Here is a 144,179-nt window from a genome sequence, read left to right as displayed (position 1 = left end):
CCTCAAATGCCAGGACACCAACTGGACACCCTAGGGGGGCACTGCAGTGGACTTCACAAATTGCTCCCAGGTGCATAGCTCCCTTACCTTGGGTGCTGAGCCCCCCCAAAGCCCCCCCAAAGCCCCCCCAAAACCCACTACCCACAACTCTACAACACTACCATAGCCCTTACTGGTGAAGGGGGCATCTACATATGGGTACAGTGGGTTTGTGGTGGGTTTTGAAGGGCTCACATTTTCCATCACAAGTGTAACAGGTAGGGGGGGATGGGCCTGGGTCCACCTGCTTGATGTGCACTGCACCCACTAAAACTGCTCCAAGGACCTACATACTGCTGTCAGGGAGCTGGCTATGACATTTGAGGCTGGCATAGAGGCTGGCAAATATATTTTTAAAGTTTTTTTGAGGCTGGGAGGGGGTTAGTGACCACTGGGGGAGGAAGGGGAGGTCATCCCCCATTCCCTCTAGTAGTCATCTGGTCAGTTTGGGCACCTTTTTGAGGCTTGGTCGCAAGAAAAAATGGACCAAGTAAAGTCGGCCAAGTGCTCGTCAGGGACGCACTTCTTTTTCCATTATCAGCTGAGGATGCCCATGTGTTAAGCAAGCCCCAGTCCTGCCTTCGCTATGCTTCGACACGCATCCGTGAACTTTGGTCATCCCCGCAATGGAAAGCAGTTAAGGAAACCCAAAATCAGCTTTCGATTATGCCGATTTGGGCGACCCTGAGAGAAGGACGCCCATCTCCTGATTTCTGTCGAAAGATGGGCGCCTTTCTCTTTCGAAAATAAGCCTGAAAGTGGCCATCCTATGTATAGAATTTAAGTGCAGCCATTTATGCCAACTAAAACCTGGTATAAATGCCCACATCTTATTTAGACACGGATCGAGCATATTCTGTAACAGTGTGAGTAAAATTTTCAGAATGCCTACGACCTGCCCATGCCCCTCCCATAGCCACACCCCCTTTTGTGATTCATACATTAGAATTTACATGTACCACTTTACAGAATACACTTAAAATTGTGCATGTAAATTCTAATTAGTGTCAATTAGTGCCAACAATTGCTTGTTAGCGACCAATCAGCGCTGATTAACTTGTTAAACAAGTAAGTTGTGCGAACAAATTACACGTGTACAGATTTGCACGCAAAACTTTAGTTGCCATTTATAGAATCTGGGGAATATTCCTAGAAAATTTATAAGCCCTTACTTGATTGCATAAACCATTATTCTACGTACTCAAGTCACTTATGAAATTACTATCAAAATGTCTAAATGGTGGCTTAAGTCACATCACAAGTAGCCAATCTATACAAAATAAATTATTAGATGTACCCCAGAAGTTCCACAGCATCATTAGACAACTTGAGTTGTAAATGTTTACAACTCTTTAGAATGCTAGAAAATCTCTAGATACAAGCCATGATTTAGCAGTGTACTTATGAATGTGGCCTGCTACTAACTCATCCCATTTTACATAAAGATATCTAGGTACTATCAACTGGGATTAACATTGAAATAACACATCTTAACGATAGCCCATGTTAATAACTTCCCCCCTTAGTTCCAAACAAGGTGGGACAAACATAGGGACTAATTTTACAAAATAGCTCCTATAGAAAATGTCCAAAGAGTTAATTATTTTTTAACCTATTTTATAAAGGTAGCATAATCGAACTGGGCGCCCATCTTTAAGGGCGCCCATCTCTAAGGATGTCCCGGCGAAGGGGCGGGGCATCCCGTATTATCGAAACAAGATGGGCGTCCATCTTTCATTTCGATAATACGGTCGTGGACGGCCAAATCTCAACATTTAGGTCGACCATCTTGACATTTAGGTCGGTCTTAGAGATGGGTGACCTCGGTTTTTGCCGATAATGGAAACCGAGGACGCCCATCTCAAAAACGACCAAATCCAAGCCATGGGTGGGGAAATGGGCATTTTGTGGATGTTCCCAAATTTATGAGCAGGGATTACGCCACATTTTCGTTGGTGTAAACGGAGGCGCGTAGTTTTAGACACTGGGATATCAACTAAGGGTATTTTATATACCATGCCTAAATTTTATAGAATATGCTTAGGCGGAATGTTTTCTGCGCAGATTTTTAAGCGCCATATATAGAATCTGGCCCAATATTTGTTGATATGAAATGATTTTCCTACAAGGTTGTTGAATGTACTTTGAGTTTGAAGTGATGTTGTATTTATAAAGCAGGCCTGTACAATTACATCCCCTTCTCCCCACAGTGAAACACAAATCATCTCATCAAAATTTATACCTGCTCGGGAGGGAATTCAATTAATGGTGCCAAAAAACTTGAGCAGTAAGTGCTATTCTATAAAAAGAGTGGACCCTTTATAGAATAATGTTCAGCGCAGCTCTGTCCCTAACTTATGGCCCCTGTACTTATGCCTGCAGCGCTAACAGGCGCACTTCGGAAGAATTCTCTAAATCCATGAGCAAATTTTTGGAATGCCTTTGACATATCCCTGGCCACGCCCCTTCTGCAGATACCCATGATCGAAGTTAGGTATTGTGCTTTATGGAATAGCATTCAGCAAGATGAGCGTGCAAATATTTGAGACTGCCAATTAACATCAATAATTATTGATGTTTCTGAGCTCATTAGCCAACTTATTTGCATGCACATCTCTTATGTGCACACAAAGTTAGGTGTGGAAATTTGGACATTATATATAGAATCCGTGGGTATGTGTCTCCATGTGTATTTCATAAAATATGCTTGTACGTTGCAGCTCCAGCCAAACTGCCTCCACAGATTGTGTACAAAGAGGTACAATTTGGAGGTATGAGTATTCTGCCAGATTCTATATAGTGAGCCTAGAGATCTGTGTGCAAATCCAGGCATATTCTATAACCATGCACGTAACTTAATTGGCTTAACAAGTGATTTTAACAGCACTTAACAAGCAATGATAAGCACTAATTGTCAGTAATTAGAATTTATGCACAGAATTCACTAAGAGTATTCTGTAACACAGTGTGTCTAACTTCTAACATGTACAGGCAAAAAGAGGTGTGGTTATGGGTGGGGAAATGGGCATTTTGTAGGTGTTCCAAAATTTACATGCACAGTTATAGAAAATGGCCCAGTGTAGATAAATCTATGCACAGGGATATACGCCACATTTTCATTGGTGTAAATGGACACGCGTAGTTTTAGGCACTGGGATATCAACTAAGCATATACTATACATTGTGCGTAAATCTAGGTGACCCTTATGGAATATGCTTATGCGGAAATATTTACTGAGTGGAGTTTTTAGGTGCAATATATAGAATCTGGTCCATTTTTTATTCATGTATATCCTTGCACAGTTTTATAACTCCTGACCCTTACATACATAAAATAATTTATGTACCATATATGCATATCTAAAATGTTTTCATAGTAACATAGTAAGTGACGGCAGATAAAGACCTGTATGGTCCATCCAGTCTGCCCAACAAGATAAACTCATTTTACATGATATGTGATACTTTATATGTTTACCCGAGTTTGATTTGTCCTTGCCATTTTCAGGGCACAGACCATAGAAGTCTGCCTAGCATGGGTTTTGCTTCCCAATTACCAGCGTTGCCACCCAATCTCTACTAAGATTCCGTGGATCAGTGATATATCCTATGTTTTAAGATGACTTTAGCATGTAGTAGAAGTTAATTTCCCAATGTTAAATGAAAGGTAAATAAGTCGTGTGTTAAAATATTGGGAACTTGGACAGAATACAGAAATGTAAAATCCAAGAAATGAAACCTGATCAATGATATTTTATGCCTGATTAATGCTGGTTTCAGTGGTAAACTGGAGCATAATTTGGACAGTTGAAAAAAGCTTCAGCACAGAAGAATGGAAAGACTGCCATCTTCTGGCAGAATAAAAATTTAAGGACAATCAAATTTAATGATTATTTAGAAACTATTCAGTCTCAGAAACATCACAGAAACAATTATTTGCATATATTTTGCCAAAGAGCATAAATACATTTTTACTTCTTGAGATTTACACAGCTAACAGCAAAGGTTTGCTAGCCCAGTACTCTTGAGTATTGTCCCCTTAATTAAATCTTTCGAATATATTGTTTGAAGAGAAAACTGTGTTTTAGTTTCTTCTTCAAACAATATGTTCTATAGATTTAATTAATGAGGACCAGTTTCAGGTTGTTGGGCCTGAAAACTTCTGGAATTAGTCATGCAAATCTCGAGATTTAAAGACATCTTTCTGCTCCTTGGCAAAATTTAGTCTGAGCAAATCAATTTTCAGAAAATTTAACCTCTGCCAAAGAGGTTGGAGGCATTCAGGCCAGAGGTCATGGTTATATTTTAACTGGACATTGCTAAACTTATCTGGATGTATTTAGTAGCATTTTTACCCAGATAAGTCTATCTGATTAACTGCCACTCAACCTCCATTTCAGCAACTACTACTACAAATCGTTTCTATAGCGCTACCAGTCGTACACAGTGCTTCACAATTTAACATGAAGAAAAGACAGTCCCTGCTCAAAAGATATACAATCTAAACTTGGCAAGGAGCACTTACCAATTACATTCCAATTACCCCTGGGTTATCGCCGCACTAGAAAAAAATAAAGAATTTCCGGAGCACCGGAAATAGTGTGTGCTTGACCTGGAACTACTGCCGGCAGCCATGTTGGGCAGGTGGTAGTTCAGATTTAGCCTGTGGTAAGCCCACGTTGGGCTTACTGCTACTTTGTAAAAGACCCCCTTAATGCACACTAATTCATTAACGCTTGCTAAATCCATTAGCACACCTTAGTAAAATGACTTCTAAAGGTGTAGTTAACTGTTCTTCATTACCTGCTTTGTTAGCAGTTAGGAGGAAATTTTATAAGTGCTCTAAGGGGTCCTTTTATTAAGTGTCGGTAAGCCCAATACGGTCTTACTGTGCACCAGTTTCAGTGGTGTGCTGGAGCCAGCTCGCACCGGCTCGTAAGAGCCGGTTGTTAAATTTTGCTCCGATTTGTGAGCTGGTTGTTGCTACGTGCGAGCCGGCTCTCCTCCCTCCTTCCCTCCGGATCTGGTCCCTCACCTTCGCCTTGTCCATCGAATTCTTCGGGGCAGGCAGTCTTGCCTGCCCGCTGCTGGCACTGATCCTCCTTCGCTGCCAGTTCGCTCTTTAAAAATGGCCGCCGAGACTTCCAGAGGCGGCCTCGAGAGACTTCTGCTGAAGTCTTGGAGGCCGCCCTTGTAAGTCTCGGCGGCCATTTTGAATAGCGATCCGGCAGCGGGGGAGAGTCAGCGCCGGCAATGGGCAGGCAAGACTGCCTGCCCCAAAGAATTCAATGAACAACTCAGGAGGGGGTGGCAGGGGAGAGAAGGGAGTCAGTCGCTGGACATGGGTGGCTGGAGGAGGAAGGAGGGCAGGGGAGAGAGGTCAATCACTGGAGGGGGGCAGGGGAGAGAAGGGAGTCACTGGACATGGGTGGCTGGGGGGCAGGGGAGAGAGGTCAATCGCTGGGTATGGGTGGCTAGAGGGGGGCAGGGGAGAGAAGGGAGTCACTGGACATGGGTGGCTGCAGGAGGAAGGGGGGCAGGGGAGAGAAGGGAGTCGCTGGACATGGGTGGCTGGAGGAAGAGGAGGGGGCAAGGGAGAGAAGGGAGTCGCTGGGCATGGGTGGCTGGAGGAAGAGGAGGGGGCACGGGAGAGAGGTCATTCACTGGGTATGGTTGGCTGGAGGGGGGCAGGGGAGAGAAGGTAGTCGCTGGACATGGGTTGATGGAGGGTAGGGGAGAGAAGGGCCGCTGGACATGGGTGGATGGAGGGTAGGGGAGAGGAGGGGAGAGAGAAGAAATGCTGGACATGGATGGAGGGGAGGGAACAATGAGGAAGGAGATGAGATGAGGGAAAAGGAAGAGAGGAGAAAAACTGTACATGGATGAAGAAAATAGGCAGAAGCTGGATCCACTGGACAGTCAAGTCTGCGGAGGACCAGAAATGAAGAAGAAAGGAGGAAAGGAAAGAAATAAATGGAAAGGAAGCCCTGGAAATGGAGTTAAGAGGATAGATAGCAGCAGAATCGGATACTGGGCCAGCATGATCAGAAAAACAGTCACCAGACAACAAAGGTAGAAAAAAATAATTTTATTTTCATTATAGTGTTTGGAATATGTTCACTTTGAGAATCAGGTGCTCAACATTAAAAGTTTATATTTATTTACTTATTTATGGCATTTTATTGCACATTAAACATGAATTGGATGGGAACCTGGGTTCATTTAATTTTTTTTCCTGGAGTAATGCATTGCCACCCCCCCCCCCCCAGGCTCTCTCCCCGGCTATAGCCAGCTCTGCAATTTGGGGGGGGGGGTGCAGAGGGGGACCGGGAAGAGAGTCTGTTGTTAAACATTTACCAGCACACCACTGGCCAGTTTGGAACTACTGCTGGCCCAACATGGGCACTGGTGGTAGTTCCAGCTCTTGCGCGTGCCATTTCCCATGCTACTGAAAATCAGCAATGATTTTCTAGCTTCACCTAGGTAAAAAAGTGGGTTAGAAAAGTTTTACATAAATAAAGATATCAAGGGGAAATGGGCAAAGCAGCAGGTCCACTGGTATTAACATTTCAAGGCACCAAAAGAGGAGCATATGGAACCAACAATAGTGGCTGGTCATATAAAGAAATTATTTCCCCAATGTACAATGGAGGTCCATAGTGATTCTAATTTGTAAATCAGTTCTTCCAAATTCTTCTGTGTGAAGCTGAGACTGTGAGTGGTGTTAAGCTACCAGGAGTGACCCATAGCATACCAGGGGTGGGTCTTCTCTATTACAGGTTGTGCTCAAAATGGATGTTAAAATCCATCAAATTCTAATCCTGGATTATCTCAATAGTCAGTAAGTACTGTAAGAGAATTTGGGGTCAAAGTACTGTAGTGGCACCAAGAAAAGCAGTACAGCAAAGCATCACATAAACAGCCCCAGACACCATAAAGAGGCAAAGAGGCACTGATAGTGGCATGAAAAGAGCAAGGCACTGGGACAGGGGCAAAGCAGTGCCAGCAGACACAAATAGTGCAAAGTACCAAATGAAGGACAAAGTAACACCATGAGAGGGGCAGGGGAAGAGAATTTTCATTATTTTTTGGGGGGGTGGGGGGGGGGGACATCCTAATGGAATCAAGGGATCAGATGGGCACAAGTTGCAAAGGCAGAAAGATACACATGAATATCCCAAGGCAACATAAAAGTGAGAGGAAAAGAGGGGTTTTTCTTTTTTGATTTAGGGGTCAAAACACCCGAGTGGAACCAAGAGAACAACAGGGCATCAGAAGCAAGTTGGGTAGCAGCAACAGCAGCAGCTTGAACAGATCAAGGTACCAGGAGACAGACAAAGCAACTCCAACAGAGGTGTAAATAGGTCAAGGAACCAAAAAAGGACAAAGCATGAACAGCCCCAGCTATATCTTTTTTACGTTTTCTTTGTTGCCAAAAGATACAATTGGAGCTATAAAGTGGCTTGGCAACAGCAGCAGTAGGAAAAAAAGTAGCATGAACAGCCCAAGGTACTATGAGAAGAGCAGAAAGGACATTGACTTAAGGATTTAGCGATCCCTTGACAAATTTAAGGCCAAATTAAAGACCCTCCTTTTCACTGATGCTTACTCTACCAATTAGGTTAACCTGGGGAAGACTTCGATGGTGCAACCATCGGTTTTAGAATGCTTTGAAGTGCTTTTATGTTTTGTTTTACTTTTAAACTTACTATTATACTTTTACTATCCCTTTCCTGTAATATGATGGAGTTCTTTCCTGTTTTGTGATTTTAATTATTGTAAACCACTTTGAATGTTTTCTTTCACTTATATGCTAATTTGAACTTGATTAAACATCAAGGGAAAGGGGAAAAGAGAGAGAAAGAGTGAAAGAGAGATTAAGAGAGAGAGGTTGCAATAGGTAGCGAAATAGTAGGACCAGCCCAAGCATCAGGCCAAGGCTTCCCAAGCCTGGACTGGGTCTCCATATCAGTCAGATTTATCATGCATATTTCTTGTGGATATCCTAAAAATCTGACTTCAGGTTTCAGAGGTCTTGCATTAGATGACCCCGGCAGCTGCCTAGAAATGTATGAGAGCTACATTGCAAAATAATTGGCAGCAATACACATCTCATGCTGTGATAGTCCTTTCATTCTCCAATGTTGTGCCAGAGTGCTCATCAATAAGCTTGTGTCAAGGAAGACGGGGGGGGGGGGGGGGGGGGGGGGGGGAGGGTGCAGAATATGGCGCCTGATGCCACTGTCACCTGGCTATCACACTGTGCCCTCCTGTCACCTCTATGATCTGATGGACCAGATGCTTTTGTCCCAACTGAGGGGAGGTCCTTGAAGCACAGATTTGCAGTTTCCTATAGGTGTGGCCAGAGAATATGACAGAAAAGTACGTAGCTGTGGTCATATGGGATTATAGGTGTCTCATGAGTGCCAGGTGCTACTGAGCCACTCAGCAGTATCAGATGACTCAGTCTGTGGCTCCCCAGCCAGACGAGAAGGAGGAGGAAGATGAAACAATTGACAATTGTGTAGATTGCTTACTGGAACTTGGCCCTGAAGCATAGTCTGTAGGAGATAGGGAGAGAGAAAGAGGAGATAAGTGGATTTGACTGCACATTGAGGGATGATGAAAGAAAAATTTACAAAAGTTAGTTTATGTGTTTAGAGTGTGTTGAGGGAACATGCCTGAAGGTTCATGTAGGATATCTAAAACTCATGCACCAGACATGTTAAACTGCAGAGGTGAGGGGGTGAGAACATGGACTGAGCGAGGAGAGAGAGGAGACAGCAGTGATGAGAGTGGTGTAAGCAAGGGAAGGGTGAGTAAAAAATCGTATCTTGTGCAAAAAGGAAGTATAGTACATTTTTTCACTACAACTGGTCCCAGTCCAGCTTGCTGCCATTGCTGTTCCATCTTATTCATTACCTACCTCCCATGGTAGCAGAACAGAGGAAGAAAAAAAGAGAAGCAGAGCAAAAAACAATAGAGATGCAAAAAAAATTAGAAACGTTTATTTTAGGAAAGGAAAAAAAGAACATATGACCATAAGAGAAGTCATACTAGGTCAGACCAAGGTCCATTGAGCACCCTGTCTAGAAAGTGGCCAGTCTGGGTCACAAGTACTCACAAACAGTAGGGTTACCCCTACAAGTACTCACAAACAGTAGATCTAGTTCTCATAGTTTGACTCATTTCTAAGGATGAGCAATGACTCTCCCAAGTCTACTTGGCTAATAATTTTTTATGGGTTTTTCCTCCAGGAACTTGTCCAAACCTCCTTTGAACTGTTGCCCTAGCCACATCTTCCAGCAACAGACATGATCCTCCCAAGATCCTTCTTTTGAGAATAAGTGCAAAAATTGCATTTAAATTTTTTTTATTTATATTGGGGCCAGGGAGGCAGTAGATTGATGATGTCCTTGCAGGTGCTATTGAGCTTAAACCAGGACCGGACCAAATCAAGATGAAACTCTTGGGATCCAGGGAGGAAAGCAGGACTGGTAAAGCCACAGCCCAACTGAAGGCGAGGACATGATGAAGACCATGCTTGAGGTAAATGTGGCCATGACAGTTAAAGCAGCAGTGAGGACCCATGATGAAGAGCAGTGCAACAGTGACACTATGATTGGGAACAGCAAGACTGCATAGGTAGACTGTGGCCTTGAAGGGAAGACCCTGTGATAGGTTGAAGAATGTGACATAGGGTGATATGACTGCTGCAATGCACAGCACAGAGAGAGAGAGAGAGAGAGAGAGAGAGAGAGAGAGAGAGAGAGAGAGAGAGAGAGAGAGAGTGTTAGAGAGCAAGAAAAGGGTCTGAGATAAGAGAAACTATGGTAAGGATGTGAAATTCCATTATAATAAAAAACAGCTTATGCACAGAATATGAACTTATTAATTAAGATATTGTAATCAGCAATCCACAACATGATTATTCAAATATTTATCAAATAAAAGGGTTTTCAATTGCCGCTGAAAGGACATATAAGATGATTACAGTCTGATAGAGGCTAGTAAATTATTCTAGATTTTAGATGCCTGGAATAAGAATGAGCTTTCTAAGGCCTGTTTATAATGAATATCCTTGACAGAAGGAAAACAAAGACAGCAAGTATCTTTAAAGCGAGAAGATCTTTTAGATTTAAAAACCTGGACCAATTAGGACAGACATTCTGGGGCAGAACCCTGCAATACCCTGTACAGTCTACAATATTTTAAAATGGCTGAAGCCTGAATCAGCAACCAGTGTCATGATTTAGTAGTCGGTGTGTTGTGGGACTACAGCAGTTAACAGTGATTGCAGCTGTGGTCCAGGGCAGTGAATACTGTAATGGCTCAGGATTGTATTGAACCACAGAGTTGCAGCAAGGTAGGAGTTGCGGCCATGATCCAATGCAGCAGAGGGCTACAGTGGGAGAGAGAATCCTGAGATCAAGCAGATGAGGCAAAGATGTAGCCAAGACAGCCCTGAGTGCCATAGGCATCAGGGGTGAAACTGTGAGCTGCAGGACTGGGGAAATTAGCATTGACTAGGTCCAGTGGAAACCCTGAGAAAAGGAGCATTGATGTACAGAGATGTTCCTGAGGGAGGTGGGCTTAGGCTTCTAGGGTCATTCAAGGAATTGAGGAACCTGAAAATGGAATTTTGGAGACGTGTAGGGTGAGGGCTAAGGATGGCTCCCTCTACTATACTGTGTGGTGTGGTAGGAGCAACTATAATGGAAGGGGTCAGCTAATTCAAATAAATCATAATTTTAATAGTATTAAAAAGCTCATTGGGAAGGAATAAACACTTAAAAGCAGGATACTGTAACTTTAAATTATTCTAGGAGGAAATCTACAAGGCTGATTTTGGACTGGAAAACAGACAGTGTCAGTGGAAGTACTTCATTGCCTAGTGACACTGAAGTTTGACTAGATTTGAGTGCATAATTTCAATTATTTCAAGCATAGTTTTGCATGGGGCCAGGTAAGAAGCACACACTGTGTGCATGAGTCTATTACAAGGTTAAAAAAGGGAAAGAAGCTGATGGTTTTCTGACTGAGAAAATACATTTTCCGTGTAAGATCCTTTTCTGAGTGGAATTGTCAGGACCCGAGGTGGAGAGACACACTGAAGTAAATTGAAGTAGTTCTGATAAAAAATATTTGCCCGTTGGCTGTGAGAACTTAATCAACTTTAGAAATATAAAGCCATTGCTGAGGTGAGGTGACTGCACACCTAAAAAGAACTCTGTGCTGTCAGAGAAAATAAAAACCCTCTTAAGAAGGGATTTATAAAAGGATTTGTTTATTTGTCAAACCAGCAGAAACATGAAGGCTGCTGTGACTTTATGTATTGAAGGAAGTGACAAGTGCACATGTGTACTGACTAGAAACTTATCTCTGTGAAGAGGTATTGTTGAAACAGAAGGAAAACATCTTTTCAGAAAATATCTCAACACCTGTAAGCTTTGAGTACCTCAGTGAAACAATACGTAGGGTTATGAGACCCCAATAATTGTGAAAATCGTCTGAGAATGAGAGGGAAAGAAGTACACTCTAATGGGGTCATTGAAGAAGCTTTTTTTCTCTATGCAACTTGTTTTATACATTGCAAAAGGGCTTTAATAAAGTTCCATATAAATATGCACCAAAAGGATGGCACATATTTCAATGTGCACCATGTACAGGGCTTCCTAGGGGTATAGTTTGAGCAGGTTTGGTGGAGTTGCCTTCCAATTTCCTCCTCCTTCTCTCCATCAGCAGATAAAGTCAATTTGATGCACTAGGAGAACAATTCTGTATTGGGTGCCAACATGTATATGCAGTGCTTTTTTTTGTAGGAAAAAAGGTACCGGTACTCATTATGGACGGGGCCACCACCTATGACCCCACCCTAACATAGCCACACCCATGTTAGCCACACCCCTCATACCAACCATGGCGCATATAAACAGGCATCATTGAAAATATTATACCAGTATAGGAGAAAAAAATAAATTGAATTTTTTCATTATAAATAATTTCTATAAGATGTTACAGCTCCAGTATACCCAGCACAAAATATGATAGCAGATGTAAATTCTCAAATTGGACATATTCCAAACACTAAAATGAAAATAAAATGATTTTTTTCTACCTTTGTAGTCTGGTGACTTTGTTTTTCTGATCATGTCGGTCCCAGTCTCTGATTCTGCTGCTCTCTATTTGTTCCCATAACTCCGTTTCTAGGGATTCCTTTCCATTTATTTCTTTACTTTCCTCCTTTCTTCTTCATTTCTTGCTCTACATCCATAGCTAAAAGCTGGGTCCTCCGCAGACTTGACTAGAGGAGGTATAGAGTGGATCCAGTTTTTGCCTATTTTCTCCATCCATGTGCAGTTTTTCTCCTTTTTTCCCTTTCTCTCATCTCCGTCAATATGCATCTCCTTCCTATTCTTCCCTCCCCTCCATCCATATGCATCTCCTGTCCTTCATCTTTCTTCCCTCTCATCCATCCATGTTCATCTCGCTTCCTCTCTCTTCCCTCCCCTCCATCCAAGTCCAGCATTTCAACTCTCTCCCCTCCATCCATGTCCAGAATTTCTCATCGCCCCTAAATCCACGTGCATCTCCTCCTCTGTCTTCCCTCCCCTCCATCCATGTACAGCATTTCTCCTCTTCCCCTCCCCTCCATCCATGTTCATCTCACTTCCTCTCTCTTTCCTCCTCTCCATCCATGTCCAGCATTTCAACTCTCTCCCCTCCCCTCCATTCATGTACATCTCCTTCCTCTGTCTTCCCTCTCCTCCATCCAAGTCCAGCATTTTTCCTCTCTCCCTTCCCCTCCATCCGTGTGTATCTCCTTCCTCTGTCTTTCCTTCCCTCCAATATTTCTCTTCCCTGCCCTCCACTCCACCCATGTCCAGCATTTCTCCTCTATCCCCTCCCCTCCATCCATGTGCATCTCCTTCCTGTCTTCCCTCTCCTCCATCCATGTCCAGCATTTCTCCTGCCCTCCCCTCCATCAATCCATGTCCAGCAACTCTCCTCTCTCCCCTGCCCTCCCCTCCCATCAATGTCCAGGGTAAACTTCTACAAAACAGATGAAGATGTGATTCCAATGAAAGGAGAGTTTAATTCTACTTCCATTTAATTTTAATATATTCCATCATCTTTATAAACACCAGGCTTTTTTTTGTTGTTACATTTGTACCCCACGCTTTCCCACTCATGGCAAGCTCTATGCAGCAGGCAATAGAGGGTTAAGTGACTTGCCCAGAGTCACAAGGAGCTGCCTGTGCCGGGAATCAAACTCAGTTCCTCAGTTCCCTAGGACCAAAGTCCACCACCCTAACCACTAGGCCACTCCTCCACACTCCTCCTCCTTCCCAAGGCAGATTACAACCAGTTAAGATGAACCCATCAGGAAACAGAATATTCTCACTGACATCTGGCCATCTGAATTGTATAGAAGCACAGTGAAGAAAAATTAGCACAAAGTACAGATATTTGCTGTTTCTACTAGCTACAATAATTTTTGAAGTTGTTTTAGTGATATTGAATTCTGTTTTTTCTCCTCCACCTTATAAGGCACTGCCTATCCAACAAAAACAATGTTAGACTTGTTAGTGATGGACTGACAATAAAGAACGACAACGTGGATGCAGCAGTTCACAGGTTTGCTTGCTGAGTTTTGAGTGAACAGCGACGGCTGCGCGGCGGAGTGGAAACAGAGATTAATTAAATGTCTTTCTTACTTACAGTGGACTAGATAGGCTCACTTCCACTCCACTCTATTTACCGAAGTTGCAGCAGCGAACCGGCGGGCGGCGGCAGTAAAGGCAGCAAGCAGCCAGGCTCCCCCTCCATCCTTCACTTCCCTGCCCTCTCAGCGTCCTGCCCTCGCAGAAAGGAAATGGCATCAGAGGAAGGCAGGACGCTGAGAGGGCAAGGAAGTGAAGGACGGAGGCAAGCCTGCCTGCTTGCTGCCTTTACTGCCGCCGGTTTGCCACTGTGACTTCGGTAAATAGAATATTTTGCAGGGGGCAGAACAGAATGTAGGGGAGCTGCCGGCCCTCAGAACAAAAGGTGCCGGTATGCTGTACCGGTGTGTACTGGCACAAAAAAAGCACTGTGTATATGACAGCATGCACAAGAAATGGTGGGTACCCAGATGCCATTATAGAATAGCATATAATTCAGCATTTATGTGCCAACATTTATGCATGAGCACTTATGCTACCTCTATGGCTGGTGTACATGTACATGTCTAAATTTAGCATTTTAGTGCATTAGTATTCTATAAACTGTCCCCCGGATTCTATATAGTATGCCTAGCATTCTGCACCAAAATCCAGGCGGATTCTATAACGGAATGCATTACTAATTGGTTTAACAAGCCAATGAGCACTGCTAACAGCACTTAACAAGCAGTAATGAGCACTAATTGACAATAATTAGAATTTACGCACACAAATCGCACAAAGAGCTCACTGGATCAGGACAAACTTGAAAACTACCAACCAGTCTCTAACATTCCTTTCATGGCAAAACTTATGGAATGGACAGTCTGCAGTCAACTCATTGATGGCTAATTGAAAGTAATTGGTTAGACCCATGTCAGTCTGGCTTCATACCTGGGTACGGAATAGAGACAGTTCTTGTATCCCTTCTTGATGATCAGCACAGAAACCGTGACAGGGGATCTGCCTCGATACTAGTGTTGCTTGATTTCTCGGCAGTCTTCGACATCGTGGATCATAATATAATGCTTACAAGACTGGCAGAAACAGGTATCAGTGGCACAGAATTTACTTGGTTCAAATCCTATCTGTCATATGGACAACAATCAGTTCTGTTCAGCAATAGCACATCAATACCTTGGGAACTGAACTGTGGTGTGCCACAGGTATCCATACTGTCTTCCATTTTATTTAATATCTAAGTACATAAGTACATAAGTACATAAGTAGTGCCATACTGGGAAAGACCAAAGGTCCATCTAGCCCAGCATCCTGTCACCGACAGTGGCCAATCCAGGTCAAGGGCACCTGGCACGCTCCCCAAACGTAAAAACATTCCAGACAAGTTGTACCTAAAAATGAGGAATTTTTCCAGTCCATTTAATAGCGGTCTATGGACTTGTCCTTTAGGAATCTATCTAACCCCTTTTTAAACTCCGTCAAGCTAACCGCCCGTACCACGTTCTCCGGCAATGAATTCCAGAGTCTAATTACACGTTGGGTGAAGAAAAATTTTCTCCGATTCGTTTTAAATTTACCACACTGTAGCTTCAACTCATGCCCTCTAGTCCTAGTATTTTGGATAGCGTGAACAGTCGCTTCACATCCACCCGATCCATTCCAATCATTATTTTATACACTTCTATCATATCTCCCCTCAGCCGTCTCTTCTCCAAGCTGAAAAGCCCTAGCCTTCTCAGCCTCTCTTCATAGGAAAGTCGTCCCATCCCCACTATCATTTTCGTCGCCCTTCGCTGTACCTTTTCCAATTCTACTATATCTTTTTTGAGATACGGAGACCAGTACTGAACACAATACTCCAGGTGCGGTCGCACCATGGAGCGATACAACGGCATTATAACATCCGCACACCTGGACTCCATACCCTTCTTAATAACACCCAACATTCTATTCGCTTTCCTAGCCGCAGCAGCACACTGAGCAGAAGGTTTCAGCGTATCATCGACGACGACACCCAGATCCCTTTCTTGATCCGTAACTCCTAACGCGGAACCTTGCAAGACGTAGCTATAATTCGGGTTCCTCTTACCCACATGCATCACTTTGCACTTGTCAACATTGAACTTCATCTGCCACTTGCACGCCCATTCTCCCAGTCTCGCAAGGTCCTCCTGTAATCGTTCACATTCCTCCTGCGACTTGACGACCCTGAATAATTTTGTGTCATCGGCGAATTTAATTACCTCACTAGTTATTCCCATCTCTAGGTCATTTATAAATACATTAAAAAGCAACGGACCCAGCACAGACCCCTGCGGGACCCCACTAACTACCCTCCTCCACTGAGAATACTGGCCACGCAATCCTACTCTCTGTTTCCTATCTTTCAACCAGTTCTTAATCCATAATAATACCCTACCTCCGATTCCATGACTCTGCAATTTCTTCAGGAGTCTTTCGTGCGGCACTTTGTCAAACGCCTTCTGAAAATCCAGATATACAATATCAACCGGCTCCCCATTGTCCACATGTTTGCTTACCCCCTCAAAAAAATGCATTAGATTGGTGAGGCAAGACTTCCCTTCACTAAATCCGTGCTGACTTTGTCTCATCAGTCCATGTTTTTGTATATGCTCTGCAATTTTATTCTTAATAATAGCCTCCACCATCTTGCCCGGCACCGACGTCAGACTCACCGGTCTATAATTTCCCGGATCTCCTCTGGAACCCTTCTTAAAAATCGGAGTAACATTGGCTACCCTCCAGTCTTCCGGTACTACACTCGATTTTAGGGACAGATTGCATATTTCTAACAGTAGCTCCGCAAGTTCATTTTTTAGTTCTATTAATACTCTGGGATGAATACCATCAGGTCCCGGTGATTTACTACTCTTCAGCTTGCTGAACTGACCCATTACATCCTCCAAGGTTACAGAGAATTTGTTTAGTTTCTCCGATTCCCCCGCTTCAAATATTCTTTCCGGCACCGGTGTCCCCCCCAAATCCTCCTCGGTGAAGACCGAAGCAAAGAATTCGTTTAATTTCTCCGCTACGGCTTTGTCCTCCTTGATCGCCCCTTTAACACCATTTTCGTCCAGCGGCCCAACCGACTCTTTGGCCGGTTTCCTGCTTTTAATGTATCTAAAAAAGTTTTTACTATGTATTTTGCTTCCAACGCTAATTTCTTCTCAAAGTCCTTTTTTGCCCTCCTTATCTCCGCTTTGCATTTGGCTTGGCATTCCTTATGATCTATCCTGTTACTTTCAGTTGGTTCTCTTCTCCACTTTCTGAAGGATTGTTTTTTGGCTCTAATGATTTCCTTTATCTTACTGTTTAGCCACGCCGGCTGACGTTTAGTCTTTTTTCCCTTTTTTCTAATACGTGGAATATATTTGTCCTGAACCTCCAGGATGGCGTTTTTAAACAGCATCCACGCCTGATGCAAGTTTTTTACTCTGCGAGCTGCTCCTTTCAGTCTTTTTTTCACCATTTTTCTCATTTTGTCGTAATCACCTTTTCTATAGTTAAACGCTAGCGTACTTGATTTCCTAGTTTCACTTCCTTCAATGCCAATATCAAAACCGATCATATTATGATCACTGTTATCAAGCGGCCCTCGTATCGTTACCCCCTGCACTAGATCATGAGCACCACTAAGGACTAAGTCTAGTATTTTTCCTTCTCTTGTCGGCTCCTGAACTAGCTGTTCCATGAAGCTGTCCTTGATTTCATCAAGAAATCTTATGTCCCTTGCGTGTACAGAGGCTACTTCAAGCCTCTGGCTGAGCTGCTTTTGTCAATGGACACAAAATTCTACATCTATGCTGATGATGTGCAACTACTCATACCCAATGAACCAGATCTACCCACAGCTCTGAGTAAACTGACTGCCTGCCTAACCGCAACTCTAAAATGGGCAAACAACAACAAACTTTGCCTGAACCGAAATAAAGCAAAGATTCTTTGGATTCCAAACACAGGTGGACAAATACCCAATTTCAAAATATCTTTTTGAAGTATGAACTCCCCCTAAAATCACAGGTCAGGAATCTTGGGATACTGCTAGCCTCATCTCTCACTCTGATCCCACAAAGTCAACCAACCTTCAAAAATTTCACCTACAGCAGCTACGAAATCTCTCTCCATATATTGAAAAGATGAGTCTGACCACACTGGTCCATGCCATGATTACATCATGACTAGACTACTGTAATGCCCTGTACACTGACCAAACCAAAAAGAGTTTGTATCAGCTCCAACTAATTCAGAATGCTGCACCATGACTGATAGAAGGCTGTAAGTGGTGTGACCACATTATACCCTTCCTGCAAAAGCTACACTGGCTACCAGTACCTTACAGGGCTAATTTTAAAACTCTATGTTTGATTTTCAATGTCCTCAGACAAAATGGGCCAGAATACTTAAAGAATAAGTTAGCCCTTTACACACCTTTAAGACCTCTGAGATCCTGTCAAGAATCATCACTATCTGTACCCTTAAAAGAAATTGTGTGATGTGATACCCGCCAGCAAGCCTTCTTAGGATAAACCCTCATGCTCTGGAATTTACTCCCAGAGGGGCTACGTATAACTCGAGACTTCAGGAAGCAGGTGAAAGCCTGGCTCTGCTCCCAAGCCGACATAGGGTGACTGACTATATACTCATTCTGCACCTGGACTAGCTTGTTACACACACTGTAACTTAGATCAGTTCCTTATCTCTTGCTTAACTATACAAAGAACGTGCATTGAGTTTAGCTAACCATCAAATGATCCCAACTGACTAAATACCATGCATCTTGTTCCCATCATATATCTGCTCTTGGTCCCTCAGCTATATGGTAAGCCATATTGTAGAAAATCTTTAGCATCATATCTATGTTAGTTGAATGTTCTAATGCATGCTTATTAGGTGTATCATTAGTATTATATTATATCTCTAGTATTTAAACTACAGTGCAATTAAATGTATATATTTTTGTTACTGCTTCACGGTAGTTCTATTATTAGGTTTCAATTTACTGTTTTCAAGTTTACCTCATTTATTGTATTAATGTTTATTCTTGGTTATTTTACTATTGTTATGCTGTTAATAAAATTGTAAGCTTTATGTTAAACTGTACCTGCTGTACACTGCCTTGGGTGAATCTCTTCATAAAGGCAGTTAATAAATCTCAATAAATAATCATATTCTGTAATGCTGAGTGCCTAATTTTTAATATGTACAGGCAAAAAGAGGTGTGGTTATGGGCAGGGAAATGGGTGTTTCGTGGACATTCCAAAATTTACACATATAGTTATAGATTATGGCTCAGTGTGCCTAAATTTACATGACGGGATTTATTCCATATTTTCATTGGTGTAATGGACGCATGTAGTTTTAGGCACTGGGATATCAACTAAGCATATTCTATATAATGCACCTAAATCTAGGTGCTGCTTATAGAATATGCTTAGGCGGAGTTGTTTTCTGTGCACATTTTTTAGGCGCCATATATAGAATCTCCCCTATGCATGTACATATGGGATTGGTCCATGCCCTAACCATGTTCCGTCCATGTATACACCCTCCTTGCAGTTATGTGCTATAGAATTTAGGCAGTAACATTGTAGAATAGTAACTTACCTCATTTATATGTGCTAAGTGCAAATTTAAGTCAATTAATGCCACAATGCCAATTATTACCCCTTCAAATTGCTTATAAAAGAGACATTTATCACAGTGGGGACAGAGAACCAAATAAATCTCAGTGCTTTAAACTGCACGTTGGAATTTTTACTTTTTAAATAACATTGGTTGATTCCTCAGTTGCAACTCATTTCACATGGGGTATAACCTCATGACTTGTCTGACCTCCTCATCGGAGCAGTTCACCAGTGATCAATGCTACTTGTTACAGACCTATTGCATTTATTCTTAAATAATCCTTTAAATTTTGAAATAAATGTGCTCTGCACTTATCTGATATTTGCAAACTGACCAACAAGGGCCATGTTTGTTACTGCATCAGGGGCAATCACCAATATATCTGCTCTTAATGATTAAGAGCAGATGTATTGTCTCTAATGAGGGACAGGGAAGGAAAAGATAAGAGGCAGCATAGCAATATGCCTGAAAGTAAGTATGATGTCTGCTTTGCTGACCTTTCAGTGTACTGCCACTATACCTCAAATTTTGATGTGCATGGTCCTCACTTAACGTTTTGCTGGGCTTACACTGCCTGATTAAACCCTACTGAGCTGGTCAGTTGCTGATAATCAGCAGCACTTAACTATTGTGTACTACTGAATATCTCCTTTAACCAGACATTCCCTAATTGGTTAGGGAGCCCTTTTACAAAGCGTTGGTAAGCCCAACATGGGTTGAACGTATGCTAAATCAGAACTACCGCCAGCCCAATACTCAGGAACTTTATTTTTTTGTGCTACACTGCACTAACCAGGTAGGGAAAACATTGTACTGTTCCTGCTGGTTTTATGTCAGGTCCCTGATGCAGCCCTTGAAAGGGCGAAACATGGCCATGTTGGGCAGTTAGAGGAAAGTTATATGCTGATTTTATGTATCTGTGTTGAATAAATTTTGTTTTATTTTATTTTACCACGTGGGTCTACTTTTCTTTTCTGCTATTTTGGATCTTGCAGACCACTTGCCTGTGTATTTTTTGGAACCATCTCCAATTCTAGGCAGGTAACAACAGCATGTACAAAATAATTAAAATAAAGTTAACAATGGCATACATTCTAAACCAACAAACAATCCAAATAAATATAAACATCATACAAAACTTTGCTACATCTGAGTAGGCTTTGAAAACTTTTCATCAAGGGAAGGCTTACAGAAAATAATGTGTTTTAAGCAGTTTCCTAAATGCAAGAAGGACTGATGCATTCCAAACTGTGTCTGGTAGAGAATTCCATAGGATTGGTCCAGAAACTCTAAAAAGAGATTTTGAAAAGATTTTTTTGCTTATTAGATGAGGGGTTTGGGGGCTATTACTAATTTATGCAGTTATCCTGCTATGCACCTCTGTATATACCTTGGATTTCAATAACTCTCCTCCAATGCTAGAGCATAATGTGAGAGGGTCTCAGAAGATGCACTGTCCATGCTGCAATAAGCTTCATCCCCACATATGACTTGCTTTGGGTTACAGTCCAGCAGCTTGTCGTGTCAACCAGTTCCTTTCATTGTTTCACTTCTCGTGAGAGTGGCTTGAATGCACAAACAAAAGTATGTCTGGTGTGTTTGTGTGGTATCAGTGGAGTTGCCAGGATAGGTAGCAGCAGACATGAAGAGATTGTCTCCTCATTTTCAGGCCATGACTGAATGTAAGATTTTGTCACTGAATGTTCATGGGCTGAATCACCGGACTAAAAGAAGAAAAGTCATTATTTGAAGAAAGAAAAGGGTGAATACTGATATCTCAAGAACTATGCATGGTCTATATGCACTGTTAGATTGCTTAGTTAGATAAGCATATCTTTATACCTGACATTAAAAAAATGTGTATCTCAATATTCTTAAATAAATCTCTGCAAATACAAATTCTAGCACAAGAATTGGATGCCTTAGGGCAGTGTTTTCCAACTTCTTCAATCCAAGTACCCCCGTAAGTTAACAAATTTCAACCAAATACCCCTGAGCTACGATCAGCAGAGAATTTGAATTTGACATTCCAAAAACAGGCATATTCTAATCAATAATTAGAAAATAAAATAACACCTTTGGCCATTTTATTTTTCTAATCATGCTGGTCCCAGTATCTGATTTCTGAATTCATCTGTCTTTTTAAATCGCTTGCCAGTGTCTCCTATCCATTTGACATTTCTTCCTTCATCATCATTCATCTCCCTTCTCTCCCCCCCAGCCATGCAGTTTCTTATCTCTGTATATGTCTTTCACTCACCCCCAACCTGGCAACATCTCCTCTCCTCCTCTGTGTGTGTGTCTCACCACCCCAAACCATGCAGCATCTCCCCTGCTTGTTTGTTTGTCTCTCTCTCACCTCTGAACCATACAGCATCTCCTCTGTGTGTGTGTGTGTGTGTCTAGATTATTTATTTATTTGGCTTTAGCTCACACCTTTTTCAGTATTAGCTCAAGGTGAGTTACATTCAGCTACACTGGGCATTTCCCTGTCCCTGGAGGGCTCACAATCTAAATTTGTACCTGAGGCAATAGAGGGTTAAGTGACTTGTCCAAGATCACAAGGAGCAGCAGTAGATATGCAGCATCTCCCCTTTCTGTGTGTGTGTCTCTCCCCTCCCAGCCATGCAGAATTTCCTTTCTTTATGTGTTTCTCCATCCAGTCATGTATCAGCTCTTCCCTGTGTGTCTCTCCCCTCCCCCAGTCATTCAGCATCTCCTTTCTGTGTGTGTTTCTCTTACCCCAGCCATGCAGCATCTTCTCTCAATGCGCCTCTCTCACTTCCCCAACCATGCAGCATCTCCTTTCTTTCCTGACATTCCCCACCACCTCATATCTATCTTTTCCTCTCACTCACCATGCACCCATCTCTCTCTTTCTCTCTCTTTGTTTCCTCCATTAATCACCACCATTGCCCATCTTTTTCTCACTCTTCCTCCACTTCCACCATCCATCATCACCACAATTCTCTTTTTTCCATCCCTCCCTCCCTCCTCTGCCCCCACTCATTTGCTCACCTGCTTGTCTGCTGCCTCCCCAATTCCATGGCTAGAAAAAAAACAGAAACCAGGCACAGGGCCATGGCCCTGTGCTTGCTGCTGGTGGTTTGTATCAGTCCTGCTCCTCTGAAATAGAAAGTTATGATATAACTTCCTGTTTTAGAGGGGTAGGACTGGTATGAGCTGAGAGTGGCACACACAAGACCAAGGCCCAATGCCTGGTTTCTGTGCATCCACAGAGTTAGAGAGGCAGTGGGCAAGCCAGTGGCGTAGCCAGACCTGACATTTTTGGTGGGCCCAGAGCTAATATGGGTGGGCACTATGTATGTATAGGTGTGAGTATTGTTTCTTGGGATACTCCTAAATAATGCCTTATAATGCACTTGATGATGGATTTTTAATATACAGTCTGGCCAACAGCTGTCCTACATCAACATAAACCTCATACATATTCAGAACCTATGTTGCAAATCTTAACACCACCAATTCTGAACACTCAAATACCAAAAACTGCACCTTTAAAAAGGAAACAGTGAATATATAAAATAGTAATACATGTCTCATTGAAAAGCCAGACAAGTCAGACTAATACAGATCCCCATGCACACCACATGCTTGCAGAATCTCAGTCACAGGCAGAACGCAGATCAATCATCATTAATTGTAGAATAAAGGACCAATAATTTGAAATTGTCCTGTAGCCCTGCATCAGCCCTTCCCTTCCCTTTCTATCTCCCCATTCAGGAATCTGCCCTACACTTCCCTACCCCCCACTCCTCCCAGTGGCCTAGCATCAGCCCTGCCCCCTACCCTGGCATCTGCATTAAATATAAACCCTTTTTATTTTATAAACACATCCGGTGTACTACAGAACCCATCCCCATCCAGAAACCCATTTATATTTAATGTTGGTGGATTTCTTGGTGGAGGTGAGCTCTGCACTGCCCAGGTAAAACAAAAAATGTTTTATATTTAATATTTTTTTAAACCTGGGTAGTGCAGAGCCCACCCCCACCCAGCAACCCAACAGCAATACAAATAGTAAAAAAAAATTTATGTTACCTGGTCTTGAGCTTCATATAGAAGTCTACTGCCCCAATGATTGTGCACGTGGGAGTCTGGGTTCTAGGAGCACACTCCTCCTCGGTGTGCTGTGTGTCTTGTCTGCCTGGTGTGGGGGAGACTCAAGTCGTGGCAGACCAGTGTGTATGGGCTGCGGGGGGGGGGGGCAGACAGTGTGCATGCGGACCGAGATAGGCAGTGTGTGTGGTTGGGCTGCGGGGACACACAGGCGCTGTGTGCATGGGCCTAGAGGACCAGGCGCTATGTGCGCAGGCTACAGAGGTGAGATCAGGCGCTGTGTGCACTGCCGGGGAGATCAGACGCTGTGTGGGCGGGCCGGGAAGATCAGGCGCTGTGTGCGCGGGCCGGGAAGATCAGGCGCTGTGTGCGCAGGCCGGAGGAGGGGGGCCATCGGGCCATGCGTTTTGTGCACAAGCCGCGGGTCTGGGAGCAGGCTCCAGCTAGCAGCATGCAGCAGCAGATACAGCTGCATACGAGCAGGTCCTGCTTAGGTTACCGATTTCCCTAACACTGCAGCAACAATATAAAAGGCAGGCAGGAAGGCTTCTCCTTGCTTCCTGTCACAGCGCTAGAGGCTTCCACGTGGCTGCATGCTGCAGCCTAACCGGTGCTTAAGAAGATAGGTACCGATTCGCGGATCAGAGAGACAGGTATCGATTGGTGAGTTAAAGAGACTGGGCGGGCCTGACCTGAGATTGGGTAGCTACGCCCCTGGGGCAAGCACGTGAGCAAATGGGTGGGCAGTAGGATGGGGAATGCAGCGGTTAGGAGTTAGATGCCATGTACTCCTTTCTAATGTCTCACTTACTCGTTAGGGTACACGTATGATGTGTTGGTAACCACTACCTTAGGGCACTGGTTTCTTCTGGTAGATTTGATTTATTGAAAAAATATTGTTTTCTGAAAAATTATGTCTCTAATATAGGTTTTCAGCAATTTCTTCAAACAATTATGGAGATACAGAATACTGTAAGTTACATACATCCCTGCTGCATTTAGGCACCTACACATGCCAGGTGGGGGCCTATGTGTTAGGTGCACTGATACTGAGATATGCTTATATTCTGTAATGGAACCTAGGCACCTACGTTATGCTATAGAATAGCTATTTATCACATGGCCTCAGTGCACCTAAATGGAGACTTCCAATTAAAGAATTGCCCTCATAGTGTTAATCTGGTAGTGAGCCCTTGAGCCCAGGCCAAAGCCTAGTATAGGGTTTTGGCCAAGGTCTAGGGTAGACCAAACAGGCACTACGCACTCCCCCAGCCACCAAGCCCCGCACACACACTAGCACCACCAGAAAATGGGAGATAGAGCATTCAGGCGGGCCTCACGGCCTATCGGGAACCCGCTCACTCAAAGTGCAAGCGTGTGGGTCTCACTGCCGAACAGGAACCGAGTCATACACTGGGACGCGAGAAAGAACAACGAGGGGTCCCCAAAGGGACAGGAGCACCAGCAACGCACAAAGCGCTAGCGAAGAACACAAGGGAAAAGGGACTGACAGACATTCCTATAGGAAACACAAGGCTGTGCCACAGGCAGTCAAGGATAAAGGAAGCCATACAAGGGGACACTTTAGGCTGTACCATACAGCACACAAGGAAAAGGTGAAGCCACCTAAGCAAACACAATGCTGACCTCACAACACACAGAAATAAAGGGAACTGCTATATAGGGATACACAAGGCTGTTCCACACAGCACTGAAAGGCAAAGGGAATCCACACACCAGAAATCACAAGGCTGGCCTCACAATATACAAGGGAAAAAGGGAAATGCTTATAGGGATACACAAGTCTGTGCCACACAGCACTCAAGGATAAGGGAAAGGTAAGCAAACAGAAGCCATTGCCTAAACACACACAAATCAGATAAGGAGCAGAGCTCACCAGAAACAGGAGACAGACTCAGCAAAGAAAGAATTAAAGCAGGCTAAAGGAAAAGACTGCTTTAAAATACTAACCTGCCAGAAGCAGGGCTTCACTGCAGACAAAGAGTAAGCAAACAAAAGAGAAAAACAACCCCCAGGATGATACAGAGGGAAGGGAAACTAAAACAGACAAACTGGAACAATATGGAGGGACAAACTTACCACAAAGCACAACACCAGCCAAGCAGAGAATAAATCCAGGTGCAGTGTAGTGAGGCAATCAAGCACATGCTGGGAACACCCAGCACTCACACAGAAACTACAAGCCAGGAGGAGAAAAAGCAAATCTCCAACGTAACACAGAGTGCACTAGCACAAACAAAGAGGAAAGCAGGCTTCAGCTGACAGCAATCACAGGCAATCAAACGCTAAAGCAAGAGTTGTAGGGAAAGGTAGGCTTAAGTAGATCAGGCTTCTGATGTCTGCTGCATCAAAAGTCAGCTCAGCCCCTGACAAGCCAATCAGGAGTGAGTCCCAAACATTCCCCTGCCTATCTAGCAGAATCATAACACATGGTGTCCAGAGCCTATAAGATACATAATTTATTTAAGTAGGGATAGGCATTCATTTGCAATATGAGAAATGTCAATGATATATCCCATGTCCTTGCATGTTGTTATCAAATGAAAATGAGCAGCATAAAAACATGAACGTTCATGTTTTATAAATTGCTGATAATAAGGTGCACTCTTTTGAGAGAATGCACACTATTTGCAATAACGTTGCCTAAGCTATCAGAGATTTTGGCCAGTTCAGAAATCTATATATCGGGGGGCAGTGGGTTTGTGTCCTTACCCTTCCATGCTGGCAGTACCTTTCTTATGCAGTAGACATCAGCACATAGCTTTTAAACATCTCTGCTTTGATGCAGATTAGCTTATAGTCTCTTAACTATACATTTTAATATATTGTGTGCTGATATCTACCATGCAAGTTAACTACAATGCTGAAACCCTTTCTGTATTGTACGGCCAGTTATCACAGCACAACAACAACAACAAAAAATTGTGTGCTACTGGGCAAAAAACATTTGTCCTATACTAAGTTCAGTGTGCATATTCCAAATCCGAAGTCAGAATTGTTGTAATACGTCAGGAAATTTTGTTATGCATAAGTTTGCCCAAATGAATTAAGCACTTGGAAACCATCGGCACTGCAAAAGCCATTCCTTTCCTTTTACCATTCAACCACTGCGTTAGCCCAGAGTAACACACAGTGCAACAAACATGAGGTGCCCAGCTTTTATCTTGATCTCAAATTTGACAAAGTAATACTTGTAAGCAATGTGCACTCGCTTTGTCAGATTCTTGCGCTGATCAGTGTATTTGCCACATATGTAGCAGAAATTGTCCGGATCGCTAACACATTTGCGTCTATCCATCTTGCTTTATATACTTACTGTTGACATCAGCCAATAGCAGTGGCGTAGCCAAGGGTGGGCCCGGGTGGGCCTAGGCCCACCCACTTTGGGCTTAGGCCCATCCAGTAGCAGCACACCTATGATGTGTGGCTGGCAGGGATCCCAAAGCCCCACTAGCCAAAAACTCCCAACAACTGTCCTTCCTTCATACCTTTTAAATAGCAGATCTTCACTTGCTGCGAGCAGCGACAGATAACATACTTCTCGCACTGACCCCACAGCCTTCCCTCTGATGTATTCCCACCTATGCGGAAACAGGAAGTTGCATCAGAGGGAGGGCTATGGGGCCAACATGAGCAGCGTGTATTAGTTGCTGCTCACTGCCAGTGAAAATCTGCTATTTAAAATGCATGCAGGGGAAGGGGATGTTTGAGAGATCATATGGCATGCAGGTGAGAGAGTGAAATACCAAATCACTTATGGGACAAGGCAAAGTTCTTCTGCCCACCCATCTTGGGCCCAGGCCCACCCAAAATTGGGTGTCTGGCTACGCCCCTGGCCAATCTTAACGCGTCCGTACAGGTCCGGGCATGTCCGTTGGAATATTTCCAATATATAATGCATTAATACTATAAGTGAATAGGTTTTGCATGTATAACTTAAAATCTAGATGTCTCAGGCAAATTTGGAGTTCATATTTGGAATCGGCAGGTTCAATTTAGTATAAATCACATGTTTTTCTCTCAGTAGCAAAATCATTGTTGCGTTGTGATTCCTAGTATCCTGTCAGGGCCGCAGAGAGGGGGGGGCAGGGGGGGACAAAATTCCCCGGGCCTCCAAGGGGGGCCCGGCGCCGCAGTCCCACCCACCCTCCGTCGTCAACCGTCTGCCACCGGGCTGGGCCCCCTGCATTGAAATCACAGTGCCTCTCACCTCCGTGTGAAAGCGCTGCAGGCAGCAGCAGATCGTCTTCCTTCGGGCCTCCTTCCCTCCCTGTGTCCTGCCCTCATCTGACATAACTTCCGCAAGGGCGGGACACAGGGAAGGAAGGAGGCCCGAAGGGAGGCGATCTGCTGCTGCCTGCAGCGCTTTCACTCGGAGGTGAGAGGCACTGTGATTTCAATGCAGGGGCAGACAGAGGGGGCAGGTAGAGGGGGGAGCAGCGACCTCGGGGGGTGGGGGGGGAGGGCGGCAGCGGGAGCGGGGACCCGGGGGCAGCCTTGCCCCAGGCCCGGCCCAGTCTCTCGGCGGCCCTGCATCCTGTTTGCTTTTTTGGCTGCTGCCACATACTGGTATATCTAAATCCTAGTTATGGTTTTCCATACACCATCCCTCTCATTCTATAACAGCTTGCCTTAATTTAAGCATTATTTGTGTGCTTAAATTTATAGAACATTACCATTTAGATGCATAAGTGCACATATGTGTCTAAGGGGTACGTTTACTAAACCTTAGGACATGCTAATAGACATTAGTGCACACTAAATACTGAGCACTTGGCATTTAGCATATGCTAATGTCCATTAGCACACGCTAAGCTTCAGTAAAAGGGCCTCTAAATGACAGGTGTGCACCTAACTGCTAGTTTGCAATTTATGTGTTAAATAGCTTATCATGTAATTGCAAAGAGGAATTCACAGAGGAAAGGCATGGGTGGCGCTTAGGCAGGGCCAACATTTATGCACTTAATTTACAGAGTATTGTAAATTATGCAAATAAATGTCACACTTAAGTACTAACATTTATGTCGGCCTTAGACCTATCATATATGTTAATGCCTAAATATAGGTGCTTTGATACAGACTTAAGTTAGTATTCTATAACAGCAGTTATGCACATACTTGCCATTATACTATAGGCACCTGTTTATTTTTGGTCTTTTCACTAAACCACGGTAAAACGTGACCTGCGGTAGTGCGAGCATGTCTTTTGGGTGTGCGCTGGGCTGGAAAATGGACATGTGCTAAAACTGAAACCAGTGTACGTCCATTTTTGGCCTGAGACCTTACTACCACACATTAACCTAGCAGTAAGGGCTTACACGCTATACACGCAGTGACCGGTCGGCTTGTGCCAACTGCTGATTAATGCTGGAAACGCCATGCTTGGTAGAAAATTAAAAATAATTTGTACCGGTGTTATGGGCACATACCAAATCCAAAATTACCATTAGAAAAAAAGGGGGAAACTAGTCAACAATATGGTGACTATACTGATGTTCCTCAATCAAACATCCAATATATTAAAGGGAACAAAAGATACTGTGATGTGAAAAATATATAGAAAAATGGACCAGCAGCATCAGATATAGAACAGTGGCCAGGCTATTAGGTCTCCTATAGCGCTCGGCTATTCTAGACCCTTGAGCCTACTGCATGATAGCAATAATTTGCCAAGCCGGACCCGAGGTCTTTTTAACAATTGTACTTTATTTAAATATCATATGTGACCGTGTGCTTCAAAATAAAAATGCAAAATCTCAACAAAATTTCAAATTGCAACAAAATGTAGAATTGAAATGCTACCAAAATCTTGGGCACCCCAATAAAAATATGAAAATAGCTACTACTTATCTGCATAAGCCGAGTCAGCACTGAAGAAGGAACTTTTTACTGCCCAACGCTGATACCCATGTCTCAAACAGCGTTTCAGTCCAAAGACCTGCTTCTGGGGACTGTAGAATGTTGTCACAAACTGTAACTGGAAAAGTGCATAATGAAACAAGATAGTTACACATCACTACAAAAAGAAACACAAAAGCTTCACTAAAAACTCTTTATATCGCTTATTTTCGCCCGGCACTCCGACTCACATACCAAAACATGGCTCAGGAGGGTGGGACTAACTGTCAAACCTTGTTTAAAAGGAATCTACGTACTACGTGGTGACATCAAACTTTTATTTGAATATCTATGAATATGTAAACATGAACGAGTATAAATATCCATTGTGAATCTATAGAAACTTACGAAACTATCCGAGTAAGTCTATTAAAGTAAAAGGTACTTATACATCTGTGGAACGATTTAATCTTTGTGGAGTGATAGTACTCAAAAAATGGATCCATGATCGTTCTCTCATACGCGGTTTAGCATTGATATCACCTCCGCAGGAACATTGATGTACGTGTTCCAGAGCTACAAAGTGTAAGTCCGTGGGGGGTGGGGGAGAAGTTTTCTCAACCAAAAGGTGGAGAAAAGAACAGTGTTTTTTTACCATCATGGCAGAAAAATGTCTAAGTTTTGGGAATGCATAAATCCCGCCCAGAATACACCCCCTTGTGATTTGGATGCAGTGCATAGAAATATGTCTTAAAAATGTGTTTCAAGAACATTCATTTGGACATTTTGGACAAAAAATGTCCATGTGCCACTTTTTGAATGTTATTCTGTTTCAAAAATTGGCCCCTATCCTGCTTATAATCGAATGAGAAAAACGCCCAAGTTCCGACCTAAATCGGGAGATGGACGTTTATCTCACAAAAACGAATAAAGCGGTATAATCGAAAGCCTATTTTTGGACGTTTTCAACTGCAATCCGTCGCGGATGCGGACAAAGTTGATGGGGGCGTGTCAGATGTGTGGCGAAGGCGGAACTGGGGCGTGGTTATCTGCCGAACAGAGATGGGCGCATTTCACCGATAATGGGAAAAAAGTATGCGTTTTTAGCTAGAATTTAGGACACTTTTCCTGGACCCTGTTTTTTCACGAATAAGGCCCCAAAAAGTGCCCTAAATGACCAGATGACCACTGGAGGGAATCGGGGATGACCTCCCCTGACTCCCCCAGTGGTCACTAACCCCCTCCCACCACAAAAAATGAAGTTTCTCAACTTTTTATTTTCACCCTCAAATGTCATACCCAGCTCCCTGACAGCAGTATGCAGGTCACTGGAGGAGTTGTTAGGGGGTGCAGTGGACTTCAGGCAGGTGGACCCAGGCCCATCCCCCCTACCTGTTACAATTGTGCTGCTTAATGCTTATTAGTCGTCCAACCCCCCCAAACCCACTGTACCCACATGTAGGTGCCCCCCTTCACCCCTTAGGGCTATAGTAATGGTGTAGACTTGTGGGCAGTGGGTTTTGAGGGGGATTTGGGGGGCTCAACACACAAGGGAAGGGTGCTATGCACCTGGGAGCTCTTTTACCTTTTTTTTTTGTTTTTGTAAAAGTGCCCCCTAGGGTGCCCGGTTGGTGTCCTGGCATGTGAGGGGGACCAGTGCACTACGAATCCTGGCCCCTCCCACGAACAAATGCCTTGGATTTATTCGTTTTTGAGCTGGGCGCTTTCATTTTCCATTATCGCTGAAAAACAAAAACGCCCAGCTCACACATTGTTGAATAAAACATGGGCGTCTATTTTTTCCCAAAATACGGTTCGGTCCGCCCCTTCACGGACCCGTTCTTGGAGATAAACGCCCATGGAGATAGGCGTTTTCGTTCAATTATGCCCCTCTATATATATTAAATTCTAGGCATTTTCTAAATTTTAAAATGCAAATCCAAATGTCTTTAAAGGACTTTTTTGTTCGCTTAGCATATACAAGAGGTAGTTTATTTTGGCTGGTTTAAAAGTGTAAATGAAAAAAAAGTTCAAACATCATACATCAAACAGTGCCAAATTAATGCCAACATTTTAAGGTCAACAAAGCTTTGCTATGCCGCAAAGATCTGAATACATATGTGAATTAGCGTTATTATAAGTTAGGTCAAGATAATGATCTTCAAATTACTTTAAATTGTTGCCTATAATTAGATTTCTTGAAGTAGTTTCTCATAGTAAAATGTGGATCTGTAAAAAATGCCAGCACCCAAATATATAGCACAAATTACTTTTATTTCTTTATAGAAATCACTCTAAAACAGGATGCCATTGACTAGAGTCAAAGTGAACAGTGCAAAGAAGCAATGACAAAGAAAATAGAAAGATGAAAAAGTTCACTGAAGGCTTTCATTATACATGTGAGTCTTAAAATAATAAGTGGGGGGAGGGGCATGGAGGAGGAAGGAGATTTTTCTTTCCCCATGCCTCTACAGTATATACTGCTAGTGCTTAAGTCTTTTCAATAATGCAGTGGTTCCCTATGCTTACAGAGATGCAAAATTATTAGACTAAACTGCAGAGAGTGTTAGTAAAACACTACTTGGTGCATGCTTTAATATTGACTTTACCAAATTTTGGGTGAACTCTTATTTCTCTTTTAAACACTGACCCCGGTTAAGAACTGGGCAACATTTGGGAAAGGAGGACCCATTGGATGCTAGAGTTAACCTGGAGAGAACATGTGGAGCTTGTGTGTGTGTGTGTGAAGAGAACATGTGGAGCGTTTGTGTGTGTGTATGTGTTTGTGTGTGTATGTAATTAACTTGGAGAGAACATGTGGCGCATGGGGGGGGGGGGGGGGGTGTAGTTAACCTGGATTGTGTGTTTGTGTAGTTAACCTAGAGAGAACATGTGGAGCACCAGTGTCTGTGTGTTTATGTGTGTATATGTGTGTGTGTGTGTGGGCAGCCAGAAAATGTTTGTTTCATGTCATTTCCCATGTGTTTTCTGTTTGTTTTATTTATTTTCATTGGCCATATTGTCATCACAGGAGCAACGTTATTTAAATACATGATTTTTTTCGAAAAGGTGTGCATTATTTGTAAAGAGTGTGCACTCTTTCCCTGATTGTGCATTCATGTAGGGTGGTTTGGGCATGTATATGAGCAATGGTTCAAATGGACTCATTATCGGGAAAAGAGTACACACTTTTGAAAGAGTGTGCCTCTTTGCACATAGTGTGCACTGTTTTGAAACAGTGTGCACTATTATTAGAAGCAAAAAAACCCCATAAAATGTGTTTTTTCTGCTCATTTTCATTTGTTAAGAACATGCAATGTCATAGGATATGTTGTTGATATTTCCCATGTTGTTGCAAATGACAGCTCATGCTGTGTGGGCACCTTATATGCATGTCTTTGCACCTGTATTACATCTATGAGTGTCTCTAACCTGAAGAGAAGAGAGGTTTGAATGATCTTATTTATGCATGTTAAGTTTACCAGCCCATTCAATGATGCAGTTGAGATCAACACAGTCAAACATTTAGATACATAGAGGGGCATAATCGAACGCGAACGCCTATCTCCATGGGCGTCTATGTCCGAAAACGGGTACGTGAAGAGGCGGGACAGACCGTATTTTCAAAAAAATGGACGTTTTTCAGCTGGGCGTTTGTTTTTTTTAGCGATAATGGAAACTAAAAACGCCCAGCTCAAAAACGTCCTAATCCGAGCCATTTGATCGTGGGAGGGGCCACGATTCGTAGTACACTCGGCCCCCTGACATGCCAGGACACCAACTGGGCACCCTAGAGGTCAGTGCGGTGGACTTCAGACAACGCTCCCACATGCATAGCTCCCTTACCACAGGTGCTGAGCACCCAACCCCCCTCCCCCCAAACCCACTACCCACAAATGTACAACACTACCATAGCTCTTAGGGGTGAAGGGGGCACCTACATGTGGGTACAGTGGGTTTTGCAGGCCTCCCATTTACCAGCACAAGTGTTGCAGGTAGGGGGGGATGGGCCTGGGTCCGCCTGGCTGAAGTGCACTGCGGTACCCACTAAAAGTGCTTCAGGGACCTGCATACACGCAGGCCTCTAGGACTGGTTGCTGCTATATAACATTGGCACAGCAGTTGACACCTGAAGACTAATCTCTCCGAAAACATCCTTTATTGGAATAAGCACGCTTACTCACAGTTAACTGCAGATCAGAGGTTTGCCCCACTGGCAACGAGTCTCGCTGGTACTGAGATGAGCAGTAGGTCAGAGCTGGCAGAATGCTGTACAATGCCCTCTTTCAGCCAAGTTCAAGGGAAGAACTAAGTTCTGTAACGTGGCTAACACGTGAAAGGGATCTAAAACTGGCTTACAAAAATGGCCACTACCTCATGGACTACCGGAAACAAAACAGGGCACACTCTGACCCAGTAAGCAGGGGGAAAAGCACCATGGGAGTAGAGCCTACCAACTACCATCATCATGAGCATTTGCCACAAGCTAGTGGAATCATGGAGACTAATACCCTACACCCACCACAATGCATTGCTGATGTGACTCTGCAGTGCGCATAACAGAAAAGGTGTCACACTCACCCGAGAGCCACATCAGAACCAGGGAAAGGCTGTCACAGGATAGAACACATTCTGCTGTCATGGAGGTGGGTACGGCATTTGAGGCTGGCATAGAGGCTGGAAAAAAAGTTTTTAAAGTGGGTTTTTTTTGGTGGGAGGGGGTTAGTGACCACTGGGGGAATCCAGGGAGGTCATCCCCGATTCCCTCCAGTGGTCATCTGGTCAGTTGGGGCACTTTTTTGGGACCTGTTCGTGAAAAAAAAGGGTCCAAAAAAAGTGACCCAAAATCGCGGTAAAAACGCCTTTTTTTTCGATTATCAGCTAAAGATGCCCATCTCTCCTTGGCCAATAACCACGCCCCAGTTCCGCCTTCACCACGCCTCCAACACGCCCCCATCAACTTTACCCGTTTCCGCGACGGATTGCAGTTGGAAACGCCCAAAATTGGCTTTCGATTATACCGATTTGGGCGCCCACGGGAGAAAGACGCCCATCTAACGATTTGGGTCGCAATATAGGCATTTTTCACTTTCGATTACAAGCTGGATAGTCCCTAGTTTATGGAACACTCTTCCTCAGACCTTGGGTAAGGAGATGGATTTTGTCAGGTTTTGGAAACAGTTAAAAGCTTTCTTTTTTTAAGCAGTATTATGGGAGAGTGAAAATGATTGGTGTGAACACTGTTTATATATTATTATTTACATTTTTATTTTATTTTATGATTTTAAATATTATTGTTATTGAATTTTATTGGTTGTGATGAAAATTGCTTAAATGTTTTTTTTGTTGATGAGTACTATATCAATTGACGAATAAAGTAGAGTAAAGTGGAGGGGCAGTTTGAATAGCATGATAGTAAAATATTCCATTGATTTGGAAAGAATAATAAAATGAAATCAAGGGTGGTAACATATCTAAATATTTGATGTCACTCTCAACAGATTTCAAAAGATGGACATTACAGTTTATCCACAAAGTGCCAGTCTCCCAAGGCAACAGGAATTGCCATGCATTTCTGTCACTTGATGTCAGTACATATAGCAACCATTAGCAAATTACACAGTCCACTCACTAGGTATCACTGTACTTTACAACCATTAACTACTATGGAGCCTTGATAGGAGAGGTGGTTTACAAATAAGTTAAATAAATAAAATTTATATGGTTTAGCCATTTGTTTTCACAGTTGACTTGATAATAAAGTGAAATATACATCAGAATCACTAAAAGCCAGCCAAGCAGGGTATGTGTAGGGCAGCAGGGAGTGGGATTGCACATTGGAGAAAGCATATAGAACATGCCTTATGAAATTACTTCCAACCCCTTTGCATGTGTGTGTGTCTGTATAGTAGTCTATAGATATATGTATATGTGAATACGTTTGTCAAGGGTATAAATAAATGTGGGGAGAGGGGGTGAGGGTGTGCACATATGTATCTTCATATGTATCTAGGTTGATTCTCTTCCTGAGACAGTAGAGGCTGGAAAGAGTCAATTTGAAAGGACCAGTTGTCTAAGAGCTATGTTTCAGTGTATCCATGTTTCTATACAGCAGGAGCTGGAACTGCTTCTCTTATAGAAGTGCACTGAGTCATTTTTTGGGCCGGAAGGTGGGACTTTATTTTATTGAACCCCCAGTGTGATCTGGTCCACTTTTGAACTGAATGTTCTTTTTCTCCATTTTTTATTCTCATACCAAATTACGTCCTGTTCAGTTAAATGTTTGGAGCGTTATTTCTCTTTTCTGCCGCCTTCAGCGAATTTCGGCCTCTTCCTCTGTCGCCACAGTCTACCCAAGCAGAAACAGGAGGTGGGGCGGACCGCAGCGGCAGAGGAAAAGGTAGCGTGTTTCAATTGCTTCTGCGCCAGAAACCCTCTGGCTAAAAAAAAAAAAACATTTTAAAGTTAGACTGGGAAGGTGAGGGAGACACCGGACCAAGATGGAGAGACGGGGAAGACATGCTGACCACTGGGGCCCCCTGGAGCACTGGGGCCTAGGGCAGCTCCCTGTTTGCCCCCTCCTCCCGCCGCTGCCCCTGTCAACCAGCACACTCAAAGTACAATATCCAGACTTAGATTAAATGGGCATGGTTCCTGGATTCCTAGTCCCTAGCCCTTTCCTTTCCAGTTCCTCTTAACAAACTAGGAACTGTGTGGCCTTTCCCCAATTAATCAGGCTTCTGACTCCTAGTAACAAATGTCTCTCCAATCCAGATAATTAGCTCCTCTCTCCTGAGAAGGGCTGACATTTTTCGAAGCCCTACTCCCATGACACAAATCATTCAGCTGCACAGCTCCCTCCCACCCCCACCCCCACCCCACCCCCACTGTCTTAACAGGCTCCTAGAGGAAGCTGTGGGTCCACACTCCGCAAGGTCAACTATCTCTTTTCACTATCACTAACAACTTTTCTGCCCCCTCCCTTCGGATCCACCTGCTGCAGGCCTCTCTGACTCTTACAGCTCCCTGTGGGAAATCCCTTTTCGTTCAGGCTGGTTCCCTCCCAGGGAAACCCCTTTCTTCCCTCTTGCCTCTGGAAAATGGCCCTGCCTTCAAATAGTCTTGTTCCTTCCCTATAGCCTCTAGGGAAACCAACCCTTCTTTTGCCATGGACCTCTATTGTCCACTAGACTGTTACTTTTAATGAGTGTGCTCGCCAACCACACACTCTCTCTATCTCTGGTTGCTGGTGAAACCAAGGAACACACACACAAACAAACACACACACACACAGGCTGCCTTGATTTGGAGACTGATGTACCCTGAGGAAATTCCCCTTCTCCTGCTCAGCTTGTGCCAAGGTTTCTCCTGCCTTATTCTTACAAAGTACTGGAGATTCTTTCCTTTCGTCCTATCCTGCAGCGTGTAGAAACCCTAACATAGTTTACTTTGCAGTGGGGAAGTGTATAAGGTTCCTACCTCCTGGTTTTCCCTTGTTTCCAGTCTTACTATCTCCTCTTACAACAGGTTTAAAATGGAACCTTTTGGCACTCTCTTACTTTTTCTCCCTGTCCAAAGGAGCTGACCACCCAAGCTGGTCACAGCATGTATACACCTAGGGATAGAGCATGGATGGAACATAGGCAGGGTTTCCGCTTACATTTGTAACTTACAGAAAACTGTAAATTATTTCGGTTGATGCTGCATTTAGGTGCTCATATTTATGCTAGTTGTATGACTGGAATAATTGAACCTGTATAAATGTTAGGCATGTTGATACCTGGTTACACTAGTCTCTCTATATAAAACGCACCTCCAACGTTCTGAAGCCTCCACAAGTCCCAACGTTCTAAATGCATGGTGGTGAAACCCGGAATTCGCCCATGAGTGCTGGCCCCGCCCCCCGGAGTCAAACGTCATGACGTCGAGGGCGGACCAATGACACTCAACCAATCGCATCGCGAACCCGTTACTAAGCGACGGAACGTGACATAAGACACATCGCTGAACAATGAAAACCAGCAGCACACAGTTGCTATGTGACGTCAACATCAACGCTAAAAGGACCATATAGATTTCTGCTCTCCACACAAACAACGGACATGGAGGGCATAGGAGGGAAGGAAAAAAACCAGCACATACACACACACTCTCACTCTTAACTGGCTATAATGAGCAACTGATCTGCCACTATCACAGGGACTGCTAACACCTCTCTCTCTCTCTCTCTCACACACACATACACACGGGACACAGAGGGGATGGAAGACAAGGAATGAATCGTTGGGTATGGAGGGGGCGGCAGGGGAGATAAGGCAAGAACTGCCTCAAATGTTTGTGCTGTGCTATGTACAATTATAATGCTGTCTCTTCATTTTGACCCTACCCTTTGACACTCTCTTTCACACAGATGCACACACACACACTCACACTTACACTGTCTCTATCTCACACACACACATGCACCCACACACATATGCACACTCTCTCACACAGACACACAAACACGCCTCAAATGGTTCAGCTGTCCTATGTAAAATTTCACTGCTGTCTCTTCATTTTCACTCTACCTGTGCACACTCTGTTTCACACAGAGACACACACACACACACTTTCTCTGTGTCACACACACACAGACACACATACATATACACACGCTCACTCTCTCTATAGCCTTGCTAGCACCCATTTCATTTCTTTACAAAACGGGCCTTTTTTTACTAGTATTCTATAAAGAAAGGTAGGCACCCTCGGTCCTGTTTAGAATTAGCTCCTAATGCATGTCTTCTAGATGCCTAAATCTAGTTGAGTTTCCAGCAGTCCCGCTTTGCCCCTGGATACCTAATAACCTGCCTATGCTTTTACAGTAGATCTTCCACAACCTGAAATATTCCTTGATGTTTAGGATTCTTTCATATTTATATCTGTAAGCTTTACTATTTAAACAAAATAAAAGATAAATAGGTTTCCCTAACCAAGGAGCCAATGCAGAAAGCTACCATGGGCAGAAGCACATGGTTAATGAGCAGTCTATGCATTTAAGAAGAATGTGTCCTCCTTCACATTGTGCACAGTCTTTAACAACACACAGTAATTAATAGAATTATTCATAACATTTGAAAAAATGCTTTAGAGTGTTTTAAAAATTATTTTACATTCTTTAATGATTTTTAATCTGAGGGGCATTTACAAGATAGTGCTTTCTGATGTATCAACATCAATATAACATCATTTAAGACTTGTAATAGACATGATGTAACTGGAAGTTTGGAACATAGTAGTCCTTTCACAAGGGTGCGGGAAAGAATGGCCTTAACTCGCTCTTCTCTCGTGTGCTAAGGCCTCTTTCTACAGCAGCACTAAAATGGCCAATTTCCCATTTGAAAAAAAGCCCTTTTAAACTGTGGTAAGTACACACTAGCGCTTACTGCAGCTTAGTAAAAGGACCACATAGGGCTGGATTCTATATATTTATTTATTTATTAGGATTTATTTATAAGGATTTATTTACCACCTTTTTGAAGGAATTCACTCAAGGTGTAGATCAAACATGAGCAATAGGCAATTACAGCAGTAAAAATATTCAAGTAACAATTCAAAATATGGCATGGTATACTATTTGCAATGACAACACAATCATGTACTAGAACATTATAATTGGTAGTGATGTGTAAGGCAAAGTTGTAACATATAGATGAGTAAGAAAGTAGGAAGAATTAGAAAGTAAGATGATTGATTTGAAGAAAGTTGCAGCTAGGGTAGGAGTGGATAAACATGTCTTGCTGCAGTATGTGCAGCCCGAGTCAATCCTTGTGTGTGTGAGTGAGACTAACAAGTTAGTTACTTCTTATATGGTTAGTTATATGGTGCCAAAAAAATTGGTACTGAAAAATGCACTAGAACTTATGCCTAGGAATCATGCCTAACTTTAGGCATGACTATTTGCACCAACTGAAATGTGCTGCAAATGTACACACCTAAATTAGGCATATAGTCCCTTATTCTATAAAATGCTAGGGACACCACTATTCCACCCACGACCCTCCTATTTCCACACCCCTTTTTTTACTCTCTCATAAAATTTAGCTACCGATCCTGCTCCTAAATTTACACATGTAAATTCTAATTAAATCTAATTAGTGCCAATAATTATTTGTTAAAAAGCCAGATATTGGCACTAATTAGTTCATTATTCAATTCAATTGCCCACGCAAATTGGGTGCCAGCCCAAATTTGTGCACGCAATTTTTGGTGACTTCTATAGAATTAGGGGGATAATGTACTATCCAGCTTATAATCGAAAGACAAAAATGCCTATATTGCGACCTAAATCGGGAGATAGGCGTTTATCTCCCAAAAACGAATAACGCGGTATAATCGAAAGCCGAACTTGGACGTTTTCAACTGCACTCCATCGTGGAAGCGTACAAAGTTAACGGGGGCGTGTCGGAGGCGTGGTGAAGGCGGGACTGGGGCGTGGTTATCACCCGAACAGAGATGGGCGCCTTTCGCCGATAATGGAAAAAAAGTATGCGTTTGTAGCTAGAATTTAGGGCACTTTTCCTGGACCCTGTTTTTTCACGAATAAGGCCCCAAAAAGTGCCCTAAATGACCAGATTACCACCAGAGGGAATCGGGGATGACCTCCCCTGACTCCCCCAGTGGTCACTAACCCCCTCCCACCACAAAAAATGATGTTTCACAACTTTTTATTTTCACCCTCAAATGTCATACCCACCTCCCTGGCAGCAGTATGCAGGTCCCTGGAGCAGTTGTTAGGGGGTGCACTGGACTTCAGGCAGGTGGACCCAGGCCCACCCCCCCTACCTGTTACAATTGTGCTGCTTAATGCTTAGTCGTCCAACCCCCCCAAACCCACTGTACCCACATGTAGGTGCCCCCCTTCACCCCTTAGGGCTATAGTAATGGTGTAGACTTGTGGGCAGTGGGTTTTGAGGGGGATTTGGGGGGCTCAACACACAAGGGAAGGGTGCTATGCAACTGGGAGCTCTTTTACCTTTTTTTTTGTTTTTGTAAAAGTGCCCCCTAGGGTGCCCGGTTGGTGTCCTGGCATGTGAGGGAGACCAGTGCACTATGACTCCTGGCCCCTCCCACGAACAAATGCCTTGGGTTTATTCGTTTTTGAGCTGGGCGCTTTCATTTTCCATTATCACTGAAAAACAAAAACGCCCAGCTCACAAATTGTCGAATAAAACATGGACGTCTATTTTTTTCGAAAATGCGGTTTGGTCCGCCCCTTCACAGACCTGTTCTCGGAGATAAACGCCCATGGAGATAGACGTTTTCGTTCAATTATGCTTCTCCATGTGTCCTCTCTCTTGGTAATGCTTTTTTAAAGTCAAGAAAGTTTGATTTTGGTCAAAATCCAACCACATGGAAAATCCATGGGAAAAAAGTAAAAAACCTGTATGCACACACAAATTATAAGGAGCCAGGTCCCAGTTCTTTTCATTTGTGCTTGATTTTCCTTGGTAACATATTGACCTCTGGAAGCTGCCTGTTGGTTTTTTTTTTTCTAAATAGAAGTTTTAATAAAGGAGACTTTCACAAAATCCTTGTCATAACCTGAAAAAGAAACATGTTTGAAATAAGGAAGAGTTGCAGCTCTCATAGATTTTCCAATAACACCCCCTACTCTTCAGACAGACCTGCTTATAAGTAGCTACTCAAACACATACATTCATTTTACTTACTCCTAACCCCACCAAGTGCTTCCAGAGATTCATACATACTTGCTCCTGCTCTATGATGGCATAAATCCAGGCCCAAATACTTCTTAAACCATACACCTTACATTAATTCCTAGAGGAACAATTTTGACACTTCTAAAACACTTTTATATTTAAGTATTTTCAGAAGACTCTCTGATTTCTAAGGGTACTCTTAAGAAAGAACAGGCTACATACTCCTCTTTCCTGTTGCACTCCCTCAAGACTCATATTGTTAGAACCCAACTGTTTTGACTGTAATCACAGAAAGGTGGTATATCAAATCCCATCCCCTATCCCTATCCCCTAGCTTAGATGTAGTAGGGCCCCAAAATGTTCCTCGATCTTCAGACCAAGGAAATGTCTGGAGTCCAGCTCCTAGTCTGTGCTTTGTAATAGTGATATCATGGAGAAAGGGCCAAATTGTCTGTCACTGCTACTATGAACTTTTAAAGGCCCTGTTAATCTGGACCTGGGTTTTCTTTTTTGGTGCCACTCAAGGCCAAGTGTGCTGTTAGAGCCTTTAGGAGTTTGTGGCTGCTGAGGAGCAGCAATAGACTGCTTCTCTTCATGTCCGACTAGGTTTTTAGAACAGTAAAGAGTTACCCAGATTGGCTAGGTCTGACCAGGAAAAGCAAAGTTTGGAAGGTTTGTAGACAAGAGAGTGTCCAGAGAATTTTGGATATCCAGCTGGTGGCATCAGGTTGTCATACCCCATGGAATGGATATTACTAGAGTGATAGATTTTTTCCAGAGTCCTTGGGAGAGGGATGTCCCTGCTAGAGTGCTGGAGTGGTAGGATGTCCCTGGGTGGGAGGAAGCCCAGCCCATGGGGAGTAGTTTTGAAATAAAATGCAGAGAAATAGTGCCCTGGCACTGAAGAGTGACAGGGGGAGGAGCTTAGAAGGAGATAAAGCTAAAGTCATGTCCTTTCAGGGGAGTCTTTTGGTTGCCTGCATGTCTTTGGAGAAAAGGAGAATCCTAAGTGAGGAGTGTGATCGCTGGTTGTAAAGGAGGTTTACGATTCCTGAAAGTGGCAACCGGTATACTGTGTGTGCTATGGGTGGGCAGAGGAGAGACCTAGTCTGGGAGCAGGAAATTGGAGCTAGGGACAGCTCAGTCCCAGGACCAGGAAAGAACCAGAGGGAGGTCATCACTGGATGAGGATAAGACCGCAGGAGGGTTTGAGCTCACAGAGATTAATTTTATGCTGAGAGCAGGGCTGCCGAGAGACTGGGCCGGTCCCGAGGCAAGGCCGCCCCTGGGGCCCCACCGCCACCCCCCCCCCCCACGAGGTCGTTGTCATCACTGCCCCACCTCCACCCACCACCTAGCCGGGCCCTCCTGAATTCAAATCATAGCTCCTCACCTCGACCTCTCTCTGTTTGAAAGAAGCGCAGCAGCGGCAGTCTGCAGATCGCCTCCCTTCCGACCTTCCCTCCCTGTGTCCCGCCCTTGCGCAAGTTACATCAGATGAGGGCGGGACACAGGGAGGGAAGGCTTGAAGGAAAGCGATCTGCAAACTGCCGCTGCTGCGCTTCCTTCACACGGAGTGAGGTCGAGGTGAGGCGCTATGATTTAAATTCAGGGGGGCCCAGCCTAGTGGTGGACAGAGGGGGGCGGGTGGAGGGGACTGCAGCGCCGGACCCCCCTTGAAGGCCTGGGCCTGGGGAATTTTGTCCCCCCCTGCCCCCCTCTCTCACTGGCCCTGGCTGAGAGGAGGAGAAAAAGCCACTGAAAATAGCACTGCTTTACAGGATAGGCATGGACAGGAGAAACTGTAGATATATGTAAATATAACATCAAGTATCCTGTAAATATAATTTAGGGAAGGAGTGGAAAAGAGAGATCCCTTCTGGAAATAGCAAATAATACTTTGGATTGGTAATTTGCCATTTGCCTGTTGCAAGAGTTCAAATAAAGACTTTGTATTTATTTGAGACTTTTTGAGTGCTGCCTGGTTTCTGGAAGAGAGAGAGAGTTGAAGGAATTGATCAGCTCTAGAGAATAAAGCGTAGCATCTCAAACCCCAGGATCTCTATTCTGGACCATAGACCCGCTCCCAAGCTCAATTGCAGGTGAACTGGAATGGATGGGTGAGGTGAGATTGGCCCTGAATTTGAAACTAAACTGAACTCTGTTTTGTGGCCTGGGACCAGAGCTAGCATACAGCTGAAACCCGGATTACCAAGTGTTTTGTAGCAAGTGGTCTGAGCAGATTCTGCTTGGGTTACCTAAAGATTCAGACTGATAGACAATATTCCCAGGGCCGTGCCTAGGGTCTCTGGCGCCTCCCTGCAGACTATCAGTTGGCACCCCCCCCCCCCTGTGAAAATGATCACGCCCCTCCCCCCCGGTGAAAATGATCACGCTACCCCCCCCCCCCCCCCGGTGAAAATGATCGCTCACCACTTGCTACACTGACAGGAATTGTCAGCAATATTCTTAGAAACAAATTGCTATACATTGCAAAATAAGATAGCAGATGTAAATTCTCAAAGTGGACATATTCCAAACGCTAAAATGAAAATAAAATGATTTTTTTTCTACCTTTGTTGTCTGGTGACTTTCTTTTTCCGATCATGCTGGCCCAGTATCTGAGTCTGCTGCTATCTGTCCTCTTAACTCCATTTCCAGGGCTTCTTTTCCATTTATTTCTTTACTTTCCTCCTTTCTTCTTCATTTCTTGCTCTATATCCATTTCCAGCAATTTCTTCTCTCTCCCTGGGTCCTGTCCTCCCATCCACGTCCATCCTTGTCCCTCTCTGCCCTTCCCTCCTCCATCCATAGCCAGCAATCCTCCTCTTTCCCCTCCCCTCCATTTCCAGCAAATTGTCCTCTCCCTGGGCCCCCATGTCCATCCTTGTCCCTCTCTGCCCTTCCCTCCTCCATCCATAGCCAGCAATCCTCCTCTCTCCCCTCCCCTCCATTTCCAGCAAATTGTCCTCTCCCTGGGCCCCCATGTCCATCCTTGTCCCTCTCTGCCCTTCCCTGCTGCATCCATAGCTAGCAATCTCCTCTCTCCCCTCCCCTTCCAGCAATTTGTCCTCTCCCTGGGCCCTGCTGCTGCCCTCCCATCCATGCCTCTCTGCCCTCCCATCCATGCCTCTCTGCTCTTTCCTCCGCGCCCTGGGGCCTTTAAATCTTTTACTTCCGGTCGCAGCAGCATCAGTGAAAGTGGAGCGCTGCTGACATCTCCCTTCCCTTCGCGCTCTTGGTTCCCTCAGTGTCCGCCTTCTTCTGACGTCAGAAGAAGCGGGACACTGAGGGAACCAATGAGTGCAAGGGAAGGGAGACGTCCGCAGCGCTTTCACTGACGCTGCTGTGACCAGGTAAAAGATTTAAAGGCCTCGGCGGCGCGGGGCGAGGGTAAGCACCGCGGCGGCGCCCTCCAGAGGTGGGCGCCCCCCTGCGGCTTACCGCATCGGCCCGGCCCTGAATATTCCTGAGTAATTTGGAGGACCTAGAGGGTGCATCCTTCTAAAATATTTTAGACATTCTAGCCTGATCTTTGAGGGACTAACCATGGTGCATTCCAGCAGATAAGAAGGAAGACTTGTGTAGAAAGCATACAGATTCTGCCTGTTAGAGCAGTTTGGCAGTGATCTCTTTTGTTTGTATTAGTATGAGGTGTGTGAACTTTAGATTTGTAAACCACCTGATTGGAAAGCTCCTGCAATTTGCAGAACCAGGGCTGACTCCCCTGCCTGAGTGACAGTGGTAGGAAGAGACACTCCTATGCAGGCTTTTTTTGAGGGGGTACTTGGGGGTACTGAGTACCGGCACCTTTTCCATTGTCTCCTAAAATTGACCCATGGAACCCAAATTTTAATGATAGAGCTCAGGCTCTACACACCAATTCTGCTTGTCATAGATTCTGTGACTGGTTGCAGGGGGCCTGACTATTATGGGGTGGGTCCCTCAGTGATCACCCCACTCCTGAAAGGTGGCCTAGCATTTGAGTACCGGCACCTTTTTTGCTAGAAAAAACACACTGCTCCTATGGATGGAAACTATTGGGTATATAAAATACTAAGCCCATGGGAGTTGTCTTGTCTTTGGCTCCTGCTCCCTGGACAGTGCACCACTAATGTAAGGGGAGCTTGTGACTGACTAACAGCTAGCAAACAGGGAGAGAGAAGGAGTGAGAGAAACAGTAATAGAAGAAACCTAGTTCCTGCACTGATTTCCAGGTGGGACCAGTCCATCACCCTGCCTTCAGAGAAGAAACAAGGAAAGGAGCAGTTGAGAACCATCTATCCAGGAGAAGCACCAGGGCAGAAAATCCGGAGTGTGTTCCCATTGGGGAAGGGTTCCTCTACCAGGACTGTATACTTGCAAGATCAAAGAGCTCAGCTTCCTGAGAAAGAAACAGAGAGATTAAATATCTGAAAAAGATTTAATATCAGGCTACTCTTCTCTGGAAATGGAGTCAAGCAGGAGAACAGCTGCAAAGGACTTCGTTGCTAAGAACCTCTACCAATAGTAGGATCTTACACAGAGCTTCTACTAAAGACTGTAAGGGGGGAATTCATCAAGCAGTGTTAGTGCCATTTGGCTCTTACCTGTCATGTTTCTATGTTTCTAATGCTGTAAATGATAGCCGGTATGGCTAAAAGGTGAGGTGAAGGAAGCTATTAGAGCTAAAAGAAAATCCTTCAGAAAATGGAAGAAGGATATGACTGAAATTAATAGGAAACAGCACAAGGAATTGCAAGTCAAATGCAAAGTGCTGATAAGGAAGGCAAAGACAGACTTTGAAAAGAAGATTGCACTGGAGGCAAAAACATAGAATAATAACTTTTTTTAGGTATATTAGAATCAAGAAGCCAGTAAAAAAATCAGTTAGATTGCTAGATGACTGAGGGATAAAAGGGGCAATCAGAGAAGACAAGGCCATAGTGGAGAGATTAAATGAATTCTTTGCTTCAGTCTTCACTGAGGAAAATGTGGGAGAGATACCAGTGCCAGAAATGGTATTCAGTGCTGAGCAGTCAGAGAAACTGAAACAAATTTCTGTAAACATGGAAGATATAATGACAAATTGACAAATTTGACAAATTGAAGAGTAGCAAATTGCCTGGACCAGATGGTATACATCTCAGAGTACTGATAAAAATGAAAAATGAACTTGCAGAGCTATTGTTAGTAATATATAATTTATCTTTAAAATCAAGCATGATACCGGAAGATTGTAGGGTGGCCAATGTAACGCCAATTTTTAAAAAGGGTTCCAGAGGTGATCTGGGAAATTATAGACCGGTGAGCCTTACATCAGTGCCGGTAAAATGGTAAAGACTATTATAAAGAACAAAATTACAGAGCATATACATACGCATGAATTAATGAGACAAAGCCAACATGGATTTAGTGAAGGGAAATCTTGCCTCACCAATCTACTACATTTCTTTGAAGGGGTAAATAAGCATGTAGATAAAGGTGAGTGGGTCGATATTGTGTATCTGGATTTTCAAAAGGCATTTGACAAAGTACCTCATGAAAGACTCCAGAGGAAATTGGAGAGTCATGGGATAGGAGGTAGTGTCCTGTTGTGGATTAAAAACTGGTTAAAAGAAAGAAAAAAGAGAAAGTAGGGTTAAATGGTCAGTATTCTCAATGGAGAAGGGTAGTTAGTGGGGTTCCCCAGGGGTCTGTGCTGGGACCTCTGTTTTTTAAACATATTTATAAATGATCTAGAGATGGGAGTAACTAGTGAGGTAATTACATTTGCTGACAACACAAAGTTATTCAAAGTTGTTAAACCACAGGAGGATTGTGAAAAATTACAAGAGGACCTTATTTATTAATTGTATTTATTTGCTGCATTTGTATCACACATTTTCCCACCTATTTGCAGGCTCAATGTGGCTTACATTATGCCACAATGGTGATCACCATTAACGGAATGTTAAGTACAAAGAGGTGTTACAATTAAGGTATATGAAAAAATCATGTAAATTAGATGAAAAATAGAATATCAAGTGGATTGGAAGTAAATAAATAATTAATTCTTAACAGGTATATATGAACAAGACTTGATAAAACAAGACAAGGTAAAACGTTCAATAATATTAATATGAATTAAAGTAACCAGGTTGAAGGAATCAATGTTGATTTGTTCTGATGCATGTTTTATGTCAAGTCTTTTATGAAGGATTCTTGCTATAAGTCTCTTTGAATAGTTTTGTCTTCAGTAGCTTCAGAAAAGTTGTCAGATCATGCATTATCTTTATGGCGTTCGGTAGTGCATTCCATAGTTGGGTACAGATGTAAGAAAAGCTAGACGCATATATTGATTTGTATTTAAGTCCTCTGCCATTAGGATAATGGAGATTTAAGAAAGTTCGTGATGAGCTTTTTGTATTTCTTGCTGGAAACTTGGAGACTAAATGGCAGATGACGTTTAATGTGAGCTAGTGCAAAATGCGTGTGGGAAAGAGGAACCTAAACCATAGTTATGTGATGCAAGGTTCCACATTAGGAGTCACTGCACAGGAAAAGTATCTAGGCATTGTCGTTGATGATATGTTGAAAGCCTAAAGAAAACTAATAGAATGTTAGGCATAATTAGGAAAGGAATGGAAAACAAAACTGAGAATATTATAATGCCTTTTGTATTGCTCCATGATGCGACTGCACCTTAAATACTGTGTGCAGTTCTAGTCACCGCATCTCAAAAAAGATATAGTGGAATTAGAAAAGGTAGAGAAGGTCAACGAAAATGATAAAGGGGATGGAACAACTTCTCTATGAGGAAAGACTAAAGCTGCTAAGGCTTTTCAGTTTGGAGAAGAAATGGCTGAGGGAAGATATGATAGAGGTATATAAAATACTGAGTGGAGTGGAACAGGTAGATGTGAATCACTTGTTTATACTCTTTACAAAAATACTAGGACTAGAGGGCATGCAAAGAAGCTACTAAGTAGTAAATTTAAAACAAATTAGAGAAAATATTTCTTCACTCAGTGTTAAACTCAGGAATTCATTGCCATAGAATGTGGTAAAAACAGTTAGCTTAGCAAGGTTTAAAAAAAGGTTTAAATAATTTCCTAAAAGAAAAGTCCATAAGCCATTATTAAGATGGACTTGGGACACTCCACTGCATATTCTAGGATAAGCAGCAAAAAATTTGTTTTACTGTTCTGGGATCTTGCCAGGTACTTGTGATCTGGATTGGCCACTGTTGGAAACAGGATACTGGGCTTGATGAACCTTTGGTCTGTCCAAGTATGGCAATGCTTATGTTATTATGTTCTTATGTTAGGCAGTAATGAGATGCAAAATATGCATATATGTGTTTTGCATCTCATTACTATGCAAATGCCATAACATAACTTGTGATGATACACTGCAAGTCGGGTTAAGGCTTCAGAACCATGGTAAAATAACCCTAGCTTTTAGTTGGGGTTATTTTATGTCCAGGAGCATCAGGCTGCAAAGACATAGTCTGATGCTCTCCACAGTCCTCCCTGCACCCCCTGACTTCAGCCTCCCTCACAAGGTCCTCCTACCCACCACCACAGGGGCTACCTTCACAAATCATTGGTGGTCCAGAGGGGGTCTGTAGGGGTCTTTGGGGTCCGGGGGGTGTCCTAGGGTCCAGGGAGGGTGTCATGGGGCTCCAGGGGTTCTTTGGCAGGAGCAATGCTTAGTTTCTCCTTCCTTGTGCTGTGCCACCTTCAAGATGGCACAACTATCGCTAGGGGTCATATTTCCATACTGCACACTGGAAGTTATGCGGGCCATGGCTGATATTCATTATGTGGTACCCACATAAGGGGAGTTTACATTATCCCCTCTCACGATGAAAAGCTCTAATCCCCCTTCCTGCTCCCCAACAAGCCCTGAGCCCTTCTCCTGTGTCACTCAATCTGTTCTGATCCCTCCTCCTGCCCACCCCCAATCGCAGCAAGCTCCCCTGGCCTACCTTAACTGGTCTGGTGGTCTAGTGGTCATTGGGGGAAGAAGCAAACCCCACTCAATCCTGTCATCATGGCTCTTGAGTGAAAATGGTTGCCATGATCTCAAGTGGTAGCCTTTCATTACTACAGCTAGGTCATGGTGGACATTTTCACTGCTTGGACTATTGATCTGTTGTGGTGTGCTGAGCTTTAGCCTCATTCTTCATTTTTGTTTTGAAGCTTGAGTGATACAGCTCTTTTCTTTAAACATGTTTCCTTGTAACATAGCTACTCCAGCCATATGTGCCTCCAATTCTGTGTGTTTTTCTACAAAAGATTTCACATTCAGCAAGCCAAAATTTGTGCTCCACGGTCAAATGAAAAATGAGCACAGATCACTGGGAAGACCAAAGTTCAAATCTGACACTCTCAAGCAAACTTTAAGATCTTCAAAGTATTTCTCAACAGTTGAGCAGACACAGCCTTGGACAGGGTCAGATGGAGGCAGTTTTGTCACTGGGCCACCTAAAACTTGGAAAGCAAACAAGCACAAAAAATGATGAATGAGAAAATAATGCCAACTCTGCAACTTCATCAGCTGCATTTCACTTGGATTACTTCTGGTCACACTTGTGGGTCAAAGTCTGGTTTTATATCACATTAACAGACTCATTAATAAACTTAGTTGATGAGCACTGCTGAAAACTCATACTTATGTCATCATGGATGGGAGACTCCATTGTAATCAGATGGGAGCTAGTTACACACATGTAAGGATTTTATTCTACCAGTTCCCATAGATGAACCTAGGCTAAAATGGTGGTAGATATCACTCATTGAGAATAATCTGGATTTTTCATGGTCTAATGGGTTGTCATATATACTTGTGTTTAATATTTGTAAGCCTAGTTGCATTGGAATACTTCAGCACTATTAAATTAAAGCAAGCTGCTAGCTTGTTAGTGACTATGTTCTGGAAAAGCATCAAATCAATTTTAAAAGAATTTCAGATGTCTAATTAATCCTATGCTTGTGTATTATGCTGCTACCCCATAGTTGTGGCGAAAAATTTAATATTTCTGCGGTGTGCCGTGTACTTGTGACCTGACTGCCACTGTTAGAAACAGGATGTCCAAGTGTAAGTGAGACCAAGGGATGTACTGTTGCATACAGAGCTACTTGGTGCACTCTTGGTAGGCTGCTGCTCTACTGAACTCCTGGCCTTTTGCTGACGGATCCCGCATGTATGTAAATTGAACAGGTATATCACTGATGCCCATGCCTCAGCTACTATATCAGCAGATGGAGAGGGGACCAGGCAGAAGAAAAGATACAAGGAGAGAGAGATGAGCTGCAACATGAAAAGACAGAAAGACCAGGTGGACACAAGGACATAGAGGCAAAGAAAATGCAGAAAGACAGAGAGAGAGAGAGAGAGGTGAAAAAAGCAGATTGGAGGTAAATAGAGATCAGTGAAGGTAAAGAAGGATGGGAGGATTGAAACACTGACTGATCAGTATTTTTCAAGTTAATCTCCAATACCACCCAATAACCTAGCACCAGGTCCCAAAAGACACGTTTTGAGGCTTCATTGTCATTGATAGCTGGTGTAATTGTGTGAAATAGGCACATTAGAAAAATATATGTAGTTTACACCAACTTCTCTATCCCACCCAGAACATGGCTATTATTAACTTAGAACATGCTCCTTTTGAAGGTGTGTATTTCTCCATGAGATAGCTCATTTATGCAAATATTATCCTATTTTATAAGACACCACCAAATGCACAATCTTCAGTATACACATTTATATGTCATTTTTATATGGATACAACACTTAAACTTTATATTTCTCACAGACTTTTGTTGAACCATCCAGTACTTGCAAGTGAGGAAATTCCACTAAAAAACATCTGTACATTTCCCAGGAATTAACCTGGACAATGAACTTCCTTTCACCCCCACATTTCTTCTGCAGTTAAAACTTCCTTTCTTGCATGCAGAATGATTAGATCTATTAGACCTCTGGATTTATTTATTTATTTTGTAGGATTTATTTACCGTCTTTTTAAAGGAATTCACTGAAGGTGGTGTACAGCAAAATTTATCCAGAATTGTCTAGGAAAACCCAAGAACGAAGGAAACAATTTCTTGCAAAGAAGCAGGAAATTTTTACTTCGTTTTCCTTGCAAGAGCATATGTCAGTTTAGAGAGGCCTCATATATTCTTTTTATGAAACTTCTCAATTACAAACATTTATTAGATCTAAGACAAGCAGCCTTGGTTCTGTCAATGTTGATTTTCTAGAAACATACCCTCCAATATTCAGTGCTATTTAACGAGCCAGGAATGGCTCCTGGCCGGTTAAATAGCACTTAACCAGCTATTCAGCTATTCAGCTATTCAGCGGGAGATAGCTGGTTATCTCCCACTGAATATTCCCAGTCATCTCCTGAAGCCGGTGAAATTGGTATAATCGAAAGCCGATTTTCGCCGGCTTCAACTGCTTTCCATCGCAAGGCCAGCCAAAGTTCAAGGGGGCTTGTTGGTGGCGTAGCGAATGCGGGACATGGGCGTGGCTACCAGATGGCCGGCTTTCACGGATAATGGAAAAAAAAGCGGCGTTAATCAGTATTTCGCCGGGTTTACTTGGTCCTTTTATTTTCACGACCAAGCCTCAAAAAGGTGCCCCAACACACCAGATGACCACCGGAGGGAATGGGGGATGACCTCCCCGTACTCCCTCAGTGGTCACCAAACCCCTCCCACACGAAAAAAATAAAAATAAAAACCTAACACATGGGTGTCATTGACCCATAATGGAAAGAAAAGGAAGTCCCTGATAAGTACTTGGGCGACTTTACCTGGTCCTGTTGTTATTACGACCAAGCCACAAAAAGGTGCCAGAACTGACCAAATAACCACTGGAGAGAATCAGGGATGACCTCCCCTTACTCCCCTAGTGGTCACTAACCCCCTCCCACCCTCAAAAAACATCTTTAAAAATCTTTTGTGCCAGCCTCTATGCCAGCCTCAAATGTCATACTCAGGTCCATCACAGCAGTATGCAGGTCCCTGGAGCAGTTTTAGTGGGTGCAGTGCACTTCAGGCAGGCAGACCCAGGCCCACCCCCCTCCTACCTGTTACACTTATGGTGGTAAATGTGAGCCCTCCAAAACCCACCACAAACCCACTGTACCCACATGTAGGTGCCCCCTTCACCCGTAAGGGCTGTGGTAGTGGTGTACAGTAGTGGGTAGTGGGTTTTAGGGGGGGGGGGTTGGGGGGCTCAGCACACAAAGTAAGGGAGCTATGTACCTGGGAGCAATTTATGACATCCAATGCAGTGCCCCCTAGGGTGCCCGGCTGGTGTCCTGGCATGCCAGGGGGACCAGTGCACTACGAATGCTGGCTCCTCCCATGACCAAAGGGCTTGCATTTGGTTGTTTCTGAGATAGGGATGTTTTGCGATGATGTCCTCAGCAAAACTTGGGCGTCCCTTTCGATTATGCCCCTCCACATCTTTTTTGAGATGCGGCGACCAGAATTGAACACAATATTCGAGGTGCGGTCACACCATGGAGTGATACTACTACTACTACTATTTAGCATTTCTATAGCGCTACAAGGCGTACGCAGCGCTGCACAAACATAGAAGAAAGACAGTCCCTGCTCAAAGAGCTTACAATCTAATAGACAAAAAATAAAGTAAGCAAATCAAATCAATTGATGTGTACAGGAAGGAGGAGAGGAGGATAGGTGGAGGCGAGTGGTTACAAGTGGTTATGAGTCAAAAGCAATGTTAAAGAGGTGGGCTTTCAGTCTAGATTTAAAGGTGAACAAGGATGGGGCAAGATGTAGGGGCTCAGGAAGTTTATTCCAGGCGTAGGGTGCAGCGAGACAGAAGGCGCGAAGTCTGGAGTTGGCAGTAGTGGAGAAGGGAACAGATAAGAAGGATTTATCCATGGAGCGGAGTGCACGGGAAGGGGTGTAGGGAAGGAGGAGTGTGGAGAGATACTGGGGAGCAGCAGAGTGAGTAAATTTATAGGTTAGTAGAAGAAGTTTGAACAGGATACGAAAACGGATAGGGAGCCAGTGAAGTGACTTGAGGAGAGGGGTAGTATGAGTAAAGCGACCCTGGCGGAAGACGAGACGGGCAGCAGAGTTTTGAACCGATTGGAGAGGGGAGAGGTGACTAAGTGGGAGGCCAGCAAGAAGCAGATTGCAGTAGTCTAAACGAGAGGTGACAAGGGTGTGGATGAGGGTTTTGGTAGAGTGCTCGGAAAGAAAGGGGCAGATTTTACGGATGTTGTAAAGAAAGAAACGACAGGGTCTTGGCGATCTGCTGGATATGATCAGAGAAGGAGAGAGAAGAGTCAAAGATGACCCCAAGGTTTCGAGCTGAGGAGACAGGGAGAATGAGAGAGCCATCAACAGAAATAGAAAACGGGGGGAGCAGGGAGGTGGGTTTGGGGGGAAAAATGAGAAGCTCGGTTTTGGTCGTGTTTAATTTCAGGTGGCGTTGAGACATCCAGACAGCAATGTCAGACAAGCACGCTGAAACTTTGGTTTGGATGCAAGGTGAGGTATCAGGGGTAGAAAGGTAGATTTGGGAGTCATCAGCATAGAGATGGTAGGAAAAGCCATGGGATGAGATTAATGAACCAAGGGAAGAAGTGTAGATAGAAAAGAGGAGGGGACCAAGAACAGAACCCTGAGGTACGCCGACAGGCAGAGGGATAGAAGTAGAAGAGGATCCACCAGAGTGAACACTGAAGGTGCGGAGGGAGAGGTAGGAAGAGAACCAGGAAAGGACAGAGCCCTGGAATCCAAGTGAGGACAGGGTATCGAGGAGTATGCTGTGATCGACAGTGTCAAAAGCAGCGGAAAGGCATTATAACGTCCTCACTTTTGTTTTCCATTCCTTTCCTAATAATTCCTAACATTCTATTTGCTTTCTTAGCACACTGAGCAGAGGGTTTCAACATATCATCAACAATGATTCCGAGATCCCTTTCTCGGTCGGTGACTCCAAACATGGAACCTTTCATTACGTAGCTATAGTTTGGGTTCCTCTTTCCCACATGCATCACCCTGCACTTGCTCACATTAAACGTCAATTGCCATTTAGATGCCCAGTCTCCCAGTCTTTGAAGGTCCTCTTGTAATTTTTCACAATCCTCTTGCAATTTAACAACCTTGAATAACTTTGTGTCATCAGCAAATTTAATTACCTCACTAGTTACTACCATCTCTAGATCATTTATAAATATGTTAAAAAGCAGCGGTCCCAGCATAGACCCCTGGGGAACCCCACTATCTACCATTCTCCATTGAGAATACTGACCATTTAACCCTACTCTCTGTTTTCTATTCTTTAACCAGTTTTTAATCCACAGTAAGACACTACCTCCTATCCCATGACTCTCTAGTTTCTTCTGGAGGTACTTTGTCAAAAGCCTTTTGAAATCCAGATACAGAATATCAACCGGCTCACCTTTATCCACATGGTTGTTCACCCCTTCAAAGAAATGTAATAATATGTTAAACAGTTAACACGTGAGTTAGCATATCATAACTGTTACTATTCTGACATAAAAGTGTACACTAATTTGTGTGTTAACTGGGTAAATTATGGGTGGTGAGTGGGCATAGACTGCACATTGCAGTTACTGCATAGTATTTACCGCTTCCGGTCACTTGTATAGTTAGTTCAGGTGCACTTACTAACTTCTGAAGATGAAGCAGTAAGTGCATCTTAAATTAATTGCAAATAATATTAATCCACAGTAAATAATTTCTCAGTGAAATCATTGCAGGAGACATGCTGAGCACACCCCAACAGTTAAGTGCACCGTTTAAGCTCGGAAGGTACAAATACTTACTGCATGATAGTAAAAGGGCCCTTAAATGTATGCAAAATATATTTAATGCATGATAACCTGAACATTAACTTGTTAAAAGTCAGTTTCTGTGTGAAAAAAAGTTTTAAAGTGTATTACAATAATTTTAATAAAAATGTAGAAACAACTTAAAAAAATATCTGAAAATTGGGAAGAAATCCGAAAATGACCCTTTTTTTTTGTCTACAAAATCCAAAGTGATGTAAAACGGGTAAAAGTGAATTGATTTTTCATTCTTTCAAAAAGTACAAAGACCAGGGAACACTCAATGAAATTACATGGGAATATTTTTCAAACAAATAGGAAATATCTTTTCACTTAAAGAATAGTTAAACTCCGGAACTCATTGCCAGAAGATTTGGTAACGGCGATTAGCGCATCTGGGTTTAAAAAAGGTTTGGATAAGTTCCTGGAGAAAAAGTCCATAGTCTGTTATAGAGATGGACATGGGGAAAGCTTCTGCTTGCCTTGGAATTGGTAGCATGGAATCTTGCTACTATTTGGGATTCTGCCAAGTACTTGTGGATTGGCCACTGTTGGAAGCCAGGGCCTCCGAGAGACTGCACCAGGCCCGGGGCAGGTCCGCCACTGCCGAGCCCCCTACAATTTTCATCACTGCCACCCCCCCCCCCCACAATCATTGTCCATTGCAGCCTCCTCACTACGATCGTCGCCACTGCTGCCCCCCCCCCCCCCGCCGGATCGCTGCTGGAACTGCAATTGAAATAACTTGGCTGGCGGGGATCCCGAAGCCCCGCCAGCAGAAGAGGCCTTCCTTCAGAACTGGTCTTCACTCTGCCAATTGCCTGCTCCTGCAGCTGCTTTTTCTCTCAGGGCATGTTCAGTTTCAAAACCAAGCATGCGTGCCTGAGAATAAAAGCAGCCACTTAGCAAGCAATGGCAGAGTAAAGAACAGCGCTTTAGGAAGATATGCAGTGTCTGCTCCTCCGGGTCCTCCCCAGCCGCCAAGGGGGGGCCTGGAGCAGGAGAGAGGGAGAGAAAGACCCCAGTGCCGGGCCCCACTTGGAGGCCTGGGCCCAGGGAATTTCCCCCCCGCCCCCCTCTTGGCGGCCTTGTTGCTATCTTTAGAATGGGCTACTTGGACCATTGATCTGACCCAATATGGCTATTCTTATGTTCTTATATCCTTAGAGGACACAATGATTTTTCCATGAGCAATAGGGTAATTAGAATGGTTGAGAATATTGCAAATTAGCTAGAGCATTTTTCTCCTGGTCACATAGGATTAGGGTGCGTGATGACTTTTCTGGCTGACTTGTTTTGTGAAGACTTGTTTTTGGGTTGAATCCATAAGTCATCTAACTGCCTAAGCAGTATTTTTGCATTGCCCATCCATCATTTTGCCATGCCACATTTTACTGTACACGATTATACAATAAAAGTCCCACTCCATTTCAAGCTAAAGATTTATTTGATATCCCATAGGCACAAGTCAGATATTAAGGAATAATTTATCAATCACTGGTCACCTGTGTTGACCCCAGGTAAAGAGAAATATAGCAAGTAATTCAAAGTTACTAGGGGGTTAAATAAATTGAATTAAGGTTAAACTCTCCGACATTTAGGAGCCAGAGTTATTGAAAACAAATGATGTTCCCATTTTTAAAATATATTTCTGATTCATGAAAATATATATTTTTTTCTTTTTTAAATCAAGCTAATGCTAGTCCACCTTTCTTTCTCAAGATGAGGGTTATTTTTTCCCCCTGCACAGTTTGCTCCATTCTTGCAGCTGTTTGCACTTAAGTCTTTGGCTATATGAATGAGGGTAGACAGACAAGTTTTTAACCATAGACACTAGAGGTTGGATATTTATTACAGAAAAAGACATTCTTCTTTCAATCACTTTTTAAAATCTGTTTTGTGAATAAAAACATATCAAACAAACATTGCTGGGAGACATTTTAATGCATGTCATTCTATGAACCTGGAGGTTTACAGAACAATGGCTACATGCACACCTATTGTTTAGTAGGGAGTAAGCTGATTGCTATCTTTAGAAGCTGTGTGTGAAAAGGACAATAGCACTTTAAAATTCCTGCAGTTCAGCAATGTTTTTAATAAAGAATCACAAGCCAGGGAGAAATCTGTCTTGTGTTTGGACTTGCTTCTAAGGCACAGTTATCCAGTCTGCATTTACTTGGTAAATCTTCTGAGAACCAGGCTTTTAATATTTATGTTCTCTGTAGGGAAGAGGGGCTAAGATTCACCTGTGAAGAATATCACTGATTCTGTGTGCTCAGACACAGGGTTGATTTGCAAGCAATCTGTTTTAGCCCTGCGGCACTGTTGTCTTTAAGTGTAGGCAATCTGAACCCAGTCTAATGTTTTCCATCCTAGACAATGAGATCACAGGCTCAGAAACACTAAATCAAAACTGTAAGCGCAACTGATCATCAATAAAATACCAGCAAGGCCCATACAGAACAATACTGGAAATTAAAACCATCAGAGAGAGAGAGAGAGAGAGAGAGAGAGAGAGAGAGAGGGAAATTGTGTGCATTTAGATGGTAAAAAGCTAATGAGTGTTTTATCATTCCTCGCCTCACAGCTAAACTTATTGTAGATAAATTTAGCAAAATAAGAGTGAGCTAACTACATGCCATGATTAGCATGATCATATTCATATCCAGGTACATCAAAAGCAGAAAGACTATGAGGGAATACGTGAGACCGTTAGATCATCAAGGAGCAAAACAGGCACACAGGGAGGGCAAGGCCATAGCTTGAAACTGAATGAATGTTTTGCTTCAGTTTTTACTGAAGATGATGCAAGAGATCCACTTGTACCAGAAATGAAAGAAATCTTGGTGAATCTGGAAGACATACTGAGCCAAATTGACAAATTAAAGAGTAGTAAATCACCTGGACTGGATGGTATGCACCTAAGGGTACTGACAGAGCTCAAACATGAAATTGCAGATCTGTTGTTAGTGATTTACAACCTGTCATTAAAATCGTTCATTGTACCTGAAGACTGGAGGGTGGCCAATGTAACACTGATTTAAAAAAAAAAAAAAAAAAAGGTTCCAGGGATGATCTGGTAGATTACAGACCAGTAAGCCTGACTTCAGTGCCAGGCAAACTATTTATAAAGAATAAAATAATTGAACACATAGACAAACATGATTTAATGCAGTGGTTCCCAAACATGGTCCTGGAGGCACTCCAGCCAGTCAGGTTTTCAGGATATCCACAATAAATATTTATGAGATAGATCTGTATGCAGTGGAGGCAGTACATGTAAACCTCTTTCATGAATATTTATTGTGGAAAACCTGACTGACTGGGGTGACTCCAGGACCAGGTATGGGAACCACTGATTTAATTGGACAGAGTCAGCATGGATTCAACCAAAGGAAGTCATGCCTCACCAATTTGCTTCATTTCTTTGAAGGTGTGAATAAACATGTGGATAAAGGTGATGTAGTATATCTAGATTTTCAGAAAGCTTTTGACAAAGTCCCTCATGAGAAAATTAAAAAGCAATGGGATAGGAGGCAATGTTCTATTGTGAATTAGGAACTGGTTAATGGATAGAAAATAGAGGGTAGGGTTAAATGGCCATTTTTCTCAGTGGAGGAGGATGGAGTGCTGCAGGGATCTGTACTGGGACCAGTGGTATTTAACATATTTATAAATGATCTGGAAATTGGAATGACAAGTGAGGTGATTACATTTGCAGATGACACAAACTATTCAAAGTTGTTAAAACACATGGGGGCTGTGAAAAATTGCAGGAAGACCTTAGGAAATTGGAAGACTGGGCATCCAAATGGCAGATGAAATGTAATGTGGACAAATGCAAAGTGATACACATTGGGAAGAATAATCCAAATCATAGTTACTTGATGCTAGGGTCCACCTTAGGAGTCAGTACTCAAGAAAAAGATCTAGGTGTCATTGTAGACCAGAAGTCAAGAAATCCAGGGTGCCAGGTCACCATCAGGCTTATTTTCGAAAGGGATCGCCGGCGATCTTCCGACACAAATCGGGAGGTTGCCGGCGATCTCTCAATCCCGGCCAAATCAGTATTATCAAAAGCCGATTTTGGCTGGCCCCAATTGCTTTTTCGTTGCGGCACCGGCAAACCTTCAAGGGGGTGTGTTGGTAGGGTAGCGAAGGCGGGAAGGGGGGCGGGGTTATGAGATGGCCAGCTTCACCTTGTTATGAAAAAAAAAACGCTGTCTCGAACAAGTATTTCGCCGGGCGGACTTGGTCCATGTATTTTTAGGACCAAGTCCCAAAAAAGAGCCCCAACTGACCAGATGACCACTGGAAGGAAGCGGGGATCACCTCCCCTTACTCCCCAAGTGGTCACCAACCCCCTCCCACACACACACAAAAAAATTAAAACTTTTTTTTCCAGCCTGTATGCCAGCCTCAAATGTCATCCCCAGCTCCCTGACAGCAGTATGCAGGTCCCTGGAGCAGTTAAAAGTGGGTGCACTGCACTTCAGGCAGGTGGACCCAGGTCCATTCCCCCCCCCCCCCCCCATCTGTTACACTTGTGGTGGTTAATGTTGAGCCCTCCAAAACCACCGAAAACCCACTGTACCCACATGTAGGTGCCCCCCTTCACCCATAAGGGCTATGGTAATGGTGTAGACTTGTGGGCAGTGGGCTTTGGGGGGCTCAGCACACAAGGGAAGGGTGCTGTGCACCTAGAAGCTAATTTTGTTTTGTTTTTTAAGATTTTTTAAGTGCCCCCTAGGGTGCCCAGTTGGTGCCCTAGCATGTCAGATACAGTGCAAAGCTGTCCAGGCAATTGAATGCATGTCAGTACTGGAAACAATTTGATTTTATGCACCATCATATTTCTTGAAGTTTAGATAGTTATCAAGAATTTACTAATTGGATATTAGATAAATAGAAAAAAAAAACCCAACCCTAAAGTAACTCCTTTACTTTCTTCCTCTCTCCAAATATGAACTTGGACCAGAAATGAGCATAAGGTTGTTTAAGCAAAACAAATAAAAAAAATTTAGGGGCCCTTTTACTAAGCTGTGGTAGGGCTACTATGGGCTTGGTGCACAGCGATTCGGCCCTACTGCTGGGCTACTGCGGGAGCCTGGTGGTAGGGCTGACTCCTACCACATGGCATTTCTGGTGCAAAAAAATTATTTTTTACATTTTTAGTGCCAAGGACTTACCCGGCGGTAATCGGGCAGTGCCACACACTGCCCAGTTACCGCCAGGCTAGTGCGAACACCTATGCCACCTCCTAAATAGGAAATTGCCATGCCACAAGCGTTACATATACTACACCTCCATTAACATAGGCAGGCAGGCAGCACACTACTCACTAGTGCCTAAGCATGGCAAGACTGTGACAATTCTAAAACAAACACTACCAATAGCCAGAGGTTTCAGTAAAATTGTGGGAAATTGGGCCACAGCTTTAATTTAGTACTTAAACAACATAAATTAGGAAGCATCCGAGCCCATGAAGCCCAAAATCCAATACTGATTCTCTCGCTGCCTTGCACCAGCTAGGGAGGTAAGCCATAGTTCTTGGCTCACCTTACGCTCTCTTCTCCTGCTAGGCCACATACTACTCCAGTCCGCTTCAGCCATATTCATTCACCCTTGCACGACCGCCATGGGTTATGCTTGGCCACAGGGCCACCGTCCAATGCATGCCTTGGCCTCAAATTCCGGTGGCCCACAAAGGTGTTGTCTGTCCTCTGTTCCCATATGCATGATTGTCTATGCTCAGGTGCCTCTGCCACACCCGGGGCAGCCAATCTGACCTGGGTCCCCCTCTTACATTCAACAATGCAAATTATAGACTAGAGTCATTCCTATTGCTTCGGTCAATCCGTATCAGGTCCATGCCCTCTGCATCAGTAAAAGTGCGCTTCCAGGGCTTCCTAGAAGTCATTGATCATAAGGTGTAGTGCTACATCTGACAGGTGCACCAAATCCAGCAAAAGTTCCCATGACTTGTTGGGCAGGCCCAGTTATGCCATATCTTTTCTTGTCTAAGGTCAATGATCCAATGTCCAATTTGGCAATGGCAGTTCACTTTCTTCAGACTCCTGGTCCACAGCCTGGACCCGTCCATCATATCCTCGGGATGATCTCTAGCCAGCAAAGCCATGTCCCACCCAGGGATACTGACAACTTGAAAAGATCTCTCCTAGCCGCCAAGATAAGGTCCTTGCATGACAGCTGTTCAATGTTGTTTTTTCCTAAGTAGATAACCAGTGTGTCCTGGGGGGTATCTCACGTGGTCCGATACGAAAGGCAAGAACTGCTGCCATCGCATGCAAGGGACTCCCAGCCATTTTACATTTAATGGTAAACCCAGTTGTATGTCCAGGAGTTAGGAATGCGTTCTCGGTTCCACTCTCTGAAAGTACGAGTGCCCCACAATCCATACAGTTCCATGGCCTTATTGTGGCACCTGCAAAAGAGCAAAAGTCAGCCCTTGTTACTGCTGGGGGGTGGGGGGTGGTGCTGAATATACTTTTTAAAAGCACTTGACTTCCAAGAGCAGGGCTGAGTGCTGGAGTGGGAGGTCGGCCGGGTCTATGTAGCATTACGGAGGTCTGCATTGCCTCTTGGACACACGCACTGGAGGTTTAAAGCTCCTTTGAGAAGTAACAGGCTCCAAAGGGGTAGCACTGCCATTAGCCTGTTTTTTTGTAAAGCATGGCATGGTTCCATAGTTGTCCACTCACTGGAAGGGTACTGATGGAATAGCGTTGGAACAGTGGTTTCACCCAGGCTACAGTGGACTTGCAGCCCGTAACTCCAGCTCTGGGTACTACACTGTCTCTTCAGCACACCTGGAAAACTTGGGCTAACTCAGTGAGGGAAGAACTCTATACCTACTGGAGTTAGCTCTGCCTGCACCATGCGGAAGGAGCAGGGACCCAAAAAAGAGGCTTCAAACATGGGCTGCAGCAGGCCAAGTGCAAGCATCTTGGTGTGCGAAGCTCTCCTCTCTTCCTGTTGAATGATTGGCTTTTTTTTCTTTTTGGTCCTGCCTAGAGCTTCCTCAAATCAGCTGGTGCCAAGGATCTTCCAGGGTGCAGAGGTTTTTGAGGACAGCATCCGCTGAGTCACTTTGTCTTTTCCAATGGTGTTCTAAGCTTTCTGGAGCTGAAGAGGCTTTCCACGCTGCAGCGTGTCAGCTTTAAACCCTGCTGTAGCTTTGAAACTCCTGCTCCGCACTTCAGCTGGCTGTTAGCCAATCAGCTGTCATAAACAAAGAGTGACATCAACAATGATGTCAGCCCAGGTCTGCTCACTTCCATCTAGGAGGATGGCAGAGCGCAGGCCCGCTCCCACATGTGGCTACCACCATGTTAAGTGCGGCCACGCTGGGAGTCCCCCCCCCTTTGGGCCTTATCTTCCATTTTTAAAAAAGTCCTTTTACTGGTGGCAGTAAAAAGAGGCCTCATTGTGCAGCAAGCTAGCACACCAGTGCCACTGTAGGGATCCTTTTACCGCTGCTTGGTAAAAGGACCCCTAAATAAATTTAAAAAGTGTCTGCATAATTGGATTTCTGTGTTAAATTTAACACACATAATTTTGATATCTGCACATTAAAAAGTTCCAATGTACATCAAAAACATTTTTATTAACCAAAACGTTTGAAACACTACTACTACTACTACTACTACTTAACATTTTTAGAGCGCTACTAGGGTTACGCAGCGCTGTACAGTTTAACAAGAAGGATAGTCCCTGCTCAAAGGAGCTTACAATCTAAAGGACGAAATGTCAAGTTGGGGCAGTCTAGATTTCCTGAATAAAGGTATGGAGGTTAGGTGTCGAAGGCGACATTGAAGAGGTGGGCTTTGAGCAAGGATTTGAAGATGGGCAGGGAGGAGGCCTGGCGAATGGGCTCAGGGAGTTTATTCCAAGCATGGGGTGAGGCGAGGCAGAAAGGGTTTTGTATATTTTATGCAGTTCTGTGCATACTGGTATGAGTGTGCAACCATCAAATGACTTCACTACGAATATTTAAATGAAGATTCAACAAAAGACTGTCACTATATCATTACTATAATATAGTGACTGTTTATGAGGGAATATTAATAGTAGTGATTATATTGCACTAAAATTTTACCCAGTGGAATAGTTATGCAAATTCTTTAGGGATATCTTCTGAACCAGACTGATTTGCAGCCCTGCAAGATTGCAGTTTGAGATCGTCATTGAAGATGCCTAAATTTAGGTGCTCTTAAACAAACCTGAAGGATGCCCACAAATCTGGAAAATAGTCAAAAAATGAACTGAAAATATATTCTGAGCACATTCCTAGTAGATATATTCATTGACATATTCCAGAATTGATCTTGCTTTTCTCCCAAGCATATTTTATAAGGCACAGGTTTTCAATCCAGTCCTCGGTTTTCAGGATATCCCCATTGAATTCTGAGGACTAGGTTGAAAGTCCCTGGGTATAAGACTGACTGTCTGACCTTGATGTAGTCTCTCTCTCTCTCTCTCTCTCTCTCTCTCTCGTTGCATCTTTAATTTTTCAGTGCTAAAAATCCTCATCTACAACCTGATTCAGGACACACCACTAATAAATAGACAAGTCCATTATTTATTAAAATGGGAATCATAGCCTGTATATCAATGCGCCATGGACTACTCCTTAGGTATATAATATTACCCATGCTTATGTTTACATATCCTGCTCTGAAAGGGATGCAGATCTATTTTTGCTAGGTAAATGTGAGGAAGCTTTCTTTACCACTTAAACCGACCAAGCAGAAAAAAGCAACGTACATATTACCAATAACATATAAGAAAAGGAAAAAGAAGAACTCCATTTGTTTGATAGGAAAGTGCATTCATTCACATTTAGAGAGACAAGGAAAAACAGATGAAGAAAGGGAACTGTTGGAGAGGAAATAAAAACATAGAAGGGGTAGAAACAAAAGTTTAAAAAAAGTTCTATGTTCTGGTACTCTGAAAGCCTGTATGAATAGCCACGTCTTGAGTTCGGATTTTAACTTTTTAAAAGAGATGTTGCTGTGGAGAGAAAGGGGAAGATTGTTCCATATGTGAGGTGAAAGAAAGAAAAAAGCACAATCTCTAGTTGATTTTAAATACACAAATTTGGGACTTGGGAGAATTAGACGATGATCATTAACAGGAGGTAGAACTCTTGTTGGAGAATAAGGAATTGTGAGAGAAGGAAGGTAATCAGGTGACCCACATGGAGACCTTTGAAAGTCAATGTAGCAACCTTGTAAATGATACCTTGACGGACCAGTAACCAATGATACTGCTTTAACAGAGGTGTAGTGTGGTCATAATGGTGAGTGCTACAAAGTAAACGAATGGCAGTGTTTTGAAGAATTTGTAACTTCTTTAATGACGACTGGGGTAAACCTGCATAAATGACATTACAGTAATCTAAGCGGGATGTGGAAAAGGATAGTACAAGTGCATGAAACCGTTTTGAGTTGGAAAAAGTGACGAATTGCCCATAATTTGTGAAAAATCAGAAAGTGTGAAAGTTGTTGCAAGAACGACAAGACAAGGATGAGTAAAGGATAACACCTGGGTAGTGAAAACTGGATACTGGGGTAATAGGAGTTTCAAACAGATGGATGGGAGAGGAAGTTGTTGTTCCCACTGTAGGCACAGGCAGCTCCTTGTGACTCTGGGCAAGTCACTTAACTCTCCATTGCCCCAGGTACAAATAAGTACCTGTATACAATATGTAAGCCGCATTGAGCCTGCCATGAGTGGGAAAGTGTGGGGTACAAATGTAAGAAAAAATAAAATAAATAAAATAAAGTAACTGAAAACCAACAGACATCAGCTTTATCTGTTTTGAGTACCAAAGAGTGTTCTTTTAACCACAGTGCAATTGAATCAAGACGGGATGGCAATGGTCCAAGGATAGGGATAGTGGGGAAGTAGGAAAAAGCAGAAAAATATCATCAGCATATATGTCATGAAAACATCATGTTAGACTAAGTAGCCTATTAAATATTTTAAATAATATGCTAAGAAACACTTTTTCCCCTAAAGATTTATTTCCCCCCTTTGATATATATAGAGAAAGAAAATCTCTGAGAGACGTATTTAGAACAGATTTGGTGCCCGGATGGGTGATAACACAAAAGTTAAATGGTATTTTAAAAACCCCACTAAACACTGTTAGCACGAGTTTAAAAGGCTATTTACACTTCATTGCAGTTTCAGACTAATGGCCAAGCTTTAATGTTGGGCGCATTGATTTTATTATTAAAATTAAGGTGAAATAATTAGGTTGCAGGATAACATTTCCAAAAATAAAGTTTGCCTTACTGAAAATCACGGACAAATTTGTCACAAAAGTATAACAAATTGTCTGAACTTTGAAAAAGGGCTTTCTTGAGCTTGAAATTTGTCCTACAAAACTGTCCCAATGTGAAATTTTGTAAGCTATCGATATTTTTCAGAAATCTGTGGGCAAAACATATATTTTTCACCGTTCTCTGGGTCTCAGATTGAGACCTGTGCTAGTAGGATTAGAGTTTGCTCCTCTAAACTAGGGCCACAGTAGGACTTTGTAAGCATTTCCTTCCTCCTGTCTGAATATGTCAGGCGCTAAATTTATCACCAAGTCACACATCAGCACACTTTCCTGTAAATTTGCAATGAATCCTTACATTTAGGAATCCACCTTCCACTTGTGAACCAGCTACACTGCACTTACTGTTTGGAGATATTTATTAAAGATTTGTACCCCTATTATTCTGATGCAAACTTTGTGAACTTATTTCCATTGGATAAATGCTAAGACAAACCTGGTGCAAACCTTTAATTTGAGTAAAATGTTCAGACGCGGTATAGTTTATGCCTTCAAACATCCTTCATATCACTATTATCATCTCCAAAAATAGCACAGGACGAAGTAATGCTCGGAGACTTTAGTGTCTTCTTTGGTCTTTAAGATATAAGAAAGAGGTACATGAAATAAGTAAAAAAAAAATCTGCATACTGAATATCTATTTATACTACAAATCATAATATAGGAATGTTTTAAAGAACATTTCTGAAAATTATTATTCATTATTTATTGCATTTTTATTCCGCCTACCTTCCTTGGGGGGTTACAAAGAATTCATTCATAATCCAATAAAACAAACAGAAACATGCTTCTCTTCCACATTTATCCGCTTAGAATCTGACGCTTGGCCAGACTGGTGCAGTTTCTCTTTAGCAGGTGCCCTTTTGAAGCACGGCCATTATAATTTTATTGGAGGAAAAGTCTGCAAAGCGCCATCGGAGTCCGGTCATACATTTTCTAAATCAAATCAGACGTCATATCATACCCGATCTACAAATAGTTTGGGGGATGGGCATGGGGACAGTAACCCCCCTCAAATGTTGTGACTGCTAATGCTGAATTGGTCCCCTCCTCCCACTGCTAGTATGACTTCCTTACGTTTTGTGCTTCCCCCCCCCCCCAATAAGTAGGCAAACAACATCGATACCCCACGAATATTCTTTATGCTGCTGAGCACACGTTTTATTGCATCTAAATAGCGCTCTTAGAATAGATGTACACTTGTACTTGATTTACATCCCTCTTTGTATGTCATGAAGGGATGATACCTCTATATTTTTAAATACAGAACACCCTCCATCAAAATGGCTAGCACCTTCTCCTTTCAGAGGGGGTTTTATGAAATTCACCCCACTCGGAACGTTTAAGAAGCTATTTTCACCAACAGTGATGAGGCATGTGTTAATTACTGCTCCTTTTTACCTAAAATATAATACATTATCTAGATTCAATTAAGGACCATTTCTGAAACATTTCTGCCCGGAAGTACAGAATGGGAATAAGTAAGGGTATCCATTTGCGCAGCGCCCAACAACAACTGACAAAAAGTAAAATCACCCAGGAGGATCATTTTTTGGTTTATATAAAACACATAAGTTCTATCCATTAGGAGTCTTATGACAATTTATAGGTTATTAAAAATTGTTTTCCCTCCCTTGCTTAACGGAACTAAATTATCCTAAATCTTTATATTTAGGGAAGTGAGAGAAAACGTAGAGAAAAGGAATTCTGTGTGCGCAAATGCCTGTTTTAAAAATTAGCCTGTAAGTAATGGGTAAAAAAACATGCATCTAGGTGAAGCATCGTGTAAAGTTTACATTTTGGATTTTTCGTTTCACACTCTTTATCATCTCCCTGTTTTGATGCTTTGATCAGTATCAGTTGAGCACAAGGTAAGCTCCTAGCGGACTCTGAGTTCTATTGGACGAGAAAAGGACCCAATTGTCTTTAGGAAAGCAGAAGGTAAACACTACTCCCATTTTCAAAGCAGAAGGTAAACACTGCTCCTATTTTTCACCACCTTGAGTTGTTTTAACTCTGCGAAAAGAAATCTGGTATCTCTGCTGGCCAGATGCATCAGTAATTGCGTTTCAGTGATGTTTTTTTGCCTTGAATCGGAGTTATTAGGAAGCACTAACTTGCCTTAGCTGATTTTTTTTTTGTTTTCATAGAAAATGTTTATTTGTCACAGCACGTGGAAACGAACACAGGAGCGAGAAAAATAGTGGCCTTACCTTTGCACGGAACTTATATACTTGTCTTGTTTTATTTTCTCGTTTTCAATAACACGGTTGAAAAAAAACCCCCAGAAAATTTCAGAGCAATGCTACTTCGTGTACTAATGAATACCTGCATTTGGCCGTGCTCTCTTTAGCTGCTGCTACTGAAAACCATTTTACTATAGGAAGGACATTAGAAAACAATAATAATATAGAAATAATCCTGAAGTGAGGCTTTCATGCGCAGGAAGCTTCTCAGCGTCAAAGTTATAAAAGCGGTTTAAAAAAACCAAATCCCTTCACCCTTCCCCTTAAAGGAACACCTTTGAGTTTTTAATGCAGTAAATGGAAGCTCATTTTCTCAAAATTCCGCATCAAATCACAGGAGCTTGATTCGAACTTTTAAAATTGCCTTGCTCCATGAATGTGAAATGATTGAACTGTAGATTTTGTGGGAACGAATCGATATTGTAAGGCGTATAGTCCAAATATCCATAAAACAAAAATAAAATGCATTTTCTAAGCATTCACCAACGCATCTCGTAGTCCAAGATCAAAATTACTATCAGGTAGATCTGTACATATTAAGAACAATATGGAGGTTACCTGGTGCATCTTCAATCTGCTTTTCCCACTAGAGCTTCTTCACCTTAGAAACATGTATTTAAATGCTAACTTCAGCTGTTTAGTTTTCTGGTTTACCTATATCTAGGTATTCTTAATACGCAATACAATGGGAACTGAAGCTAGAAAAGCCTGCAGTGAGCTGAGCTCTCGGATTTCCAACAGAGGGCGACAAACTGTTAACTTTCTTTCCCGTACTGCAAAAGAATCTGATTTTTTTTTTTTTTGCACTTATTACCCTGCAAACACAATTATTCTGCAAGCATAAGGAAAATAGTATAAACTTCTACAAAGCATAATTTCATTGCTAAAAATAATTTCCATGTTTCGATTTAATCCTATATAAAACATTTTGTTAGTGACATAAACTCGTGGATTTTTTCTCTTTTGATAAATAATTAGATCGCAACTGGCCGCAAAATATTTGTTTAATATACACTTTACATTTTCACTTAAAATATTTTAATACTGTTTTGCAGTTAATATTTGGTGAGAGATTTTAATCTGAAAATCTGTAGTATATTGGAAAGGACCGACCCAAAACAAAATTTTCCTTTTCCTTTTTTTTTTTTTTAAAGAGAGGAAGTTAAGCAAACTTCAGAAGAAACATTAAACACGAAGGTATCAGCGCTGGAACTAATTAGAAAATGAATAATTATTTTCATATACAAAGTCCAGTTTGCTATCAAATTTTTTCAAAATTATTAGTATTTTTTTCAACATGCATTTTTGTTTTCGATGCTCTGATTCGGAGCTGTCAGGTAATAGTAATGTGGATTTTAATTCGATGTTAGAATCTTCATAATACACAAAGTAAAATTTGGCTACATGTTTTTCTATGAAATCCTGTTTCTAGTGTATAACATTCTATTGGTTTATGTAACAAAGTTTTGTAAACAGTTGATTATTAATGTTTATTGTTGTAAAAAGATAATGGGATATCCTTGGGGATCTTTTTCTCAGTTAGTTTTCTTTCTTTCTTTCTTTCTTTCTTTCTTTTCTATATTAAGAGAAATGGTAAAGTGTTTGTATAGATTGCACATATCAATTCCAATGTCTAATATGAATTGCTGTAATTTATTACCCTGCTTGTTTTAATTGACATGCTATATACCGCATAGTAGCTAACGATTCTTTGGTCAACCAGTCAAGGTAAAAGGTCAGGCAAAAAGCTGTTATCTTGCCCAGTGTTGATCTTTTCCATCTGTGTGCCTTTGGAAGACGAGTAACTAAGACAGGATTGACATCCATTACCAGTAGATGACAAACTACACTTTCTTGTTATTGAAGGGCCTATATAAATATCGTTTTTAGGGAATTTGAAATGTAGGGGTGAGGGGAGTAGTTCTTGAAATATCTTTACTTTCAAAGGCTCGTCTTTAAAAAATATTTCAGTTTCCAATCATTTCAATATTTACACTGTTTCCATTGTCTATTTAATTTTAGCCGTCACTGTATAAAGCATTTTCTAATTTCCTGTTGTCTTTTACTTTGACTATTCAAAGCGGTAAAATAAACCCTTTGGTTTAATTTTTGGTTTCTGTTAAAAACTAACAGTTGGCATTGACAAAATATTTAACCTTCTTACCTTCTGTTTCCGAGACCGGAGGACAGAAATTTAAGGTCGTTCTAGTTTGACAGGGAGAATCCCTTTAGCTTCTCCCTTAGTATCCCATTCTTTGTGTTATAGTAGTGTCCTCGATCACTCCTGTAGTAAAGCTGTTTTTTCTGATACATCCAGATTTGGAGAATAGGCTAGCAAAGAAGCATAATAGAAAGCTTGTCCTGTGGTCTTCCCGGTGGGAAAGAGTCAGTATTTATAGACAGAAAATCTCGACGTGTTCTCCCTAGCCTGTGCTTTCAATTAGAGATCGTTTTCAAAATCTTAATTTTATAACGAGATATTAGTCTTGTTAACTGGATTTAGCTCAGGCATTTTCAGTTGTAGTTCAAGAAAAAATATATTACAGTCAGGTACAGCCCCAAGCGTTTACAATTTAATTTTGTAAAGTGATTTATCCAAGGTTACCTACTGCCCCATACAACTAAATTAATGATCTAATGAAAAAACTAAGAGGACTAGACTAGACGGACTTCTGAAGATAAAAAGAAGAGCATGTATTGCCAATCTGCATACCCTGGTCTAGGAGCCAGGTTCATAACTGTCATTTGGAGACATTACCCCTAAGAAACCCTAAATTATTGCTATATTTATCTGTATTGCCAAATAAAGATATATATATATATATATATATATATATATATATATATTTTTTTTTTTTTTTTTTAATATTGTTCAACGTAACATTACGAACTGTAGGTAAAACCTAAAAGCGTGTGTGGTTGTTAATATGTAAAAAGCAGCTTTGCAAAAGGCAGCACTAACTGTTGAATTTCCAAGGGTCATTTAGGATTTTCTTTCGTGTGGCACTAAAAGCGAGGCAAAGGGCCGTAATGATGCCATTCTTAACGTTGCTGGCTTGCTATAACTCTCCATCAAGTATGAATGCACATAGAGAAACCCGTGGTGAGGGATAGGAAAAGGAAGCTACAGAAAAGCAGGGAAGGACGCTTGCACACAAAGGATTTTGCATAATTTTATCCTAGGGTTTTTAGCAGTCATGAGCCTTTAGTTGCGTGGGCATACAGTTAATTTAGTGAATTTTATCATTTTTTGAAAGCAGGGGGGGGGGGGGGAGGGTACGATTTGGAAAGGAGAGGACTGCAGAAGCTGCGCTGAAGAAACAGCTGCTGACTTGGTCCAAGTGACGGGAACCAATGAGATGCCAACAAAGGTTTCTCCCGAGCAGCAAGATTGACGTGGGAGACACGTCAAAGCGATCTGAGCAAACTGCTCTCTCCTGCTTAGACTAATTTACTCTAATCGGATGAAGATCACCTTGGGCTTTTCTTGCCTTCATTCGAAATTGTTCTGCAAACACGGAGAGAATTGTGGAAAGGAAGTGAGGGTTTTTTTTTTTTTTTTAATGCCTTGGACTCTTCAGTTTCAGTTTACCCAAGTGGATTCGGCTATTCCTTTTTCTATGTATCTCTGGCGGTCTTGCAGAACTAGGGACTGCAACTGTTTGAAAAAGGCATCAAACGTCAGCGCAATTTCATAGGAAATGGGTAAGATCTCTGAATGTGTTTGTTTCACAGTTCCGTGGGAGACGGAACGGTGGTGATGGGGAACGTGCTTAAAGTTTTGGCTTCGGGTGTGGGGAGGTTCGGAGCCGGGAGCCGCTTCGGTTTTTGCTTGGAGAAGCAGAGCCACCGGAACTTGAAAAGTTAGGAAATGCATCACAAAAACATCCAAAGAAGGATGTGGAAAAGCTTTTTACAGTTCATTTTGATGCCAGTATCTTGTTCTTATCAACCCTACTTGTAGTCGGTTTATATCTTTTATTGCATGCTGTTTTCTGCCTTCCTCTTCATTATATAATCCATAATGTCCCACTGTTAAACTGCAGCAAATTCTGGAATTGTATTCCTTTTACAACTGTTTATTATTATTTTTAAAAGCCGTACAGCGTTTTTTTATGTTTCTTTGCTGTTTTGATGATTTTTTTTCCTGGTATAGATCAAGCCTACGGGGAAGTGAATCAGCTGGGGGGTGTTTTCGTCAATGGAAGACCCCTTCCCAATGCCATCAGACTGAGAATCGTAGAACTGGCCCAGCTCGGGATTAGACCGTGTGACATAAGCAGACAGCTGAGGGTGTCTCATGGCTGTGTGAGCAAAATCTTAGCGAGGTACAACGAGACAGGCTCCATCTTACCCGGGGCCATAGGAGGCAGCAAGCCCAGGGTTACAACTCCAAACGTGGTTAAGCACATCAGGGACTACAAGAACGGAGATCCGGGCATCTTCGCCTGGGAAATTCGAGACAGGCTGCTGACTGACTGCGTTTGTGATAAGTACAATGTACCCTCTGTAAGTTCAATTAGCAGGATCCTGCGGAATAAAATCGGTAACCTCTCTCAGCCTAGTCAATATGAAAGCAACAAACAGCCTCCTCCGCAGCCAGCGTTGCCCTACAATCACATTTATCAGTATCCTTATCCAAATCCAATGTCGCCTAGTGGGACCAAAATGAGTAGTCACCACCACCACCATCATCATCACACGGGAATGGCAGTCCCAGCAGGGCACGTCAGCATCTCCAGGTCCTGGCCGTCAGCTCATTCAGTCAGCAACATTTTGGGCATCCGCACTTTCATGGAGCAAACAGGTTAGTGAAGTGCAAGAACAGTCACAGGCCACGAGCCGTCCGTCATTGTGCCTGCAAAACAAAGCCTAAAATAAAAATTGCCACTTAAGCGCATGGGGATCTGCTTTTGGGGAATTTAACTTCTTGTTCACCTGCATGGAAATAAGCATAGGCACATTCTTCACCAGTTTTATTTTGTTTTATTTCTATTGTTCACCAGTCAGAAAACGACTGGAAATATTTCATATCGGTAAGAAACTCCGACCACAATCTCTCAGCCTCAGGAATTCTGAGTCTCTTTTAAATTCCCGATAAACGAATCTCTCTGCTTACTGGGGTTTATTTTTCACCCGATATAAAAATAAATCTATCTTCCTAAAAATATTAATATGGGATTCCTCCCACCATAAAAGATCGCATTTTTCCCCATTAAGGATATTATCCATTAGAGTTAAGAAAAGCATAAACCGTATTAAATGAAAAACTAGGGCTGTAAATTTAAAGTACCTACGTTTTCAGGATACTATTACAAATGTAGTAGTCCTTTGAAAATAATTATTGACCCCAAACTGTATTTTAGTTACTTTGTCAATACAGGGTTTTTTCGCTGCATATGTTTTATTTTCTCAATATAAGCACATAGGTAATAATCGAGTTAAAATGCAATTTTAAGGACAGTTATTTAGGGACACTTTTAACCGCCTCTCTGAAAAACAGAGCTCTGGTATCTTGTGAAAGAGTCCCATATTCTTCTGAAAAATCTATCGGAAGGAGGGCATAATTAAGCACATTTTCTTTTTTGTATTCTATTTATTAAACACCATTCAGAAAGGGGGGGGGGGTTGATCTTTAATTGCTTGTCAGATTTTAACAATGCCCTGATATCATGGCAACTTGTTTAAAATTGGGGCATGATTTGGGGGATTTTACTTTTTTCAAGAAAGGTTCGTTATATAGCTCAGTTCCTCCTAGATAGAATTAGGGTATATTCCAGTGAGTCAGTTATTAAAATGATGAAAATAAAGTTTATAAAAGTTGATACAACTAAACGTGATATTTTGGAATTGGAACAAATGTACTGTTGCCATTGAAGCATGCGAGCGGATTAGGGGACTTTGTTTTGTAGACATTGTGGTCATGAACAAAAAATGTCAGGGGAAAAGACCTTGGTATTCAAGCTTTTGAGAATGATGGGCAGATTTAGAACTGTCTCATTATAAAAGCATGCTTTCCTTTTTTGCTTTTTTTTATTTGCTTACTATTGTTTCTATTTACTACTTAAGAGTGCCTTATATTACATATTAAAAGATTATTAGTAATAAATACTGGATATGCCACTATGGATTAACCTGCTTTGACATTATAATACAAGTGTGACTAAATGGCTAGTTCGTTGTAAGGTATTTTATTGGCTTTATAGTCATCAGGACTACTTCTACCTGTGTTATTACCTGTGACAATCTACTTCAATGCAGGTGCCATAGCTGGAACCGACAGCTCTGCCTATGCACCCAAAATGGAAGATTGGACAAGTGTTAATAGACCTAGCTTCTCTGCATCACAGAACATTAATGGAATTGAAAAACCTGCCGTGGATGCCGACATTAAGTACTCGCAGGTAGGTACATTTTTTGGGCATTCAGTTCTATTTAAGACTGAATTTTATACAGAGCAGAGGAAAGACTAGAGGAGAAAGTACAGGTTAATAAGACTGGTATGAAGGGATAGGGCACATCTGATATCACAAATGCAGTATATAGGAATGAATAATGTCTCTGACTCAACATACAATCAATGACTAATTTGTTTATGACTAAGTGCAAAGAATTCTTCTCCACTTTGATATGAAAGAAAGCTTTGATAATTTCTCAGTTTTATTTTATTATATTTAATATGATTTTGTTTCAAGACACTTTGGAACAAATATCAAAACACCAATTACCCTAGACTCAAGGAAAATGAAGCTGTGAAGTTTTGTATAGTCTTCATAACTTTGCATATGGGTCAGGATTTATTTAGACAAGCAACTCTAAAACACATGCACAGGCATACATTTGGTTGTAGCCAAGAGTTCTTATCTGATTTGATTTTAAGCAAGTTCACCTGGGAGACAGGTGAGATATCTGATGAGTGATCCCGTGTTTTGAAATATCTCCCACATTTCTTGCAGCCTGCTTCCAGCCTGTCCTCAGTGAGCAGTTTTGTTCCAGCTTGCGCCTATCCCTCTTCCAACCAATATGGAGTTTATGGGGGTCCGGGAGGGGGGTATGTGACCCCAGCACATCACTGGCAGGCACAAGGCAGCCCCCTTGCTCATCATGGGCCAAGTGTGACGGTGCGTGGGGGGGACATAACTTCCCCCATGACATTCAAGCATCCAATCAGAGAAGGTATGAAAACAGATTGACAAAACATTCCAAGATTTGAGCTATAGAAACAGTGTTTTGGAGGTAGTTAAAGACCACTCTTTTTAATAGCATATAGAGATGAAGTTTTAGAGGCAACAGGTACAAAGAAAAAGAGTTGTGCTTCATACATGAAAGGCTTTGATTTGTAATGGTTTTATTTCCAGACACAATGGAGGTCTTTTACTAAAGTGCATTAATTTTTGCTGTGCCTTAACAGTAAAAAATTAAGGCATGGTACGTACAAAGGCTATGCACTAATTGAGAGTACTTAGCATGTCCTCTGTATTTATCTCACTGAAAACTACACTAGCATGTGTAAACCTAGTAGAACAAATGTACTATTGAGGAGCTAAGTGAACCCACACAAACTGCAAAGGTGATGGTTAATGTGTGGCCTATTTTCTTCCCATGACCTCCTAGCACTCGACCTCTAACCCAACTTGCAGTTAGGACTAGATTCTATATATGACACCTTAGAAATCAACTCTGAAAAAAATACGCCTAGGCCTGTTCTTTAAAGTACACCTAAATTTAGGCCTACTTTATAGAATGCATCTAAATTTCAGCACGGTTTATAGAATATGTCGTGCGCTCTCCATGTGACTAACTTTAGTCATGGGCAGTTACGCCAAGTAAAACTTGGTGTAAATGCTGATGCCTAAATAAGGCACAGACCAGGTGTAGTCTATAACAATGCGCATAGATTTTAGAAATACCCATGACTTGCCCATTCCACACCCGTGGCCGTGTCCCCTTTTCAACAATGTGACTTAGAATTTACATGCATCACAGTACAGAATACGTTTAGATAGTTGTGCCTATAAATTGTAATTAATGCCAATTAGTGTCAATAATGGCTTGTTAACTAATTATGTAGTGCTATATAGAATCTGGGGGTTAATGCATGAATTAGCGCACAGTCATGCCGTAACAGTTGGCATGCTTGTGCAGAGGCAGGTAACAGATGCTTATTTCCATGTTAACTGCTTAGTGCACTTTAGTAAAAGTGTCCCAATATTTATTTATTTATTTGTAGCATTTGTATCCCACATTTGCCCACCTATTTGCAGACGTATGAGACAAAGCCACCCCAAACTAGGGCCTGTATGAGACAGGATGCCTTTTGATGCTTAGCTTGCTTTAAGTACCCATCGATGTATACTTTGATAATGAAAGTGCAGATTTGGTTAGACTGCAAAGATATTTCAGAAGATTTGTCTTTATAAACTGTGCTCCCCCGTTTAAATTATAAGTAGAGTTGTTCTTTGTTTAGAATGTGCAGAGCCATCTTTTGCTAGCTGTTTTAGAATTTAAAGGTGCATCCACACAAATTAATTAGGTTTTTCTCTTTAAAGGTATCGATGAACAAGTGTACAAGTCATATAATTTAAACATGCATTAGTCCTGCAGCAGTCCATAATCTCTTTCACTATATTCTGAAATATTTTCTCCTTTGAACAAAAAAGTGCTTTCCTATCTGCCTATCAATCCCTATACACTTCTAATATACACACAGCAGTAACAATAATAATAATAATAATGTTTCTAGATGTTGAAATATGAGGTAATAGTAGAATTGATGAAAAACAGCTAGAAAAATAACAAAATTACATGATTTATAAATTGAGGTGGAAAGACTTTGGAGCAAAATATCTATTATAATATCAATTTTAATTGGAACAATAGCTAGAGGAAATTTAAACCTGGAAGACATAACCCCATCAATTTTGTAAAAAAACTACCTTACTTGAAATAGCATATATTTTTGCACTAGTATCTCTATGATTCTCTGGTCCTTAGATAGGACCCAAATTAAATGGCATTAAAACTAGTCAAAACTGACTGCATTGTGATGTGCAATACATCAGTACATAATAATAAAATTTAATAATAACAATTATAATCAACTACTGAAATTGTAAACAATCTCCCATAAGACTATTTGTCAGGATTACAGATTTAAGTACTGAAAACGTTTTGCAATTATGTTGTGCCAAGGTTACTTTGTCAAGATGTTACGGTCGTATGAACTATTTTATTTATTTAATTGCATTTGTATCCCACATTTTCCCACCTATTTGTGGGCTCAGTGTGGCTTACAATACTGAAATTGTGAGATCTGATGCACATTTTCTAAAGATTTTAGATTTTTGTTTGTAATATTCATCACAAAAGGGATTAAAACAGGATACTTCTGCTGGCTCAAAAGAAAATATCCTAAAAGTTTGCTAGTCAATTATGCAGAAATATCAAATCACACAACAAGGAATATGAGTACCATCGTTAATCTAGGCTTCAGTGCAGGCAATTTGGACTAGGTTCTATACTGAACCTCAATTTCCACACAGAAATCAAAGCGTATTCTATAAAGTACACTTTAATTTAGGCATATGTTATAGAATACAAATACATTGAGAACTTTTCCACGCAAATAAGTTTAGTCACGGTCAATTATGCCAACTAAAACCTGGTATAAATCCTGACGCCTAAATTAGGCACAGAGTGGGTGTATAACAATGTGCATAAATTTTAGAAATGCCCATAATCTGACCATTACACTCCCATAACCACACCTACTTTTCAACTGTGTGACTTAGAATTTACGCGCACTACGTTACAGAATATGCTTAACAAGTAGTGTGCATAAATTCAAACCAATGCCAATTAGTGCTGATAACGACCATCTACCATTCAGAAAAATGTTGAAGACCCATCTCTTCAAGAAAGCTTACCCTAATGACCCAACTTAACTTTTTAAGCCCAACCAATGATTCCTGCCCCGACGATTATTATACCTTTGACCATGTCTCACAATCTCCTTATGCTCATTCCTCAATCTCTTTCTCTCCATCCTTCCTACTCCTTACCCCTCCCAATCTCTTCTCCTTTTGCTCATCCTCTTTGTTTACCTCTCCATGCTCAATTTACATATCCTCAAAACCCCACTACTACTATGTTTACTACAACTTGTAACATTCTCCTTCAAGATTTTGTAATTCTATTTACTATGTAAGCCGCATTGAACATGCTATGTGTGGGAAAGTGCTGGGTACAAATGTAATTAATAATAATAATAATAATAATAATAATAATTGCTTGTTAACATCCAGGACTGATTAGCTTGTTAACTAATTAAGTTATGGAATAGGCTTTGATTTCCACACGGAAATCGAGGCATGATATATAGAATCCCAGGGTATATGACTACGATATGCTCCAAATATTATAGGGTTCTTATACAGAACTGCATTAACAGACTTAGCGCATGCAAATGATTAGCACGTGCCAAATGCTAAGAAGCCCATTTTATATATAAGGCCTTCTTAGCATTTAGCATATGCTAATCATTATTGCACGCTAAATCCATTAGCATATTTTTGTAAAAGGAACCTTCTATGTGTCAGCACAATGAGGCCCTTTTACCAAGCTGCAGTAAAAGGGACCCTGTGCTAGTGGCAGTGCATGTTTTTGCTATGCACCGATGCCCCTTTTACCGCAGAGGGTAAAAAAGGCCGAAAAAAAGAGGTGGTGGTAAGGGTTGCTGTGCTATCCTGGCAGTAAAAATGTGGAAATAAAATTTCCATAGCACCAGAAATGGCATGCACTGGGGGTGGAATTATCGCCAGGCTGCTACTTACCGCACTCCAACCCTTTAGTAAAAGCAGCTCAATATGAATAGTTAAGAACTATAATAATTACTTTCAACTAAAAATTTCCAACTATACTGTTTGGTTAACTGTGATTCAATCTTTCTAGAAACATCAAACCTACCAGCTGCCAATAGTAAAGCTAATAAAGGTAAATCGACTTAGTTTGGGGGGGGGGGGCTGCTTTGAATTTTTGTTTTTTCTTAGAAAAATCTCTCATTTAAGCAATCACTGATCTGTATAAATGATCATAAGCTGGTAGTTTCAGACTGGGCTAGACATGTTTTAAAAGCTGAGGACAGGGAACTAATAGGCCAGAGAACATGAAGGGAAAATCTGCTAACTCCATTACCACTAAATAGAACTGCTTGTTTTAAGCAAAATACTGGCAGAAAATCAAAATAAGCAAAGTAAGCTTAAGTGGCTTTTATTCCTGTTCTCTTTCAGAACTGGAGATTAGTTTTTAAATGTATTTAAGTTTATTTTAAGTTAAAAATGTTATATATTGTAAATGCGTCTCAATGCAATTGTGTACACTTTAGAGGTTCATATAATAGAAGTATAATAATAATATAAGATCACCAGCCTATTCAACCACAAGTAAAAGAATTACAATTTTTTAAAAACATTTTATTTATTTATTTATTTATTTGGTTCACTTATATCCCACATTTTCCCAGCTAGTGTGGGCTCAATGTGGCAAACAAAGTTAATACATCAAAACATAATAAGCAGGATATAATAATTATAGAAAATTAACAAATACAGTAACGAAAGCAGCTAAATAGGAGAATACGGATGGGAAAACAGGAACAACAAAAGGGAAGCAGACAGAAGGCAAAAAACAGGAAATCAGTCAAAACAGAAATAGGGGATTAAAAAGTAATGAGGTCTTTGGGATAAACTTTACTAAACAAATACGTCTTTAGTAATGTTTTAAATGTTGGGTGATCCGATGTCTCTTTACTTAATAGCCTTTACTTAGGGGTACTTTTTCTAAGGTGCACTAATGGATTTAGCATATGCTAATGATTAGTGCACGCTAAATATTAAGAAGCCCATAGGCATAAAATGGGTTACTTAGTATTTAACATGCATTAATCATTAGCACACACTAAACCCTGGATTCTATATAGTGCACCTAGAGATCTGCGTCAATTTAAGCGTGAATTCTATAACAATGAATGTAATGTAACAAGCTTACCAAGCTAATGAGCATTGATAACAGAATGTAACAAGCAATAATGAGTACTAATTGGTACTGATTAGAATTTAGGCTCACAATTCACTAAGGGCTCTGTTTACTAAGTCATATTATAGGTGTGTTAGTGTTTTTAATGTGCATTAACCATGTACACATGTTAACCGTGTATGCATCTACAATATCCCTATAGGCGCCTACATGTTTAGCATGCGCGCTAATTGTAGGCATGTTAAAAACACTAATGCGCCTTAGTAAACAGGGCCCTAAGTGTATTCTGTAATGATGTGCGCATACAAAAAGGGGCATGGTTATGGGCAGGGAAACGTGGGTGTTCCAAAATTTACACACCTAGTTGTTGAATATGGCCCAGTGCGCCTAAATGTACATGCTGGGATTTACACTACATTTTCATTGGTGTAAATGGATGCGCATAGATTTAGGCACTGAAATATCAACTAAATGTGTTCTATAATCAGCTCTAGTCGGCACTGATTTCAGCGCCAATGTTTTAGGTGCCATATACGGAATCTCCTCCTAAATCCATTAGCACATCTTAGTAAAAGGACCCTTTAAAGTTTGTGCAGGGCTTTGTTCAAGTCATAGTCAGGACACCTATTCAGTAATAAAGCAGTATTTCTTAATGGACTTTATTTATTATTATTATTATTATTATTATTAATGTATTGCCTGCTATATCTATTGATCATTCTGGATTATAAGATAACAATCACAATGCTAAATTTTACAATCAATATCATACATAATCTAAAATAAAGACATAAAACATACCCTAATAACATAAGGCAGTTTTGGGGCATACTTGTTAAATACTAACATCATAAATTTTTGTCATTGATAATTCACCTTCTTCCAGGTCATCCTTCTCTAGTAAAATAAAGTGATTGTTGGGTTAGTCTACTTCTATGCACAGGCATAAGGGCTAATGAACTCAGGGACCCTTTTACTAAGCTGCGGATAAAAGGCTATCTTTTTTAACGTGCGTTGAGGCCCCCTTTTACCACAGTGGGTAAAAGGCTGTCTTTTTTTCCTGAAAAGAAATAGTCATGCGGTAAGTGAGAACAGAATCAGGCTCTTCAAAAACAGACCAAAGACGCTCAACATAGATATTAAAATTTAATAAAGGATGACTCAGCACGGTACCTTTTCTTCAGGAGTCTTGGTAAACATGTCTAACAATCCTTATAGTAATGTCTTCAAAAATAAATCTTTAATAAGTAAAACATTGTGGTCTTTAAAAAGACCTTTGTTAGGTAGTGTAAGTGATGTCACTTCTAGGCACCACTGATGTGCTGGAATGAAGCACACTGTATTTTGAATGGATTAAAAGGACTTCAAAAAGGTGCCAAAACAAAAGTGAAGGGCAAACGCATGCGTAAAAGTAATCCATCAGTAAACGGCATGGAGGTGATGTATGTGGTGAATCGCACTAGAGGTGTATAGAAAAAAACCTTACCAGGTATATTATATATTGTCAAGACCAACAGAATGAACAAGTCTCGAATTACAGAACTCTGCAGCTGCATGAAACAAAATATTAAGAGTGCATCCATTGTGACTTAAAATCTTAACTTTTTGGTATATAAGATTTTCATGCCCAACAGTAGAAGAGGTACCATGTTTAGTCATCCTGTATTAAATTTTTCTATCTACGTGGAGCGTCTTTGCTCTGTTTTTGAAAAGCCTGATTCTGTTCCCACTCTTTTCCTTTTTCCTGGGACATTGTTGTTCTTTCCACTTCCATGGTGGTTTTTTTTGCCTGCGGTAAGTGAACCATTTACTGTGTGGCCATTTCTGAGGGGGAGCACTTACCATCACCCATTGAGGTGGTGGTAAGGCCTCCTGTGCTAACCCAGTGGCAACCGGGCAGCATGCTGTGCTGCCTGATTATCGCTGGATAAATACCAGCGCTACAAAAATTAGAAAATATTTTTGTAGTGCCAGAAATGGCGCACGCTGGGGATGGGAACTATCGTCAGGCTCCTGTGGTAGCCCAGCAGTAGTTCCTGATTGGCACATGATAAGCCCGCTGTGGGCTTACAGCCGCTTAGTAAAAGGACCTCAAAATAACTAGTGTTCTATTGTAACTTGTCAAGTTTCCATTCACTAGCCATTTCATTGCACCCTTTCATTTGATTAGAAAAATCAAACTGAAAGTGGTAATAGCATTACAAGGTATTTAGATACAACGTTGGATACATTTAAATGTAATATTAAGTTCTCACACTGTGGACTGACCAGAGGCATGTATATATTCAGGTGCCTGGTCAAAATAGCCCCGACATAAAAGCTCCAAACAAAAAAGCTCTTGACAGAATAGCCCCTGACATAACAGCCACTGCCCACAATAGAGTCCTTGACAAATTAGCTCCCTGACAAAAGGGCCTGATCAGGCTGCCCAGAATAATCTTACCTTGCCAAACAGGATAAGGTTGGTAAGACTATGAGAATGATGACAATATTGTGTTTTTTTAATTAGCATGTTGATGGAAGAACAGTTTCCTTAAATAGCAGAATAGGTCGTGAATACCAGTTCGTAGCTATAGAATTTTGTTTATTTAGGAGCCTTTCCTGCTTATAATTGAACGAGAAAAACACCCAAGTTCCGACCTAAATCGGGAGATAGACGTTTATCTCACAAAAACGAATAACGCGGTATAATCGAAAGCCGAACTTGGACATTTTCAACTGCACTCCATCACGGAAGCGTACAAAGTTGACGGGGGCGTGTCGGAGGCATGGTGAAGGCGGGACTGGGGCATGGTTATCACCCGAACAGAGATGGGCGCCTTTCGCCGATAATGGAAAAAAAGTATGCGTTTGTAGCTAGAATTTAGGGCACTTTTCCTGGACCCTGTTTTTTCACAAATAAGGCCCCAAAAAGTGCCCTAAATGACCAGATTACCACCAGAGGGAATTGGGGATGACCTCCCCTGACTCCCCCAGTGGTCACTAACCCCTTCCCACCACAAAAAATGATGTTTCACAACTTTTTATTTTCACCCTCAAATGTCATACCCACCTCCCTGGCAGCAGTATGCAGGTCCCTGGAGCAGTTGTTAGGGGGTGCAGTGGACTTCAGGCAGGTGGACCCAGGCCCATCCCCCCCTACCTGTTACAATTGTGCTGCTTAATGCTTAGTCATCCAACCCCCCCCAAACCCACTGTACCCACATGTAGGTGCCCCCCTTCACCCCTTAGGGCTATAGTAATGGTGTAGACTTGTGGGCAGTGGGTTTTGAGGGGGATTTGGGGGGCTCAACACACAAGGGAAGGGTGCTATGCACCTGGGAGCTCTTTTACCTTTTTTTTTGTTTTGTAAAAGTGCCCCCTAGGGTGCCCGGTTGGTGTCCTGGCATGTGAGGGGGACCAGTGCATTATGAATCCTGGCCCCTCCCACGAACAAATGCCTTGGATTTATTCGTTTTTGAGCCAGGCGCTTTCATTTTCCATTATCGCTGAAAAACAAAAACGCCCAGCTCACAAATTGTCGAATAAAACATGGACATCTATTTTTTTCGAAAATACGGTTCGGTCCACCCCTTCACGGACACATTCTCGGAGATAAACGCCCATGGAGATAGATGTTTTCGTTCGATTATGCCCCTCTTTATCAGTTAAGATTTCATTTGTAGTTTATCATCTTTTTTTGCGAGGTGCTATTTTTTTCTAGGGGCTATTTTATCAAGGGTTATTTTGTAGGTGGGACCATTTTGTCAATGGCTATTTTGTTAGGGGCTTTTTTGTCTTGGCTATTATGTCGGGGTATCATATATTCATACTGAAAACTGTAGATAAGGTAATGCTTTACATTGGCATAATTTGCATATTGCAAATAGGATTTATTTTTTATTGTGTTTGTATTGTAAAAACCTTAGCAACACCTGTTAGTAAAGGGCACCCAAGATTGTTACCTAATGCTTTGACTATTCACCACTGAAAACCTGGATATTGTACTGATGAGTATGTATGCCTCAAGACCACTTGCCCAAAGTTTTCAATGAGTTCCTTATTTCTTTGTCTTTATCTCCATTATCTGTCTTAAACACTTGGCAGATAAATTCACAAGGATGCTATGTACCACATTTTGATTCACAAATGTGTTACCTATTACAATGGAATTTGCTAGGTTACTGTTAGTCAAGCTGCAGAAACCAGATCTGTGCTGCCTTTTTGGGACACTTAAAGTGTAATTCTATAATGTAGGTGTTAACATATACATTCTAATTACATATGTAAATGTTTAGAATAAAGGTATTAACAGGGGATGTGATACACTTTCACCCTCCTCAGCATAAATAATTAACAGAGTTACAACTTCTTACTAACAAACATAATTTATATTGGTAATAACAAGGCCAGAGCTTCACTTTTGATGGTGATAATCAATGGGACCTGAGAAATAAACAAATCAAGAAATATACAAGCATTTATCTATATCCAGGAAGAAGCCCATAATAAACTTTAACCCAGTTAAGGAAAAAAACAAAACAAAACAAAAAAAACAACCATACCAGTCATACCAGCAAGGGCAAGGGTCAGGTCTAGACCTCTGGTGAGCATGAGCCTAACATTGACCACCCGGTGAATGTTAAGGCCCTACTCCAAAGGACCTCCTTTGAAGGTGCTCCTAGCTTGGGTACTCCCCCCTCCCCTCCAAACTGCAACATCGGGGCCAACCCAACAGCATGCCAGGGTGGGAGGAATGGAAAACAAACTGCCTCCGAGGAGCAGAAAGAATCCTATTCCCAGGAGGCTGCACCCCTCACATATCCCCCTCTCACTCCAATCCCAGCCACCCGCAGGAAGCCACCCGATTGGACAACTTCTACCACCAAGTGCATCTTTTAAGTTTAGCTCAATTGGAATGTGTAAGCCCAATGGACTTGATCCCTCCAATCTCTAATTCCTTTTCTCTGAGCCACTCCCCCACTCTGGCTTGGATGAGCAAAGCTTCACCTGAAGCCTGCCATGTTCGCCCAGGTCTGCATTGGGTGACGCTCACCCCCTGTTAAGGATGGACTCTGTACGAGCCATTTGCCCTCATAACTTACACATATTTGTGCATATACCTCATAAATGTCAAAATTCTGCCTAAGCTCTAATCTGTAAATTACTGCTGAACTTAGCACATATTTGCAAAGGGTGCCGTACATATGGGTGTACCTTGGGAGGAGCATGGACAGGGATCAAACTTACACACATAGTATAAAATACTACAACTTATGCATGCATTTCCAGCATTTAGGCACTACTACACCTGCTGCATGGCTGTATAACTGTTCATCCTAACTCTTAAGCATGTGGAAACCTGATTAGGTTAATATTCTGTGAAGGAAAAGTAGGAGCTTAATTATAAGTACCCTGTTATGGAATTGTTCTTCTCTTGTTTCACCAGGGTGCACTTTTACTATCCCACCAAAAACAGTGCCTTAAAACCTTAAGATAAAATAGAATACAAATGAAGTTCTCATTAGAAAACAAAGACAGCATTTGTTTGCCCTTTTATGTAGTTAAAAATTGTTTGGCAGGTCAATGCTCAAAACCTAACGCCGGTACTAGAGGCGATTAGTGCCAGGCTAGCACCGGCATTTGTGAGCATGGAATGCTCAGAGGGCTCTAATGTGGGAGACAGTTGCCAAGGGCTCCTTTTTGAAAGAGAAGGACGTCCATCTTTTGACATAAATCGGAAGATGGATGTCCTTCTCCCAGAGATGTCCAAATCGGTATAATGGAAACCTGATTTTGGACGTCTCCAACTGCAGCCCGTCGCAAGGAAGTCCAAAGTTCAAGGGGGTGTGTTGGAGGCGTAGTGAAGGCGGGACTTGGGTGTGCCTAACACTTGGACGTCTTTGACTCATAATTGAGAAAAACAAAGACATCCCTGAAGAACACTTGGTCGTTTTCACCCAGACCTGTTTTTTTAACGAATAAGGCACAAAAAGGTGCCAGAAATGACCAGATGACTACCGGAGAGAATTGGGGATGACCTCCTGTTACTCCGCCAGTGGTCACTAACCCCCTCCCACCCTCAAAAAACATGTTTAAAAATATATTGTGCCAGCCTCTATGCCAGCCTCAGATGTCATACTCAGGTCCATGACAGCACATGCAGGTCCCAGGAGAAGTGGTTACTGCAGTGCACTTCAGACAGGCGGACCCAGGCCCAAACCCCCCCTACATTTGTGGAGGAAACAGTGAGCTGTACAAAACCCACATCTAGGTGCCCCTCTTCATCCAAAGGGCTATGGTAGTGGTGTACAGTTGTGGCTAGTGGGTTTTGGGGGGGTTGGGGGGGGGGGCTCAGCACACAAGGTAAGGGAGCTATGTTCTTGGGTGCATTTTATGAAGTTCACTGCAGTGCCCCCTAGGGTGCCCGGTTGGTGTCCTGCCATGTCAGGGGGACCAGTGCACTACAAATGCTGGCTCCTCCCATGCCCAAATGGCTTGCATTTGGATGTTTTTGGCATGGACGTCTTTGGTTTCGAAAATCACCGAAAGTCAGAAACGTCCATGTCTAGGGACGTCCAAATCTAGGGACATCCAAATTTAAGGATTGGACATCTCTGACGGTATTTTCAAAATGAAAGATGGATGTCCATTTTGTTTCAAAAATACAGGTTTCCCCACCCCTGGATTTCACCGTTTTGCAAGGATGTCCAAATCGCAACTTGGACGTTTCTTTCGAAAATGCCCCTCAATGTGTGTGCCAAACATGGCCGCAAATAGCATGCAAGCGTAGTCAAATGGATGTTAATGAGGTCAATCCCTGTTCCTTCCCAAACATAGTAGATGATGGCAGACAAAGACCAGTATGGTCTATCCAGTCTGCTCAACAAGATAAACTTGTTACATGTGGTATGAAGTGATACATCATATGTATACCTGATCTTGATTTATCCTTGCCTTTTTTAGGGCACAGACCGTCGAAGTCTGCCCAGCACTATCTTCTAAAGTTTCTGAAGTTGTATATATATATATATATATATATATATATATATATTGTCATAGCCCCTGAAAAGCTCCACTCCAGCCCATTCAGTCTCGATCAGGACACAGATCATAGAAGTCTGCCCAACACCGGCTTCTATTCTCTAGTGTTGAAGATCATACATATCTTTCTATATTTAATTGTTGATTTATTATTTCACATTTTTGTGCCTGGTTTTGAAGACTTTCATTTTGTGTATTATATTTGTAGAACCGGACTGAATCTTTATCAAAGTTTATTGCCGTCGGCACAGATTGGGAAAAGGTCTCTGGAATATTGGGTCCTATTTATTTTTATACTGACAATTTAGCAAACTGAAACTGGTTTCCCGTGCTTCAGCTGAATTCTTGTTAAGCTGGAAAAAACCTCAGAATTTATAAATATTTCTCATAAGGATTTTTACTTTTTTTTTAAAAATAATCTTTTGAATTCTCTGATTTCATTCTCATATGCATCTGAATTCTAGCAAATCATATTGCTTCCCATAACCAAAACTACATATCCAAACCACTGGAGATACTTGTGTACCAAATTAAGATATATTTAATAAGACAATATTTAAAAAAATGGAAGATTTGCCCCTCTGTTTACAAAGCCACACAGCAATGCTGACACAGTCCCAATGCCGACACAACCCATTTAAAGCGAATGGACTGTGTCAGCATTACCGCACCGGCAGCCCCTAGTGTGGCTTTGTAAATAGTGGGGCTGGTTTTGATAAGGCAAAGTGTTCCTGGGGATTTACTACAATTTCCTTTTTTTTTTTTTAACCTGTGGTGAAAAATAAACTACCAAACTATCTGTTATTTTGTTGCAACGTACTTTTGAAAATAAAGTTTATGGTGAACTGGGCTTAGTACACCAACATATCAACCAAAGGGTAAAGGTAAGAAATCCCTCACATATAGTCCAGATACCAGTACAAGAAAGTAGGGATGGACCAGGAAATCTCATGAGCCACAGGTGTGTTGAAGCATATGACCCGACACGGGCAGACGGTTGTTCTGTTGAAAGGTGGCCCTGTGTCAGGTCATATACATATCCGGTGCTGAATAAAGTTGCTTCAATTCACCTTCAGCTGATGAGATTTCCTGGTCCACCCCCTCTTACCTGAACTGAGCTTAGTAGCAGCATTTGGGGATGAAGTAAGGGAAGCCAAGCTGTCACGCATGCATGACCCATTGCACTTGTGCACCCTGTCAGGAAAGAGTGCATACTTCTCCTGATTCCATAAAAGTTGCCAAAAATTGTGTGTGTGTGAATTTAGGCATGTTCCCAATTTGCTCGAGCTATTTAATTGAATAACAAGTCAATTAGTGCCAATAATTGGCTTTTTAACAAGCATTGATTGGCACTAATTAGATTTAATTGGGACTAATGTGCATAAAGTTAGGTGTGGGATCCTCACCTAAAATTTACATGTATTCCAAAAAAGGAGGCATGGAGGGTCATGGGCATTTTGGGGTGGAACAAGGACATGGCTTTGAGTTGTGTGTGTAATTACAGAATATTTGAAAGATATTAATCCACAAACAAACCTAGAGGACATGAATAGAGGTTGAAGGGGGGGGGGGGGGCAGACTCAGGAGTAATGTCAGGAAGTATTTTTTTCACAGAGAGGGTGGTGGATACGTGGAATGCCCTCCTGCGGGAGGTGGTGGAGATGAAACGGTAATGGAATTCAAACATACGTGGGATAAACACAAAGGAATCCTTTTTAAAAGGAATGGATCCAAGGAATCTTAGCGGAGATTGGGTGGTGACACCAGTAATTGGTCATCAAAACAGGTGCTGGGCAGACTTCTATGGTCTACGCCCTGATCGTGACTAAATTGATATAGATGGCCTTGAGTGTAAATTTTAAGGGGCTTTGACATAAGCTTCAGAACTTTTAGTACAAGAGTGCTGGGCAGACTTCTAAGGTCTGTGCCCTGAGAATGGCAAGGACAAATCAAACTCGGGTATACATATAAAGTATCACATACCATGTAAAATGAGTTTATCTTGTTGGGCAGATTTGATGGACCATACAGGTCTTTATCTGCCATCATTTACTATGTTGCTATGTAATAATGGTGCTCTGCACATAAATTTCGGTGCAGGCATTTGAACCCCATTTTTGTTGGTGTAGGTGCAGCTTATAAAATACTGCTTAAGCAGGGATTTTTTAGTGCTAATATTTTAGGTGCCATTTATAGAATTTACCCCACCATGTGCAAAAAGGGTACATTATCCCCCGACTTCTTTATATGGCACCTTAATTTCAATGCAGAAATCAAAGCGTATTCTATAACAATGCATGCAGCTTAATTGTTTAACTAGCTAATCAGAACTGTTAATTGGATGTAAAAATGCAATTGTCAGCACTAATTGGCATTAAGATTTGCATGCACAACTCACTAAAAGACCCTGTTTACAAAGGTGCGTTAACGTTTTTAGCATACAATATTCCTATGGGCACCTACACAGTTAGCATGCGCTAATTTTTAGTGCACACTAATGAACACTAGTGCGCTTTTGTAAACAGTATATTCTGTAACATGGTGCTTGTAAATTCTAAGGAGTATGTTTACTAAAGTGCGTTAGCATTTCTAACGTGCCTTTAAAGTTAAGGTGCATTAAATGCTAATGTGCCTGTACATTTCTATGGGTGCGTTAGTGTTTAACACGTGTAAACCATTTATGCATGTTAAAAATGCTAATGCGCCTATAGCGCACCTTAGTAAACACAGCCATAAGTCACATAGTTGAAAGGGGTGTGTGGCCATGGACAGAGTATGGGTATTTCAAAAATCTATGCACGTTGTTATAAAATACACCCACTCCGTGTCTGATTTAGGTGTCGGGATTTATGCCAAGTAAAACATGGCGTAAACGGCCACGACTAGATTTGGTCACACGAAGAGGTGCTTGGTGTAATTCTGTTTACTGTATGAAAATTTAATCCTATTTTATAAAATTTAGGTGAACTATAGAGAATATATACCTAGGAGTATTTTTTCCCTCCATATATAGAATCTATCTCACTTAGGGCCTCTTTTACAAAGCTTCACTACCGATTCTCAGTGCGGCAAATGAGAAGAAACCCATTCAAGTCCTGTGGACTTCCTCTCTTTTGCCACACAGGAATTGCTAGTGTGGCTTTGTAAACGAAACCATAAGTGCACCTAACGCACACTCTTTAAGAAGAGAGTGCACTATTAATGACATTAGCTGGATGTGAAAAATATTTCAAATGAAGACAACACAACAATTTTCTGGGTGCCCATACCTAACTCATATTCGGTTCCTGAGCCACACATCATAGAGAAATATATGCGCATAATATCTGTTAATATAACACAATAAGGGGCCTGGTTATTTATTTAATTTATTTAACACATTTATATCCCACATTATCCCACTTAGTTGCAGGCTCAATGTGGCTTACACAATACCGTACAGGTAGGCTCCGGTTCAATAATACAAATACATAGTACAGTAGTAAGCATGTAACAGACATCAGAATAAAGCAACAAAGAAATAAAGAGGGGGTGGTGATAGAAGTCTCTAGTACGGTCCATATTTTGCTGTGTCGCAGGAAGTAGGAAGTTAATTTAGGTCAGGAGGGCAGGCCTTCTTGAACAAGTTGGTTTTCAGTAGTTTCCTGAAGTTAAGATGGTTATGGATAGATCTCACGGTTTTAGGCGAAGTGTTCCACAGTTTACTAAGGTGCGCTGGAGTTTTTAGCGCATGCTAAAAATTAGCATGCACTAGCCGTGTAGATGCCCATAGAAATATCATGGACATCTACACGGCTAGTGTGCACTAATGCTTAGCACACGCTAAAAATGCAAATACGCGCCTAGTGCGGCTTAGTAAACAGGGTCCCGAAGTGCATATATTTTTGTCACCCTGTGTCCCTCTTCCGAGAAGGGGCAGAATATTTTCAGAATCTGCAATTTAGGTCTGACTGTAGCAAGAATAATAATCATAATCCTAAAAGTAATAACAGCAGGCACGATTTCTCTATGCATTTCCCCCTTTGTAGTTCGGTGCAATACATTTTTTAGTTTTATCAATGAAAAATGTTCCAGTGTATTGAATAGGACAAATGCAAGTTGGAAATTTGAAATCTGAAACGTTTTTTTGCCCTCAAGCAAAATGGTGCAGAGCTAGAAGATGGAGAACATTCTGAGGGGAAATATTTCTCAAAGTTCTGCACTGGTATTCTTTCTCCCCCCCCCCCCCCCCCCCCCCATTGAATATGTTGCCGTATTTTCATTGCTAACATGTGGAGCAAAATTTGCACTGGAGTAAAATTTTCATTACATCCATCTTCTATGCTTTAAGGGGATGGGGGGTGGGGAGAAGAGTAGATATATATCTGCAACGATTGATTCCAAGTTTTCAGCAAAACGGGTTGTGTTCACACAGGTGAGCATAATGCATTGAAAACCGGGAAAATTCCTTTTCAAGATAAACTATTTCCCATTTCTACAAAAGCAAGGCTGGAACAATTATACCCAGGAGACTCACAGCCAGGTGCTGTTCATGTTGAAAAACAAGGAAAGGCGCTTTTGTACTTGCAACACTGTCCATAGAGGAAGGTTAGAGAAGTAGACACAGGAAGATAAACATTTTAACCTACACAAAAGTAGCATACAATAGTCTTCGGGACCCCCCCTCCCCCTCCGCTTGAAAGTGACAGATAAGATTCAGTACTTTGTCAACAAGGGAGCCGCCCCGTTCTGTGCTTGTGACAAAGGTCTTTGGTAAATACTGCCATGGATCTAATAAAAAGAACGGGACCGCAGGCTCCCCTCTGGTTTACAGAAAAATCGCATCAGTCCGCTAGCGCATTCACCGAAGCACCTTTAAATTCTTACACTAATTTAGTAAACTCGCGCATATCTGTAGCAATAGAATTTACGACCAGAAAAAAACCCCCCTAAAAATCACCAGAATTAACTAACTGTAATTAAAGGACACGTACATTGACGTGCAAAGCACACACTGGGAAATAGCTGCAGTATTCTGCATAAAATCTATAGCCCCCTCGGAAAACAACCTGCACAGTTCTGCCCAATAGTTAATTCCATTTTGTTTTGGGACAAAGTGCTTTTAACGTTTGTTTCATAATTCCTTCCACGGAGATTCTGCTACTGCTGCTTTTAAAGACCTCTTATTGCTTAAGATCTCATCGTTTGACTCACAGTTTACCATGCTTTTCCTCTGTCGGCCAGTTTGATTTTCTGTGTAATGGACAGATGATAAATGCAGTCATTGAGCACTTCACGAAACTCAAGAACGAAATCTAACATCACTTTTATTACGGTTGTGGTTGAATCTCGTGCAAGTACCGGTCAATATATTTACACAAGGAAGTTTAGCATTTGTTCAAGTCCAAATGAAATATTTGGTTTTCCTTTGGCAGTAGACATTTGCAATCTTAAAATGTCATATTATGTCTGTTTAGAAAGTGAATATAGGCATAAATACCTTATTTCTTGCTGATAGAATAACATCTTTGCAGAGAGTTTTCCTGGTCCATTATCCAGGTCTAGAACTAACGTAGAGCACAATGAAGGATATTTATACCGTACAAGCTAATCCTTTCGTCTTTAAACAGCGTGTTAAAAGAAGAAAGGATTCTATCATACCATTATCCAGGTCCCCAAGAATAACACCAAAATTATCACTGTATCATCAGCCAGTGAATATTCTGCAGGTATAATAAAGGCAAGGGATTTATTCAGAAATGGTCCAGTTTCCCCAGAGACCTTATTTGAGGGGGGGGGGGGGGGAATCCTTTGCAAACACAAGCACTAATGCATAGCGTCGGAATGGGCGAAGACCTTCGGAAATAAGGCAGTAATGTGAAAAAGTTAAATTCCAGATTCATTTTTGATCTGTGCGAAATAGACAATTGAAACGTTTTCTTTTCTTTTTCCTAGTGTTGAGCAGAAAAGCTGCCAGTCCGGTTGACAAGTCCCAGGAAGCTCTCGACAATTTACACGGACTTTCAATTCCAGCTGCTTCGTCGTCCTAAGACTTCACAACTAGACCCGTCAAATATCGTTCAAAAAAAAAAAAACCCAGATGCTGGAAAAGCTGGTGCACTTGCTGTTTAGAAAATTAACAGTTCATTCAAGCACTATTAAAATTAAGGTGGATCTTCCTGGAAGAAAAAGGCTGCATTTGAAACAAGCCCGTGCAGTGGGAAACATTCTTTCACGGTAGATTAACTCAAAAGAGAGTAAGTGGAGAAACTCCCTAGGAATTTCCTTCTCACAGTTCCACGATTAGAGCACTCTGCGAGTTGTTTTGGAGGTGGTGACAATAATTCTTTCTTTATTCTGTCTTTTTCCTCCCTCTCCCTCTCTCTCTCTCTCTTTTCTTTTTAGAAACAAACTACCCGTTGAACAGGACTTGAGACATATAAGCAACGGGTTAATTTAGCTTATATTCTTCTATAGTAAAATACAGATTCTATTTTGTCACGGTGTACAGTTGCCGTTTAAGACTTTGTAGAAAATCCTTCAGTTTAGTTTTTAGCCAAGTCGTGTGACCTGCATTAAGGCACAGAAATCCGTGATGTGAAATAGTCTTCAAGAGTGTAAAATATCCGAGAGTGTAAATGTTCAAATAAGCATCATTTTACTTTATATTTTTATAATATCCTAAATAAAAAAAAAAGATACAAAGTCTAATAAAGGTTTTTATTTGTTATTTCTTTTCTGCAACTATATTTTCTATATTGTTGGGGGGGGGGCTTGATATAGTGCTCTGTAGTCACTTTTCAGTTAACTCTTAAATTGACTAAGATGTCACCCAACGCAGTATATTTCCGAAAGCTGCAGAAAGCATTAATCTGATAAGATATATTTCACAGTACATACAGTTTATTTTTTTAAAATATCGTTTCAGAAATTGAATTTCTAGCCTATACAATGGTGTACAGCGCTGCGTATGCCTTGTAGCGCTATAGAAATGAGAAGTAGTAGTAGTAGTAGTAGTAGTTTTCGTCAGTAAAGAGTTAACTCTGTATGGATCTTACGTTTAGACTAGTAAACTCTCAATCAGGTTTTAAATGCTTTTCGGCCACTGAAGTCCAGATGCTGTCAGAGTGGTTTGCAGCATAAAGATCTCCAAGATCCATTGTATTTTCTGTTGTTGGCTTTTACTGTTTTTCATATGTAGTATTTATGAAGTGCACTTCATGCCCTATGTTGCCATGTAAATACGTATGTTAAAATGTATAGTAAAGCAAAAATTCCAGGTTTCAATAGGAGAACAGCAAAGGTCATATGAGGCCGTATAAACCACCGCAATTAAAGTGACTAATCCGTTCAAGGTCAATTCAATTTTTCAGAATTGTTCCTAGAGAACTGGGAGGAAGAATTCTCCATGAGAATAAGGAATCGAATTCTTCCAAATTAGTACCTATTATGAATTTTTATTGTAAAAATGATTGAAAAATCAGAATTTTATTGTAAAAACAAAAACAACAAAAAGGCAAATTCAACATATCAAAACAGAATTTCTACAACTATGGAAATGAGTATGCTTTACTATAGAAACAAAAAAGAAAGGGACATTTTAAGGAATAGCAATTCAGTTTATGCTCTATGCGGCTGCTCTCGTCCTGAACAAGATATAATTATTCGCGGTGCTTTCCAAGATGTAGGGTTGTTTTTATTTTATTATACTTTTAAGCACACATAATTTCGTAACTGAAATGTATCATTTATTTATTAGGAAGCGAAGACAGGAGATACGTATTTTAGCCACGGGCTAGTTTGAAGTATAGTGGTTTCCACTAGCCTATAGGATTAATTTACAGCTTTGGGTGCAAGGATATCCAATGACAGCACAGTTGTGCACTGAGACCTGGACGTAGCATTGACCATGTTTAAAAAGAAATTTGATGCAGGCACTATTTCAAAACTGCAGGTTACCATGCCACAGATATACTGTCTCTGAGCAGCAGATTAGAAATCGGTGGGGAAAAGGCTAACAAGACAGAGAAAACACAACCAACCAACCAAACAAACCCTTCTTAAAAAACTCTGTCGATATGAGCAGTTTTTAAATGGCTGCTCTGAAAATGGAACCCTACTCCCACAGATAAGAATTTAAAAAATGATGACTAACAAAAACAAAAAAGTGCTGCTCATAGCTTGCTAGCTTATGGAACCTTGATTTTTAAAAAAAATTATTTATGTATTTACTTATTCATTGCTGTTTTAATAGAGGGAGGAGGGTATGTCAGTGTCAGTACAGTGAGACCCAATTTACAACTTGAGCTAATGCAGACAGCACTAAGAATTTGGAAGTTTGTAGCCTCCTTATTTGAAGCTGCTCCTGGGGACAGATGCTCAAAACTCCAGTACCAGAAAAATACTGCCAGATCAGTAGGCAGTAGGAACTCCCTACGCCTATGTTTACTAAGGTGCGCTGTGGGTGCGTTAGCATTTGTAATGTGCATAAATGGTTTACACGCATTAAACACTAACGTGCCCATAGAAATGTATAGGTGCATTAGCGTTTAGCACACCTTAAATTTAAGGGCATGTTAGAAACACCATTGGGCCTGCAAATAGGTGGAAAAATGTGGGGTACAAATGTAACAAATAATAAAAAAAAATAATACCCCCTAGTGCTCAACACTAATGAGATGCAAATTTATGTGCGCTCATAACAATGAGCATTAGGGAGTTCAGCAGAGCATAGTCTGGCCCATTCGCTCCAGAGTTGTGCATTAAGCACAGCCCTTAAGCACATGCCCAGAACACCAAGGGAGGAGGGAGGGAGGGAGGAAGAAGAGGCCTGGCACAAGAGAGAAGTATTTTAAAGGACACAAATGGAACTAAGATGAGCCAACCAGGCAGAGTAGAAGCCTAACTCAAGCTGAGAATGCATCAAACCAAAGCAAAACCAGATTTATCAACACCCAGGTCCAAAAGACAACACCGATCCCTCTGCTTTTTTTCACAATTTTAAATATTTACACTGACAAAGAACTCTATATTCTGCTTGTGCTGATGAGTATATTCCAACACCCTTATGCCAGCTCATGTGGTCCAAAGTGACAGCCAGGCTGCTTCCCAAACCCTTATGCCAGCTTCGAGCTGCATAGGGTTTGCAGCAGTAGGAGTGCCCTTGTTTGGTGCACTGACCATTGAGCAATGGGGAGGAATGGTGAATAAGCTCCTTAACATGCATTTGCACGTTCATTGCACTGTTTCTTTCCGCACTTGTTTGTTTCCATGCTCTGGGCCTCTGAATATTCTGCACAGGTAAACTCGGATGCTAGTCTGGCACTAATGATCTCTAGTGCTCATGTTTCCTTTTGAACATCAGGGCCCTTGAGATCTTAGGTAAGTCACTTAGGGGTTCTTTCACTAAGGTGTGCTGCGGTAGTGTAGATGCATGTTTTGTGCTTGTGCAGAATCATTTTTCAGCGCACCTGCAAAAATATGCCTTTAAAAATTTTTTTTGCTGAAAATGGACGTGTGGCAAAATAAAAAATTGTTGTGTGTCCATTTTGGGTCTGAGACCTTACCACCAGCCATTGACCTAGAATTAAAGTCTCACGTGGTAACTGGGCAGTAATGACCTATGCGTGTCAAATGCCACTTGGCGTGCGTCCAATGTGCATGTCTGAAAATAAATGTTCAGATGTGTGTATCGGACGCAAGCCAAAAATGTGGTAGCCAGGCAGTAACTCCATTTTGGCGTGTGTTGGGCGCACGTAGACGCTTACTTGGCTTAGTAAAAGGACCACTTAACCTTTCATTCCCTCAGGTACAATTGTGAGCCCCTCAGGAACAAAAATATAGTTACTGTACCTGAATGTACACGCTTCTATCTCTCTGGGGCTTGCAGGTGTAAACAAGAAAGTTAAAAAAAAATTTCTACACTCCAGTAAATCGCTCAGGGGCCCTTTTACTAAACTGCAGTAGATTATTGCCTAGATTATTGCAACCTGCTTCTCACCGGCCTCCCACTTAGCCATCTCTCTCCTCTTCAATCAGTCCAAAACTCTGCTGCACAACTCATTTTCTGCCAGAGTCGCTATGCTCACATTAGCCCTCTCCTCAAGTCACTTCACTGGCTCCCTATTCGTTTCTGCATTCAATTTAAACTTCTCTTACTGACCTATAAATGCATTCACTCTGCTGCTCCCCAGTACCTCTCCACTGTTGTCTCTCTCTACGCCCCCCCCTCGGGTACTCTGTTACATAGTAACATAGTAACATAGTAGATGACGCAGAAAAAGACCTGCATGGTCCATCCAGTTTGCCCAACAAGATAAACTCATATGTGCTACTTTTTGTGTATACCTTACCTTGATTTGTACCTGTCCTTTTCAGGGTACAGACCGTGTAAGTCTGCCCAGCACTATCCCCGCCTCCCAACCACCAGCCATGCCTTCCACCACCGGCTCTGGCACTGACCGTATAAGTCTGCCCAGCACTGTCCCCGCCTCCCGCCACCGGCTGTGCCACCTAATCTCGGCTAAGCTCCTTAGGATCTATTCCTTCTGTTCTGTGGATAAATCTCTCTTGTCTGTCCCCTTCTCCTCTACTGCTAATTCCAGACTCCGTTCCTTTTATCTCGCTGCACCTCACGCCTAGAATAGACTTCCCGAGCCTGTACGTCTAGCCCCGTCTTTGGCCGTTTTCAAATCCAGGCTAAAAGCCCACCTCTTTAACTCTGCTTTTGACTCCTAACTACTACTCACTTGCCCTGTACCCTTTTATCCCCACCTCTTTAATTGCCCTACCTACTATCTACTAGTTGTTCTGTTTGCCTGTCCTATTTAGATTGTGAGCTCTTTGAGCAGGGACTGTCTTTTTTGTGTATGGTGTACAGCGCTGCGTATGCCTTGTAGCGCTATAGAAGTGATTAGTAGTAGTAGTAGCAAAAGGGGCCTGCGCTAGCATCAGTGCTTGTTTTTGATGTGTACTTAGGCCCCCTTTTACCACAGTGGGTAAAAGTCTGACTTTTTTTTTTAAGAAATGGTCGTACGATAAGTGAACCACTTACAGCAAGGGGGGAGCACTTACCGCCACACATCGTGGTGGGGGTAAGGGCTTCTGCACTAGCCCGGTGGTAGATCCCACTCCAAGTGCATGCCATTTCTGGTGCTACAAAAATATTTACTATTTTTGTAGTGCCGGGCTGCTGCGGTAATTCCGGAATAGCAAGCGGTAAGCCCACGTTGATCTTACCGCCGCTTACTAAAAGGGCCCCTTATATGCCAAGGTTTAAGACCGCAGTGTATAAGCAGCTCGACCCTTAAGTACTTGAGTCAAACTTTGTATAGGAGCCCCCTGGGCATTTAAAAAGATTGTTGTTCTTATTGCATGGGTGTTTTATTTGTGATTATCAGATAATCTTGGAAAAAAAGAACACCGAATTTTAATGTTAACTTAAGGTGTACTAATAAGACGGGCAGGTTGTTGCTATTTGTAACCTGCTCTAAGCTAGCTCTTACTTAAAGTGGGGGTTTGCTATTTCAATGTCAGTTCTTTGCGTCCCACTATAGAGATGCCAAGTTATCCAGTTCCAGGCTGGAGATTTTTGGCCAGATTTAGATTTGAACTTACTTCCAGGGGTGTAGCCAGACCTCAACGGGAGGGGGGAGCCAGAGTCCAAGGTGGAGGGCACATTTTGGCCCACCTCCCCACCGCTGCCCTCCCACCGCCAATTCCACCCCCCCCCCCCCCCCGCAGCTGCCACCACCTCCCTACCACTGCCGTCCTGTCACCACTTCCACCCCCCCTGCCACTGTGAGGGTACCTTGGCTGGCCGGGGTCCTAAATCCCAGCCAGCTAAAGTGTTTGTCCCGTGGACTGGCACTCTGGATGGACCATGTAGGTCTTTTTCTGTTGTCATCTACTATGTTACTATGTTACTATGTTTTGTTTTCAGTCGCTGTGCATGCTTGTTTTAATGAAATTGAGCTGAGCATGCTCAGTTTCATTAAAACAAGCGTGCACAGTGACTGAAAACAGGACAGGGCGCCAGGCAAGGTGAGACCAGTGCGGGACAAGCGCTTTAACTGGCAGGGGTTGGGGACCTGCACCAGTCAAACCAGGGGACCCCAGAGCTAATTTGGGGGGGCCCATGCCCCCGTGCCCCCCCAGTATCTACACCACTGCTTACTTCTCAAAGCAATGTAGGATTTGTAGTGCCTGATCCTGCCCATTGAAATCAGTGCTGCAAATCCCGTAATGCACCATGATGGGGTGGTCAGAAATCCAGGACTATCCCCAAATCTCCAGCCTGAACTGGGCATCTCTACCACTATCATTTTAGTGCTAGGGCAAACGGACTGAGGGATCATGCCAGTACTAAAAATACCAGCATCAGGCAATCTAATCTAGCGCTGTATCTGCAGTAAGGGGTCATTTTATTAAGCAGTGGTAGGGCTAATGCGTGTGTAGCATGCACCAAATCGGCACTACCACAGGGGCAGCGCAGGCGCTCTGTGGTAGTTTCAAAGTTAGCTTGCGCTATTTCCTGTGGTAGAAAACAAAAATGAGGATGTTATAATGCCTTTGTATCGCTCCATGGTGCTGTTACAAGAGATGATTTATTTTGGGGAAAATAACTCTAGAGCAACTCGCCACTGTTTATAATTTAAGAGCAGGTGCTGTATTTATAAGTTTTAGGGTATTAATTTCTCCACCAATCACCAAAGGTGATAATTGCAATAAATTAAATAGATTAAGTATATATATACTCAGAACACAAAGAGACCATATTTTTAGCTTCAAAAAGATTGATTTAATATACAATTGCACACGAGAGGTAGGTTTTAAGAGATCTTTACAGGTAATCTGTGCATAAAATAGAACAAAGTAGCAGGTAGGTTAACTTACAAGTCCTTGTTACAAGCATGCTGTGGTCCAGCTGATTGATGAGCACATGTTGAGGAGCAAGGCATCAGCGGACCCCAAAGAGAGCAGCAGGTCCCAAGAGGAGGCAGGTCCCAAGAGGAGGGAGGTTTCAAGAGGAGGCAGGTTTCAAGAGAGAGCTGGGCTGTTTCCAGGCCTTTTATAATGTTAGCAGAGAAGCATGGTGTGTGCATGTCCTGGATATTTTGCAAGGCATTATGGTTAATGTAGTCTGTTCACATGACCACATTATAAGTCCTTCCTTTCTGCACATGTCTGAAAGCTGATGGGAGGGGCAGGTATACCTTTGACAAGCAAATGTCCTGTTTATGGTTTCCCCTCTGAAATCTTTGTCTTCAATGGGGTATTCCAGACTTTCGGTCTCTTGGGTCTTTGGTTTTCAGAGATGTCCTGATGAGCGTCCAGGTACCCACCTTAGTCATGCTTTTGTTCAGTTCTTTTAGGTGGGAGGGCAGAGAGAGTTATATATCTCTCTTTTGTCTTTGTTAAGTGTTTGTAATTAACTATCCTTGCTATCAGAAGCTCCCAGAAAAAGGGATGGGGGAGAAAGGGGCTTGAAATGAAACTATTCTCTCTGCTGCAGTGTAAAAGCTGCACAAATATATTGGTGTATATATAATCCAGCAAAATATAATAAACTGATACCATTACAGTGCCACCGCACTTCGAATATTGTGTTCAATTCTGGTCGCCGCGTCTCAAAAAAGATATAGTGGAATTAGAAAAGGTGCAGAGAAGAGCGACGAAAATTATAAAGGGGATGGGACGATTTCCCTATAAGGAAAGGCTAAAGCAGCTAGGGCTCTTCAGCTTGGAGAAAAGGTGGCTGATGGGAGATATAATAGAGGTCTATAAAATAATGAGTGGAGTTGAATGGGTAGATGTGAAGTTCCATAGGTTGTATCTGGGTGGAAAATCAGAAAGAATTGTTGGTTTTTTTTTTGTATGATTATCAACTTTTGAGTGTAATTTTATTACAAGTTGCCTATTTTATAAAGACAGATAAGCACATTTGTATCTTTATAAAATACCAGCACAGATCCTGCAGAAACTATGCTTAACAAGAAACAGCATACATGTTATGCCTGCTTAGAAGGGAAAGGGAATTGATATACCACCTCTCTGGTTTTTACAACTACATTCAAAGCAGTTTACATACAGATACTTATTTGTACCTGGGGCAATAGATGGCTAAGTGACTTGCCCAGAGTCATAAGGAGCTGCAGTGGGAATCGAACCTCATTCCCAAGGATCAAAGTCCACTGTACTAACCACTAGGCTACTCCTCCACAATGTACACAACTGCACCTGTTTCATAATATGCATGTATAAATTGTGTCTCTGCCCATGCTCTATCCATCCTCCACCCTAAAGAATATCTATACTAAAGCGACACATTTACAGAGTAGATCACCAAATAGATGACATAGAAGTAGTGGAGGTAAATTTCAAAACTGTATTGCACAACTGTAACCAGAGCGGCTGGCACGGCCACGTTTTGCCTATATGGCCGTGTCAGGAGCAGCTAGAGGGGAATCAAATCACACTTGCTTCCCTCTAGTAAAACAAACTGACAAATAGCCAGCAGGCTGTGGTTCTGGTTTCACCAAACAAACAAAGGGCCCTGTTAACTAAGGTGTGCTAGCATTTTTAGCACGTACTAAAAATTAGTGCTAACCGTAGAAATATTATTGGTATCTAAACAGCGCTTGCTAAAATTGCTAACCCTTCTCTAATGTGGCTTAGTAAACAGGGCTCTGTTTACAAAGATGTGCTAGCATTTTTAATGCAGCTAAAAATTAGCAAGCACTAACCATGTAGATGCCCATTGGAATATTATGGGCATGCTAAGTTTTAGTGCTTTCTAAAAACACTAGCACACCTTTGTAAACAGGGCCCTGGTTACATTTGTGCGTTAAAGCTTTGAAATTTACCTCCACTACGTCTAAGTCATCTATTTGACAATCTATTCTGTGCATGAGTTGCTCATAGCTGTGTAGAATACCTGCCTCCCTCTGTTCCCATATCTTGTTATTGTGCATACTTGTACATGCAGGGTAATTTTATCAGAAACATTTTATGTACATATGCTGGCATATGCTTGCAGAAGTGCTTTTATAAAATTACCCTTTTACTGATTATTTACTGCATAGTTTCAATTAAACCTCTGACCAGTAAAACCTCAAGCCATGTTGGTGGTAGGATTTTCAGCTGCTCTTATACAAAGAATAAGGTTCTGGATCAATGCAATGTAGGGTGGTACAGTTCAGGGAGAAGCATCGACAATGCATTCAGGGGTTCTTTACGTAGGGTTTTTAGCTCGTGGTAGAAATCAGCTGGTGGTAAATGCAGAGATGCCCATAGGAATATAATGGGCGTCTCGGCGCTTATTGCCAGCTGATTTCTACCACGTGCTAAAAATGCTATCGCAGCCTAGTAAAAGACCCCCTCAGTAGGCATTAGGTGTCAGCATGGGAAATGTTGACAACATATCCCACGTCATTGTATTTATTTATTTGATTTGTATATCATATTATCCCAATAGACCAGGATCGATGTAGCTAACAACTGTAATTAACAGTACAGAAAGAAATGCAGGATAGTGTACATTATGTAATAATATGTCATTAATAAAAGAAAGTGAGCAGAAAAAAACACATTTCATGTTTCTTTGCTGATAATATGAGCACTCTTTTAAAAGAGTGCACACTAGAGCCCTGATTCTGTAAAAGTTGCCAAAAATCGCACATTCAAATTTAGGCATGTTTCCGATTTGTGCATGCAATTTAATTGAATAACAAGCCAATTAGTGCCAATAATTGGCTTTTTAACAAGCAATAGACACTAATTAGATTTAATTGGGGCCAATGAACATAAAGTTAGGCGTGGGATCCATGCCTAAAATTTATACATGTATTCCAAAAAAGGGGAGGTTCATGGGCGTTTTGGGGCGGAAATGGGGCATGGCTTCGAGTTATGTGCATAATTACAGAATAATGTTGCTCTGTATATAAGTTTTGGTGTGGGTATTTGCACCACATTTTTCTTGGTGCAAATGGCCGTGCCTAAATTTACGTTTGACTCTCCACTTAAGTGTGTATTCTATAAACCGCACCAAACATTAGGCAAGGCTTATAAAATACCGCTTAAGCTTTTTATTTTGGTGCCAATTTTTTTAGGTGCCATTTACAGAATTTTCCCCTATATGTTTATATTTATTGAAAATTTGATATACCGCTTTATCTAAAAGAAGGCCAAAGCAATGAAAAATACAATACAAAATTAAACATTAAATTACTTAAAGGGAACTCCATTAAAACTAGGAAAGAGACAACCATACATGCTAAAATCATAGAAAAGGGGAAGAGAGGTAGTGAGATGGGGAAAATGTAGGATAGAGTGTCTCAGATCAAATTCACAGAGTCAGCACCTAACTAGAAATAGTTATGAAACCCTATTGGAAAAAAAGGACTTCAATTTTGCCTTAAATTTGGGTAAAGAGTATTCAGATCTAATGTTGGCAGGCAAGTTGTTCCAGAGGTTAGGGGCGAAAAGAACGAAGGCAGAATTCTGAGTAGACTCAATAGCGCACAAGAAATTACAGACAGCACAAAACACAGCCGCAAGATTCATTTATGGCTAAAATTGCTTTGTAAGCGCGAAACCACTGCTTCAAAAATTACAGTGGCTTCCCATCAAAGCATGAACATCCTTCAAGATTTGTACATTGACTTACAGAATAAAATTTGGCCTTTCAGCGGCATACATGACTGACCTAATAATCTACCACTGCGCAATGCTACCACTAATGTCAGGTCCTATCTCACCCTCCACTTCCCCAAATATCAAGGACTGAAATACAGAACCACATACACAACAGATTTCTCCTATTTCTGCACCAAAATTTAGAACACCCTACCTACAATCCATGAACAACTATCTACAATTCAGAAAACACCTGAAAGCCCACTTTTACAGATCATCCTTCCCCAACAAGCCCTCATAGCTCATCAACTATTCCAATAGCACTTTATAATTATGGGCTCCATCTAACCAAACAAGTCCCAGTGCAACACAATGATCCTACACCACTAAATATTCACAAAGCATGTGACAATACTCTGTCCTTTCAATCACGCAACATGATTTTCCTTAGGTAACCTACAATCCACTCCTGAACCTTACTATGTAGCCCAACTTACCTAAAAAACCTCTTACTCACTGGAACCTTACCAGGCAACCTGTTTTTCTTTAAATAACCTGTAACTCATTTTTGAATCCTACTATGTAACCCATTTTACTTAAACCAACCTGTAAGCCATATTGAATCTACCCAGATGGGAAAATTTCGGTTACAAATGCAATCAAAGAAATAAATAAAATAAAGACCCAGCCCAATATGGCTTACTGTTGCAGTACACCAACACCACCCTGGACACTTACCAGCACTGTGTTGACTTTTTTTGGAATAGAGATTGACACGGTCCTTATGGTGACTAAGGTACCGCAGGATAAGTTGTTGGTTCTCTTAGATTTGATATCGTGTGTCTGATCTACTAAAAAGGTGTTGTTATGTATAACAACAACAACAACAACAACAACAACAACAACAATAATAATAATCATAATCATAATCTAGTCACTGATAGGCAATCTAAAGTTTGTTTGTAGAGTTATTCCCATGGGTTCTGCTTTTATTTAGTGGCTGTTAGCGGCTACTGCAAATGTGTCCAGCCCTCATTATTTCATCTATTTGGCTGCGGGCATCCACAAGGACTTGGATATCTGGGTGCATTTTCTGTGCAATTTTAATGGCATTCAGCCTTTGCAGGATACTGAGATCTCCAACATGGACTTGGAATTATCTTCTGATGAAGTGGGAGGTGTTGGGTTTGGAGTTTTCTGCAGAGGCTTGTAATGTGTGTGCAAACACCACCCAAGTGGTCAGCTTCAGGGTTGACAAAGAATATCACTTTCCTTGAACTTTAGCTTTTTCCTATTCTAGAGGCCTGCGAGCTCTGGCCTGACAAATTGCATGATAAGCATGTCCTCTTCTGTTGCGACAGTGAGTGTTGAAAGTGGTTAATAGGCAGGTGGCCCACTATTTGAAGGTGAATTTCCTGAACAGAGAGTTTATACTTACATTTTTAACCTTGAACATCCCTTTTAGGGCTCATCATGTGCCAGGGGTTCGAATCCTGAGCGCTAACTCCTTATCTCGTTTACAGTTTCAACAGTTCTGGTCTTTATTTCCTGAGGGGTGGACTTGGAGGGGACCCCTATGTCTACTCGCTTATGGTGCTGTCTGGCAGATGCTGAAACACTCTGTCACATCTTCCACGTGGAAATCCTAAGTGTCTGAGTATTGCAACATCGCAGACTTCTTACAGGGCATTGGTATATCTGGAAACAAGACCTTGGATGCCCGATTGGCGTGATATGTTCTGTATGCCAAATCACAAGGTTTTTTGAAGGGAGCAGTGGTGCAGCATGTGGTGAGCTTGCATTTACCTTGTTTGCAAAAGCAGCGGGTGTGAGCCAGTGGTTTCCTAGTTCAGCATATGTTTAAAGGTTGGGACAGAACCAAGCCTTCTCTTCCAGACCCTCGCCTCCCTGTCACCCATGATGTCATTCTTTCCTTATGGTCAATGCTCCCATCTGTTGCTTTCTCTCCATTCAGTCCTGTATGTATAAGATTGTAGAGCTGCTCATTTGAGCAGACCCTACAGAGCTTACGAGTGGTGTTCTACTTGCGATTGGTTTCTGGCCTGCTTCACCTAATCACAGCTCTACGATCTTATACATACAGGACTGAATATCAGTTCTTTTGATCTGAGTTAGTAATTTGACTCCTGATGTAGGCATTCATATACACCGAAACACGGACCATGTCGGGTCCCTTCATATTTGCATCAATAAAGGATTGTAGGATAACATCTCCAGTGTTGGATTCATCTTTGTTCAGCCTCTACTTTTGTCTACAATCACTGGAAATGGCCTGGCATTGGATATCCGGTTTCAGCACTGACTGTGGCACTTGTGGGCTGCCTCCCACCAGCTGAGTATCAGCCCCCAACTGTCTAAAAGGCAAGTGGCCAACTAAGGTTTTGTTTAATTAAAACAACTTTATTGAGGATCCCCCCAAATGAGGGCCCTGATATTTAAAGCCAAGTATGTATATATCAGCAGCCACTATACAGATACTGGCACTGTCACATCCATGGATATACAGTGGCACTATATAGGTAGTGCCGCTGACTATATTTATGGACACCTTGGCACTAACCAAATAGTGGCAGAGTGGTGAGTGGTGGAAGGAAGGCAGAGCGGCAGCTTATTCAGATGGAAGTGCTATTCAGACCATTATCCAGATAAGTATCTGGATAAGATTAGGGCAGCAAATATTTTCTAGGGGTCCTTTTACTAAGGTGCACTGAAAAATGGCCTGTGGTAGTGTAGGCACCTGTTTTGGCTGTGGGCAGAATCATTTTTCAGTGCACCTATAAAGCATGCCTTTGGGGGGGGCAAAAATGGACCTGCAGCAAAATGAAAATCGGCGCGTTTCCATTTCGGGTCTGAGACCTTACCCTCAGCCATTGACATAGCAGTAAGGTCTCACATGTTAACCAGGTGGTAATAGTCAATGCACGTTCAAATGATGATTACTGCCCACATGCCACAAAATAAAAACATTTTCTGATGCGCGTAGGGGACGCGCGTCAAAAATGAAATTACTGCCCGGGCCACACAGTAGCCGGGCAGTAACTCAGAATTGACAGATGTTGGGCATGCATAGGCGTTTATGTAGCTTAGTAAAAGGGCCCTTAGTTAGTTATCTAGATACTGGTCTGAATATCACCATCATCTGAACTGTAGAGGCAGTCACTGCTCTTTCTGGATATTCAGCACCATTCATAATCTGGACAGCGGTGCTGAATATTGGGATTTTTTAAAAAAAAGGCTGGTGCCATTGTTTAAGTATTGATCTGGAGGTATTTACTGTTCATAGGGTGAAAAGCAAAAAGCACTATCAAAGACAAAAGTAGCTCAAAGGGTCAATATGTGGAGGGGCATTTTCAATATGATGTCTAAGTCCGAATTGATTCTCAAGAAAACACCTAGCTTGCAGTCACAATTGAACCAGAAAACTGTCTAAATTGCTAGTTTGATTGTGGCTTTCAGCTAGATGTTTTTATGTTAAAAACGTCCATCTATTAAATTACAATGCAGATTTTACCTAATAAAGGAGTCATACATTAATACCCTAGCTCCTAGAACCCGCAGTTCCATTCTGAATTGCTTGAGCCTAGACCCGGTAAAGCTAGCTAAGGGACTTGGTTATTGAAAGATGATTCCAATTTCACTACTGTAGAGCTGGGGGCTGCCTGGAATTTGGGGGTGGGTGGGGGGAAGGGGGTTTCCTAAAAAGGGGGGGGGAAGAAGAGTAGGGGGGTTGGGAGGGGAGAGATAGATAGGAGTAAGTAAAATGTGATGATTATTGTTCATGTAATCTTGCATGTTGTTCATTTAATGGTTGCATTATTGTTATGGCCTTGAGTGCTATTTATTGTATTGCTGTTGAGTCATCAATAAAAACGTTGAAACATAAAAACGTCCATCTATAAGTACCATTTTCGAAAAAATAAGTCCCAGGGATAAATATAGAAAAACAAGCCATAGGGACATCTGTCTGGCAACTTCCTAATAAATTGGCCACACAGACATCCCAGCAGTGCAGTCAGCCTAATAGTCAGTGCAGTGGGCTTTAAATAAAGGGACCCAGGTATAAATCCCACCTAAACCCCTTGTGAGCTCTCCAGGAACAGAGAAAACCTATTGTACCTAAAAGTCTAACACTACAATAGCCCTCAGGCTTGCAGATCACTTATATATATAGGTACAAGAGATATTTCTGTGTTCCAGAAGGGCTCACGCACTTGTACTGAAATTAAAAAGTTAAAGTGGGAATTGAATCTGTTTTTTACTGTCCAGTGCACTGACCACTAGGCTACTCCATCCACTTGCTTGCTGCTTTCTTAGGAATGGCCATAATATCTGGAGCTGTCATAGAGCCTGGCATCCACTGTCACTGTCACATCTTTGGAGGAGGTGTCAGTAACCATTGAGAGATTAAGGGGGATTCATGCCTTAATCCATCCAGTGGTCAGCTGGTCAGTTAGGGCAACTTTTTGTGACTTAGTTGTGACTGAAAGAGGTCTAGATAAACATGGACTTCTTTTTTGCCTTGGACATTTTTTTCCTGTTCAATTATTGTGGAAAAACATCCAGATTTTAAGCCCACCCAAGTTCAACCCAAAACATACCTCCAACATGCCCTCTTGTGATTTAGATGTAAAACATCCCAAATCTGAGTTTAAAAAATTGTAACTTGGACATTTTTGTGAGGCAAAACGTGGCCACATTGGGACATTTTACAGAGTGGTACAAATAAAGCCTTTTTATCATATTAGACATGTGTTCAGCTCTTCTTTGGACTGCTTTCTGCACTGCAGGACATTTTGTTTCTCTTCTGGTGTTTCCAACAATAAAATGAGAACAGAAAATATGTTAAAAAAAAAAAAAATATGAGCAGATGTGCCTGTCATGTAATTCAAAGCACCAAAGCTCCAGAATGTGAAGGGAACTCAAATACTACTGAATAAAGAAAAAATGAAAGAAGGGAAAAAAAAGTGAAAAGAAAAAACAAAAAAGGAAGATAAACCAGGGAAAAAGGAAGAAAAGAAGAAAAAAGAAGAGGAAAGAAAGAAAAAGAAGAAAAAAAGACAAGCAAGGGAGAGCAGAAAGGGGAGGGGGAGGAGAAGGGAAGGGGAAGAGGAAAGGAGGGGGAAGGGGAAGTATTATGCTACTATTGATTCATGGACAGATGTTCAAAAGCCCTGCGCTGTTCCAAACAGTGTTCTAAAATTAGCGCCGGAACAGCACTGGGTTTTAATGCCCCTATGATCAGAGATAATAGCATGCAAATTTAAGCATGCTATTATAGTAACATAGTATATGGTGGCAGATAAAGACCTGTACAGTCCATCCAGTCTGCCCAACAAGATAAACTCATTTTACATGGTATGTGATACTTTATATGTATACCTGAGTTTGATTTGTCCTTGCCTTTCTCAGGGCACAGACTGTAGAAGTCTGCCCAGTACTGTTCTTGTACTAAGTTCTGAAGCTAACATCGAAGCCCCTTAAAATTTACACTCAAGCCCATCCCTATCTATTCAGTCATGATCAGGGCATAGACCGTAGAAGTCTGCCCAGCTCCTGTTTTGTTTCCAATTACCGGCGTCGCCACCCAATCTCTGCTAATATTCCGTAGATCCATTCCTTCTAAACAAGATTCTTTTGTGTTTATACCATGCATGTTTGAATTCCATTACCGTTTTCATCTCCACCACCTCCCGCGGGAGGGCGCTCCACGTATTTCCCACACTTTCTGTGAAAAAATACTTTCTGACATTACTCCTGAATCTGCCCCCCTTCAACCTCAATTCATGTCCTCTAGTTCTACCACCTTCCTGTCTCCAGAAAAGTTTTGTTGGCGGATTAATACCTTTCAAATATTTGAACGTCGGTATCATGTCACCCCTGTTTTTCCTTTTCTCCAAGGTATACATGATCAGGTCGGCAAGTCTCTCATACAGTTTGCAACGCAAATCCCATACCATTTTTGTAGTTTTTCTTTGCACCACTTCCTGTCTTTTTACATCTTTTGCAAGATACGGCATCCAAAACTGAACACAATACTCCAAGTGGAGCCTCACCAATGACTTGTAGAGGGGCATCAACACCTCCTTATCTCTGATCATAGGGTAAAAGTGTGGGAGGATTCTCAGGCACAATCCTCGCACACTTGTTTGACAGGTCTGTGCTCTCAAAAGCTCAGACCTGTGAAACATATAGGCTGGAGGTCTGTGGGGTCCCCAGACTCCCCCTGCAATGCAAGGCCCTGGTGGCCTAGTGCCCCCTGAATCCCCACACCCCCACCCAAAGCCAGCAACACAGGGGCTGGAGGTCCAGTGGACTTCCAGTCTCCCCCCCCCCCCAAATAAGTTCACGGGGGTGGGGGTGGAGATCTGGTGGATCTCCAGCCCCTTAATCCCCCCTCACACCCCAATATAAAAGTCCTGGTGGTCCAGTGGGATGCAAACACAAGCTCCCTAGCCTGGTGGTCTAGCATCCCCTCCCCCCCATACCTGAGTGGTGGAGGAGGGAGTAGTATACTCCCTCTTCTTCCAGCGTCGCCTTGAAAATGGCAGCACCCAGCTGTGCCCAGAGCAACATTACCATATTAGGGAGGGTACAGGGGGCAGAGAAGGGGGGCCACTATACCACCAGGTTGGGGGGCTTGTGTTTGTGACCCACTGGGCCACCAGGGCTTTTATTTTAGGGTGTGAGGGGGGATACGGGGTTGGAGATCCACCGGATCTCGAGCACCCCATGAGCTTGTGTTGGGGGAGGGAGGTCGGGTAGACTGGAGGTCTACTGGACCTCCAGCACCTGTGCTGCTGGATTGAGGTGAGAGGTTGGGGTTTATGTGTGTGGGGGGTTCTATTGGTGGGAATGAGGGGTCTGTTAGCATAAAATGCATGTTGGGCAGGGCTCACCATTCCTCCTCAATGGTCTTCAAAACATAACGCTAGTTCCGAGCTGGTGTAGGGTTTGCTGTGGACAGAGTGCCAATGTTTGGTGCGCTGCTCACTGATCATTGGGGAAGAATAATAAAATACCTGTTTAGCATGCATTTGCATGCTACTTGCAGTCAGAGTCTGCGAGCATATTGTTTCATGCGCTCGGGAACTCTGATCATGGGGTGGTAGCAAATGTGGGCACTAGTATGGTGCTAATAGCCTCTAACACTGCATTTGCTTCTGATCATCTGACCATCAGTTAGCCATGTCCCAAGACTTATTTGTTTTTATTGATCTTGTGTTTACTGCCCTGAATTACAGATCCATTACCATTCATTATCAGTTTCTCACAATATCATAGTACTGAGCATTTTGCTATAATTTGTTGCTCTTTTATATCTATCTATCTATCTATCTATCTATCTATCTATCTATCTATCTATCTATCTATCTATCTATTTGCAACTCATGTTTAATCTGTTGCTATGGTGGATGATTTTAGTTTAGAAAACATTTTAAAACTACAGTTAAATATGACAATATTTTTCTGTTCTCTGTTCCATCTTTGTGTTATGTTGGCTGTATTGATCTTGTTTTACCTTTTTGATGTTTATTTTACATCAGTTGTTTACTACATTTTGGGGTTGGTTTACTAAAGCTTAGCTCCAGTTATCTGCAGCAGGGCCCATTTTATTCCTATGGGCCCTGCTTTAGCTCGAGCTAAGCTTTAATAAACAACCCCCTTTATATTTATTACATTTATAATTGTATTATATTTACATTTTTATATTCTAATTTATATTTATATCAGTATTGACATATTTTATATGTTCATATGGTCTATATTTAGTATTTATGATTTAATGATTGATATTTTTATATACTTTTTATGTATTGTGTGTTACTTCTGAGGCAGGCGGATTCACACACTGAAACATGGTCCTGTGTTGGGTCCTGTCTTTGTGCTTATTTAATAAAATTTGTGTTTTCATCTATGTAACCACTGGGAATCATTCTGTCATCCCCAACTTTCCTTTTGCATCTACACATGTAAAAACCATGGCCCCAACACACCCCTTTTATATGCACAAAAATATGAACATGGTTAGCATGTCGTCATGCAAATAGCTGTCTGTCTAAAATCATAATTTTCTGGATTGGCCACTGTTATAAACATTATACTGAGCTAGATGAACTTTAACAATATCTGATGTTGCTAATTAAAGAAATTGTATTGTCTTCCATGGATAGTTTATCCTTTATTTATTTATTTGTTACATTTGTATCCCACATTTCCCACCATTTTGCAGGCTCTAGTATGCTTACAATATTCATCCACCCCTGAGGCAGCCATTTGGTGAAACATGGCCATGTCGGGCGACCTTGTGTAGACCTGGGAGTCGAAAGTGGCAAATAAATACTGTGTTTTTCACATGATCTGCTCCTCTTTTGTACTTTAGATTAGAGAGGTGTGGTAGCCGTGTTAGTCCACTTTTAAAGGTAATCAATAGAAATAAAACAAAATAAAACATGGAAAAAAATAAGATGATACCTTTTGTATTGGACATAACTTAATACATTTCTTGATTAGCTTTTGAAGGTTGCCCTTCTTCGTCAGATCGGAAATAAGCAAATGTTGGTAGATGACAGTATATGTAAGTGAAACATCAAAGCATTTCAGTGACAGTCTAACAGGATGGGGGTGGATAGGTGAGAGACAGGAAGAGTTGGGTGGATGAGGAACAGGAAGATATGCATGGAGATAGGAGGGTGACAAACCAGTACAATTTTATGGTTTATAATGGGCTAGAAAACCCACATCTTTGTTAAGTCCTGTCTGGTGGGTGTCAAAATATTTAATCATTCTGACTTCAAAGGTCTTGCGTTCCTGTATTGTTTAAAAGTTCCCTTTCAGGATTCTTACCATGAAATCACTGGTACAGTGTTCTGGTTTTGTAAAGTGCTGCCCCACAGGGGTGACATCCTTATTGGTACTAGCATTTTTCATATGGTGTCTATGTAAATTAAATCTCTTCTTTAGCATCTGACTTGTTTTCTCTAATGTAGCAGCCTTCGTTACATTTTTTACGCTGAATGATATATACCACATTGGAAGATGAGCACGTGAAAGATTCCTTAATGTTGAATATTTTTCCTTTGTGAATGACCGTGGGGTTGGGGTCCTGTGAAATGTTTTGGCATAGTTTGCAGCTGGATATATTGCAAGGATGTGTGCCATTCTTTTCTTTTTGAGTCTGTGTTGGGAGCTTACTTCTAATTAGCGAGTGTTTTAAGATTGGTGGCTGTCGGAAGGCCAGCACTGGTGGGGATGGGAATATCTCTCTCAGTAATTCATCCTCCTGGAGTAGAGGCTGTAGATCTTTTATGATTTTTCTTAATTTTTCCAGCTCTGAGTTGTATGTCACTATAAGGGGGATTTTGTATGTGGCTTTTTTTTTCTTTGTACTGTAGCAGATTTTCCCTGGGTGTTTTGAGGGAGGAGGCAATATTCTTGGAGATTGTTTTGGGGCTGTAGCCTTTCTGTTCAAAGGATGCAGTGAGGATTCCAAGGTGTCTGTCTCTGTCCCCTGGGTCAGAGCAGATACGGTGGTATCTTGTGGCTTGGCTGTAAATAATGGATCTTTTTGTATGTGAAGGGCGGAAGCTGGAGTTGTGGAGGTAGCTGCATTTGTCTGTGGGTTTCTTGTATATGGATGTTTGTATATAGCCATCACTGACTGAGTCTGTGGTGTCCAAACAATTGACTTTTTCTGGGGAGTAGTCAATTTTGAATCTGATTGTAGGATGGTATGTATTGAAGGAATTGTAAAATTGTTTCAGAGTTTCTTCCCCCTCAGTCCAAATCATAAACATGTCATCGATGTACCGGTAGTATTTTAGGGGTTTGGTCTGGTATGTATTTGGAAATGTCTCTTCCAGCTGAGCCATAAAGAGGTTGGCATATTGGGGTGCTGTCCTGGTGCCCATCGCAGTGCCCATTATTTGTAGTAGATATCATTGTTAAAGCGGAAATAGTTGTGAGTTAAAATAAATTTGATTAATTTTGTAATGGTTTCTGGTGAGTATTGATGGTCCAGTGTGGATGTTTTTAGGAGTTTCTCACATGCAGCTATGCTATCCGCATGGGGAATGTTGCTGTATAGTGATCCTACATCCATCGTGACCAGAAGGGTACTTGGTGGTAATTGCTTGATATTTTTCAATTTATTCAGAAAATCTGTCTCTAGATTGTAATACAAATGTTTGTCAGGTACTTGAAATGCAGCTAAGAAATCAGAAACTGACCTGCTGTTTGTGAAGTATGTCAAATAGAACAAAGCGCTTGGATTGGAAGCATCAGATTACTAAACTAATGACCAGCTAAGAAGTAATTAAGAACAATTCCATTTTTCATATGCATGTCTCAGTGTATCAGTTACAAAAGAAACACATTGAATGTTCTGTCTTGTCACGTCTTGTCTCTGTCTGAGTACATAAAGATTCATTCCTGATTAATAAAGGAATACATTGTAAGAGCTTAAAAGAAGCATAAGTATTATTTGCAGCAGCTTTAAATATAGCGTTGTAATTCTACGCACACCAAAAACATGCGTCTACACTACCTCAGGCCATTTTTCAGCACACCTTAGTAAAAGGACCCCACAATCATTTCTAGCATTTGGAGATGGGCATAGTTTGGGGGAGTTGAGGGGGCATTGCTCCTCCAAACACTACAGAACAGAGAACCTTCCTCTCACTGCCCTTTTTCTCAGAGCCTTATTTCAGATTATTTAAAGTGATTGGTCTGGCTGCCAGTAGTATTCAAGGTGAAATTCAAGTTGTTAATGATGAGTTATCAAGTACCATACCATGATACTGCTGTATATTTGAGAAATGTTATTAAGTGCTATGTTCCATCGAGACAGTTGTGGTCTATGACTGCTGGAAATCTAATTGTTCCTGCTATGAATTCATTTTGCTTGGAGGTTACAAGGAGAGGATCTTTTTCATTGCTGGATCCTTTGAATGGAATTGTTTGCCAGGTGGACTGAAACATGAAAAACATTTGCTGACATTTAAGCACAAGTTAAAGTGTCATTTGATGTGTCTGGCTTTTTTTGCTCCAGTTGTGTAAATAGCTTGCTGATAATTTTGGACTTTTTTTGTTTACTTTCTGACTATGGAATTTTTTTGTTGTTAGTGGTTTATTATTATTTTTTCTTGTAGTTTTTTCTTTTATGTGGGTTTTATGAGTATATTCTGTACCTCACTCTGGATAAGGGCAGGTTATAAATAATAAAATCTAAAATCTACATGTCCCAGCATCTTCCCCTTTCTCTTCCCTCTCTCCCCTTCCGGCATCACTCCTGCTTGCCCCTCCATCTCCACCGTGGACTATCCTTCCCCTTAAATCTACTCTCATCCCTCATGGTAGTAGGAAACATGCATCATAGGGGTGGGACCAGCAGAACCTTGCTGAGTGCTTGACCATGAGGTTTCTCTTGAGGTTCTGTGCAGATCTATCTTTTATTTTTGTTAGTGCTGACAGCTGTAGCAATAGAAAGGAACCACAGGATGAGGGCAAGTTTGAGTGGAAGGGAGACCATAGTGTGAGTAAGTGGAAAGAGGGGATGAGATGCTGGGCTAGATGGAGGGGGAGGTAAGGAAAAATGCTGGACCATTTTGAGGTGGGAGAAGAAAGATGCTAGATTTGGGGTGGAGACAGAGAAAAAAGACAAGAAGGCTGACACTGACAAATGATAGGTTGGGAGAAGGATCTGATGTGGGCGCTAGAAGAAAGAGACTGACTGGTAGGTGCTGGAGATGGGAAAAGAATGCAGATGCTGGGGCTAAGGGTCTGATGCTGGCGGTAAGGTCTTAACAGAAAGGGTCTGACGTGAGGATGGGAGATGGGGACTGAGAGCTGATGCTGGAGTTCAGGGCTGATTTAGGGGAGCAGGGCTGAGACTAGGGTTGGAGACTGAGCTGAGAGAAGGGAATTTTAGGAGAACAGAGAAGATGCTGGCAGGAGGTAGTGGGTGAAAGCGTTTGCTACTAGGGAATGAAGGACATATGGAGCAGAAAGTGGAGGAGCAGGAGAATGGCTACTGGGACAAGAAGGAAAGGCAAGATAAATGAATATTAGAGGAAGAGAAGGTGAAGGTCAGTGGGTGGATGGTGGGGAAGAAGGTATGAGAGAAGAGATGGGAAAATGGATGGGGAGAGGCAGGGAACGGATATCGGGAAAATGGGGAAAAGGTAGAGGTCTATGAAAAGATTGAAATACAAAGAAAGGGGACAAGTTTTCGAAGGAGGTGAAAAAGGTGGACATGGGGAATAAGACATAAGACAGGGACTGGAGGTTGAGAGGCAGAGTATTTTTTTCATCTGGAATGCACTGGTACAGAGTACTGGCACCTTTTTTTCTTTGCCTTTTATTAGATATCTCACTCAAAATCTATCAGTGCTTTTTGGTTTTTTTTACTAGTTATAAAAAAAAAATCAGTCTTGAGCCTATACACTTTGGCTTAAAGTACAGCCACCTGCTATGTAGAGCTATTCTCTTTCACCTTTATTCTGTGTACACATTAGTATATTTCCTTAAAATGAGATTTCCTTAAAATGATATAGGGGATTCTTTTTAATAAAGTGGCACTTACCAGTCTCTGCTGGATAGGCTACAAATACGTGCTGTGCCTCTGGAAGGTTTTGTTAGTCATGTTTGGACTAGGTGACCCTGTAGCCCTTAACAATTTGCTTGCTTCCTGCTGAAGCTGCCCCTAAAGTTTGAATCTGAAATGCTTACAAGGGAACCAGCAGAGCTGCCAAGTTACCCAGTTCCAGGAGGGACACTTTTTGGCCAATCCTGGTTTTGAATTTGTATCCTAAAGCAGCAGAGGATTTATAGTCTTTGAAATCAGTGTTGCAGATCCCATAATGCATCAGGATAGGGTTAACAGAAATCCAGTAGTGACTTATAATCTCCCTCCTGGAACTGGATAACTTGGCAGCTCTGTTCCAGACAGCTCCAGATTATCAGGGTAATCTGATCCGTCCTGGTTTTACTTCCACTGCATGCAATGAACGTAAAACCAGGACTGGCTTAACCTGTCCCTGAATGACCTGGATCTATCAGGTAGATTTGTGTTTTATTGTATTAATTCAATCCCAACTGCACTCCTTGCCAGGTAGTAGGAGCAAGTGGTATTTATTGTGCTTTTACGTTTGGGGTATTAAGGCTGTGTAATATCCATGTTCTGTGTGATTAAGATAAGGTGTCCTGCTGATATGTAATTTCAGTGCAGAAAATCCTGTTTGTTCTGTTTTCTCAATAAGAGATATGTTGGTATTCTAAGAACTGGTGTAATTTTTGCAAATACACCTTTTTACATGTTGCATGGCTGACGAGAAGAGTAAAGCTACTGTGGGGGCGGAGCCATGGATAATCACCCCAACTCCAGTTGGACCTATATGAGTACTGGCATCTTTTTTCCTAAGAAAAAAGCCCTATGGAGAGGGATGAATGATTGGGAAGGAAAGGGTTGTTGAAGAACATAAAAAGACATATCAATGTCAGGGAAAAATGAAGGCAAAAAGACCGGGGGAGTGAAGAAATAGAAAATAGAAATGATCCTGGAAAAGCAAAAACAAGAGGAAGTGCTAAAATAGACCAGGACCAAACCAAATGTACAATAAAATGATTAGACTTAATATTTATTTTCAGTTTTTAGAGAACAAAAAACATCAACTTTGAATACATGCATTACTTATATTTTGTTCTGTATATGAGGAAATGCATTTCTGTTTTTCTTCAGTGTTCCACTATTAACAGAATCTGGGATTTCTTTGGGTTTCCATTTAATTTTATGTCTGCATATTTGTTGCTTATTTGCAGTTTCTTATTTTTCTAATAGTTGATAGTTTGTGTTTTCCATGTATAACTGAGGTGAGGGATTTTGTTAACATGCAGGTTGTGTGTAAATTTGTAACAGTCTGGCTTGGCCTCTTTTCCCAACTGGAAGTGTAGTGTTTACTTATCATAGGTAGAGCTGGTAAATTTCACATTCTTGGACGTGGCGCTGGTATGGTATGGTAAGTTTCTAAGAGGGGCATAATCGATCATCGCCGGCCAAATAGATCACCGGCGATCTATGTTGGCGGCGGGGCTACAGCTGGCCGGAACCGTATTATCAAAAAAGATGGCCGGCCATCTTTTTTTTTAATAATACAGTTTAGCCCGGCCAAATGCCGTGGAGTTCGCCGGATTTGAGATGGCTGGGTTTGTTTTTCAGCGATAATGGAAAGTGATGTCGGCCATCTCAAACTCCGGCCAAATTCAAGGCATTTGGCCTTGGGAGGAGCCAGCATTTTTAGTGCACTGGCCCCCCTGACATGCCAGGACACCAACCAGCCACCCTAGAGGTCACTGCAGTAGACTTCAGAAAAGCTCCCACGTGCATAGCTCCCTTACTTTGGGAGCTGAGCCCCCCAAACCCACTACCCACAAATGTACTGCACCCACTAAAATTGCTCCAGGGACCTGCATACAGCCTCTAGGACTTATTGCTGCTGTATAACTTTGGCACACCAGTTCACACCTGAAGACTAATCTCTCTGAAAAAGTCCTTTCTTGAAATAACCACGTTTACTCACAGTTAACTGCAGATCAGAGGTTGTGCCCCACTGGCAAAGAGTCCCCTGGTACTAAGATTAGCAGTAGGTCAGAGCTGGCACAATGGTGTACAATGCCCTCTTTCAGCACCATTCAAGGTAAGAACTAAGTTCTCTAACGTGGGTAACACAGGAAAGGGAACTAAAACTGGCTTACAAAAATGGCCACTACCGCATGGACTACAACAGGAAACAAAACAGGGCACACTCTGACCCAGTTAGCAGGGGGGAAAAGCACCATGGGAGTAGAGCCCAGTACCCTACACCCACCACAATGCATTGCTAATGTGACTCTGCAGGGCACCTAACAGAAGAGGTGTCACACTCACCCGAGAGCCACATCGCAACCAGGGAAAGGCTGTCGGAGGATACAACACATTCTGCTGTCATTGAGGTGGGTACAGCATTTGAGGCAGGCATACAGGCTGGCAAAAAAGTTTTTTAGTTTTATTTTTTTAGTATGGAAAGGGGTTGGTGACCACTGGGGGAGTATGGGGAGGTCATCCCCCATTCCCTCCAGTGGTCATCTGGTCAGTTGGGGCACCTTTTTGAGGCTTTGTCGTGAAAATAAAAGGACCAAGTAAAGCAGGCGAAGTATTGCTTAACGCCGCTTTTTTTTTCATTATCGGCGAAAGCTGGCCATCTGGTATCCACGCCCATGCCCACCCATATCCCGCCTTCGCTAATCTACTGACACGCCCCCTTGAACTTTTGCCGGCGAAGTGACAGGAAAGCGGTGATGCTGTAAAAAATGCCGCTTTCGATTATACTGATTTTGCCGCTTTTAAGAAATCGCCGGCCATCTCCCGATTTGTGTCGGAAGATGGCCGGCGATCACTTTCGATTATAAGCTGGTAAGTGTGCATTTGCAGGATTTTGTGTTACTTCATGCAGTGGCAGGCAGTGAGGAGAGAAGAAAAGTGTGTGGGGGAAGGAGATCATAGGCAGCAGAATGGGGTGGGCCACAGGGACCATGGCCCTACCAATTTTTTGTCCACACAGCATCTACCTATCAATCTATCATGACAATGTTGCCACATTCTGCAGGTGTGGTTTTTATGCACGCTGAGGCCCCCTTTTACTGCAGCTGGGTAAAAGGTAGGTCTTTCTTTTCTGCAGGAAATGGCCCTGCGGCAAGTAAAACACTTGCCGCACGGCCATTTCATGGGGGGGCCTTACCACCACCAATTGAGGTGGCTGTAAGGGCTCCTGCGCTAACCCGACAGTAATCAGGCAGCACTCGGCACTGCCTGATTACCGCAGGTTACACAGCAGTACTACAAAAATAAATATATGATGACGTGCTGGGGTGGGAACTACCACCGGGCTTCTGCGGTAGCCCAGCAGTAGTTCCTTTTTAGCAAGCGATAAGCCTGTATTGGGCATACCACCATTTTGTAAAAGGGGCCTATTGTTTTTCCCATTGGGCATCAAAGCCAAATGAAATGCTGGCTTTAAATTTTATTTAATTTAATCAGTACCTATATTCCACTTTTTCAGTCGTAGAAAGTACAGAGTGTAATACGTAAAAATCATTAAAGAAAATAAAACCTGATAATCATTAAACAAAAGTAACATCACATAGGTGGTTATTTTAGAAGCTTTATTCTTGTTTTGGACCTCTGAAAACTGATGTCCATATTGCATGGATGTCCAGATCCCGATTTTACAAAGGCAGGATATGAATGTCTAACACTGCAGTATGTCACAGCAGTATGTCACAGAACTCTCTAAAGTCTGTAATGACCTGTTCCTTGCCAAATCCAGAGGCCACTACTCCATCCTCATCCTCCTTGATCTATCCGCCGCTTTTGACACTGTCAATCATGATTTACTCCTTGCCACACTGTCCTCATTCGGGTTCCAGGGCTCTGTCCTCTCCTGGTTCTCCTCCTATCTCTCCCACCGCACCTTCAGAGTTCACTTTCATGGATCTTCCTCCACCCCCATCCCGCTATCTGTTGGTGTTCCCCAGGGATCTGTCCTTGGACCCCTTCTCTTCTCAATCTACACCTCTTCCCTGGGCTCCCTCATCTCATCTCATGGCTTCCAGTATCATCTCTATGCGGACGACACCCAGCTGTATCTCTCCACACCAGACATCACCGCGGAGACCAAGGCAAAGGTATCGGCCTGCTTAACCGACATTGCTACATGGATGTCCAACCGCCACCTGAAACTGAACATGTCCAAGACTGAGCTCATCGTCTTTCCACCAAAACCCACTTCTCCTCTTCCTCCACTCTCTATCTCAGTTGATAACACCCTCATCCTCCCCGTCTCATCTGCCCGCAACATCGGAGTCATCTTCGACTCCTCCCTCTCCTTCTCGGCACACATCCAGCAGATAGCCAAGACCTGTCGCTTCTTCCTCTTCAACATCAGCAAAATTCGCCCTTTCCTCTCTGAACACACCACCCGAACTCTCGTCCACGCTCTCATTACCTCTCGCCTTGACTACTGTAACTTGCTCCTCACCGAACTCCCACTTAGCCATCTATCCCCCCTTCAATCTGTTCAGAACTCTGCTGCACGTCTTATATTCCGCCAGAACCGATATACTCATATCACCCCTCTTCTCAGGTCACTTCACTGGCTTCCAATCCGATACCACATTCAGTTCAAGCTTCTCCTTCTTACCTACAAATGTACTCAGTCTGCTGCCCCTCACTACCTCTCTACCCTCATCTCCCCTTATGTTCCCACCCGAAACCTCCGTTCACAGGACAAATCCCTCCTCTCAGTACCCTTCTCCACCACTGTCAACTCCAGGCTCCGCCCATTCTGCCTCGCCTCACCCTATGCCTGGAACAACCTTCCTGAGCCCTTACATCAAGCCCCCTCCCTGCCCATCTTCAAATCTTTGCTTAAAGCCCACCTCTTCAATGCTGCCTTCGGCACCTAACTCTTACCTTCTGGATATCCAGACTGCCCCAATTTGACTGCCCCTATCGAACTGACTATTCACTTGTCCTTTAGATTGTAAGCTCTTTGAGCAGGGACTGTCCTTTTATGTTAAATTGTACAGCGCTGCGTAACCCTAGTAGCGCTTTAGAAATGTTAAGTAGTAGTAGTAGTAGTAGTATGTCCATATGGAAAGGGATGTGTGGTCTGTGCATGTTTTGAAAGGGACTGGGGAGGGCCCAAACTATGGATGTTCATCTCAAATTACAGAATGAGAAGGGGTGTCCAAGTTTAAAAAGATGTATGACCGTATTTAGATCTGGTACTTAGCACGTCCAGGTTACAGAAAGGTGCTCAGATTGAGCGGTTCTTTACTGAATGGAGATAAAGGAAGTCACAGTAGGCATTTTTTCTGTCCCTGGAGTGATCACAATAATTTAAAAACAAGAACCAAAAATTACAAAAATCTGCAATAAGACTTGAACCAGAAACTTGTGGCTCACCAACCTGGTAGTTAGTTGGCTGTTTTAACTATTAAGATATTCTTCCACGTACAGATATAAGTGGCCATTTTGTAATATGGATGTTCCTTTGCTGCTACAACCATGTCCAGGCTGTTCTAAAACACATGTGGGATGGATGTCCACATTTTGAGTTGACTGTCCTTTCTAAATGCCCTTCATAATGTCTTCATTTAAAACCTACCACTCACCTTAGAAAAAAAACCCTCAGCCACCTCCATTAAAATCCAAGCCACAGTCTCAGGGCTGCATTATGATTTTTGTGGGTCCTAGGAACATTTGTCTTTGTGGGCTCCTCCCTTGTTGGCATTTAATATATGACTTGCTTTTAATTTGAAGTGTATATATATTTGATTTGTATTTGATTCGTATTTTATGTATTTGCATTCTACTTATTGCATGTATTTTTCAAGGCCGAAAGTCAAGGCATGAAAATAAATAGCTTCTACTTTATTTTTATTCTTTATGATTTAAAAAAATGTAAACATTTTCAAGGCACTGTGCTTATTGTGCCTAAAGGATAAGTCTGCCCTGCTCAGCCTTAAGCAAATCAGAGGGGAAAGAACAACACAATAAATCGTGAAGCAAAAGAAGTGTATGGGAGCCACAAGGTAGAGCCAAATACATAGGAAGCAATTTTATTCAATAACCCAGCATGGCCCGTGTTTCAGCAGATGCCTGCGTCAGGGGTCAGATAACAGTCACAGCCAAATATATGTTGACCTTAAATTATTTGTTCGTATCCTGGAGAATTGGCTGACTCTCATTTTACCATCCAAAATATGATGCCCAGGTGGGATTTGTCCAGGGTCGTCAGTCTGTGCTTAATGTCAGGAAACGTCTCCTTGTGGTTGCTATTGCCCAATGCACTGGTACACCAGCAATATCAGTAAGCCTGGATGCAGAAAAGGAATTTGATCAGGTGGATTGGCCATGTTTATTTACTACGCTGCAGTATATGGACATGGAGAGTTGGTTCCTTTGAGCCCTTTGCGTGCTTTATTCTAATCCATTTGGCAGCCATATTGGTAAATGGCACTAAATCCTTGTGTTTTCCAGTCAAACGAGGTACCAGACAAGGGTATCCTCTGTCCCCTCTTCTCTTTTTACTATATTTAGAGCCTTTATTGCATACGATCCAAAGGAGCTGTGACATACATGGGGTGAAGATTGGTACTTTTGAAATAAAGGTCCTCGCTTTTGCACCCTGCTGACCCTAACACAATCACAAGATTCCTTGCAAAGTTTACTTAACCCAGTGGCAGAATTTTCATACTACTCGGGCTTTCACCTTAATCTTACCAAATCCACAGTGCTACCTTTACAAGATTCAGTACGCAAGTTGTGGACTGGCCAATTCCCATTGACTTGGGCAGATTCTCATATTTGGGAATTATCATACCTAAAAGAATAAATGATCTCATCTCCTCTAACTTTCAACCTTGATTTTCTATAATGAAAACATATCTTGCTACCTGGAGGACACATACCCACGTTGGGCAGGGTGGCCCTGTATAACATGATGCTACTACCTCAATGGCTATAAATTTGTCAAATGCTCCTATTTTTATTTTCTGTTGCACATGGCAGGGCTTTGACTAAGATTTTGAATGCATACTTATAGAGGGGAAAGTGAGCCAGGATGACAATAACAAGGGCTTATTTGACCAGAGATCGTGGAAGACTGGGACTCTTGTCAGTGAGACTTTTCTCTCTGGCTTGCAACATGAGACACCTAAATGACTGGTATAGAGGTACATCCTATTTTTCATATACCCCACTTGAGACTTCTTTGTTTCTTCCTCACTTCAGTTTTTTATTACATGCCTGGTCTCGACACTTGAGTGTATTGCTATCATTATCCTATTTTCCTACCATTGCAAACCACATGGCAATGGATTTGTATATAGCTTGGGAGAGAATGGAAAGTATCTCCCTTTTTATCAGTGCATGGCAACTGGAATTTTATACTGGGCATGTCAGCGGCTCACTTTTGAGTTTGGCAGCAAAGAGGCATTCATGAACTGTTCCACTTGGTAGATGATAATGGTGTCATATGCTCCTTTTCATCCTTGAAGACTGAATACCACTTTAGGAACTTTAGATATTTTTTCATATTTGCAGGTACAACAATATATTCACTCCCTACCAAGTGCATCACTTACAGTGATCATGCATGAACAAATAGCAGAAACTTACAGTTTGGAAGCACAGCAGCAAGTCCCTTTCTGCTTTCATCACAAATGCTTGTTGGACCTAATACCAGCCTATGACTTTATGGCATTGGCTCAGAAATGGTCAGAGGATCTACAAGTGCAAGTCACCCCTGAAATCTTACACAATATCTTGTGAGTACTTTCTACTTTGACCAAAGGTTTTCTTCACTGGGAACAACAGTACAAGCTGGTTATGAGAATATACATCTCACCCCATCCTGAATTTAGCGCCCACTTTGGAACATTGTCAGCCTATTTGAAATGTAGCAACCCAATGGCAACATTGGGACATCAATTTTGGTCTTGCCTTACTATTCAAGCTTTTTGGACTCACTTGGGTGGTCATCTCTCAACAATGTAGAAATCCCATTGGACCCCTCGCCCATTATCCTTGTTTGCTAAACATGACATGGGCCGTCCCCTATAGAAGGGTTCTTCAGCCTTTGTGAAATGTGCAGTATTATTTGGGACAAAATGCATCTTGCAAAAATGGCTATTGGTGGACCCTCCTTTGGTGAGTCAATGGAGATCCTTAATGATTGTTCAGTTTTCCATGGAGAGATGTATTTTGGATAATATGGACTCTGTCCCTGCTCACTGTTACTGCCAGACATGGGAAATCTTTTGGACCACTCTGACACCAGCGGCACGCAGTCAGATACTTAATTGCTGACATATAATAATTTCTGACACTGTAATGCAGCACTGAGTGACCCTTAATGTGTTATTGTGGGGTTTTTTGTTTTTTTTTTCAGGGGGAGGGGTGTTTGATTTGTTTATGTCCTTAAAACATACACTGGATTTACCATGCTACTAGTGATATGTTTGATGTTATGTATTTTTATGTTGAAAATTTCAATAAACAGATTTGAATAACAACAAAAAGATTTCCTCTCAAATTCTTTTCAGCCACTAGTTGGCTCTTCTGGCTGCTTTTTTCAATTTCTGAACTTTTGTTGTGGCTTGGCTTTGCCTCTCTGTATTCCTCAGCTGCTTAGGGAAATGTACATTTTTTTTCTATTTTTGTGTTTTGCAGAGTGCAGGAGACAATGCATTTCTGTTTCTCTTTTACCAGTATTGTACTGCGTAGAGTCTGGCTTTCTTGGACAGGTGTGTGTGTGTGTGGGGTCTCAATTTCAGTTTTTGACTGTATGGTTTTTGTGGTCCTTTATTTTGTATCACAATATGGTCTCTCCATGTTCTGCATGTGTGACTAAAGTGAAGGATTTTACTAGCATACAGTATCTGTGTAGAAATCTATAACAGTCCAGCTTGTTCTAGGTTCCCAGTAGTAGATATATTGGTGATCTAGGGCCCAGTGCAATATTGTAGCATTGTCTTTTCATAGGTGAATTAGGGCTGTTATGGTCTGGTAAGTTTGCTATATAGGTTTTGAAAGTCTTTTTCGCAGGGTTTTACATTATTTTGCAAAGTGCCTGGCCCTATTTAAAAGCAAACCTTTGGCACCCAAAATAAAAATGCTCAAGAGTAGTGGTCTTCACATCCTGTAGAGTCATCACACAAACAAATCCCACCTGTTTGAAACAAAGTGTCTGTCAGTGAAAGGAGCGTGTGCTGTTCCTGAGGTGATGATTACAATTTGAATGTGTTTTTGTGTGGTGAGTTGTAAGAGAGATAGCACCAATGTTGGGGAATATGGAGTTTGTGATTCAGAAATGGAGGCTTAGAGTTTTATTTTGAGATTCTGTCCAGTCTTGTAGAGAATCCAGACTTCACTCCACACAGAATTTGTTGAATGTTGCCATCAATTATAATGGTGGAGGGAGATGATTTCTTTATGCATAGAAAGCCGTAGAGGGACATAATCGAACGCGAACGCCTATGTCCATGGGCGTCTATGTCCGAAAATGGGTACGTGAAGAGGCGGGACAGACCGTATTTTTGAAAAAATGGACGTTTTTCAGCTGGGCGTTTGTTTTTTTTTGCGATAATGGAAACTAAAAATGCCCAGCTCAAAAACGTCCTAAGCCGAGCCATTTGGTTGTGGGAGGGGCCACGATTCGTAGTACACTCGCCCCCCTGACATGCTAGGACACCAACTGGGCACCCTAGAGGTCAGTGTGGTGGACTTCAGACAATACACCCACATGTATAGCTCCCTTACCACGGGTGCTGAACCCCCAACCCCCCTCCCCCAAAACCCACTACCCACAAATGTACAACACTACCATAGCTGTTAGGGGTGAAGGGGGCACCTACATGTGGGTAGAGTGGATTTTGGAGGCCTCCCATTTACCAGTACAAGTGTTACAGATGGGGGGGGGATGGGCCTGGGTCTGCCTGGCTGAAGTGCACTGCGGTACCCACTAAAACTGCTCCAGGGACCTGCATACACGCAGGCCTCTAGGACTTGTTGCTGCTATATAACATTGGCACAGCAGTTGACACCTGAAGACTAATCTCTCCGAAAACGTCCTTTATTGGAATAAGCATGCTTACTCACAGTTAACTGCAGATCAGAGGTTGTGCCCCACTGGGAACGAGTCTCCCTGGTACTGAGATGAGCAGTAGGTCAGAGCTGGCAGAATGCTGTTCAATGCCCTCTTTCAGCCACATTCAAGGGAAAAACTAAGTTCTGTAACGTGGCTAACACATGAAAGGGATCTAAAACTGTCTTACAAAAATGACCACTACCTCATGGACTACCGGAAACAAAACAGGGCACACTCTGACCCAGTAAGCAGGGGGGAAAGCACCATGGGAGTAGAGCCTACCAACTACCAACATCGTGAGCATTTGCCACAAGCTAGTGGAATCACGGAGCCCAATACCCTACACCCACCACAATGCATTGCTGATGTGACTCTGCAGTGCGCATAACAGAAAAGGTGTCACACTCACCCGAGAGCCACATCAGAACCAGGGAAAGGCTGTCACAGGATAGAACACATTCTGCTGTCATAGAGGTGGGTATGGCATTTGAGGCTGGCATAGAGGTTGGAAAAAAAGTTTGTAAAGTGTTTTTTTTTTTGGTGGGAGGGGGTTAGTGACCACTGGGGGAGTCCGGGGAGGTCATCCCTGATTCTCTCCAGTGGTCATCTGGTCAGTTGGGGCACTTTTTTGGGACCTGTTCATGAAAAAAAGGGTCCAAAAAAGTGACCCAAAATTGCGGTAAAAATGCCTTTTTTTTTGATTATCAGCTAAAGACACCCATCTCTCCTCGGCCGATACCCACACCCCAGTTCCGCCTTCACCACGCCTCCAACACTCCCCCATCAACTTTATCCGTTTCTGCGACGGATTGCAGTTGGAAATGCCCAAAATCGGCTTTCGATTATACCAATTTGGGCGCCCATGGGAGAAAGACGCCCATCTCCCGATTTGAGTCGCAATATAGGCGTTTTTCTCTTTCGATTATAAGCTGGATAGTATCTTATATTGCTAACTTTAAAAAAAGGGGTTGGGAGGAGGGGTGTGTGATGTGGTGGTGGACATGTGTGGAAAAGCCACTTTGCCTTGCCTCCCTCTATACCTAGCTTGACCTCCTGTTGCCATCTAAATTATTTCTGTCTATCGAGGCACCAAAGCAAGTTCAAGGATTTACACCAGCTGGTTTTCTTTGCCCCTGATGCAGTCGTTTGTTGGCGAAACATGGCCATGTCGGGCACTTGTATGTGAATCCTGGGAATATTGATAAACCAATAAAGACTGCTTTTCTTCATAAGGTCTGCTTTTCTTTCTGTTCTACTATATCCATATGTACTCCTGCAGGTCCTTATATATATTCTACAAAAATCCCAGTGTTCAGTGAATCTTTCATAAAATACTCCAGAAATTGTCTGATCTAGACCTCCTATGTAAAATTGGGCTTCGTGTCCGTTTTCAGAAAAGGTAACCAAAAAAGGAAAATAAAAAAAAAAGATTTATACTATACCATCAGACTAATGAAACACCTACCAGCACTACCACTTATTTGCCCTGTGTTACACCAACCTCAGCATTTTAGTGCCGGAGGCCTTTAGCATTAAAACAAGATGTCAAGGAATTATATTGAAGAGGCAAAAGTGACATGCAATAGTGCTGACTGTTGCTGGCAATATGAGAGCCCAGATCTGCTTCTCTACAATTTTTTCTGCCTGATTATTTTTCATTTCACTGTTTTATTTAAGTTGGAGAATATAATACTGAAAAGATAAACATGATCTCTGTAGCAGCCTGTGCAATAAGTTCACGTGTGCCAGGGATGCGATGCAGATTTTGACAGATAATAAATCAGGGAGGGGCTTAAAAATTCCAGATGGAGTGGAAAATTCCCATTGGGTGGTAAAGCAGGGATTAGTAAAGTGCTCTCTGCAAGAAAAACAGATTTATACAAAGCAATGCCAAGTTCTAGGAGTATGTGCTTGCCCCATTCTACCCTGAACACTGAAGTTCAGCAGAACAGTTCTATATATATATATATATATATATATATATATATATTTTATATATATATATATATTTTTTTTTTAACTAACATTTTCTAAAATGAGCATAAGGCACCATACACCTGTATTGGGTAATTCTATACAGTGTGTCAAAAGTTGACCGCCAATGAGGTGTCAAACATTTGGCACTTAAACAGAAGCTAATGGTAGTTAAGCATCAAAATGGGGGAAATATGACAGTTTGGCACCCAAGTGCATTTAGGCACTGTTCTCTAACTGGGTGCCTCACTGTTCTTGCACAGTGTTTCCCAAGTCTGGTCCTGTAGTACCTCTTGTCAGCCAGGTTTTCAGGATATCCACAATGAATATGTATGAAAGAGACTTACATATAATGGATGCAGTGCATGCAAATCAAGTTCATGCATATTTATTGTGGATATCCTGAAAACCTGACTGGCAAGGGCAGTGGCGTAGCGAGGGCCACTGCGCACCCCCCCCCCCAGGTGCAGCATGACACCCCCCCTCGGCACATCAACCCCCCCTCCTCGGCGCATCACCCAAGCCCCCCCCCGAGTGCATTCTTGCCTGCCGTGTGCACACTGCTGGGGGGGGGGGGGGGTGTCGGTTCCGCTGGTTCCCTGCTCCCTTTGCCCCGGAACAGGAAGTAACCTGTTCCGGGGCAGAGGGAGCAGGGAACCAGAGGAGCTGACACCCCTTCAGCGGTGTGCACCCAGGGCAGACCGCCCCCACCACCCCGCCCTTGCTACGCCACTGGGCAAGGGGTACTCCAGGACTGGACTTGGGAACCACTGTTGTAGCACATAACTGCAAACGGGGCATTCACATGGGAAGGGCATAGGTGGGGCATGGACATTCCAACTTATTGGTTGCATGCTTTATTAAATATTGTCTATTAGGTACCTAACTGCAGCATTTAGGTGCTCACAGAGCAGATGTAAGCGGTTATGCCTAACTTTAGGCACCTGGGACCAGATTCTACATAAAGGGCTAGATTCTATGTATGACGCCTGAGAAATCCATGTGTTAAAAAAAATATGCCTAGGCATATTTTCTAAGGTACACCTAAATTTTATAGAATAGGTTAAATTTCCACCCAGTATATAGTCATGGCCATTTACGCCATGTTTGACGTGGCGTAAATCCCGATGCCTAAATTAGGCACTAATCAGGTGTATCCTATAATAATGCACATAGATTTTAGAAATGCCCATGCCCCACCCATGACCATTCCTCCTTTTCAACAATGTGACTTAGAAATTAAGCGCAGCATGTTATAGAATACACTTAGTGAGTTATGCACGTAAATCTCAATTAATGCCAATTACTGCTGATAATTGCTTGTTAACATCCAATTAGTGTTGATTAGCTAGTTAACCAATTAATTTATGCAGATTGATATAGAAAACACTTTGGTTTCCACATGGAATTTTAGGCGCCATATATAAAATCTGGGGAATAGCGCCAAAAAAATTGGCGCTGAAAAAGAGCACACTTAGCACTATTCTATAAACCTCGCCTTAAGTTAGACGTGGTTTACAGAATATGTGTAGCACCCATTCCTGTGACTGACTAAAATGTAGGTGTGACCATTTACACCCACTAAAACCTGGAGTAAATGCCTGTGCCTAACTTAGATGCAGATCAGGCATATTCTATAAGTGTGTGTAATTTCTGGAATACCTATGTCCCACCCATGACCATGCCTCCTTTTAAGATCCACACATTAGAATCTATATGCACCATTTTACAGAATATGCTTAGAAAGTTGCACACATAAATTCTAATTAGTGCCAATTAGTGCCAATAATTGCTTGTTAGTGGGCAATTATCAGCACTGTTTGGCTTGTTAAACAATTATGTTGTGTGTGTAATTTGGCCACACTGTCAAATTGCATGTGCAAATTTATCGCCATATTTAGAATTCGGGGACTCAGGGGCCCTTTTACAGAGTGGTGGTAAGCCCAACGCGGGCTTACCGCTTGCTCTTCTGGGACTACTGACAGCCCAATGCAAGAAAACTTCCAAAACATCAAGGTAAAACAAGTGAAAAACAAAAACATTCAAGGAAGATCTCTACTGAGAGAACTTTCCCAAAGTACTGATGTGGGATGTTCCACAACCACAAGAAATGTGACAAGAATGGGAGAAATGGAAAGGTTCTCTTGAACAACTACATATCCCATATACTTATATCCCTGCAGCACTCAGTACTGCCTCTCACAAAGAAATCTGCATCTTCTCAGATGCTTCAGAAAAGACCATAGCTGCAGTGGCGTACTTGAAAGCTACAAACACAAATGGGCTATCTCACATGGGACTCATCTTTGGTAAAGCCAAGTTAGCACTTGAACCCAATCATACCATTCCATGTTTAGAATTGTGTGGAGCAAGTCTAGCAGTAGAGATAGCAGAAATGATACTAAATGAAATGGACATTGAACTAGATGTAGTCAATTTTTGCACTGACAGTAAAGTTGTCCTGGGCTACATCTATAATCAAACCAGGAGATTTCATGTGTACATTAGTAACAGAGTTGAGTATGAGCAGAGGTCAACATGACCAGAATAGTGGCATTGTGTGCCAACTGACCAAAATACAGGAGATTGTGCTACCAGAGCAGTGCCAGAATCTCATCTAGTGGAAATCACGTGGTTATCAGGACCAGACTTTATCCTAAAACCTGAGCACATATCTCTAGTGACAGAGAACTCCTTTGAACTCATAAATCCTGACTCTGACACAGAGATCTGTCCAGAGATGACTATTCTTGTCACCAACATTGCATCTTCATCTCATCAACCAGCTGATGAAAAAGCAGACATCTACCACCAAAGTACCATCAGAGATACAGAACTACAGATCATCAGTGACAACTTGGTATCACCTGGGAGCTTCTACACAAGACTTCCCTGGAAGACAAGGAACTTATTCAGCAGAGCCATCACTGAGCCAGTGATCCACACCACAAAGAGATGAGGACAATGTGGACCATAGTCCACTCCAGAGATTTTTCTCTCTTTTATATTGTTTGTTGTTTGTGTTGTCAGTCTCTCGTTTCAGTTCCTGTAAAACTGCAAGACAGAAGTCACCAGAACAACGGTGAACCATTGACAAGCAAGAAGTTATCAACCTTCAAGATCCAGCTTTATTTATTTATGGACTTTGTGATATTTATAAGTTGAGAATTTAAATAGTGGTATCTACTGATATCAGGCGGGGAGTGTTTTACCCCCATATTCATATAAATAACAAACAAGCAGGTTGTTTGTTATTTATATGCATATATGAGACACTGGTATAGCCAAATTTGATCTCTGTACGTTTTAAGTAGGCTAGTACTACAAAGTGATGTCATTGTAGTCCTATTGCCTTATAGGATTTTTTTTATTGGCTGGCCCTTGTCCCTGCATATGCTGGGCAGTAGCCTGCCCCTTCTCTTTCTATTGGGGTTGAGAGTGTGTCTGCAGCATGGTTTTCTAAGAACTGTAAGCTGAATTTGCTGTACCTGTTGAATACTCTCCTTTCAAGCTACTGTAAAATAACCAAGCTTTTATCAGTTTAAAAGTATTCACAGCATCTACTCTCTCAGCTTGGTGCTGAGATCTCCTGGCTCCCCTGGTATACAGGGTGAGCTGGTAGAGAACAGATTCCCAGTTCTGCAAGACAAAGACTCTTGTCCAGCACATCTAAGTGTGTTATTTCCCTTTGTTTGAATTGCATTAAAGAAAATTTGGTTCAAGAGTTCTGAGTCTTCACAGTGATGTTCTATACACTGGTTATCTGCATGCTAATCTCCTCTGTACAGAGACCCTATCAAGAGAGAGAGCAGATCAATGATGAAATCAAAACATTAAAAATTCCAGAAGAAATAGAACCTAGAGTCGGACAATATATCTATTCCTTAAAATAAGGCGAGAGAATACAATTTAACTGTCTCTCTCTGTGTCACCCCTTCAGTGTGTCCACCTTGATACTACTTCCTATTCTTCTTTCTTTTGTCTGGCCCCTTCTCTCTGGAATTCTTTACCCTCTGCTCTGACAGCTGAGATTTTGTACCCTAGTTTCTGTTGTCTCCTTAAAGCCCACTTATTTTCTCTGGCATTTCCTTAATTTCATGTCCATGTTACAGGTTTCAGTGGGTGATTGGTTGTCCCTCTGTCCATGCTCTTTCTTGCTGAATAGGAGTACCCTGACCTATGGGTACCATCTTGTAACTCAAAAACAATTTTAATTGTGAAGTTTTAAAGAATATGTATAAATCACATTCTGACATTTAATCACACATTTACAAGGCATTTTCAGGAAAGATAATGCTCCCACAGCCAATACTTTGGGATACATTAATAAGAACTGCTTATGATTTTTCAGTATGACTTTTACTACATCAGGAAATCATTAACCTTCAAAGCACAAAAAGAGGACTTTCTATGTCTGAAGTAAAGTTTGTCCTTACCATAATCTAAAGTCATAGTCACTAGAAGGTGGATGATATAGCTGACTCATCTTTAGAGGATTCCAAAAATGCTGCCAAATTCAAATTATCCTCTGAGATAGGGGAGAGGTGGCAGAGATTGAGCTGGCACATTAAGTATTCCCATCATACACCATTTAAACATATCTTGTGCAGAGATTCCTGGTATCCGTGGGAAATTAATCAAACGAAGATTTCTTTGACAAACCGTGTTTTCCAAATTCTTATATTTGGTCTCAAGTTTAGAATTTCCTTTGACTTTAGAAACAGTCAACTTTTCCACTTGATTGAAACCAGATTCTAATTTCTGTACTGAATTCTGTAATAACACAGTTTGAGACTCTTGTTTGTCCATTCAATGCCCTAAACTCAATTTTGCATGTATTAGTTACTAATTAAGATGAAATAGTTTGTCCAAGAACTACTATAACTTTCCAAATCTCTTCAAGTGTGAATATGGCAGTCTTACTGGAGAAAAAGTCAGTGGATAAGAAGCTGGTGATAGGGTCCTCTCCAGGTCAGACCCCAAAGCCTTGTCATAGTGTCTGCCTGGATGGTACGTATTTCACTGGGATAATTCACTGATGGTAGTTTACTCTGAACAATAAATTCGGGTCCTAGAGCGTCAACACCCAGCTTCAACATGACACAGGTATTGATGTCATCAGTCTGCACCATCTTCAACCTGACATGACTCTCTTGCTTGCTTGTTGGGTTTGCCAGCAGTTCTCGATCATTGGGGGACAGCAAAATGCTGTTATCCAGGAGCCAGGAGTGCACCGCTACTCCATCAATATTCCAAATGGACCTCTGGTCAATGTCTGAGGCACCACAAAAGTTTCCATAGTCATTTGAATTGTTGAGGCAGGAGCATCAGATACTGCCACTGAAGAGGTAATGGATGTATCCCTACGTATTTTAGGCATGTTACATAGAGGAATCGGGAGTTCTGGTGCACATGTCCTTCTCTAGGGCACCATTTTGCCCCTCTTTTATTATTATTATTATTTGTAGAAGTCTCGCCATACCTTCTCCCATTTATTTAAATTCTTCTTACATTCTGCTGTAAGATGCTCCATTTCACAAATATGATGCAATTTATTTCACCATTTAGCTGCAGGAGGAGCACCAATGGATTTCAAATCCTGAGCTATATTCAGCTTAATCACATTGGTACCATGATGCATTACAGCCTGGTTGACCCTATGGAGATCAGCCACTGTTTTATTTAGTAGATATTCCTTTATTGCTTCATCGGATATTTGGGTATACCTCTGATAGAGTCTGATTAAAAACTCCTGAATTGTTCCCTAATCAAGGAGGAGTGAGATAAGCAGAGGCCATCTTTATCCTTAATCTGAAATACTCCTGTATTAATTTATATTTTTGCATAGTTTATGCGCCAACACCTTACCCACTTTGTTATTGAGCGCATGTTGCCGCAGCCTAGAATTCGTGAATTTCAGGTCAATATTTTGTAAACTAATGACAGCCTGGCTGCTTGCAGTTTCCAGAATTCTCAAGGAGATCCTGTTAGCTTATGCTTGGCCTCTAATTGATGTATTGTATTCTATGTTGTGAGAGAAGGGTTTCTCTTTGTTATTTCTTGCAGCTTTTAGAGTGGCCTAGTGGTTAGGGTGGTGGACTCTGATCCTGAGGAACTGAGTTCAATTCCCACTTCAGGCACAGGCAGCTCCTTGTGACTCTGGGCAAGTCACTTAACCCTCCATTGCCCCAGGTACAAATAAGTACCTGTATACAATATGTAAGCCGCATTGAGCCTGCCATGAGTGGGAAAGCGCAGGGTACAAATGTAACAAAAAAAAAAAGCCATGGTAGCATTTTTAGCTCAAGGTAGAAATCAGCTGGTGGTAAATGCTGAGACGCCCATAGGATTATAATGAGCATCTCAGCGTTTATCACCAACTGATTTCTACTGTGAGCTAAAAACGCTACCGCAGCTTAGTAAAAGACCCTCTTAGTGCATTCCACACAATTCCTATGGGGGGGGGGGGGGCGGCTCCAAATTAAAGTTATGTTGAAAGTATGTGGTCACAACTTCCCTATATTTTGCACAACGCTCCTTATCCTGCAGCAAGCTATCGTTCCTCTATCTCCTCTAATTTCAACTTGCTTGATGTAACATTATGTGGATCTGATTGTGCGATAGTATAGATCAGGAGTGGGCAACCTGCCATTTAATTTTATGCAGCCCACAAGACCATGGGAAGTATACACAGAAAATATAATTAACCAGAGTTTTGGCAATTTTAAATACCATATTTTGCAAATATTTTCAGAATAGCTACTTTAGTAGTTTGTTTCCATCATTTTTAGTTAAATTAACAAATAAGTAAAAAATTATCGCAGGAGGTCTATTGAGATCTGTGCATTTCTGGCTCTGATATTATGTAATGTTACTGACATTCATGCAGCCATCTGTGTATAAAGGTTGTCCAACCCTGGTTTAGATGCTAGAATCCAGTATTAATGCCACAGAGAATATTGAGTTCTTCCAACCACTTAAAAATGTTTTAAATTCCTAAGTTTGAAAGTCTTCTTATTAACATGTGAAGGAAACAGGAGACTGTAGAAAACAGAGATCAATTTTAAGAGAGCTTAACATAGAGTTCAATGTACTGTGCCTTACAAAAAAAAAAAAAAAAAAGGTTTATGCAAATTTCCTTTCAGGTTCTAATTTACTCGACCCCATTTTAATATAATAACATTTTATTTCATTATTCTGCATTGGGCAACTGATTCAGCTGAGGTTGAAGTCAATAAATATTAACAGTAAATAAATCTGATGCATATGCTCATAGATTTAATAATTGCTGATGTTTCAGATACACCATGTTTTTCTCTTAACTTCACAATGTTTTGTGAACACAAAACAGTTTTAATAGGTTTTAAAGTATCATGTTCTTTTTCAGTTTGAGCAACAATTTAGGTTCTATTGGTTTAACCAATTTATTAATGAAGCTGCTCAGAAAAACACAAATCTCAGCAAAACCTCTCTACTTTATTATATCTTACAGTGATGCACATAGCTAAGTAATTTTCCCTTAGAAACCATTCTGCTTTCAAAAGTCTTGTTTTCAAATTATTATCTTGATTTGCTGCAGAGCTACTATATACCGAGAAACTGTGATAGGCAAGGAAGCCAGACACTGAGATGAGCAGTGTAGTCTGACTTGGCAAATGGAGAATCATTTCCACTGTTTTGTTTCCCTAGCAAACAATTTGTCACTGTCTTAAACACATATGGGCCTCCTTTTTTTGCGCTGTACAAACAAGACTATGGTTTACATTCTGCCACTTCTCTGAAAACAATAGGATCCATTTATCAGTGGCTGTGTTTCTACAGCTCGTTATCCTTTTTTTAACACGTATGATGAAGGTGGTGTCTGAAATTTTGCAAGGAATGTGTTATACCTCCAGAGTTGTGACATTTGATTTCATATCGCTGTCTTTCCCCATCCATCTTTGCTACATTTAAAAACTAACATTTGGTAGTTTTGCTCTTTCTATTTTGTTATGCTTTCAATGGAATTTTACATTCAGTTTAATGCTCTTGTATGATGGGTCAATATTCAGCCCATGGTGGGCTGTATGTTTAAAATGGGCTTTTTATAACCAGATATCCAGTGCTGGGCCACCAAGTAAAATGCAGCCACCAGGATTTATTTGAATATTGGCAATATTCGGAACTGCACCTGGATAATAGTCCTAACTTTATCCAGAGAATTGACTTGTTAGTGGTCTGAATATTTATGCTAACTGGTTAACTCCTGGCTTCTCTCACACTTCATCTTCAAATTGCCCTGGCAGTACCCTAATGAAGCCACAGCTGCCTACCTGGACATTTAGTGGCAATATCCAGGTAAGTGCCACTGAATATCTGGGTTATTCCCACTGACCACGATGTAATCAATCAGGAACCTCTCCTGCCTAGTCAAATCATTTTAAATATCTACTGTTAAATTTTTTAGATTAACTATACAGAGCCCTTGTGAAGGTTCCACACTTTCTAGGACCTCTGAAGTTTGTATACCACACGGGGGAACTCAGCCTGCAGTTTTTTTGGCTCCAAACCAAGGACTCTGCCACCGATTTAATGGAGGACCCCTTTTAGCTAACGTTTAGTAGGAGAACCTTATCTCTTTTAGTCTGTTTGCTCATGTTCCACAGTGCAAGTTTCCTGTGGCAGCCAGGAGCAGGCTTCAAGTCGATCTCCTCCTGCACTGGAGGTTAGGTTTGGAATCTGACCACTTCAGACAATCAAGGATCTCCCCATAAACTTGTCTGCTGTGTAATGAGTACTTTGTGTAGACTTTCCAACTGAAGGTGCACTTGCAATGCCTCCTCCCTCTAGTGCAGATCAGTAGAAACACTCCTGAAACAACTTCTGCGGAGACCTCATTCAACCTGGGACTTCTACCCTTCAATCAAAGCTGCTGAACTCACTCAGAATGTTCATAGAAGCATCACAAAATCTTTGGGTTTTTTTTTTTTTTGTAAACTGTATTTATTGTTTCATGAAATCAGGTACAGCTTGTAACTATAGCTGTGCATACCTTCAGTGTTAGATATAGGGGTCCTCCTTCCATTCAGGGTGACTGCTCCTCAGTTATCAGCCATCCTGTTCCTGACCCCCCTCCTTTTGACTTAGAAACAGATTGCAGTCTCAGTATGCTTGTGGCATGCCCTCATGGCATCTTTTCTGGGGGACACAACCTTGTAATAGCAGGTTTCACCAAAATATGCAAATTATCAACTTCTTAGGCAAATTATACTTCCTTTAATATTCTTTAATCATGCAAGCAGGGAATTCTTTCAGCAAACAGTTTATCAAACAGTCTTCAATTGACCCCACTTTATGGGGGACCTGAGTCTCAGTTTAGAACAGCCACCACCCATTGGACAGGACTTTTATTTTCACTCTCAGTTTACAGATCTGTCCTCCATCCCTGGCTGTTAGTCCAGTTCTTAATCCACATCCTCCAATATTGCCTCACACTGGATTCTACAACAGTTATTTGCTTCATTATTACAATATCAAGGTAAGTACCTTCTTTGGCCTTTAGGGATCCTTTTCCTTTGGGGACCAGGCCCCAGGGTTTCCAGCCTGCTTTGATCCTCTCTCTCTTTGGCATCCTTCCTTCTCCTTTTTTATGGACCTTCTCTTTGGGGTCAGATCCCCGGGGGTTTTCAGCCCGTTTTGGTCCGTCTCTTGGGAGTCTGCTCCTGAGTCACTCGGCATCCTTCCTTCTCACTTCCTGGAGGTTTCCTTTCCTTCTTTCTAGTTCCTCCTGGAAGGTGCTCTTTATAGGGTTGCTAATAGCTCATCACCCTCCTCCTGGTTCCGGAAGGGTCTAGTACCTTCTCCAGGAGCTTCCTTCTTTAAAGGGAATCTACAGCTATGGGTCCTCCCCGACCCTTATATGCCTGACCTTTGCTGGAGGTCCCTCTAGTGACCCCTTTAGGTCATTACCCTTCCCCACTAAGGTGATAATCTTATAAGAAGCAACCCAAAATTAGGCAGCAACCTAATTAGCAGAAACCCGAAAGAGAGATACCAGATAGGAGGAGAGAGATTAGTAAGCTCGACTCAGGAGAGAGACCTTGGGGTATTGGTGTCGGAGGATCTGAAGGTGAAGAAACAATGCGACAAGGCAACGGCTGTGGCCAGAAGGATGCTAGGCTGCGTAGAGAGGGGCATAACCAGCAGAAGAAAGGAGGTGTTGATGCCCCTCTACAAGTTGTTGGTGAGGCCCCACTTGGAGTATTGTGTTCAGCTTTGGAGGCCGTATCTTGTTAAAGATGTAAAAACACTGGAAGCGGTGCAAAGAAAAGCTATGAAAATGGTATGGGATTTGTGCTGCAAACCGTACGAGGAGAGACTTGCTGACCTGAACATGTATACCTTGGAGGAAAGGAGAAACAGGGGTGATATGATACAGACGTTCAAATATTTGAAAGGTATTAATCCACAAACTAACCTTTTCCGGAGATGGGAAGGCGGTAGAACTTGAGGACATGAATTGAGGTTGAAGGGAGGCAGACTCAGGACTAATGTCAGGAAGTATTTTTTCACGGAGAGGGTGGTGGATATGTGGAATGCCCTCCTACGGGAGGTGGTGGAGATGAAAACGGTAATGGAATTCAAACATGCGTGGGATAAACACAAAGGAATCCTGTTTAGATGGAATGGTTCCATGGAATATTAGCAGAGATTGGGTGGCGACACCGGTAATTGGAAACAAAATGGAAGCTGGGCAGACTTCTACAGTCTATGCCCTGATCGTGACTGAATAGATAGGGATGGGCTGGAGTGTAAATTTTAAGGGGCTTCGATGTTAGCTTCAGAACTTAGTACAAGAACAGTACTGGACAGATTTCTACGGATAGCAATTTGATAGCTCTATCTCTTCACAATTACCCTTATCATACTCTTCTAACACTTTATATACTGAAATGTACCTTCATTTTCACCAGCAGTTCACACAGGTTTAATCCTCCTCAGGAGTCTGCACAAAATGGCGCCGCTGTTCAAACAACGCCAGCGCCTGCGCTCTCTTTATATAATTACATCACGAACCTATGGCTCCTCCTATTTATAATCCTACCCAATCTACTTCGATCAGACTCAATTGGCATGATTTTCCTTTGTTGAGACTATCTAGCTTATTTTCAAAAGGGAAGGATGCCCATCTTCCGACCTTCTCCTGAGGTCGCCCAAATTGGCATAATCAAGAGCTAATTTTTTGCATCCTCAGCTGCTTTCTGTCGCGGAGACGACCAAAGTTCACGGGGGCGTGTCGGCAGTGTACCGAAGGCGGGACAGGGGCATGATTAAGAGATAGGCGTCCTCGGCCGATAATGAAAAAAGAAGGACGTCCCTCACGAGCATTTGGTCGACTTTACTTGGTCCCTTTTTTTTCATGACCAAGCTTCAAAAAGGTGCCCAAACTGACCAGATGACCACCGGAGGGAATCGGGGATGACCTCCCCATACTCCCCCAGTGGTCACCAAGCCCCTCCCATCCTAAAAAAAAAAAAAATTAAAAAACATTTTTTTCCAGCCTCTATGCCAGCTTCAAATGTCATACCCAGCTCCATGACAGCAGTATGCAGGTCCCTAGAGCAGTTTTTAGTGGGTGCAGTACACTTCAGTACACTTCAGGCAGGCAGACCCAGGCCCATCCCCCCACCTGCTACACTTGTGGTGGTAAATGTGAGCCCTTCAAAACCCACCCGAAACCCACTGTACCCACATCTAGGTGCCCCCCTTCTTCCCTAAGGGCTATGGTAGTGGTGTACAGTTGTGGGTAGTGGGTTTTAGGGGGGGGGGGGTTGGGGGAACTCAGCACTCAAGGTAAGGGAGCTATGCACCTGGGAGCAATTTGTGAAGGCCACTGCTGTGCCCCCTAGGGTGCCCAGTTGGTGTCCTGGCATGTGAGGAGGACCAGTACACTACGAATGCAGGCTCCTCCCATGACCAAAGGGCTTGGATTTGGTCATTTTTGAAATGGGCGTCCTCGGTTTCCATTATAGCCGAAAACCGTGGACGGCCATCTGTAAGGTCGACCATCTCAACATTTACTACTACTACTACTACTTAACACTTCTATAGCACTACAAGGCATATGCAGCGCTGTACACCATACATGAAAAAAAAACCAGATTTGGGTGTCCCCGACCGTATTATCGAAATGAAAGATGGATGTCCATCTTGTTTCAAAATACGGGTTTCCCCACCCCTTCTCTGGAATGTCCTTAGAGATAGACGCTTTTAGAGATGGTCGTCCTCGTTCGATTATGCCCCTCTATGTTGCCTCGAGAAATTCACAATGTCAGATGATTTTATAACCTGCTTTCATGCCTCCAGTAACAGACAGAATATCAAATTTGAATAAATGAAAAATGAAGTCTTGTTTTAATATGTATTTAAAGATTTGACAGAGCCATATGCTAAAACACTTTTAATTTTGAACTTTATTGCAAAGACTCCTAAGCCGAAGAGCCTGAGTTTAAAATTAACTATGCCTAATAGATTCTTACTGAAAGGCAGATTTGTTGTTGAAATAACAGAAGATAATAAGGAAGCAGTCCAGGAGAACAGGGCTGTTCTGAATTATGTTTGGAAAAATGAAGAACATTTCAGATCATTTGCCCCCACTTAGCCTGGAAAGGATGATTTTTTAAGCTGCATGTTGCATGAATGACTGGATAAAAACTGTCCATTTCACACCTCACCATTATCTTCACAACAACTCACAGTGACACCCAGGAAGGCAAGGCAGAGAGTGACTTAGGGAAGGTGAAAAATGGTGTCTATTTTACTGACAGGTTTCAGTTAAAGCAGTTGGGGGAGGGGAGGAGAGAAGAATGAGACAGAGAGAAAAATCAAGTTGGAAAAATACTTCAGTAACATAAATGCTTGCTGACATAATAAATCCAGGATGTCAGTAAAGAATTTTAGCTGGTGGGCAGACATTCTATTTCACTTAAGTACAGTGGTAGCAACCTGTTTAATAGTGGTGAGTCATATATAGCTGGATTGTCAGAAACTTATAACCTTACATTGGAGATAAGCTTCATTAGTGATCCTAAAGTAGACAGTTGTGACATCCCCCTTTTTTCACCCACTGTACCACTACCTGTAGCAATATACCAGAATAGCTATATTACGGAATGATCAAAGTTGGAGAGAATTTTAAAATGGTTTTTCCATTTATAAAACCTGTTGTAGATTAAAAAAAGAGCTTTTATAAAATTGTGTGGCTTCATATAAGCATAAAAACTGTACAGCGCTGCATAACCCTAGTAGCGCTCTAGAAATGTTAAGTAGTTAGTTAGTTAGTTAGTAAAAAGTGGATAGGTGTTTCCAGTTTGGGCAGCATGGAGGCACACTTGAGAGATATGTGCATACCTTATAAATCAGATGGGTACAAGTGTTCATGTGTATCGTGGCCTAGCAGTTAGGGTGGTGGACTTTGGTCCTGAGGAATTGAGTTTGATTCCCACTTCAGACACAGGCAGCTCCTTGTGACTCTGGGCAAGTTACTTAACCCTCCATTGCCCCATGTAAGCTGCATTGAGCCTGCCATGAGTGGGAAAGCGCAGGGTACAAATGTAACAAAAAATAAATTTACACTTTTTTTCAGAGCAGGATAGTGTGTGCATTATCATTTGTGTGCTATTGGGGCTGGCTGTGGAAGCCTATTTTTTATAAACCACGTGGAGGGGCATAATCGAACGGCACCGGCCATCTATATGGGCGGCCATCTATATGGCCAGCGCCGCAAAGAGTGGTCCCGAACCGTATTATCGAAAAAGATGGCCGGCCATCTTTTGTTTTGATAATACGGTTGGGGCTGGACAAATGTCAGAGATGGCCGGGTTTGAGATGGCCGGCATCGGTTTTTGCCGATAATGGAAACCGAGGCCGGCCATCTCAAACCCGGCCAAATCCAAATCATTTAGTCATGGGAGGGGCCAGCATTTGTAGTGCACTGGTCCCCCTGACATGCCAGGACACCAACCGGGCAACCTTCAAAAATTGCTCCCAGGTGCATAGCTCCCTTACCTTGGGTGCTGAGCCTCCCAAACCCCCCCAAAATCCACTCCCCACAACTGTACACCACTACCATAGCTTTAAGGGGTGAAGGGTGACACCTACATGTGGGTACAGTGGGTTTTGGGGGGGTTTGGAGGACTCAACACTTACCACCACAAGTGTAACAGGTAGGGGGGGGATGGGCCTGCACTGCACCCACTAAAACTGCTCCAGGGACCTGCATACTGCTATCAGGGAGCTAGGTATGACATTTGAGGTTGGCATAGAGGCTGGCAAAAAATGTTTTCAATTTTTTTTTTAGGGTGGTAGGGGGTTGGTGTCCACTGGGGGAGTAAGGGGAGGTCATCCCTGATTCCTTTCGGTGGTCATCTGGTCAGTTTGGACATTTTTTTGAAGCTTGGTCCTGAAAATAAATGGACCAAGTAAAGTCGGCCAAATGCTCATCAGGGCCGCTTTTCTTTTTTCCATTATCGGCTGATGGCAGCCATGTGTTAACCACGCCCCCTGTCCCGCCTTCGGTATGCCTCCGTCACGCCTCCTTGAAGTTTGTCCGGCTCCACGACGGACTGCAGTTGAGGCCGGCCAAAATCGGCTTTCGATTATGCCGATTTCACCGGACTTGAGAGATGGCCGGCCATCTCCCGATTTGTGTCGGAAGATTGCCGGCCTTCTCTTTCGAAAATAAGCAGGATAGGTGCCTATGTTGTCTTTATACATTAGGGTTAACATAGGTGCTTTTTCAGACTTCTCACCTATAAACTTGTCCCATTAGTGTTCGCCAAACTAATAGACAATCATTTTTAGGACCAGATCCTTTGGTTAAATTCACCACTATTCATTTTTCCTGAGACCAGCTTAGTATCAGTGTGGGCTTCCTCTATGCTGCCAATTTCAAGCCGATGCCACAAGTCCCACATCTTACAAACATCATCTACAGCAACCTTTGATTTAGACATCCTATTCTCCAAGTTAGGACAAACTTCCTTTACTCACACTGCTCAGTAGGGAGGGTTACTGGGGGTTGCTTACAGAGAGAGGCAAAATATGGTGACTATCCGCTTGCCCCTGCCTCTTATTCCTTGGTAATTCACCATGGATTCCACCTTTTGTCTCATAATTCTACAGGAATGGCATCACAAAGAGCCAAAGAGCGGATAGGGTGCACTTGGGGAAGAGACTACCAAATGTCAATTTTAGAAGCATCACCCAGGCTCTTCATCACAAGTTCTTTGCAAAAGCTACATACTATTTGTTGTAACAATGAAACGAAGCAGAACATTTTTCAATTCTTGGCATGTCTTCTCTTATGTAGAGCGGTGGTTCCCAAACCTGGTCCTGGAGACACCCAGCCAGTCAGGTTTTCAGGATACCCATAATGAATATCCATGAGATAGATTTGCTTGAGGTGGAGGCAATGCATTCAAATCTCTCTCATAAGTATTCATTGTGGGTATCCTGAAAACCTGACTGGCTGGGGTGCATCGAGGACCAGGTTTGGGAACCACTGATGTAGAGTAAAGCTTTCCTTCAACCAAGTGGCAGATACTATGGCTTAATTTTCCAGAGGCTTCAGTAAATAAATAGTAGGAGATTAAAAAGTAGGGCTGAGCACAGGGCAAAAATATTTGGTCTTATATCAGTTCATTTGGGCTTTCCCCCCACTTGTTGGAATTTTGTTCTAGCTAGTTTTTAAACAGCCATTTTAATAAACATTTTTAAAATGCTTGTTAGAGCTTACTACTACTACTTAACATTTCTAAAGCGCTACTAGGGTTACGCAGCGCTGTACAGTTTAACAGACAAGGACAGTCCCTGCTCAAGGAGCTTACAATCTAAAGGACAAGTGTACACTCAGTCAAATAGGGCAGTCAAATTGGGGCAGTCTAGATTTCCTGAATAGAGGCATAAGGGTTAGGTGCCGAAGGCGACATTGAAGAGGTGGGCTTTGAGCAAAGATTTGAAGATGGGCAGGGAGGGGGCTTGGCGAATGGGCTCAGGAAGTTTATTCCAAGCGTAGGGTGGTGCCTGGAGTTGGTGGTGGTGGAGAAGGGTACTGAGAGGAGGGATTTGTCCTGTGAGCGGAGGTTTCGGGTGGGAACGTAAGGGGAGATGAGGGTAGAGAGGTAATGAGGGGCTGTGGACTGAGTGCATTTGTAGGTTAGAAGGAGAAGCTTGAACTGTATGCGGTACCTGATCGGAAGCCAGTGAAGTGATTTGAGGAGAGAGGTGATATGAGCATATTGGTCCAGGCAGAATATAAGATGGTCAGCAGAGTTCTGCACGGATTGAAGGGGGGATAGATGGTTAAGTGGGAGGCCAGTGAGGAGTAGGTTGCAGTAGTCAAGGCGAGAGGTAATGAGAGAGTGGACGA

The 144,179-nt window shown here is 42.1% G+C and overlaps 1 protein-coding gene across 1 annotated transcript; it reads left to right on the top strand.

Moving 5' to 3' along the window:
* The first annotated feature begins 71,122 nt into the window (after positions 1 to 71,122).
* Positions 71,123 to 130,313, top strand: PAX1 (paired box 1). The gene is made up of 5 exons (XM_030194673.1): positions 71,123 to 71,126; positions 71,578 to 72,228; positions 73,683 to 73,825; positions 74,378 to 74,597; positions 129,955 to 130,313. The coding sequence occupies exons 1-5, from the start codon at positions 71,123 to 71,125 to the stop codon at positions 130,311 to 130,313; spliced, it is 1,377 nt and encodes a 458-aa protein (XP_030050533.1).
* The last annotated feature ends 13,866 nt before the right edge of the window (positions 130,314 to 144,179 follow it).

The sequence above is a fragment of the Microcaecilia unicolor genome, chromosome 3, assembly GCF_901765095.1.
Source record: "Microcaecilia unicolor chromosome 3, aMicUni1.1, whole genome shotgun sequence".
NCBI classification, from domain to species: Eukaryota; Metazoa; Chordata; class Amphibia; order Gymnophiona; family Siphonopidae; genus Microcaecilia; species Microcaecilia unicolor.
The sequence above is the reverse complement of the archived record's forward strand: the minus strand, read 5'-3'. Positions and strand labels throughout refer to the sequence as shown.

Bases quoted from the DNA above. Each gene is read 5' to 3' on its own strand.
- PAX1 (XM_030194673.1), top strand. The intron at 72,229-73,682 runs GTTAGTGAAGTG...ACTTCAATGCAG, and splicing joins CACTTTCATGGAGCAAACAG to GTGCCATAGCTGGAACCGAC. The intron at 73,826-74,377 runs GTAGGTACATTT...CATTTCTTGCAG, and splicing joins CCGACATTAAGTACTCGCAG to CCTGCTTCCAGCCTGTCCTC.